Genomic DNA, 144,179 nt, shown 5'->3' on the forward strand with positions numbered 1-144,179 from the left:
GTTGACAAGCAGAGAAATAAAGAGAAATAGAATAATGACATTTTAACACCAACTACAAAAATAATATTAATTTCAGTAAAATTCTACTAAATAGTAGTAATTTCTGTAAGATTTATGCACATAGTAACCATCCTATAAGGCAGAATAAATCACTAAGACATTATTATGATGATGATTACTATAGCATGAGTAGTTGGTAACTGAACAAATGTGGAAGCCGGGGCACCTGAGGTCAAAGTTTCATCTTACATCTATTTCCTGTCATCTAGAACAAATATTTTATGCACATTAATACATGAACAGACATTCAATGCATTTTGTGATCATTTAGGGTCTTTATACCCCACACCTGGCAATTTTTGTGTATAGGATTTAATAAGACAGTGAAAGGGATTATAAATTATAACAAGAGAAATGGATGTTCAAACTTTAATGGAACCAAACATTATAGCTTCATCAAAAAGACAAGAAAACAAACAAAAAAAATAGAAGAAATGAATCACCTACATGCAGGTACTCTGGATTTGGGGAAAGATTAAGTTGTAAAATTACATAGGAGGAATGGTACATGAGCAGAATATTTCTTCTTACCTTTTGGTGGGAGGGAACTTCATAGGATTATAAAGCAACACCACAAAAAATAAATGTGATGTTTGGGATTCTGCCTTTAATTTTTCCCAACTATACAGCCTCAGGCAGATACCTCAGCCTCTCTTTCCTACTTAAAACCAGCATAAGTAATAATATCAATCTATTAAGACATTCTGATGATAAAAGTAGTTAATAAAAATAAGCAGTTTCCAAATAAAACACCGTATCTGTTATCAATTACTAGTATTAAATGCTCCTTGTCTTTTATATTTTGGCATGTTTGCTTACTGCAAAAATTCATATTATGCTAATCTTAACTCAAAAAGCTTTAAGGCCATAAGTGAAGGCTTATAGATTTGGCTTGCTTTATTTTTCATGCTCTTTGCTATACTAAAATCAAAGTATACCTTTAATGTCAGTCAAGGAGAACTGTTGAAGTGTTAGAGAATAGTGCTCAGGCGTAGGTGCCAGCCAGAACAAGCAGCCATTGTGGTGGCGACTGCTTATCTGAAGATGACGGTGGCCTTCTTTACTGGATTCACTTGGGGAATATAATGTCAAAATGAATGCTTCAAAGACAGTGCAGGAACTTAGGTTTCAGAGAAATTCATGCAGGAATATTAAAAAAAGAATGTTCGTGAAAAATAGTTCACATACCTCTTTTATATAACATGAAATGTAAAATGATTGTTGTTTGTTTTTCTAAGAAAAAGGAAAGATGGGTGTGTGAGGAATATGATTATGATATGACAAATAACCCAGACGTTTTTTCAGGTAGTTGAAATATGTTCTTGGGAAGGAAGATTTTGAGCTCCATGTCGAATGTCCTCATGGAAAGATGAGAGGATAAAGTGCCTTAGAGATTGGTGCACAGCTGGATAATGCAGAGATAGATCATTTAAGTTGGAACATGGGGAGAGAGCTGGAAGAGCTTTCGCACCTGTGCTTGACTGGTTGCTGAATTTAGAACAAGTTTTCTGCAGGGCAGAAATTTCTGCGGAAGCATCAGTTTTTCACTCCTCAGCACAGAAATGATGAAAAAAATTGCTGTTTTATGAGATCAGGTTTCCCCCCCCCCCCCAGTATTGTGGCCTGTACTGTAAATTAGTGAGACAAACATGAGTAGCTTACGGCCAGGAAACTGGTGGTCAAAGTGAATACAATCAATCAGAGGCCTGATCTTATTTAAATTTTAGTAGTCTAGGAGAAGCAAGGTTAAAAAAACAGTATTAAAAAAGTAAGATTGGATGACTGCAGTGAGGGGTCTGAACCACATTCATATCTTTATGCATGAAGGACAGTTGGACATTGAAAGAAGATTTGACACAGTTGCAGCTCTGGTAACGACCTCGTAAAATAGATTATGATGTTCCAAATGGAGCAGAGTTGTGTTGAATTATATAGGACTATGTGTTGGCTATTTTCTGTGTCTATAGACAGGATAGCAAGTGGTCTGGAATCTACCCAGCCAAGATATGCCTCCATATTGTTGTAAAACTGAACATCCACAGACAAATGGTTTTGAGAAATTGTCAAAGACTCCAGGTTGGTGCCAGTAAAATGCCAAGGAATGAAATTTGATGATGAATTTGGTCTTATTTCCAGCTCAGCAAAAATATGAGTAGGGAACAGCAAGAAATCAATAACAAGTGGTACTGGTTGGTGAATAGCAAGTTATTACAACTTTTAAACATTAAAGTGGTACTTGATCTCTGCTAATGTACAAGAACTTACAAAGTTATAATTGTCTACATCACTACAAACTCCAGTAGGTTAGGAAATAATTACCTGAAGACAGGTTTTTTTCAGAAGAGACTTTGGAGGGTACATGATAACGGCACCTGCTCAGAATCAAAAGGGCTGCTTGAGTAGATTTTTTATTTGAGACCAACTAATATTTTATTTTTTATGCTGCCCCATATTGGGAACAATGTTTTGCCCAAAACATAAATCCTTGAGGAAACTAGTAGGAAGCACTGGATAGAGTGTCCTTGTACATTTAAACCGTATTTGATTTTGATAATTTCTGAGTCTTTTGTGTATTTAAAAGATGGTTAGAAAATAGGAATATTTTATGTCTTTTTACGTGTGACACAATCTGCTGAAGTAGGAAATAGTGCTTAATAAGATAAAAATAACCTAGAACTTTGAGGATTGCTGAGGAAGGATTGCTTTCTCTAAGATCATTTTTTCTGAAGAAAAGATAAGAACTTTTAAAATTATGTTATTACCCCGAAGTTTTTCAGGTTATAGGTCACTGAATACAGGAAAGCATAATAAATCCTAAAATATTTGAATATATGTAAATAAAAATCATAAAATAGCAGACTGAGACTGATTGTTGCCTCACAAGTCCAAGATACGTGAATTATTTTGTTTTTTGTTTTGTTTTAATTTTTTATTGGTGCATTGTAGTCATACACCTTAATGGAGGACAACATGGTAGAGGCATACATGCACACATCACTTATTTAGCCTTTCCAAATTCTCACCTCAATCCCTCCCCCTTTTCTCTTTCTCAAGTTTGCCTTAGTGATTGACTTTGATATATTTATGAATGTAAATCATGTATATTATATTTTGTAGAGCATGAATGATTTCAGTTTCAGGTTTAAAAAGAGTATAACCAGATACTCATGGAAGAGTATCTCTTTTAAAACCCAAACACATATATAAAAACCAACTACAGAATATGAACCTCAAGTTAACATGTCCAAAGCTGAATTTTGTATTATTGCCTCAAATGATTTTTTTCCCATCTCCATATTCATAAGTGACAACTTCATCCTGTTTGTTCAAGTTAGAACTTTATATTGATTCTCTATTCAGTTCTCTACCTCCCATCCCATTCCATTAGCAAATCTTACTAGATCACTTTTTAAAATTGATCCAGACACGTATGACTTCACCTCCACAGCCCATCTTTAATCCATACCACAACCATTGCACACGTAGTTTATGACAATACCTCCTATATGGTGTCTTTTATTTCATGCTTTTCCATCTCAATATTCATTTGCTAGGACATTTTTGCTAAATGTTAGATCTTGTGCACTGACAGTGAAGTATGGATCTACTCTATCCACTTTGACACAAGTGTAGTCCCATGACTTGGTTGGCCAGTGAGATACATAAATTTGAAATATATTCTTCCTTGGCACTAGCCTTAAGAAACAATGTAACTGATAAAGTTTTCACAAGACATTAAATCTGCTGCCTTAAATAGCTTAGACTTTCAGGTTGGAATTTAGCTTAATTTAGCCTATGTAATCTAACTATGAATAACTTATCTAATCTATTAATAGCTTAACTTAGCCTATTTAATCTATTAATAAATTAATAGTTCCAGGATATGGCAAAAATGTCGGTGGTTATGGTAAAGGATAATAGATATCAAATAAATTTTTATGGAAGCTAGATGGATGATGATTTATGTTACATATAAGTAAATTTCTCATGGATGATATATGCACCCATTTTGACATAATACTAAAAGGCAGAAATAAAATAGTTGGTTAATTTTCTAGAAGAAAGTAAAGAAACTAAAAGAAAGCTCTGAAATGAAGAGTTTTGCATTTTGCACATGCAATTGGTTTCCATCTCTATCCAGGTAAAACTGTGAAGGCCTTTAAACATGCTAATTAAAATTCAGCCTAGCAGCAGTAAGGGTCAAAACAAAAGTCTGGTCATCACATCAGTTTTAATACTCTCTGAATGGATTAATGCCTTGTACAGTCAATCTTTTCAATAGAACAAGAAGGCCTAGAAAGATACAAGTTATATTTATACTCAAAATGAAAATCATAGAGAGTAGTGTGTCTCCAAATGAATTGTGAATAAGGTTATTAACTCATGAAGATGAATAAAACAAATGGAATATGTGATTATAGCTTGGAGAGAATTATCTTGTCAATTCGTCCTATCCGAAAAACCATTAGCTTCTGAAAATGAGACCATTAGACACAAAATATTTCTGAGGCCTCAAATCTTTGGGAAGTAGAGTTTAGAAAGTTGTTCAGGTCTAAATAAGTCTACCTTTCTTATATCATTTTCAGAAGTATCCAATGAGAAAAATCTAAAGAGAGGTCAGCACCAAGAACTTTTGAGAACCACCCACTGGAGAGCTACTCTCAGGGGGAATCTTTCACAATTTCACCTCAGCGGGAGTACACAATTTCTATGGCTCAATGTCTCTGGATATTCTGCCACCCCATTCTTTCTTTTCCCAAGCAAAGTATTTTATTGCAGTTCTTTCTTTTTTTCCTGTAGTCCAGTGAGAGTGGAAACTGGGCCAAGGGAAAATTATAAGATAAATTACTTTTTCTAAATTCTTTTTTTTGAAGATTTAAAAAAGTTTATTTAAAAAGATAGAAATAGCCAGGCGTGGTGGCAAACGCTTGTAATCCCCGCGCTTGGGAGGCAGAGATAGGAGGATCGCGCTGGTTCGAAGCCAGCCGCACGCGCTGGCTTAGGAAACCGTTTCCAAAATTAAAAAAAAAAAAAGTAAAAATAGGTCTGGGAGTGTAGCCCTGAGGTAGAAGGGCTCCAGGAACCCCAGTACCACAAAATAATAATAATAATAATAATAATAATAATAATAATAATAATAATAAAAAGATAGAAATACAGAAGATAGTTACAGCCTCACATTACCCAGGGGTAACATGAGGGGGTGCTTCAAATGAAATCACCCTCTAAATTCTTTATAACAGAAATGCCACATCTAGACATGTAAAGTTCAAATGATTAGATTTTGTATTTTTGAGCCTGATAACGTTCTTTGACAGAACATTTAGACTTTTTCTCTTGTGAGGGCATTTTCGTGTAGAGAAGGACCTCACTCAACATTTGTGACACTAAGGGGAGAATCTTGGCAGTGAAGTGTTCTCTTTGTTTGGGCAACTCTTACTGTTGAAATTCTCTAACAAGTTGAATTCAGGTAGGGTCATGTCTTTTGACTAGGCCAGAGAAATGTAAGCAGAAGTGAGGGTTTTACTCAGAGACACAAGCTTTAGTCCCCAGGACAAAGTCTATCTTGCAATTTTCCATTAGATCTTGTCCTTAAGTAAATACAATGAACCAGAATGCCCTTCCTAACCAAAAATAGAGATGTAGAATTGTAATGGTTTAAAAATAGAAAACCCTCTGCGCTCTCACAGAAACAGGGTGGCAATGTTGAAAATGGGGTTTAGTTACAATCTCAACAATGGATAAATACTCTGTACTGGACTGATATGGGTGGTGCCCAGGACACTGAGCTGCTAGATTGTGGCTAGAGAAGGGGGGCCTCTGAGGGTGTAGCTTTAGAGATTGTGATTGTCTCTTGGAATCTCCTTGCTTTCTTTTTTTTTTTTTTTGGTGGTACTGGGGTTCCTGGAAGCCCTTCTACCTCTAGGCTACACTCCCAGAACTATTTTTACATTTTATATTTGGAAACAGGGTCTCCTAAGCCAGCGCGCGCGGCTGGCTTCGAACCTGCGCGATCCTCCTGTCTCTGCTTCCCAAGCGTGGGGATTACAAGCGTGCGCCACCACGCCCGGCCTTCTCCTTGCTTTCTTGTTCTGTTTTGCCTCCAGCCTTTGTGATATGAGAGTGAAGTCTTGTGTTCTCTCTTTTTCTGCTTCTTACTTCTATGCCCTGAGATCCATGGTCCCAGGGCCTTACATGAACTGAACCCCCAAATCTCCAGAAACTAAGAGCAAATAAATCTTCTTTCTTCTAAGTTGTATGGTTAGGTATTTAGATTATATCTCTGAGAATGCTAAGACCAAACCAAATGAGATTTATGGTTAGAGTCTACTGAAGGTTTGGGGTTATGAATCACTGTAGCATGGCTTAGCCTATTCTAATTCTTACAAACCTTAGTACTGCACTTAAGATAGAATCTAGAATAATAATTTAAAAATATGTACTATTTGCCACTCTACTTAATAAATGCTACCAATGGCTCAAAATAAAAGACAAAGACCTAAATATAAAAATTCTTCTTGCTGACATTGTGATGTACTTTTTTCTGATTTTATTGCAACCATATATTTGTGCCCTCTATTTTCCCTAGAACATGGTATCTTGGTCAACATTATCACTGATATAATAAAAACAACTGACAGCACAACTTAGCGGAGAGAAGAATTATTTCTTCACAGTTTTCTTAGAGATTCAGAGTTCAGTTTATTTCTGGCTATGGTCTCTAATCTCAAGTCATGGTACCAAGAAATAGAGGTAGAGAGCAAGGGCTCTGTTATCACATCTTAGAGGTCAGAAGCAAGAAAGCAGCAAGCAAGGAGATTCAAAGACAAAAGCACAGTCCTTAAGGCCATACCCCTAGGCACTCACCTTCTCTCCTCACTCCCCACTTGCCTAGGTCGCCACCCCAGTGAATCAATCACAATGTATTTACACACTGATGAGTTTACCACCCTCATGACTTAATTATCTTAACTCTGATCATTAACTCAATGAGTCTTCAGGGGACATTCTATACCTCATCATAATACCTCGTCAAAACTATAACACTTTTTCTTTGCTGTTCTTGTGTAGGACAGTCATACTCCAATTATGAACATGAATTTCTCTCTTATCTCCTTCAAGTGTCCTCAAATATAGGTTCATCTCTAAACTTTTCCTGACCACCTTTTATAAAATAGCAAAAACTCTGCTCTTTGCTATCCATCTTAATTTGCTTCTCTTTCCCTCATAACACTTGCCACCCTCTGGCATGTTGTATATTTATTGATTTATTGCTCTGCTCACCTTGATATACTCTCAGAGCACACAGGAATCTAAGCTCCATGACAGCAAGATACAACTTTGTTTATAATTATATCAGTAGGTCCCATGACACACTTGATTTATAGATGTTACTTACTAATTTGTATTTTCCCCATTTGTACTGGGTTTGAACTCGGAAGCACTCAATCACTCAGATACATCCTATACTCTTTGTAAATTTATTTTGTGACAAGGCCTCACTAAGTTGCCTAGCCTGGCCTCAAACTTGAATCCCTTCCTTAGCCTCTCAGGTTGGTGGGAATAGAGGCATGGTCCATACTGCCAGGCACATTTAGTAAAGATTGAATGGGTTCATGCTAGATGAAAGAAATAAATTGTAGTTATGTTTTTTGGAGTATTTCAATAATATTATGTTCTTTGGAAATATTAAGAGCCTTGGAAGAAACTTGAGATAAACCAGGAATGATAGATGCTTGATACGTTATGGTTGACTCTTCCCTTGCTAAAATACATAGAAATAGTTTTCAGTTTGGGATAAGCATAGAAATGGACATTTCTGCTTTCATATACTATGCCTGGGAGAAATAGAAAAGTATTCAGATAATCCAAGGGATATTAGATGATTCAGTCTACCTTTGTATAATGATATTGACCCACCAAAAGCTTTTACTCAATGAGATGCCAAACTCGGAGTCTTAAAGGAGCACTTAGGAAAAAATTAAGACCATGACATTTGCTGATTGACAGGGCAATGAATGACATATATATAAAGCCTCGGTTTTGTATTAAATTACTTTTATGAATACATATAAGGACTAAATGAATGAGGTAACTTTTCTAAGTGGATTGATAAAAAAGTATTTTCAAAATTCAATAAACTACTAAATTGGTTCCTAATGTAACCATTGTATTGCACCTTTAGTGAATCAAATTTGGGATCTATCTATGTTGACTCTCTTTCCCCAACTCCTCATGACTGTGACCCAAACATCTGACAAACACAACTTTAGTGGAAGAAATATTTCTTTGATCATGAATCCAGAGATTTAAGTTCATGTTAGAAGAGCTTTCAAGCAGTAACTGGGGCTGTAGGTCCTCAGGGGATAATGGTGGGGAGCAGAGAGAAAGAGAAGAGAGCATGTTGTCAGTTTTTGGTGGTAAAAGAGAGAGAAGACCAGAAAGCTGCAGGAGCAGTCCAGACCAAGGAAAATCCTCTGTGCTGCCACACCCACAAGGATCTTTCCTCAGCCAATTACCACCTTCAACATGGCTGTCTCCAGCCCCTGAGTTCTGAGTGATATTTTAAATCCAAAGCATAACAAAAGGCCTCTCACATAAAAATCCTTCATTTTGAATACTCAAGCTGTATATACAGTTTTGTAAAGCTATGATTCCTAGGCTATGCTAAGGGTGAGGAGGTACAAATATACTTTTGGCAGTAAAAATTTAGGGATGAGTTAAGGAAAGGTAGTAGAATCTAGAAAACAACCTAAAAAAGTTTAGTTGCTCTCTTTTTTGCCCTCTCTCTCTCTCTCTCTCTCTCTCTCTCTCTCTCTCTCTCTCTTTCTCTCCTCTCTCCTCTCTCCTTTCTCTCTTGAGAATCCTATTACACTATTATTTTTTGTAGTCCAATCCAGAACTATACTATTCTGACTATTAGAACAGAATTATATTGACTGGTTAGCTTATACACATAAAATATAACAGCAGAATATATATCTCACAGTTCTGGAAGCCAGGACCTTAGAAATCATGATAAAAGTATGAGCATATATAATTTCTGGTGAGAGTCTATTTCCTAGTTAACGGGGGGGGGTGGGGAGGGTATGTAACTTTAGGTGCTGGAAGAGGCAAGAGAACTCTTTTAGTCATTTTTTATAAGGTATTAATTCTATTTACAAAGGCTCCACACTTACAACCTAATAAATACAAAAGTCCTTGCATACAGTACCATAATATTGAATATTATTCCAACATATGAATTTAGAGTGACACAATTATGCACTCTACAACAATTGTCCTTACTTTGAAGTAGCAACAAGCCTCTATACATGAAATGTTTATTGTGTCCCACCCTGGGTAGCTGCCCTGAGGAATAATTCTAAATAAATTATCTGCAGGCAGCTTTCACTGCATGGAAAGAAATATTACTCTTAAAAATGGTGTACGAGCTGAACAATAATTTTATCTCTCCATACTCTGAAAAATCTAAATCAGCAGGCACCCATATTTAATGATGATCACATTGCTAGTTCTATCAAGTACTTACTATAGATTATAAACTTTAATATGTAAACTATATAGGAAAATCTATAAAATTGACACTTATTATTTTGAAATAACAACAATGTTTTTAACTTAGGTATGTATTAAAATATTAACAAATTCGTTTTAATACACAGTATTTGATTCTGCTTTTATTGTTTAGATAATTTGTTTTTGAGGCTTTGATAATTAGTTTGTAAAAATATAAATCAAATTTATTCTTCTGATATTTTGAAAAATAATTCTTAGTTTGAAGGAAAGTATATTGATGTCACATGTTTTTTGTTGCTGAAAACAGCTTTGGCTCTTCTGTTTTTTTGATGTTCTAAATGAATTTAAGGACTGATTTTTTAATGTCTGTTAGAAATGATGTTGGTAACTTAATGGATATTCCATTGAAACATTGCGATTGAATCTGGTGATTACTTTTGGAAGAATGGCCATTTTGATGATATTTATTCTGTCTATCCAAGAAAATGAAAGATTTTTCCATCTCCTAAGGCCTTCTTTGATTTTTTTTCAGTAGTTTATAATTTTCTTGTAGAGGTCCTTGGTTAGGTTTATTCCTAAGTATTTTATTTTTTCTGTGAGATATCCTTAGTGAAAGTATTTTCTGGATTTTATTGTCAGTAAACTTATAGTTGGCATACAGGAAAGCTTCTGATTTTTAAGATTGATTTTGTATCCAGATATTTGTTGAATTTGTTGATCAGTTATATAAGCTTTCTGGTTGAGTTTATTGGGTTTTCTAAATATAGCAATATGTTATTAGCAAGTAGGGATAGTTTTAGTTATTATTTTCCTCTTTGTACTTCTTTGATTTTTTTTTCTTGCTTTATTACTCTGGTTAGAGTCTCAAGTACTACATTCAAAAGAAGTAGGGATAATGAACATCATTGTCTTGCTCCAGCTTTTAGGGAGAATTCTCACAGTTTTTTTCCAGTTAGTTTGATGTTGGCTGTAGGTTGATTATATATTGCCTTATGATGTTGATGTGTGTTCCTTATATTCTGATTCTTTGCAGAGGTTTTTATCAAAAATGAATTCTGTAGTTTGTTGAGTGCTTTTCCAGCATCTACTGAAATGATCATGTAATTTTTGTCTTTGTGACTATTTAATAGGCCTGAAGTTTTCTATCCTTGAGCTATCTTTATTTGGTTTTAGTACAAATGTGATTTGGGCTTCATAGAATATATTTGGAAAAGTCCCATTTCTTTCTGTTTCATGAAATAGATTGAGAAATTTTGGGATTAGCTCTTCTATAAAGGTTTTATAATAATAAAAGCAATATGATATTGGCATAAATATAGACACATAGGCCAATGGGCAAAAATAGAAGACTCAGAAATAAATCCATACACATATGGCAAATTTCTTTTTGACAAAAAACCATACACAGAAAAAAAATGATAGCCTTTTAAACAAATAGTGTTGGAAAAACTGTTTTACTATATGTAGAAAAATATAAATAAACTCCACTTTCTCACCCTGTACAAGACTCAATTCAAAATGGATCAAAGATTTGGAAATCAGACCAGAAAACTTGCAGCTTATTGAAGAGGACATAAGCTAAACATTTCAACACATAGGTACAGGAAAAATCTTTCTCAACAAGACCTCAAAGAAACAAAAATAATAAAAAGCAGATCAATTTGCAGGATTGCATTAAACTGAAGAGCTTCATTACAGCAAAGGAAACCATCAAGAACCTCAACACAGAGGTGACAGAATGAGAGAAAAAATTTGCCAAATCCTTAGATAGAAGACTAATATCTAGAGCATACAGAGAACTCAAGAAACTCACAGATAAAAAAAAATTCAATCAGAAATGGACAAGTGAACTAACTAGACATTTCAAAAAAGGGAAAATGCAAATGGCCAATAAATATGTGAAATAATTCTCAATATTATTAGCAATCTGAGAGATGCAAATCAAAAATACCCTGAGATTTCAGTTAATTCCAACTAGAATGGCAATTATTTAAAACACAAACAACAACAAATGCTGGTGAGGATATGAAGAAGTGGAAACCCTAATACATTATTGGTGGGATTGCAAATTAGTGGAACCACTTTGGAAAACAGTATGGAGGATCCTTAGAAGAATGGGAAGGAATCTACCATATGATCCAATAATACCAATTCTAGGTATCTACCTAAAAGAATGGAAACCAAACTACCAAGTTAATTAATGCATATCTATGTTCATAGCCACATATTTCAAAATTGCCAAACTATGGAACCAGTCAAGATGTCCATCAGCAGATGAATGAATTGCAAAACTATGGGATATGTACACAATGGAATTTTACTCATCCATAAAGAAGAAGAAAATTATGTCACTTACAGGGAAATGAATGGAACTGGAGAACATTATGCTAAGTGAGATTAGTCAGTCACCAAAAGTAAAAACTCAGATGTCTTCCCTAATATATGGAAACTAGGGAGAAAAAAAGTCATAGAAGGGACTCTAGACAAGAAAAAAGAAACCATAGAGGAACAAATATCGTGACTTAACTGAGAGGGATGGAAGGTGGGAAGAGGGAGATTCTCTAATGTACATGATGTACATTCACAAACATATCAAAATCAATCACTAAGCCAAACATGAGAAGGAGGGAAAAGGGAAGAAATTGGGTGGGAATTGGGAATGCGCTAAATGAGCGATTTGTGTATGTTTACCTCTACCATGTTGTCTTCCATTAAGATGTATGACTACAATGCACCAATAAAGAAAAAAAAAGTAAAAAAGGGCTATGGATATAACTCTGAGATTGAATGTCCCTGAGTTCAATTCCCAGTATGTGTGTTTGCATGTATTTTATTTTATTTTATATTTTTCTCACAAAAAGAAAATAAACCTGAAACTTCAAAAAATAATTTCTATATAAGAAATATTTTTTCAATTATATTTTATTATGTGGTAATATCAGACCATACTGTGATAGTTAACATTTCTGGGTTCTCTGCATCTGTTTTGTACCACACACTTTGAAAAGACAGAGACATTACAGAGCTTAAAACAGTGTGCTTTCATCATTTTGCTTGACTCATACATTTAGTCCTCTTAAAGCAGTATCCTAAGGCTGGCCTCAAAATATCTAACATCTGATTCATCATTCACTTTGAATTTCTCTTTTCTGACTAGTTTAATTGGCTCTCTATTCACTGTGACCAAAATACCTGACAAGTACAACTTAGTGGGGGAAAGTTTTAGTTGGGCTTATCATTCCAGAAGTTCAATCCATGGTTTGCTGGATCTGGGGTAAAAACACAGCAGCAAGGTATGGCAGAGAAAAATTGAACTAAATTCATGGCAGCTGAAAGTAGAGTGAAAGAGGGAGAGGCCAGGGACAGATCCAGGCCCTGTCTATGCCCCCAGGGATTCACACTCGCTATGCTTGCTCTGCATCTGACCCTGCCTGTGTTATCTAATACATGAGCTTCTCTGAGGAATATTTTACATCCAAACTATAACACTGACCCTTCTTTCGACCTGCTCAGATACTCACTTCAGGATAATCCCTAGCTTTTTGCTTATTCTGGGTATTGTAAAGCCAAAAAAGGTAAACAGGAGGAAATATCTAAGCTTTGGCTTCAGAAAGACCATCCTGGTGACTCAGCAGCTAAAAGAACTGAATTTGAAGCTACTCTGCCTATCTCATACCAGAGAGTTTGAAAACATCCTCCATGGAGATCCCCAGCATGAAACCTTGAATAACTTCGAGAAGCAGTGACTTGTCATTTTTCAGGCTCAGATGTTATCACAATTTATTTATTAACACTTGCAAAATTTACTTATATGAAATGATTTCTAATACACTCATCTTAAATAACTTTTAAAACTAGTTATAAAATTGTATCCTCTCAAACTCTTTTGTATGATGTTCATCATACTACATTTAAATTCTTAAAATTTATCAAATTTGCCATTTTCACAGCAAAAATAAAATCAGCCAACACCCTAAGTAACTGGTTCTCATTGATTAATTAGTAGAGACTGTCTGTTTAGTGTGCATCTTCATATTTTATATGGTACAATTGCATCATTTAATAGAGAAGTTACACCACTTAAAGATAATGTATTTTGTTGTCAAATTCTTATCACCAGAACTAGAAATAATGAAGCAAACAAGAAAGGTGCATTAGCACATGGAGGAAGAGGTGGAAGAATGTTTAATTGCATTGTCATTAAAAGATAACATTCAGCCAAAGATAAGAGGGCAAGGTGCCCCCTAGCCCAGTGAAACTGAAAGGTATAAAATTACTGAGGGGATCCCCATGGAGGATATTTCCAGACACTCTAGTGTGGGGTAGGCAGAGTAGCTTCAAATTCAGTTCCTTCAGCTCCTTAGCCACCAGGATGGTCTTTCTGAAGCCAAAGCTTATCTATTTCCTGCTGTTTACCTTTTGGCTTTACAATACTCTGGAATAACTCCTTTCAGTGCCTTCCCGTGGCTGTCAGGAACATTTAAAAGGATTCTATCAGACTTTCTACTCAGAGATGAAACATTTGAAATGTGCTGTCTGGTGTAGGTAATACATTGGCAGCAACTATTTTATTTCAAAGAAAAATCCATCAATTAATAAGTGAACATGACAGATAAAGTGACAGTATTTCTCTGTGCTGCAAAGAGGTAGCAAAAGGAAAGGGAATACTGGATATCTGAAGAGAAAAAAATCACCCCTGGGGAAGAAGAAAGAGCCCCCTGAGAATGTAAAAGGCACAGTAAATAGATCTGTCAGATCCTTTTAGACTTTGATGAAAGACACAGTGCTTGATATTAGGAATACTCTAATCCAAAACTACTTTTCACCTTAGTTGAACTATAAACACAGATAAAAAGAAAGATTAACATGAAAGGTAAAATAAAGTAAGACTGGGAGATGAAGGAGTACAAATGTAGAATCATTTATCCAGCTCCATAATTAAAAAGGACATAATTTACCTACCTACAAATCAGTGTTGGAAAGACAAAAAAACAATGTCTAAACCAAGGGTGGTGTGATGTGTCTCCTGGCTTCATGGTGTGATTAGTCAGTGTCAGAGGCACTCTTTTGTAGGTAGTGATACTGAATTAGGAGTTATTTATTGTTTTTTAGCAGAAAGCAGTGGAAGAGTCTTTTCTGTCCTAGCAGGGTGAGAAAAAGTGGGTTTACAGTTGCCAGAGAAGGAGGTGTCAGCACCAGACTGTGGAACAGGGATTGCAAGACTCAAGTGTGGGTACATTGACGTCTTACTTTCCAGCAGGGTTCCTGTTGTCTCAACTCTGGTGTCAGACTCACACATCTTGGAGATGGGGGAGGAGCCTTCCTCTGAGAGTACAAAGCCCAAAATGACTGAATTGAGAAGGGCACAGTTGTCCTTGGTGAACAGTAGGGAAGGAAATACAACACCTGTTCCAGTTTCACTATCACTTCCCTTTCCCCCCTTCACCTACAATTTAAGAAGAAACTAAAATTAATTAAAGCAGAGATAGCTTTTCATCTTTGAGATTTCTGTAAGGTATAGTGACTCAGGAATGTATTAGCAATTACTGCTTTGATTACCACCAAGGACAAATCTTAGATCTTAAGTTCTCATAAATACTACCAACCACTGTGGGTTAATTTAACAAGCTAGAGTTGGTGCATAGTGTACTTCCAATCTTTAGCAATCCTTAACCACACCAGAACTGTAATAAATCCTTTTGTGTTTAGAATAAGTAAATAAATAAATAAATAAATAAACTAGCATGTATTTGTTCTCAAAAAATTTGTCCCAGCATTATTTATTATTTATTTATTTATTTATTTAATTATTTATTATTTATTTATTTTTGTGTGTGTGGGTCTGAGGATGGAACTCAGAGGCATTTGACCTCTGAGCTACACCCTCTGCCCTATTTTTTATTCTTTATTTTGAAACAGGGTCTCACTAAGTTGTGGAGGGCCTCACTAAGTAGCTGAGGGTGTCTGCGAACTGCGATCCTCCAGCCTCAGCGTCCCGAAAGCTGGGATTACAAGCTTGTGCCACCATGCCCGGCTTGATCCCAGCATTTTAATATTTAATGAATGTTTACTTTGTGTTGTTCAAGGTACAGCAGTATGTTAATATTACCGTTAATGTAGTGGCAAATTAAAAAGAAACTTTCTTTATGAAAGGTATAGCTAAAAAGGATATCCATGATAGAGGTAATGTACTGTATTTAATGTGCAAAATCATTATTCTTATATTTCTAGTTATAATTAGTATACTTCTAAACATACAATTACTGAAATAAGAACATTGCAAATTAATTTTCTTAGTCTTTCACCATCTTACTGTTTCAGATATTGCACCACATTATTAAGCAATTGCTCAATGTTTGTCTACTTTTAATTAAAACAACAATAAAATAGTAATTATTGTCTTTTTTACATTTTATCTATGAGAAATAGAAACACTTTACAGTAACATTGATTTGAAAACCCAACCTATTATAGTAAAATACCAAGATACACCATTGGATCTTTTCTCTTAGTACTGATGATATTGTGTAGTTCTCACTCACGTTGATTAGTTATGGACTATAGAAAAAATAGAATCCTGAAAAAAATAAATTTTATTTCTGATGCAAGTACAGATATCCATTGTGTCTTCTTCTGGGATCTCTCATGGATCGCTGGTTCTTAGAGGAAGACCTTTGTCAGGTGAGGACTATTGAGTAGCTTGCAGAAGAATCATCACGGAGTAACCCATGACCCTTGACAACAGGCATCATCAACCCATTGAACTGTAGTAAGCCATCTTGAATGAGTGGATCTCTCCAAACAAGCCTTGTAAATAATCATACTACCTAGTAGCTAGACCACAACCTCCTGAAAGAAACACCCAGCTAAGCTACTCTAAAATTTCTGTCCAGAGAAACTATGATAAACTATATATTTTGGTGTGTGTGTGTGTGTGTGTGTGTGTGTGTGTGTGTGTGAGAGAGAGAGAGAGAGAGAGAGAGTTAGTTTATGGTACTGAGAAACAAACACAGGGACATTCTACTTCTGAGCTGTACTTCTAGCCCTTTTGTTGCTGTTTTGAAACAGTATCTCACCAAATTACCGCACATTGACCTGGAACTGGCATTTCTCCTTTCTCAGCCTCCCAAGTACTGGGATTAAAATTGGACACTACCATGGGCAATGTATTATTGTTTTAAAGACTAAATTTATGGGTAATTTTATGAAGTAATGGTTATGCATGATTAAGCCATTTTCTTTACATTTCAAAAGCAATGCAGACAGACACTGATTTCTACCTCAAATAAAATACTCTGGTTATATCAGGTGATCAGCTGGTCTCTCCAAACATTAAACTTTGTTTCATCTAGTCAGGTAAAAGTATGATGCTGTAGATATTCAGCTTTAGATATTGGTTCTACAGTGGAAATTCGGACCTTTCTACTGCGACTTCTTGATTGCTAGTAAAAGAGACACTTTCAGCATCCCCCCCCCCAGATATTACTTTTTAAAGATTGCCAGTTAAGGTGACACTAGTTTATCATGAGCAAAAGAGTGGTTTCTTACTTTACTAAGCTTCTCAGATTCAACAAAATATATTTTGCATTTTTTGTTTTAAATAGAACACATGATAAAATAATACATACCTATGATTACTTATAAAAGTGACAAAACATATTTCAACATGTTAAAGATATGAAAAAACAATTTAGCTATATACAAATATAATTTTAGCTCATATAATATTATATTTGTAAAATAAATATGAACATACTTTATTTTCAAAAAGGTCAATATTGCCGTTTTAAAGAAAGATTTCTACATTTGCTATATAATAATACAAGTGAGAAATAACAACATTTTCACTTTATGATTTATCCCTTTTTTTTTTTTTTTGGTGGTACTGGGGTTCCTGGAAGCCCTTCTTCTAGGTCCGGGCTACACTCCCAGACCTATTGTTTTATATTTTTATTTGGAAACAGGGTCTCTTAAGCCAACGAAGCTGGCTCCGAACCAGCGCGATCCTCCTGTCTCCCCCTCCCAAGCGCGGGGATTGCAAGCCTGCGCCACCACCCCCGGCGATTTATCCCATTTTTAACTTCCAGGAGACTCCTCTCTGCCTTTAATCTATAAATTTATGTAAAATATATATAAACCAAAACATGAAGTCACTTTTAATTTATTAATTTGGTAATTTCTTCAAAGTCATTTACTGGCCACTTACTATGACTTATATAGAACATTTTAGTTACCAGATATTTTATAATTTTACATGTAGCTTTATGTCACATATCAGGGCCATATGTTCCAAAAGCCTGAAGAGATTTTAAATTTTCACTTGTGACCTTGAACACAAAAAGCACTTGGAAACATCGGAGTATTTTACTTTATATCTATTATATAAATGCATTATATTCTCTAATCACTTCAAAATTTCCTCCCCAAAATATATTTTAGTGAAATCAATTTATTTTGATTAGTGTAACTGTAAGGAGTCATTGCAATAATAAAAAATAAATATATATTATAAAACTATTAAATATTTGACATCCAGAGACTATGAAGCTACTAGAGGAGGTTATAGGTCCAACACTACAACATATGATCACATTTTCAACAAGACCTCCAAAACTCAGAAAATTAAAATAAAAATAAGTAGAATGGCATTAAACTACAAAATTTTTTTTCATCAAAGTAAATCATCATCAACCTAAAGAAAAATCTTACAGAATGAGAGGAGATATTTGCCAGCTATCCCTCTGATAGAAAGCAAATATCTAGAATATATGAATAACTTCAAAGTCTTTATACTAAAAACATAAATACCCAAATATGAAATGAGCAATTGAACTGAATAGAAACTTTAAAAAAAGAGAGATAAAAATGGCCAATACATAAAAAAAATCAAAATTAGCAATCAGGGAGATCCAAATCAAAACTATTCTGAAATTACATCTAACCCCAACTAAAATGGCAATCATCAAAAAGTCAAAAGCAATAAATGTTGGTGAAGTTGAGAAATAATTGGAACTCTTTTATACTGTTGGTTGGATTGAAAATTAGTTCACTCACTATAAAGATCAGTGTGGAGATGACTCAGAAAACTGAAAAGGAATCCACCATGTGATTTGGCTATACCATTGCTGGGCATCCTTTCAAAAGGAATGAAACCAGAAACCTACAGTAAGATATGCATACCTATGTTCATAGCAGCTAATTCACAATGGCCAAATTATGGAACCAACCTAGGTGGTCATCAACAGATGAATGGATTGTAAAATTATGAGATATACTCACAATGGAATTTTATTCAGCAATAAAAAATAAAAATATGTCTCATGCAAGAGAATGGAAGAACCTGGAGAACATTATGTTAGGTAAGATTAGCCAGTCATAGAAAGTGAAGAGTCATGTGTTTTCTCAAATATGCAGAAGCTAGGGAATAATTGAGATACCAGAGGGACTCCAGATAATGGAGAAGAAACCTTAGGGGATTCAGGGAAGTGGTCTAAAGGAAGGGAAGGAGGAAGACTGAGGTTCATTAATAGAATTATTACCATGGACTATGTGTACCTATGTGAGATTACCAATATCAATCTCAGTACTCTGTATTGGGAAGGGGGAAAATGGAAAAGTGGGGGGGCATCAAGTGCTGTGTGCATATATGTCACTGTCAACATGTTTTACATAATGATGTGAGACTATAATGCACTAATGGAGTTATATTTAAAAACATGCAAGGACTTATGCAAAAAAATATTCTGCTAATTCGTGGTTGTAAGTGCTGAATTAAGTAGAAAAGTAATACAGTTGACTCTAGAATTTGCCAAAAAGCCTTCTACGAATATTCATTTGCTTAAGCAAAATTTTATTATTTGAACTATCAAAATGCTTGCATAATTTCTTCACTTTGCATGTATAGATATGGACTTAATTTCTAATGTTGGATTACAAACACATAATATAGCCCCACTGAAACTAATGATGTGAGAGCATTGTATTTTAATATTCTCCAAAAGGTCCATTTATGTGCATTGTGCTCCAGTCCAAAAAATAAATTTTGTCACTCAAATTGCCATATGCTTAGAATTTTAGCACAGGTGAGCGCAGTAAGACCAGCTGCTGTTCCTCTAAATAATGTTATCATGCTAATATAAAAATACCACTTGAAAATGAACACGATTTTTTTCAAAATACAAACTAAAAAGTAATATAAAAATTACTATGATAAAATATAAAATTTAATCTATCAACATTGTTTCTCTACGTTTAGGGAAATGGTTTATTTTTTGTACTGTTGAATGGTTAGTTGGTTGGACTTTCAAAAAAAATTTTTTTTAAGTGACATGTAGATTACAATACATATGTTTGTAATTAAAGTTAATAATATTATTATTAGCACTGAAGGAATAAATACACAAGTGGAATGCAAGTGAAAAATGTAGAAAAATATTCTCAATACATATGAATATTTTATATATGGCAGTTAGCAACTAAAAATTTCAGAACCCTGAGACAAAACTGTACTTTGTAGTATATGGTTCTGGAGCCACGGGATAGGCATGTGGGAGAAGAGATAAAATTTGATCTCTTCCACCATGCACAATAATAAATTCTAAATTATTACATAACAACTTTTTGCAATATTTGGGATTTAGCATAGTATCACTCTACTACTGAGCTACATTCTGAGCCCTTTTTATTTTATTTATTATTTTTTATTATTTTTTTAGATAGGGTATCACTAGGCTGCTCAGACTGGCCTTAAACTTGTGATTCTTCTCTCAGCCTTCTGAGTAGTTGAGTTTAAAGGCATAAACCACCTTTCCTTGTTCATATCTCAATTATTTTAAGTATCCATACAGGTACTAAAAGAAACATTGGTGAATGCATCATTAAGTACTAATCAAATTAAAATATTTCTGAGAAAAATAAACAAATCTGATGACATAAAACTATTATAATCTCTGTAGTTAGGAAGTTTTGTGTGCTGTTGCACAGTGGGGTAATTAAAGATAATTATAATGTACTACTTGTTTTAACAAACTAGAAGAAAGAATTTTGAATATTTTTTCTATATAAAATTATAAGTGTTTGAGGAGATAGACTATATTACCCCAATTTAAATATTATACAATGTATTGAAATTTCATATATTACCCCATTAACAAACATAATTTATGTTTTTAGTTAATAACAAATTTAATTAAAAATGTCTACAATCTTATTATTAAATATATATTGCATATAAATATGGGTTAGCAGTCTAAACTACTTTTGGTATATATTGAGATTAAACAAATTTTCAAACATATAGATAATGAGAGCCATATTTCTTACAGTTACAGAAATGTAATAAATTGGTAAAGTGACAATGCTGCAGGGAACTGTGGTGTTGGATTATAAATTGAAATATTCAAAGAAATTTGTGGTTTTATATCTATACACAACTGAATTGAAAAATATGTGTAGATAAAGATATATGTATTTGTTAATGTACTGAATATACACTAACTATATTTTCTACTTATATACAGAGAGAGGGCATAGAAGAAATAAAAAGTCAAGTATTAATGAATACACCTGGCACCCAATGCCTTTATAAAACAAAAGGAGTCAAGAGAAATGCTTTACTTTGGGTCTGAGTCATAGATTTACAAAAAAAAAAAAAAAATTAAAAGGTCTCAGAGTACCAGGAAGAATATAGTAAAAAATATGAAATAGTCATGTCTAACAGATTTAGAATAAATATGAAGGAGCTAGAAATGATAAAAAAACTACAAACTTGCAAGAAAATTTTGACAATATTTAAATAAAACCTATATAATAAATTAAATACTCATAAGTCTACATTACCATCAGTAAATTGAATAAATAAATTAATCAGTTATAGCATATAGGGATATACCTTTATAACAAAACTCTAGTTTTGTAAATTTGTTGAATGTAGACATTATTAAAAATAGAAAACCATCATTAAACAAACATTACAAAAATAATACTTAATCTGCCAATACACGACTAAACTAGTTAAAGGAATTATGAAAAACAATATATTTACATATTCTCAAAGAATCATCTTTTAAAATAATTACTATTTTGCACCAAAAAAATTAAAATTAAATTTAAAATAGGTCTGGGAGTAGAGCCCGGAGGTACAAAGCCTCTGGATTCCACCTACAGTACCACAATAATAAATAATAATAATAATAATAATAATAATAACTATTTTTAAAGGAAAAACTATGTATTTACAAATAAATTTGCTAGAAATCACCTTAGCCAAGATATCAAATTGAGCATTATCATTAACAAAGTATTTCAGTATCATATGTTGATGCACTAAATAAAGAATATTACCTCTATTTTGGGAGACATTCTAGGAATTAAAACCAGGGACATTCTTGCTCTGAGCTACACACTCAGCCCTTTTTATTTTTATTTTGAAGCAAGTTCTTACTAAGTTGCTGAGGCTGGCCTCAAAGCTGTGGTCTTCTTAGCCTTTCGAGTACCGGAATTACAGGTATGCTCAGTTGCACCTGGCATACCTCTTATTGTTTTCTTGATTCAGATGAACAATGCTGTTCTACTAATAAAAAATTAGACAAAACATTTGGGGAACGCTTTGCACAGTGGCTGGCCAATTATTTTGAAAAAAATATTAAGGCCCTGAAAGAATATAAAAATTCAAAATTTTCAAGAAAATATTTGCATATATCTTTTTTTTGCAAATCACAATGTCTCTTACTGTTTTATTCTTGTTTTCTTTGTTATCTTTATCTTTTTTGTTTTATGTCATATTATTTTTACTACCTTGAAATTTCAGGAGGAAGCTGAGAATCATAATTTAATGAATTGTCAAAGACACTTTAAGTGAAACTGGCATTTAATTTTTATTGCTGCATGTGGAGATGAAGAATACAATGCCTCTGAGAATAGTTTGGTTTAAATACCTGATTTGTGCAAAGACATAAGCACTTTCTCCAACCATTGCTTTTGTACAAACAGTGAAAATGACAATAAAGTGAGAAAGGCACTAGCATTTGAGAGAAGAGTGAGAAAGTCCCTAACATGATTTCAGGTATCACGATCTCAGTGACCAATCTCACTTTAAGAAAAACTCTTCCAAAAAATTTATTTTCAGACAAATATAAATAGTAAATCACTTCTAAATGATATATTCTGGTAAGAAAGAAAATTAAAAAACCTAACAATTAAGAATGAATGTTGAGCAAATATAATGGCAGTAGTGTAAATGAATACAAATAAACTTTGAAGGTATATATGAAAAGACATAATTCTTCTTTCTTTTATATAAAATTTCAAAGCAATCTTTTGTCCATTCATATAACTTTAGCCCTGACCTATAATTTCATCTCAACCCAAATGGGAAGTAACTGTTGCAACCTCTCTTTTTGTTTTCTTTCTTCAGTGATTCATCTCTAGACTATATGAAGCAATAATTTAGTTAGTACAGCTACTTTGTAGGACAGTTGGCAAGTACTTACAGAACTAAATATCCTTTAAGCTATATAATTTATCAACTACTTTGTGTGTTATTTACCCACCAGAGTTGAAAACATATGTACACATAAAAATCTACCCACAGATATTTATTAGTAGCTTTATTCATAATTGCCAAAACTTGCATGTAACATCTTTGTAACAAAGATGTTTTTAGTGGGCTAATAAATTAAAAAATGGTGCTGAATACAGACAAGGCAATATTATTCAGCACTAAAATGAAATAATTATTGTCATAAAAACCACAAAAATTTACACGCTTATTATTGTGAGAAAAAAATAAACTTACATGCTTATTATTGTAAGAAACAAATAATCTTAAAAGACTTCATATAATGTGATTCTGACTACTTGCAATGCTGAAAAATGCAAAAGAGGTACAGTAATACATATATACATATATATATATATATATATATATATATATATATATATATATCTGTAATTGTCATATGATGAGAGAGGGAGAGAGAGAGAGAGAGAGAGAGAGAGAGAGCGAGCAGAGCCAGGTGTGGTGGCACATGCTTTTAAAACTAGCATTTGGGAGGCTGAGACAGGAAGGTCTTGATTTGTGGGGACAACCTCAGCTACTTAGTGAGGCCTGTTGCAACTCAGTGAGACCCTGTTTCAAAATAAAGAATAAAAATAAGGCTGGGAGTATAGCTCAGAAGCCCCTGGGTTCCATCCCCACTATCGCAAAACAAAGCAAAACAAAACAAACAAATAAACAAAAAAACTCAGAGGAAGAAAGTGCTGAATAGGTGGTGAAACAAGGAGTTTGGGGGTTGTGAAAGTACTTTATATAATATTCTAGTAGCAGACACATGTGATTAAACATTAGTCCAAACCTACTGAGTGTACAACCCTAAGAATGAACACTATGTACACCGTGGACTCAGTAATGATGTGTAAATGTAGGCCATCAATTGTAGCAAATGAACCACTCTGGTGAGGGATGTTAGTAATGGAGGAGGCTATGTATGTATGAACACAAGGATTATGTGAAAATTTTCTGTACCTTTCTTCTAATTTTGTTACACACTTAAATTTTTTTAAAAAATAAAACAGTCCTTAACAAATTTTTAAGATATTGTCATTTATGAATCTCTTAAGAAACTTTGAGTATTTTTCTGATTTTTATGAGTCATAATAAGTAAAAACTGAGATAATTTTGCCAGCCAGTTCTTTTTTCATATTTGAGTTACTTCTGGTTATTTTTTTATAATTCAAATACAATACTTAAATTAGCGATAAATTAAATTAAATGATATTCTAATATAAACCTTTGAAAGAAAAATAAGAGGTTAAATTCAGAAGCAATCATCTTTAAAATGTGTTCGAAATTCAATTTGAGAAAATATAGAAACAACTTTACATGAAAATACCTCTGGCAGTTATAAGAACTAAAATATTTGTGAAGCCAAAAACTGATTGATGTCCAAATTAATCAACATTAGTGCAACCTAAAGAACTTCAAAGCTTCTATTGAAAGTGGAGGCTGAAAAAGTCAGGATAGTCCTTGTTTAATCCTCCAGCTTTGTCTTTTTTCTCATTACTTTCCCCATGTGTGATTTTTATCTTGTCTCATGACTTTAAGTGTCACCTCTTTACTGATGACTTTCATCTCAAAGTCCCTAGGTAGATGCTTTGGGCCTTCTTCCAATTGCACAATTTGACAGCAGCATACTTTGTTCAAATAATATTTCAAAGACTACAACAAACGTTTTTCCCCAAGTGTTTTACTACATCAATCAACTGTACCACCATTCTCCCATTATTTTAGTTATGTAGATTGTAAAACATAATTGATTTAAATTTTTTCAACTTCTTCAATCTATCAAAAATTTTGTTTATTGTACAAAATAGATCTTGCTATCCCACCTTTTAAATTTCTGTGGTATTTTTTCCAATCTAAATATTCAGCACATCAAACCTAGAATATTTCCTTCCTTCCTTTCATCTTTCCTTCCTTCCTTCCTTCCTTCCTTCCTTCCTTCCTTCCTTCCTTCCTTCTTTCCTTCTTTCCATTTTTTCCCTCATTATTCTCCCACATCTTTTGCTTTTAGTTTGTTTATCATAACTGGAAAGAGAAATTAATCTTGAAAAATGAGTATTATGATATTTATATATACTTGAGATTTTATTGTCTTCCATTAATAGTCATAGCTATTTTTTTAGAATTTCTACATAAGAATATCTCCCACCAAACATGTTATTCTTCTACATGATTTTTACTTAACTTTACCATGAGGGATCATACTTTTTATTAATTTAAATATGATTTGCTTGACAATTTTGACATATTCAATAAGGTAGTACAGTGTTGTAGTACTTCCAGGTGAAGTCCATAACTGGCCTGTAATTTTACTTCTTTTGACTCCTGAAAGCCAGTGATTATGAAAAGTAAGGCTTTGAGGGATGCCATGAGAAAAAATAGAGACTATATAGACTCTGGATATGTAAGTGAAGAAGCTGACCAGAAAGAGCAACTTTAGGTGCCAAATCTGACCCCATGTTCATCAGACATGAACAATCAGGCCAAGTTTTTTCCTGGTTCACTGACATGTAAGCAAAACAATCTCTGTATATTAAGACTTCACGTTTCAGGAGGCATTTGTTCAGCTGCAATAGCTTGTCAACCAATGGCAAAGAATTAATTATATTTTAGTATAATTACCATGATCTGGATATATCACAACTTCTAGCCACATTTTTACTTATCCCAATTACATACTAGGCTGTTTATTACATGGTTTGGGCTCACCTTGCATTGAAATGGGACAATGTAATTTTTGTTAATATGTAGATCATCTATATCTCAGTACATGAACTTTGATAATACAGTAAAGGAAAGTCTTCAGAAAAAATGTGCCTTGGTACAGTGTTGATGAGTCATAAAATATGTTTGAATTTAATTTTATATAATGAGTCCAGACTGCTCTTTAGAACAGCTGACTAGTGTCCATGAGCAACAGATCATATGATTTTTTTTATCCTGCCAATGCTAGTAATTAACCAGTATTTTTATTTGCTGTAAGATGATTTTATATTGCTACTAACTTATTTAACTCACATTTCTCTGAATAATGATCTTGAACTTCTCAAATATTGTATGTTTTAAAATAAGATCCTTATCTATAATTGATGAGTACTTAGTTGTATAAGTATGACTGGGCAGGTCATGTCATGCAGACACAGATGTGTATATAGTTATATACATATAATTAAACAAAATGCAATATACATGTGTATATCACACTGGTGTGGATGTGCTCTGTTTTGCCCAGAACCCTATAATAAAGAACATGTCTGTAGAATAAAACTGCTGCTGTTTTTCTTCTGATGGTAGTGTGTGTGTGTGTGTGTGTGTGTGTGTGTGTGTGTGGAGATATAATCACTGAAATCTCTCCTGCAACCACAGTTGACCTCTGACACTTAAAGTGACCTCTGACACCAGACATAGTCAGCAGGATATGGTAAGTGCCCCCAGGAACCCTCAGGAGAAGCAGCCCTGGGAAGAACAACTCAGGGTGGAGATGTGGCCTCTGAATTCTCTGTGGTTCCTGATAGTAGTATATCTGACAGTATTTACCCTACCAGAGAATTAGGATTATGTAAAAAATTCCAAAGGTTTTAGAGATGCTAGAGCCAGATGTCCTAGTGGTGAACAGAAAAGCTGCTATATGAGTGGCCTGGATGTTCTTGGTGGTACAATGACAAATCGGTTGTGACTTTCTACCAGACTAGGGACTTAGCCAAGGTATCTGTTTAGTAGGGGAGTCAAAGTGACCTGAGGTCACATGTAGAATTGACTATTTACTTTTCCTACCAAAATGTGCGATATGTATGTCTTAGCACCAGTTAAAATGAGAACAAAAAGCAACCTATTCTTTAGCAACCTGGAAAAGTTTACTGGAGCTATAGCTGCCATAGAGGGTTATGGAAGCTGTACCATTACAGTTCAATGTATGCCACTGGCATTTGGAATTGGCCATTTCACTCCTAATCAATATCACACACACACACACACACACACACACACACACACACACACGCCATGGGCTAGGAGACCCATGGTGGAAGTGCTGACATAAAAAAGCAAGAACCTTTTTATGTAACTACAGTGCTACCAATAAGGGCTCTTATTGGTAAAGTATAATTGGAGAGGCCTAAACTTACAATAAAGCATTGGCAACATCATTACCTGTGGCCTTCCAAGGCCTATACCATGAAGCATGACACATAATAGCTTTTTCCTAGAGTGTCCATTTTCACAGGTTCTCCTATGTATTCTTTCCCCAGAAAGGATGTTGTTCAGTTAACCAATCTTATGCAGTCTTGGGACAGCCACAAGGTTAACCCCCAGTAGTTCCCATCTGTCTGAAAATAACATGCAATGATATTATTTTTCAGGAGAACTAATTAGACAGCCTGCCCTGGTCTCATACCAAAAGATTTCCATGGCAGGCTGTAAAGCCACAGTCATGCATGTGGGAAGTTTCCCACGACAGAAGCCATCAGCATACCATGTTTTAATGGGTATGGGGTATCTCCCTTCTTCATAGTGTCTTGGAGTATCTCCCACTTCTATGGGTCCTATGGGAGCTATTGTTCAAAAATGTAATGGCTCTAGCAGAATATGTAGATGCTCAGACAAAAGAATACTAAAAAAAAAACTGCTCATTGCTCTAAGTATGCATCCCACTTTATCAGAGTGTGCACTTGAGCTATTCCTGTCTAAGGAGCCCAAGTCCAGAACTGCAGCCATCCTTCAGTATGGTAGCTGGTCTGCACCATCACTTACCAGTACCTGTAATGGATTTGCAAGCTAAGAGAGCAGCAAATATGGTCCCTGTTTTACAATTAGAGATTAGCACACTTCTGTTCCTTTTGATAGCTGTGACCAAAATCCAATTGAGATATTTATAGAGCTTTGTTTCTGTTATTATCCTATACAAAAGTTGTGTCATCGACTTAGACTGTTAGCAGAAAAGTAAGGTCAGTGTCTACTACCCACAGAGATTGTGCTTGTGCCATTCCTCTCTTGGTGACAGTAAGTAAAGTTTTCATTTCAGGGATCCAATCACTTACAGAAAAGATGATGTTAAGGATGCATTATCATAGCTAAATTGTGTATAAGTGTTTACTAAAACTTCACAAGGTCCAGATACATTTGTAACTGTTTGACCATATTCTGCAGAAGATATATTTTACCATCACTACTTTGGGTATCAACTTTGTCTTCCCCAACCATAGAACTTCTAAGAATTTGACAGACAGAATACCCAAATATCTTGACCCTGTCTTTGTTGAAAGTCTAACCTATTCCTGAAGAGTAGCTTGGAGACTGCACGCAGCTGCATCTATTTCTGAAGAGAATCAGAGGTTAGCATGATATCATCAATATAATGGTACAACAATACAGCCTCAGACTTGCACCAAGAGTCTAAATCCTGTGTCACCAAACCATGACACAAGGTAGGACTTTGAAGTATCCTTAGGATAATACCAAAAAAATACATTGCCATCACTCTCAGGTAAAAGAAAATTGTTCTTGGCCTTATAAAATAATGTAAATTAAAAGAATTTTCCAAGTCTACATCATACTGGAATTGTCACCATTCATTTTACATACAATCTATCAATTAAAATGTTGAGTACCACTGCAAAAGCAGTGTCACTTTATGTAGATTCTGATAGTCTACTGTCATGGGTCAGGAACTGTCAGGTCTTTGCACTGGCAACGTGTGAAAGTTGACAAGCCTATTAGTTTCACTCTTAATAGCAACAGAAGTTCTCATTTCACAGGCAAACAAGTAAGACCTGGGCTGAGGTCAGTGACATACATTTGCAGTTGCAAATTCTCTACTGGCCTCAGGCAGCCAGAATAATTGAATGGTGTAATGGACCCCTAAAAGAGAATCTGGAGGCCTTGATTCTCCATTGGAAAAGGTAGCAGGCAGAAGTGTCCATGGCAGATGTGGCTTTTAAATAAGCAACCTCTCTTCACAGAGTAGACCCCCTTAGATAAGGTAATATTAGGAATACTTCACACTTTGAAGGTTACAGGGAACTTTGAGGAACTTTTGCTGTGATCATAGGTAAGAGAAGGAGACCTCTTACTCCCTGCTCCTAGACCTTTGTCTATGGGGTAAACAAGAGTCTGATAGTGGTCCTGGTATGCACAGATTTCTGAAGAGCCATGGATTGTATGCCTGGAACCAAGGATCCTGAAAAACAAAGGCCCAGTTACAACTGGATACAATTTTGAAATGTACATAGATCATAAAACTATGGTCTATATGCTTGTATTTTATGTAAGAAGTTCCTAACCCCTTACCTCCTACCTAGCGTGATTTGGTGTGGCATCATCACCCTGGAGCAGCCACTATTCTGGGTTCTCTCACAAAAGAAGCATATTGCCTGTATTTCAGAAGAAAAGGAGTTACTTGGTTGTTTTCCTTTCTGCCCTGTCCTGTTGTCCAGGTTAAGAGCAGAGAATAGTCTGCTTTCCTGGGAATACATCTTTGTAAGACTGAACAACACATCCAATTGCTGGGTTTGCATTGAGCTACCAGTGGAGGCAGCCAAAGTTCTTGGGTGGCAAATTGTCTAGCTATTGCAGACAACTGGACTACCTTAACGACCACAGCAGCCCAGAATGGGATGAGTGATGCCACATAACAAAGGACTTGTTGTGCTGAGATCATAATAATGCCCTGTGCCTTGTTAGGATATGCTATAGAAAATGATTGGGCCCATCCTGAAAGGCCCAGAGGTCTGAGCCACCAGCCCGACCCTGGGTGGATAGACAGGCACTGGTGGGGCACCCTTAGGTGACTTCCTCCCCACCCGGAAGGACCCTGAGGTCCTGGCTGCCAGGCCCTGACCCTGGGCGTGTGGGCAGGCGCAGGCGGGGCACCCTTAGGCGACCCCCCTCCCCACCCAAAAGGACCCTGAGGTCCGAGCCGCCAGACCCTGACCCTGGGTGCATCAGTGGGCATGGGCGGGGCACCCTTAGGCAACCCCCACCCCACACACCCTGAATGAAAAAATATTTTCATTGTTACCGAGTGTCTGATCCCACATCCTCCCCAAACCACACATAATCTCTTCTCGAATTTAAAAAAAAAGGGGGGGGGGATATTCAAGAGAGGTTCACATGGCTGAGGCGGCAGCTATAATATTGGAGATGCAGACAAAACATATCCATCTGAACTGAAACTTTTGGAAAAATTCCCCGCGAAGGAGGACTGCTGCTTCTCTACATCGTTAAGAATCTGGGACATCACCTATAATGAAAGAGTCTAGCGGAGACCTAGGAGGAAGGCAGTGGCAGCAGCAGTGGCCAAGATGGTGGTGGAGACTTGGATTTGGGAGAGGCAGACATCTGATCCAACCCACCCTGATCCTCTGAAGAAATTACCCCAAAGGTTGAATGTTACTGCTGCGCATGCTTAGGAAAACTGGACATAATGAGGTATGGGAAAAGAGCTTGGGAAAGATTTGAAATGGTGGAGGCAGTTGCAATGGCAGTGGCAAGTACTCTGGGGAGGCAGAGATCTGACGTAATCCACCTGGAACTTTTTAAGAAATTATGCTACCGAGTGCCTGATCCCACAACCTCCTCAAATCACTCGTATTATCTTCTCTTATTTAAAAAAAAAAGGGAAAGAAAAAGAAAAAAGAAAAAAGAAAAGAAAATATCAGAGAGGGGTCAAGAAGGATGCAGCCGATGCCAAGATACTGTAGATGCAGAAAAAACTTATCCAAATGAACTGGAACTTTTGGAAAAATTCCCCACGAAGGAGTACTGCTTCTTCTCTACATTCTTAAGGATCCTGAACATCACCTGTAAGGAGAGAGTTGAGCAGAGACCTAGGAGGAAGATGGTGTTAGAAGCAATCGCTGCGATGGCGGTGGAAACTTCTATGCAGGAGAGGCATAAATCTGATCCTACCAACCTTATTTTTTGGAGAAATTACACCAAACATCAAATGCTATTGTTGTGCATGGTTAGGAAGAGTGGACAACATTCAGAGTGGGAAAAGAGCTTGGGAAGGATTTGAAATGGTGGAGGCAGTGGCAATGGCAGTGGCCAGTACTCAGGGGAGGCAGAGATCTGATGATTACACCTAGAACTTTTGAAGTAATAACCCTAGAGGCAGAATGCTACCACCACACACCCTCGGGAACATGGGACAACCTGCTGGGCAAAGAGGGTGCTCGGATTGGAGCTTGCTGAGGGGTGAGGCCGGCGAAGACAGCAAAGCTGGGATTGGAGCCTGCTGTGAGGCAAGGCCGGTGCTGGGGCCTCCGAGGCCAGGATCCGAGCCTGCCGAGGGGTTAGGCTGGTGCCGGGGCCAGTGGCTGGCATTGAAGCCTGCTGTGAGGCAAGGCTGCTACTGAGGCCTCCAAGGCCAGGATCAGAGCCTGCCATGAGGCAAGGCTGGTGCTGGGGCCTCAGAGGCTGGGATCGGAGCTTGCCAAGGTTAGGCCTACCGTGAGGACCCTACCGTGAGGCGGGATCAAGGCCGGTGCTGGGTCCTCCGAGGCCAGGATTGGAGCCTGCCGAAGGGTTAGGCTGGTGCCAGGGTCAGCAAGGTCAGGATTGGAGCCTGCTGTGAGGCAAGGCTGGTGCTTGGGTCTTCGAGGCCTGGATAGGAGCCTGCCGAAGGGTAAGGCCAGTGCTGGGGCCAGTGAGGCCAGGATTGGAGCCTACCATGAGGTGTGGCCACTACTAAGGCCTCCAAGGCTGGGATCAGAGCCTGCTGAGAGGGTAGGTAAGTGCCGGGGCCAGCGAGGCCGGGATCAGAGCCTGCTATGAGGCAAGGCAGGTGCTAGGGCCTCCGAGGCAGGGATCAAAGCCTGCTGAGGGGTAGGCTGGTGCCGGGGCCAGTGGTCAACATCGGAGCCTGCCTTGAAGCAAGGCTGTTACTGAGGCCTCTGAGGCTGGGATCGGAGCCTGCCGAGGGTTTTGGCCGGTGCTGAGGCCAGCGAGGCAGGGATCGGAGCCTGCCATGAGGCAAGGCCGGTGATGGGGCCTCCATGGCCAGGATCAGAGCCAGCCAAGGGGTTAGGCCAGTGTGGGGGACAACGAGACCAGAATCGGGGCCTCCCATGAGGCAAGGCTGCTGCTTGAGCCAGTGAGGTCTGGATCAGTCCACCTGGTAGCCAGGCCACTACTGGGGCCGTCAAGAGTGGGATCGGTACTTGCAATGCAGCATGCACAGAGAAATATTGCAGAAAATAAAAACCAGATGTCTCCCCTAATCAGCAATAACTAGGAGGAAAGGGGTAACAGAAAGAGGTCGAGGTATAGAAAGGGCCATATTGCGAAGCAATTAAGCTGGGCAATCAGAGGGTATAGGATAGGGGAGGATGGAACCTCTTTAAAACTCAGGAGGTACATAAACAAATGTATCAAAGTTAATCACCAAACAAGCATGGAATTGAGGGAGGGGGAGGGAATGAGATGGGGAGTGGAGGAGGGCTTACTGGATGATGTGTACTTGTATATCCTCTCAAGTCTTGTATTACAATGTGATATATGATTACAATGCATCAATAAAATAAATTAAAAAGAAAATGATTGGGATTGGTAAACAGGGTAACATGTAAAACTTGTAATTGGAGCACCTTTTTGTATAGAGTAGGTGAACTGATCTTTAACTAATCAGGCCACTGGATGGTTGCCTCAAGAACTATGTCAAAATGTTACTCATTTACTGGATATCAACCAGTGATGGGATGAATGGAAACTAATAGGGACCAAGCCCCCTGATTTCCTCCCAGATCTCTGGGTTTGTGGACATTTTGGCCACTGGGCAGGAAGGTGTATCTGGGGAAAGTCATACATAAAGGGACAAATACTCCCAACTCTTCTCTGTAAGTGTACTAATTGGGACCCCATATATCACCTATGGAACCATGTACATCAGAATCCTGTAGTTTTACCTTTTAGTCTTGTTTGTTTCAGGGGATAGTACTATAGATGTGGCACTACAGGTCTTTGCTCAACATGTTGTCAAAGCTTTAAATACATCCTGTCTGGCTCTTTTCCTTTAAATGGACAAAAAACACCCAAATATGGATGGTGTTTTTCTAGAATATAATGGCATTGGTCATTATCACTCCTGCACAATGTGTGCTTTTTCAATGCATGCATTCCAGGCCAGCAGATCAGAGACAGATTCAGAGATACATGCTATTCCGTTCTTAGAGGAGGACTCACTTAGAACCTGGTGGAACTCTGTGGGCTCTTCCAAGAGATGGGTATTGACTATCCCTGCCTACAAGGCTGAAGAATTAAAAGTCATCTGTTGTATCAGTCTATTACTGTTGTGGTCTTTGGGCTCAATGCAATGCTTTAGTTGTCAAGTCACACAGTGACTTTCAGTGTGGGGCCCCGGGGAGATGCCAGGCAGGCAGTAAAGACATAGGCCTACTCATCTCACTCAGCTTGTTTTGTAAATACTTGTACATGGATGATAATGTTTATTTCTATTTTAAAAATTTAATAATTTTATACCAAATATGTATTGGAGCAAATAGAATTATTTTCCACATCAACAGAGATAATTATGTAATTTTAAGCTTTTGATTATTCTTGTAATAAATTATTAGATCATTTTATGCTTAGATGTCCTTTAATTTAATATGTAGAGTTGCATTAACTTTGTGTGATATTTTATGAGAATATTGTTGTATTTTGGTTGGATAATATTTGATATTTTAATTGAATATTATTATTCATTTGATTAACAAATGTATTTCAAATTGTAATTTTATTTAAGATTTTTAAATTGCAATGTGTAAGTAAAGTGGGCACATGGTTATCTTTTCTTTGGATTTTATTTCTCTGGTATTAAATTTACAGTAGCCTCAAAAAAATGAGCTTGGCTTTTTGCTTTTCTTTCTTTTTCTATCTAAATAAACATTTTCAATTCTTATTAGAAACTTTCAAAATATTCATTATCATTTTAAATTTATAGTTCATAATCTTTAGGATAAGAAGTATTATGATTTTATTCAAGGCCCCTGGCAGAGCTAAAATATCAACCAAGATCTATACTATCCCCAAGTCAAATGACTTTCTATACAATCTCCTAAAACTTGCAGATATACAGCCAACACTTTTAGAAATATATTCAGAGATGGGGCCTGGGTCGCGGGACTCTGGGCCCCGGCCCGAAATGCGCGTAGCACACCAGACCCCTGGAGAAACCGGGCCCAGTAAGACACGCTGGGTTCTGAGCAGGGGTCGCGGGTGGGGCACGCCAGCAGGGGCCCTGGTCATGGGACTCTGGGCCCCGGGCTGAACTGCATGTAGCAGCCAGACCCCTGGAGATGCTTGGTTCTGGGTGGGGGTCGCGCGCAGCGCACACCAGCCGGGGCGGGTCGCGGGACCCTGGGCCCCGGGCCGAAATGCTCAGAACACACCAGACCACTGGAGAAACCGGGCCCAGTAAGACGCTGGGTTCTGGGCAGGGGTCGCGCGCGGGGCACGCCAGATGGGGCCCGGGTCGCGGGACTCTGGGCCCCGGGCCGAAATGCGCGTAACACACCAGACCCCTGGAGAAACCGGGCTCAGTACCCTGGGTTCGGGGCAGGGGTCACAAGGAGCACGTCAGCTGGGGCCCGGGTCGTGGGACCCTGGGCCCCAGGTGGAGTAGGGCAGATCACTCTGGACCCATGGGGAAACCAACAGGGTTACAGTGCTACTGAGTGCCTGATCCCACTACCTCCTCAAACCACATATACTGTCTTCTCTTATTAAAAAAAAAAAAAGAACAGAAAAAGAAAAAGAAAAATATCGGAGAGGAGGTAAGAAAGCCGTTATGGATGCCAGGACACTGGAGATGCAGACAAAACTTATATAAATGCACTGGAACTTATGGAAAAATTCGCCGTGAAAGAGGACTGCTATTTCTCTATATTGTTAAGAATCTCAGACATCACCTGTAAGGAGAGAGTTTAGCGGAGACCAAGGAGAAATGCGGTGTTGAAAGAGTTCTCCGCGATGGTGGTGGAGACTTGTATTCAGGAGAAGCAGAAACCGGATCCTACCAACTTTATTTTTTTTGGAGAAATTACACCAAATGTCGAATGCTACCATCATGCATGCTTAGGAACACTGGACAACATTCAGAGTAGAAAAAGAGCCTGGGAAGGATTTGAATTGGTGGAGGCAGTGGCAATGTCAGTGGCCAATACTCAGGGGAGGCAGAGATCTGATACATTACACCTGGAACCTTTGAAATAATAACCACAGAGACAGTGATCGGAACCTGCTGAGGGGTTAGGCGGGCGCCGGGACCAGTGGCCAACATCGGAGCTTGCTGTGAGGCAAGGCCACTACTGAGGCCTCCGTGGCCGGGATTGGAACCTGCTGAGTGTTTAGACCGATGCTGGGGCCAGTGAGGCCGGCATTGGAGCCTGCCATGAGGCAAGGCTTGTGCTGGGGCCTCCGAGGTAGAGTCCAGAACCTGCTGAGGGGTTAGGCCGGTGCTGGGACCAGCGAGGCCGGCTTCGGAGCCAGCTGTGAGGCATGACCGGTGCTGGGGCCTCCAAGGCTGGGATTGGAGCCTGCCGAGGAGTTAGGCCAGTGCTGGGGCCAGCGAGGCCAGCATCAGAGCCTGCCTTGAGGCAAGGCTGGTACTGGGGCCTCCGAGGCCAGGATCAGAGCCTGCTGAGGGGTGAAGCTGGAGCTGGGGCCACTGAGGCCGGCATTGGAGCCTGCCATGAGGCAAGGCCAGTGCTGAGGCCTCCGAGGCCAGGATTGGAGCCTACCTTGAGGCAAAGCTGGTACTGGGGCCTCCGAGGCCAGGATAAGAGCCTGCTGAGGGGTTAGGCCGGTGCTGGGGCCAGAGAGGCCGGCATTGGAGCCTGCCATAAGGCAAGGCCGATACTGGGGCCTCCGAGGCCAGGATAAGAGCCTGCTGAGGGGTTAGGCCGGTGCTGGAGCCAGTGAGGCCAGCATCGCAGCCTGCCGTGAGGCATGGCTGGTGCTGGGACCTCCGAGGCCAGTATCAGAGCTGGCCGAGGGGTTAGGCTGGTGCTGGGGCCAGCGAGGCCAGCATCGTAGCCTGCCGTAAGGCAAGGCCGGTACTGGGGCCTCCGAGGCCAGGATAAGAGCCTGCCGAGGGGTTAGACTGGTGCTGGGGCCAGCGAGACTGGCATCGGAGCCTGCCATGAGGCAAGGCCGGTACTGGGACCTCCAAGGCAGGGATAAGAGCCTGCCGAGGGGTTAGGCCGGTGCTGGGGCCAATGGCCAGCATCGGAGCCTGGCTTGAGGCAAGTTCACTCCAAGGCCTCCAAGGCCGGGACCAAAGACAGCTTAGGGGTTAGACCGGTGCAGGGGCCAGCGAGACCAGAACTGGGGCCTCCCATGAGGCAAGACCGCTGCTTGAGCCAGCGAGGTCTGGATCAGTCCACTGAGTAGCCAGGCCACTACTGGGGCCATCAAAAGTGGGATCGGTACTTGCAACGCAGCATGCACAGAGAAATATCACAGAAAATATAAATCAGACGCTTCTCTTAATCAACAATAACTAGGAGGAAAGGGGCAACAGGAAGAGGTTGAGCTATAGAAAGGGCCCTATAGTGAAGCAACTAATGTGACCAATCAGAAGGTATGTAATACTGGAGGACGGAGCCTCTTTAAAACGCAGGAGGTACATAAACAAATGTATCAAAGTAAATCACCAAAGAAGTGTGGGATGGAGGGAGGGGGAGGGAATGGGATGGGGGCTAGAGGAGGGCTAATTGGATGATGTGTGCTTGTATATCCTCTCAAGTCTTGTACTCCAATGTGATTGATATATAACTACAATGCACCAATTTAAAAAATAAATTAATAAAAAAAAGAAATATATTCAAAGTGAAATGGAAGGTTAGTCTTGGTCAAGAATCAGATAATCCATTCGGCACCTTGAATGAACCATCTGTAGCTTTGTTCATTGAATATTATAAAGCATTCACTAAGAAATTTAAAGAAGACAAATTAATAGAAAGATAGTCTTTGTTCTTGGCTTGAAATAATTAATTTTATTAAAATATTCATGCTACCCAGAGCATTCTAGATTCAGTACAATCACTACCAAAAGTCTCTACTACCACAAAATTTTTAGATATCTTCATATGCCACAGCTTTCGTGAATTTCCAATTTACTTAATTCCAGAGTAATCTCTCAATTACTTAATAACATTAATGATAATTATAGTAAATATAATTTAATTAAAATATTATCTGATATTTATAGACACCTTTTTAAAGTGAACGTTATCCTATGTGCTTCACATGGAAAACCTCACTTAATTCTTAAAACACTATGGTTATCACTGTATCTCACTTTCACAAATAAGGTAAAAATGTCACAGGAAAATTCATTAATGTGTTCATGGTAATAAGAAACAGTGATAGTATAGAACTCTAAATGCTCTCAGCCTGGTTGCAGAACCCACCCTCTTAGCCAGAAGTCTGTAGTTATACTTAGAAAATACTATCTTTACAGTACTTATTATAACATTTTGCCTGTGTCATAATATTTTACATTTACTCTTTATTCTACACACTATTTTATTTTGATATTTATTAAGCATTAGTCACACACTAGAAACTCCTTAATAACTGAGAATACAGCACTGAGAAAAAATTATACAAAATGAAAAGATAACAAAATTTAAGTAATTAAACAAGTAAGCAAAGTGAGTTAAAAATGTGGTAAACTGTTATAAACACCATTTGTGTTATAGAGGCAAATTAAAGAATCAAATTTGATTAGATGGATATGGAATGTTCTTTGGAAACATATTTGAGGTGAGACTAGAGTGGAAGAAGTTGCTAGACAAAAAAGTATCAGGGTTTAGAATATTCTGGGCTGAGAGAACAGCTGCTTAGAAAGCTTAAAGAAAGGACTTACAATATGGAAAGGATAAAGAAAAGACAAAAATGTTAAGATATTAATCCTGAGAAGAAGCCAAGAGCCAGATTATGAGTTCCACTTTAGGATATAGGATGGTGATTAGACTTTATTTTACATGAAAGAAAATGTTATTTGCAATATTGAGGCAAAACTGTGACATAATCCAAAATATTTTTAATAGTACATTGCCTAATAGAAGATGGATTGTACAGAAACGGTAGAGCCTATTACAAATCCATTGCAAGCATTTGTTAAAAATTAAAGTGATGTTAATAGACTAGGAGAGAGAGAGGAAAATGGATGAATGTAGTTTGGAGAAAGAACAAACAAAATACACTATGTCATTTTAAAGGCAACCCCAAGGTGTTATGCACTGTTATGTATCTATCAGGCTTCTTAAATTAATAGTCATTCTTTAATATTTTGATTTATTAAATGTTTACACATCAACTATATCAGATCACTTCTAAGTTTTATTTCATTTTTAAAACATAAACACAATTTAAAGTTTTAATGTTGTTATTTATTTATTGAAAAGTGTTGTTCTGAGACTCTTTCTACAGAAATGAAAGAACTCTTTTACTGTTTTGGCCAAAGGGAAATTTCTAATACTAAATACATTTATTACAAAAGAAGAAATATCTGAAACCTATAAACTTAACTTTAGTCTTAAGAAACTGAAAAATAAAGATCCAAGAGAAAAATAGAGTAGAAATAAACTAAATAAAATTGGAAAAGTAAAAGAAACAATAAAAATGAGTGAAAATATGATTCTCCTAAAATATAAAAAAATTGTAAACCTCTGAAAAAACTAACTAAAAATCAAATATATAGATTAACAGTGCCATAAATGAAGCATAGGATGCCATTAGAAATGCTGTAGACATAAAAGAGTTAATAAGGAAATATTAATATGCTGAGGAAGCAAAACCATATGATTTTATCAATCCATGCAAAATCCAACATCCCTTCATTATAAAATGTCTCATGAAATTAGGATTGTGGGGAGACATTTCCAATTTGATAAAAAATAGTTTCAGAAATTATTAACAGTCTATTTCTTCTCTCCCTTACTGCCACAAGCCTGCTAGAGTTTTTGCTTCGCATTTTTTGTTTTTTGTTTTTTCTTTTGGTGGTACTGGGGATGGAACCCAAGGGCCTTCTACCTCCGGGCTACATGTCTAGATCTATATTTTATATTTTTATTTGGAAACAGGGTCTCTTAAGTCAGTTCAAACTGATTTCAAACCTGTGTGATCCTCCTGTCTCAGCCTTCCAAGGGCGGGGATTACAAGCATTTGCCACCACACCAAGCTTTTGCTTCACTTTTTTAAGGCTTTGCAACTTCAGATATCAATACAAGTCCTGAAGAGAAAATCACATCATTCTTATTTTCTTTGCTGTACCATTACAACCCTGACACTTGTAGTTTCTCCTTAGACCTGTAACATTTCCAAAGTTCACTGTTTTCTCTACCTCACAGTACAATCCTTTTTTTCTGGGCTAATTGCTTAGATTCTCAGCTTCTTTTCTCAATTTTCTAAATGATGAATATTGTGTGGGAAGCACAAATAGTTACAGTTTTTTGTTTCATTTCCTTATTGCCACCTTTACTCAGAATTTTGTCCTCTCAGGTTCTGGAAGCCTCCTTGTTTCTCTACTACATTCAGAGTTTCTTTTTATTTTAATTGCATTCAAATTTTGAACTTCTAAAAATATACTTTTATGGGTACATTGCATTTCTACATTACAACAAGGTTCAGAGCAATGGTAACATATGTATACAGCACCTACCTGGTGCATTGCCCTCTGAATCCCATCTAGTTCCCTTCCCCTTCTCATACATATTACTGAGATTGGTACTGATACCTTAATATATGTTCTTAGGATTATTTGCATACATATCCTTCCCCAAATCTCTTTCCACTATGCTGCTGGTATTCTCTCTCATTTATTTGAAGTCTTTTTTGTTTCTTGATTTCTTTCAAGATTCCACATATGAGGTAAAAACACAGCACCCTACACTTTCTGAGACTGGCTAATCTCAGCATCATATTTTCTATTTCAATTCATTTCTCTTTTGGTGGGAGCTTTTGGCTTGCTGCAAGCTACTTCATCCTATCTAAAAATGAAATTCTCAAAGCAGAGGTTTCCAAAAGGACAGAAAAGTGATCATTTAGAAGTGATATTGAAAAGTGAAGATTATGGTGGGTTCTGTATTGTGAGCCTGCAAAACATAAATGTTAGAAAGTTATTATCTTGGACTACAGTGTCACAGAAGAAAATGGAAACACCAGCTAACTCATTAAGAATGAAGGAATGACAATTACTCTAGAAAATTCTATAAAATGGAACCCAAAGCAATGCCATTGCACATTTAACAGATTCTGTCCTTCTGCTGTGTTATATTAAGGCTGCTGCTTCCATGAGTTTAGGTTAGAACTTAGTAGGGCTTATGCTCTGCATACTAGTCCTAGTGTTTGGCTTTCTAGATAGAAACCAATTTCTACATGGCACAGTTTGGATCTAGTCATGCTATGTAAAATATTATTCACAATAAAAATATTTCATTGTTCAATTAAAAATAGAACAAATTGACTATAGATGTGTGGGTTTGTTTCCGTATCTTCTATTCTGTTCCATTGGTCCATATGACTGTTGTTGTGCCAATACCATGCTATTTTCACTACTATTGCTCTGTAGTATAATTGGAAGTCAGTGATTGTGATGCTTTCTGAATGGTTCTTATTGCTGAGAATTGTTTTGGCTACTCTGGGCCTTTTATTTTTTCTTTATATAAAATTCATGACTGATTTTTCTAGATCTATGAAGAATGTTGTTGGTATTTTGATAGAAATTGTGTTTAATCTTTAGATTACTTTTGGAAGAATGGCCATTTTGATTATATTTATCCTGCCTATCCATGTGCAAGGAAGATAATTCCATCTTCCAAAGTCTTCTTTAATTTCTTTCATTATAGAAGTCTTTTGCATATTTTGTTAGGTTTATTCCTAGGTATTTTATTGGTTTTGAGGTTATTGCAAATGGAATTGTTTTTATATTTTTTTATTGTGGATTCTTGGTTGGCAAATAGAAAAGCAACTAATTTCTTAAGATTGACTTTGTATCCTGTAACTTTTTTGAATTGGTTAATCAGCTCCAATAGTCTTTTGGTTGAGATCAGCCAAGCACAGAAAGAGAAGGGACATATGTTAGCTCTAATGTGCCCAAACTAGGGAGTATGAGGGATACCAGAGAGACTCCAGATAATGCAAGGGAAACCTCAGCAAAGATGGAAAGAAAGGGTAGGAGAGGAAGAAGGCTGAGGTAAATTATTGGAAGGCTGAGGTTAATTATTACACATTTGAATATGTGTTTAAGTGTGAATGTAGTATGGTTAACCTGGACACTCATTGTTGGGAGGAGGGAAAATGGAAGTGGTTGGGGGAGGGCATGAAGCACTATGTGAATGTATACCATTTTAACTATGATCCCAATAAAAATTAAAAAAAATGCAGATTGAATTAAATATAGAACAAATTAAGAATTATTCTTTTTAATAGGTAAATTAATAATATCCAGTAAAGTTTATGCTTATAAAATAGTCTCCTTTATTATAAATTGAACTGATATAAAACATAAATGTTTTAATAGTTTTTTTATATTACTATCATTTTATGGATGAAGAATGATGCTGTTCCCAAATGTAAGGGATTGTAAGTTAGCTCTCTTAGAGAAAGCTATAAACTCTGGTATGGTGGCATATGTCTCTAATATCAGTGCTTGGAAGACTGAGGCAGAAATATTAAAGGTTTGAAATCAGCCTCAGCAAGATATTGAGACTGTTAGCAACTTGCTGAGATGCTATTCCAAAATTAAAAAAAATAAGACAAAAGAACTTGGGGTATAGCTCAGAATTAGAATGACCCAGGGTGTGAAACCTAGTACCAAAACAAAAGCACACAAACAAATAAACCCAATAGAGAGAGAGAGAGAGAGAGAGAGAGAGAGAGAGAGAGAGAGAGAGGCATTTATTATATATGAATATGGATAGAGGCAGGTTAATATGTTTATTTAATATACTTCATCTTAATACAATGTATTACCTTAGATGTTTGTAGTTTTATATTGATAAAAATTTATTTTATGTCAGATTAGAAGACATTAGTAGAAAGTATACTTAACCAATTGAGTATTTAACCAACTTAAAGAAAGTGAATTCATTTATATCATTATTTTTCCAAGTTCCTTTAATAGGAGTAACTAAAATAGATGTTCTTTCAAAAGCTGCATCTTTGGAGCAGATTAGAAGACTCAGAAACAAATCCACACACTTACAGCCAATTGATTTTTGACAAAAAGGCCAAAAACATACACTGGAAAAAGATAGCCTGTTCAACAAACAGTGTTGGCAAAACCTGTTAACCATATGCAGAAAAATGAAAATAAATCCCACTTTTTCACCTTGCAGAAGTCAATTAAAGATGGATCAAAGACTTGGAAATTAGACCAGAGACCTTAAAGCCTCTTAAAGAGGGCATTGGTCCAACAATGCAACACATAGGAACAGGTAAAGACTTTCTCAAAAAGACCTCAAAGGCACAACAAACTAAAAGGCAAATCAATATGTGAAATTGCATTAAACTGAAGAGTTGCTGTCCAGCAAAAGAAACTATTAATAACCTCAACCAATACCCTACAGATTGAGAGATTTTTGCCAACTACTCCTCCATAGAGGATTAATATCTAGAATATACAGAGATCTAAAAAAAAACTCAGCACTAATAAAACAAATAACCCAATTAAAAAATGGGCAAGTGATCTAAATAGATACTTCAGCAAGGAAGAAATTCAAGTGGCCAATAAATGCATGAAAAAATGCTCAACATCATTAGCAATCAGAGTGATGCAAATCAAAACTACCCTGAAATTTTACCCAACTCCAACTAGATTGGAAATTATTCAAAACATAAACAACAACAAATTCTGGGAACATTAGAAGTGGGAACTCTAATCCAGTGTTGGTGGGATTGCAAATTAGTGCAACCACTTTGGAAAACTGTAAGGAGGATTCTCAGAAGAATGAGAAAAAAAAAAAATATATGATCCAGCAATACCACTTGTGGGTATCAACCCAAAAGAAAGAAAACCAAACTACCAAACTAATGTATGCTTATCTATGTTCATAGCTGCACAATTCACCATTGCCAAACTAAGGAAACAGCCAAGATGTCCAACAACAGATTAAAGAATTACAAAACTATGGGATATGTACATAATGGAATTTTACTCAGCCATAAAGAAAAAAACAATTACATCATTTACAGGGAAATGGATGGAACTGGAGGACATTATGCTAAGTGGGATTAGTCAGTCACAAAAAATAAGAAATTGGATGCTCTCCCTAATATGTAAAAGGTAGGAAAAAATTGGCCATAGGAAGAACTCTAGATCAAGAATGAGATTCTATAAGCTGAACAAATATGATGACCCAAGGGAATAGGAGGGGTGAAGAGGGAAATCTAATGCATATGATGTACTTTAACAAACATATCAAAGTCAGTCACTTAGACAAGCATGAGAAAGAGGGAGGAAAAGGGAATAGGGTGGGAATTGGGTAAGGGCTAACTGGGTTATGTGTGTATGTATATTTTCACCATCTTGTATCCCATTATCATGTATGAATACAATGCACCGATAAAATTTTTTTTAAAAAGCTACATCTTGGCTTGGCATTATAGTGCACGTTTTTAACCCCAGCATTTGGAAGACTGAGACAGGAGGATCAAAGTTCAAGTTCAATCAATCAGAAGTTTATCATGAAGTTGGAAAGGGTACTAGTCTTCCCATAAGCAAAGGGTCAATGGTAGTGCATGGGAATGTGTAGATACTCTGATTAAGCCTGATTTTTGTTGCAGTGGTAAAACTAGCAGATGAATATTTCTTAATTACATCAAATGTGCAAAACTTTGTTTTACATTGAATACTATTCTAAATACTTTTACATAAATTAGTTTTATAATTTTTACAACATCCTGCCTTCAAAATAACTGTATCATTTTATAGATTATAAAATAAATGAGATATCTAAACTGCATGTTATAGTAACTTCTCTTTTTAGTAAAACACTTTGTAATGACATTGTGAAATGAATATATGGTTTCCCACCAACAACTGCTTGTTTTATTTTCTTTTATTTTTTCTCATTCTTGAAAAGAAAAAAAAGCTTCATTCATAGATGCATTTCACTGTCATTCCTGTCCCACTGTGCATGATCAAACTTTTTTTTATAATAAATTCTCATCTTTACTGGATAAAAGCTAGGTATCCTCATTTGAGCTAGGATTTGTGAAAAGCATTTTGTCATTTATATTATCTTTTCCTTGAAAATCAAAATAAATTCAAATAAAATGATTTATGTTTATTTAATTTCTCATTTTTGGTAATTTATTATGTTCTTATAAAAATTATTATTAATTAAACTGCTATCCCTACCCATTTTGGGTCTCCATTATCATGGTCTATCTTTTTATATCCTATCACTTTCAGTCTGTGAATGTCTTTGGCTCAAAGGTGAGTTGCTGGCAAACAGCATATATTTGGATTATGGTTATTAATCCAAATTGCCAATCGATTTCTTTTAATTGGTGAGTTAAGTCTTTGATATTCAGAGTTATTATTGAAATCTGATTTTTGTTTCCTGTCATTTTGTGTTTTTTCCTCTGTTTGGTATCCTGTTATTTCTTCTTTACTTAGATGCCCTGCTGATCACCTTCATCTTCTCTTCTTCTGAAGTCTGCTTCTTTTTTCTTCTTTATGGTTTATTTCTTTAAGTATTTTCTCTAGTGTTGGCTTTGAATTCAAGACTTTTTTGAGGTTCTGCTTATCTTTAAACACTTTTGTTTCTCCATCAATTTTGAATAAGAGTTTTGATGAATATAGTAATTTTGGTTGGATGTTATTGTCTTCCAAGGTCTGGATCACATTATACAAGTCTCTCCTGGCATTCATGACTTGGGTTGTATAGTCTAGGGGGGGGGGTTATTGTTTTGTTCTCACTGCTTTAAAGAGTCTTTCCTTGGCCTATATGTTGGTCCTTTTGACTATTATATGGCATGGAGAGGTTCTTTTTTGATCTTGTCTTAAGGGTGTTCTGTATGTCTCCTGGATATGAAGATCCAAGGCTCTTTCCATGTTTGGAAAATTCTCTGAAATTATTTCTCTGAAGAGATTATGGATGCCCTTGGTTTGTACCTCTATTCCTTCTTCAATGCCTTTTACCTGTAAGTTAGGACACTTCAAATTTTCCCATACTTGTTGGATGTTTGGGATTTATTGTTGTAATAACTTCTCTATGTTGTTGATTGTGTTTTTGGTTTTGAATGAACTGTGTTTTAACAATGATATTTTACTCTCCATTTCATCTAATCTTCCAGAATTTATTTCTGTTGCTGTCTTCATTTCATTTATTGACTCTTTCATTTCATTTCAGACCTCTTTATGTTTATGACAGTTCATGGTTTGGTGGACAACTTGGTTAAATAGCCACTCTTGTTTCTCCTTTATGGTGTATGTTCTTAGATCTCAGAATTCTAGTCTGCTACTGATACTAATGTTTGATCTGAATTCTCTATTTATCTAGAATGCTAATACTCTCTTCCTCTATCCTCCCTTTTATATAACTTATCACTGGTTGTTTTTGTAGTAAGAGTCATACTGTGATCTTTCCTTATGCTCACATGACAAGTTTCTCAATATATTTTCCTCAGGAATACTTTCCTCAATTGAATGTGAGCTTGTTCTGTATTGGTTGCTCTATGGACTTTTGACTGGTTTTGAAGTAGCCTCTCCTTTACTCATCATATAAATTGCAAACTAATAAAAGTGTTTTAGCATATTCATGGTATTATTGTGAGAAAACACTGATTTTATGAGAAATTTTTCTCCCAGATCTCACATTTTTAAGTGGCCAGATTTAATGGATAACTCATTTTAAAACAGATGTAGCCAGGCATGGTGATGCATTCTTGTAATCCCAGTACTTGGAGAGCTGAGACAGGAGAATCACAGGTCCAAGACTTCCCTCAGCTACTTAGTGAGGCCCTCCCCAACTTTGTGAGAACCTGTTTCAAAATAAAGAATAAAAAATAGGGCTGGGGCAGATCTTGGAGTTAGACTGCCCCTAGGTTCAATCCCCAATACTGCAAAAAAAAAAAAAAAAAAAAAAAATATATATATATATATATATATATATATATATATATATATATATGGTAAATAACTTCTATTATATGTTTTGTTAAAGCTGAAAGCAAGTTGCTGTATTAAAGTATTTAATGGAAAATTTGAAAATGTATATACTCTGATAAATATCAATTTCAAATAATCTAAAAAGTTATGGCATTAGTAAATCTTCAGAATATCCAATTGTCAGTATAAATTTTTGGAAAGATATAATTTGCGTGATTCTTAAATTATTCGAGGTCACCACTGCATTTCCAAAACCTCTTTGCTAAATATTTGTGAAATATAATATAAGATAAAGTAAAATATTGTTTTAGAGAGGATACGATTGTATTTGGTCAAGAAGTAAAAGAATAAGCCAGGCATGATAGTACACACCTGTAATCCCAATACTCGGGACACAGAGATGGGCAGATTGCAATTCACAAACAGCCCCAGCTAATTAGTGAGGCCCTTTGCAACTGAGTGAGACCCTGTTTTAAAATAAAGAATAAAAAATAGGACTAGGGTGTTACTCAAAGGTAGAATGCCCCTGGGTTCCATCCCCAGTGCCACAAAAAAAAAAAAAGAGGTAAAAGGATATTCAAGAAATAAATGTTAGACAAAGGTAAACATTTATTTAATTTATAAATACATTTGAAAAACACATTTTATGTTAGAAATAGAAAACAAAAAACATGATGATGCTGCCCCCCCCAAAAAAAATGTTCTTTAAAATTTCTTAGTCTTTGTTACAATGACTCAGGTGGAAACTGTTGTTGAAATGTGGGGATAAATTATGTTGTTATAGACAAGGACAGGATAAAGGTGCTGTTTGCTATAGTCTGGTAGAGCACCCAATCTCTAGTAATGGTGCACATTCCAAATGAGAGCAGATCTAACAGAATAGCAAGTCTTTATAAAATCAAATAGAAACATAATGCAATGTTCTCACGCATTAACAAAACCTAGATTTTGTATTCTTTATAAGATGTGACAAAATATTGTATGTCTTATTAAGTGATGATGAATGATTATCATTACCCCTTGTAATTATTTTTGGACTCATGGCCATCTATTCTTCAGTTCACATGTGTATTCTTCAGTTCACATGTGTAACATATAGACTTATTCCAATAAATTTTTGTATATGGCATGACAATTGTTTCTCACTAAGCAAACAATAAATAAACTTCTACCATTTGTAGGAGCTTTTAATAATATTTTAGCAACTATTTGTTTTCACTACCAAGCTCCAAAATATCAAGTTGATGTTTCACCTCAGATCTTCTCTCATCAATGTCTAGCTTTAAGAAGATAAAATAATCCTATCCTTAATATAGTATATAATAAATTTATTTAATGTGTTTTATTTTTATATTGGTGGATTGTATTTATACATCATAATGGGGTGAAAAAACTCATGTAGGCATAAATGCACACATCATCCAGCCAGCCCCCACCCAGTCCCCACCTCACTCCCTCCCCATCCCTTCCTCCTATACTTGGTTTACTGGTTGACTTTGATATGAATAAGTACATCAATTTAAAGCATTTCCCTCTCCCCATCTCCCATCCCCACAGTTAGGTTGTCTTTTTTGCTACTCTATAGGATCTCTTTTTTCATCTGGAGTGCCTCCTATGACCCCATTCACCCTAGCTTTCACATATTAGGGAAAGCATTCAATTCCTTACATTTTGTGACTGACTAATCTCACTTAGCATAATGTCCTCAAGATCCATCCATTTCCCCAAAAATATCACAATTCTACTTTTTTTGTGGCTGAGTAAAATTTCATTGTGTACATATCCCACAGTTTTGTAATCCATTCATCTGTTTTTGGACATGTTTGCTGGTTCCACAGTTTGGCTATGGTGAATTGTGCAGCTATAAACATAAATACACATGCATTAGTTTGGTAGTTTGGTTTCTTTTCTTTTGGGTAGATACCCAGAAGTGGTATTGCTGGATCGAATGGTAGATTTATTCCCATTCTTCTGAGAATTCTCCATACTGTTTTCCAAAGTGGGTGCACTAATTTGCAATCCCACCAACAATGTTGTAGAGTTTCCTCTTCTCCACATCCTCTCCTGTGTTTGTTATTGTTCATGTTTTGAATGATTGCCAATCTAGTTAGAGTTAGGTGAAATCTCAGGGTAGTTTTGATTTGCATCTCTCTGATTGCCAATGATGTTGAGCATTTTTTCATGCATTTATTGGCCATTTGAATTTCTTCTTTCATGAAGTTCCTATTTAGTTCACTTTCCCATATTTTGATTGGATGATTTTTTTTTAATGTTGAGTTTCTTGAATTCTCTATATATTCTACACATTAGTCCTCTATCAGAGGGTTAGGTGGCAAAAATCTTCTTCCATTCTGTTGGATCTCAATTGAGGTTCTTCACAGTTTCCTTTGCTGAACAGAAGCTCTTCAATTTTATGCAATCCATGCATTAATTCGCCTTTTGGTCTGTTGTGCCTTTGGGGTCTTGTTGAGAAAGTTTTTATCTGTGCCTCGGTTTTGCAGTGTTGGACCTATGCCCTTTTTGAGGAGCCTTAAGCTCTCTGGTCTAATTTCCAAGTCTTTGATCCATTGAATTGACTCTTGTGCAGGGTGAGAAAGTGGGATTAATTTCCAATTTTCTACATATGGTTAACCAGTTTTTCCAACACGATTTGTTGAAGAGGCTATCTTTTTTCCAGTGTATGTTTTTGGCCCCTTTGTCAAAAAATCAATTGGCTGAAAGTGTGTGGACTTGTTTCTGGGTCTTCTATTCTGCTCCATTGGTCTATGTATCTGTTTTTGTGCCCGTACCATGCTATTTTCATTACAGTGGCTTTGTAGTATAAAGTCAGATATTGTGATTCCTCCTGCATGGTTTTTGTTGCTGAGAACTACTTTGGCTATTCTGGGCCATTTGTTATTCCAAATATATTTAAGGACTGATTTTTTTTATGTCTGTGCAGAATGTTCTTAGTAGTTTAATGGGCATTGCATTGAATCTGTAGATGACTTTTGGAAGTATGGCCATTTTCATAATATTTATTCTGCCTATCCATGAACGCGGAAGATCTTTCTAGCTTCTAACATCTTCTTTAATTTCTTTTTTCAATGTTTTATAATTTTCTTTGTAGAGATCTTTTACCTCCTTGGTTAATTTTATTCCTAAGTATTTTATTTTTTTGTGGGTGATCTTGAGTGGAAGTGTTTTCTGAATTTCTTTTTCAGTGAGTTTATGATTTGTGTACAGAAAAGCTTCTGATTCTTTAAGATTGATTTTGTATCCAGACACTTTGCTGAATTTGTTGATCAGTTCTATAGGCCTTCTGGTTGAGTTAATTGGGTTTTCTAAATATAGTATTATGTCATCTGCAAATAGTGAAAGTTTGAGTTCTTCTTTCCCTATTTGTACTCCTTTGATTTCCTTCTCTTGCCTTATTGCTCCGGCTAGAGTATCTAGTACTATATTGAAGAGAAGTGGTGATAATGGACATCCTTGTCTTGTTCCTGGTTTTAGGGGGAATTTTCCCCATTTAATATGATGTTGGCTGGGGGCTTATTTTAGATTGACTTTATGATGTTGATATATGTTCCTTCTATTCCGTTCTCTGCAGTGTTTTTATCATAAAAGGATGTTGGATTTTATCAAATGCTTTTACAGCATCTATTGAAATGATCATGTGATTTTTGTCTTTGGTTCTGTTTATATAATGATTTACATGGATTAATTTTTGTATCTTGAACTAGCCTTGCATCCCTGGGATGAACCCTATCCATCATGATGCATGATTTTCTTTATGTGTTTTTGAATGCGTGTTGCTAGTATTTTGTTTAGCAGTTTTTCATCCAAATTCCTCAAAGATATAGGCCTGCAGTTCTCCTTCCTTGAACTGTTTTTGTTTGGTTTTGGCATGAATGTGATGTTGGCTTCATAGAACATATTTGGAAGAATTCCATTTTTTTATATTTCATGAAATAGATTGAGGAGTATTGGTATTAGCTCTTCTATAAAGGTTTTATAGAATTCACTGGTCTTGGGATTTTCTTTGATTCTAGGCTCTTTATTGCTGTTTCATTCTCTCTGATTATTATTGGTTGGTTTAAGTGTTCTGTATCTTCTTGACTCAGTTTAGGAAGTTTGTACTTATCTAGAAAGTTGTCAATTTCCTCCAGATTTTCCGTTTTGTTGGAGTATAGTTTTTCAAAATAGTTTCTGATAATCCTCTGAATTTCTACACTGTCAGTAATAATATCTCCTTTTTCATCTGTTATCTTCTTAAGGTGGGTTGATTCTCTCTTTCTCTCTCTCTCTCTCTCTTTTGTTAGGTTGTCTAGTGGTTTGTCGATCTTGTTAATTTTTTCAAGAAACCAGCTTTTGGTTTTGTTGATTTTATGTATATTTTTTATTCTCTACTTCATTAATTTCTCCTCTGATTTTAATAATTTACTGTCTTCTACTGGCTTTGGAATTAGATTGTTCCTGTTTTTCAAGGGCTTTGAGGTGTGTCATTAGGTTATTTTTTTTTTTGATGATTTTCTGTTTTTCTTATGTGAGCACTCAGTGCTATAACTTTTTCTCTTAATACTGCCTTCAAAGTGTCCCAGAGGTTTTGGTATGTTGTGTCTTTATTTTTGCTTGTTTCTAGAAATTTCTTGATTTCACCTCTTATATCTTCTTTATTCATAAGTGTGGTGTTCAGCCTCCACATATTCATGTGGTTTCTTTGGATCTTTTTATAGTAGATTTCTAACTTCATTCCATTATGGTCTGAAAAGACACAAGGAAGTATGTCACAGTTTTTGAATGTGTTAGTGCTCATTTTGTGTCCCAGGACATGATTGATTTTGGAGATGGTTCCATAAGCACCTGAGAAAAATGTGTATTTCACTGTAGTTGGGTGAAATATTCGAAATGTGTCCCACAGGTCTATTTGATTAATGGTGTTCTTTAGTTCTGATGCATCTTTACTGACCTTTTGTCTAGATGATCTGTCTAATGGTGTTAGAGGGGTGTTGAAGTCTCACATTATTATTGTATTGGAATTTATGTGTAGTTTAATGTCACAGAGTGTTTGTTTTATGAAAGTAGCTGCACCTATGTTTGGGGCATAAATGTTGATTATTGTTATTTCCTCTTGTTGTATTCTTCCTTTTTCCAGTAAAAAATGACTTTCTTTGTCTCTCTCCCTCTCTCTTTTTTTGATGGTACCGGGGTTCCTGGAAGCCCTTCTAACTATGGGCTACACTCCCAGACCTATTTTATACTTCTTTATATTTGGAAACAGTGTCTCTTAAGCCAGCACAGCTGGCTTTGAACTTGCATGATCCTCCTGTCTCTGCCTCCCAAGTGTGGGGATTATAAGCATGCGCCACCACGCCTGGACTTTTTTGTCTCTTCTAATTAGCTTGGGCTTGAAGTCTAACTTGTCTGATACTGTAGTTACTACTCCTGCTTGCCTTCAAGTACTGTTGGCATGGATTACCTTACTCCATACCTTTACCTTAAGTTTGTTTTTATTTTTTACTTATAACATGTGTTTCTTGCAAGAAGCAGATAGATGGTTTATGTTTTTTAATACATTTTGCCACATTTTGTCTTTTTTTTTTTTTTTTTTCGGCGGGTCTGGGGATGGAGCCCAGGGGCATTTTACCTCCGAGCTACAGCCCCTGCCCTATTTTGAGTTGCTGCCCTCACTGAGTTGCAGAGGGCCTCACTAAGTAGCTGAGGCTGTCCGTGAACTGTGACCCTCCTGTCTCAGCCTCCTGAATGCTGGGATTACAAGCATGCACCACCACACCCGGCTACTTTTTGTCTTTTTATTGGGGAATTGAGGCCATTTACATTCAGTGTGATTATTGAGATATGATTTTTAATTCCTAACATGTTAACATTTTATTTCTGTTTGAAAGACTGGTTTGTTCTTTTTTGCTTGGTTGTCTGCTGAATGAAAGTTTTTGTTTCTCTCGTTCTGGCGTATATTACTTATTTCTTCTTTTGAGTTAACCTCTTTGAGTATTTTCTCTAGTGCTGGTTTTGAAGACATAAATTCCTTCAGCTTCTGTTTGTCATGGAAGCTTCTTTTTTCCTCATCTAATTTGAAAGATTAGTTTTGCTGGGTAGGAAATTTTTGGCTGGAAGTTGTTTTCTTTTGGAGTTTGGAATGGGTTACTCCAGGCCCTTCTGGCTTTCATGACTTGGTTTGGGAAGTCTGGAGTTACTCTAATTTGTTTGCCTCTGAATGTCGCTTGGCCTTTTATTTTTGTTGCCTTAAAGATTTTCTCTTTAGCTTTTATATTGATCATTTTGACTGTTATGTGGCATGGGGAACCTTTTCTCAGATCTTGTCTAAAGGGAGTTCTATACATTTCCTGAACCTATGTTTGAAAATTTTTCTATTATTTCTTTGAAGAGATTGTTGATCCCTTTGGTTTCACCTTCTTTTCCCTCCTCTATGCTGATAATTCTGAGGTTAGCTCTCTTAAGATAGGCCCATATTTCTTCAATGTCCAATTCCTACTGACAAATTGTTTTTTCTATGTTATGAACTATGCATTCATTCTTGGAGTGATCATCTTGTATCAGTAAGATTCTATTCTCCATGTGGTCTAATCAATTGTTTATAATTTAAATTGATGCCTTTACTTCAATGATTGCATCCTTTATTTCTTTCATACTCTCTCTAAATTCTTCTCTAAAATCCTGAATTGTTTCTACAGTTACATTCCTGATTTGATATTCTGGAAATCTCTGCATTTCTGTGTTATCAGTTTCTGTTATTGTTGAGTTGTGGGAGCTCAGTGCTCTGTTGTTGTTCCTCTTTCCCATGATTTCAGAAGTTTGTACCTGTTGCTTTTGGAAGATTTCTTTCAGACTGTATGTATCAACTGGTATATTCTATGGCAAGTTGTGATCAACAGTGAAAGTTGACTAAGGAGGGAAGAAAGGGAGTAAATGGAAGAATAGGGTAAGGTCAGATAGCATTGAATAGTATGAGTATATGAGTTTGTTAAAGTAGTATAAACTAGATATGAGAGATAGTACCAATATAGTAAAATTCTAGTAACCAATATATAGTTTCTGGTATTATGAAACAAATTGGATTCAATACAGGACTAGAGAGTGATAAAAATGATAGATGAGAGAGAGGAGAGAGTAGGTTGGTACAAGGGAAGAAGCATGGGAGAGGATTTGGTATGAGGGTTATAAAACAACAAAAACAAACACAGCAAAACAAAAATCATAAAAACAAAAGACCCACAAACCCCTTCCAAAAGAAAAAGGGGAAAAATTCAACAACAATCAGATATACACACAAAAAAAAAAGAGTGAAGAGTGAAAAAACCTGAACCCTTCCACGAATGAATTGATGCGACAATACAAATTCAGCAGTCTTTCTCTGTGTAGATACTGATTGCTACAGTGACCTTTCCCTCTGTGAGTCTGGTTCTCTGAGTCTTTTCAATCTATGCAGATGGACGACATCAATGGGGTTTGAAATAATATTGAGTGAAGGTCACCCTCCACACTTTCCACAGACTTGGAGCCTGGGTCTTTCTCTGCCTCTGTTGGCAGCGTATGCCTCTGAAACCAAACTCAATGTAAGGGTGTCAGTTCTACACAGCTTGGATTGTACTATTCTGACTTCTCTCTGTTCCCCACAATTGAAATGTTTGTGGTGTTCCCAGCAATCCTGCTCATTGGGTTTTGAGTTAAGCGTAAGATTGTCCCTACACTTTCCACTGGTCTGAGCCTGAGTCAGTCTGGGCTTCTGATATGATCAACAGCAGATCCCACTCCCACCTTCTCTGAGTTCTCCAATTTACCAGGACTTCACTTATTGTCCTCTGGATCTCTGGAGTGGGGTTATCTCTGCTGCCACTGTTCCTTCCCTGAGTTGTAATGCAAGGTCTCAGACAAAGGGAGTTTGTTGCAGCTGCTCCAGACTCTGAGGTCGCTGGGCTGGGGGCTCTCCTTTAGGGAACTGCGATTAGGGTGTAGCACTTTCTGCCACCCCTATTCCTGCACTGTCTTGAACCACAAAAACTCAGACCCAGAGAGTTTATCAAAGCTAGTTGAATCCCTGTTGATGCAATGGTGAGATTTCTCCTGGAGAGGCCGCCATTTCACTTACGCTTGTAGTGGTGCTTGGCTGGCACTTTCTCTGAAGCCTTCATGGGTGTGGTTAACTCACTGGCTTGCTGGCAATATGGGGTCTCTGCCATGCCCTCAGTAGTAAGGCTGGTGTATCTTCCTTCTGGTTTGAGCTTGCTCTGAATCCCTGGAGATGGTGATGGACTTGGCCATTGAAACTTTCAGCTTGTTTTTGCACTCAAAGGACTGCTGAATTACATTCACCTGGACTGCATCTAGTCACTTCAGCTCCTTATCCTCTCTGGAGTCTGATTCTGTGAGTCACGCTGGCAGTGGCCTTGGCCAGGAGGCCTCTGCCATGGCGGGCCGCTTTCTTTCCTGTTTCTTAAATTATCCTAGTCTTTTTTTCTCTCTCTCTTGTATTTAGAGCTTTTATTTCTCTATTGATAGTAGTTTCTGATGCTGTAAGGCATTATTTTTGCCACTATGGAGATCAAGTGTCAGCAGTTTTGATAGAAGCTGCTTTACTCAGTCGCCATCTTCCCTCCATGCCTAATAATTTTTAATGCAAATAATTTATTTGTCATTACATTAGCATTAAAACTTATTTAAAGTGTGTAACTTAAAACAAAAATATTTTAGATTTCATAAATTTTTGCTTGATTTAATGTCTATGTATAAAAACAAGTTTAAATTTCTTATCTTCAAAATCACCAAAGCACTTCCTTATTAGTGGATTTCAGCGTTTCACAAGAAAATTGTAATATGATATGACAGTTCTGTATTATGCAGTTAGCTGCATTTTCTTTTTTACTCTCTTCCATCGAGAATCATATTCTAGTCTTCTTATCCTTGAAACTATTTAATTTTTTTGTTTTAAAACTAAATCATCTTATTTCCATTACTTGATAAAATAAGTTATAAATGTACCAAATATTCATTCCAACTATAAATGTTTAGAGTTTCTGTTTAGACTTTTCTTTAAAAGTCTAACACATTATAATGTGTTAAAAATTATTTTTATTTATTTTACCTTTTATTGATACATTATAGTCATACATCTTAATGGGGTACAAAATGGTAGAGTCATACATGCATACATCACTTATTTAGCCCTTTTAATTCCTCACCCTATTTTTTCCCCTCCCTCTCTTATGTTTGGCTTAGTGATCGACTTTGTTATCTTTGTGAATGTACATCAAGTACATTATAAAATTTCCCTCTTCTTCCCTCCCATCCCCCTCAGTTAGTTCACCTTATTTGCTAATCCGTTTTCTCCTTCATTGTCTAGAGTTCCTCCTCTGTCCTGTTTTCTCCCTAGCTTCAGCCTTCTGACACCAGTGAAATCCAGAAAGTTTCTAAATAATATCTTGATTTAACAATTAAAAAATCTTAATTGGTTTAAATGTTTTTTACTTCTTTTAATATTGTTCTCTGCAAATTTTGTTTTGTCTTTATACTGAAAGATGGGATTTTAAAATTTTTCTACTTAGTGTTTAAATGTTTACCTACACTGAAAAGTTTGGATAAAAATGTGATTAATTTATATAATCTTATTATGATAGTTATGATATTGAGAATTTATAATTTATTTCCTTTATGCAAAAGACATTTGTATTCACTTATTTGTTATGTAAAAAGTTCTGCATGGAATAATTTTATAAATAAGTTAGCAGTTTATTGCAAGAACTTTCATGGAACTATGTGGCCAATAAATGTCATTATTATAAGAAATGTAAGCTAGTTTGCTCTGGCAGTGTATAATTCGTTCTTGAACTTCCTTTTCATATGTATGCATCTATTTTAGGGATCATGTCTAATTTAGAAAATTAAGTGGTCAGAAAAGAAAAATATAAACAAAATATCCCTTTAAACTATTAAGTTTTTAAATTGACTATTTAATACAGATATTAAATATTCACTCTAGTGGATATATTTGTTGTGATGGGCTAAATAAGGATTCTAAGGATATATGGAGACAATATCATTTATAAGGGTGTAACATTAATTTTCTATTTGATATATGATTTCTTGAATTTTATTTTCCAACATTTTGAGAGATACTTGATAAAAATATGCATACCTAAGTTGTATAATATGATATTTTGATGTATGTAAATATTTTCAAATGATTACAACAATAGAGCCAATTTTTCTTTTAAAATATCTTTATAACTGAAGTAATTTTTTACTTTGCTTTTATTAGTAGCTCAAATTCTAATTCTAAGCCATTAGGAGATCAGAAATGTGAGTTTAGTTTAATCAGTGTGACAAATTATATACCTACAAAATTCAGACATATGAATTTGGTATAATCAGTGTGATAGATTACACACCTTGCAGAATCAAATAAATATATAAGATCACAATATAAGACATGTAATATGGAAATTGCTTCTAGTTGAATCACTTTATGGTAGCTGTGTTTCAATTTGTCATCTAATAATACTACTAATAACAAGAATGGTGATTATAATTTTATTATTGCATGCTTTTTCTGCCTTATTTTTGTGATCAAAAGTATTCTAAGTTTGTTACATTGAGTTGTGTTAAAACTGTGTGAGAAATATGGAGATTAACATCAATCATCATATTCTCACTTTATATATGAAGATAAAATATAAAGAGCCTAAATAGCATTTTATTTTTTCATCTTTTATTTGTTTTTTTATTTTATTGGTACACTATAGTCTCACATCATAATGTGGATTATGTTGACAATGGCACCTATTCACACAGTACTTGTGCCCTTCCCCCCATTTCTCCTTTTCCTTCCCTCTCAATACTGAGCATCCAGGTTAATAATGTTATATTTACATGTGTACAGATATTGAAATGTAGCTTTTCCATAAATTAACTTCAGCCTTTTTTCTACCCTACCTTTCCAAACTCCTTCTACAGCACCAGTATCACATTAATACCCAAACCAAATAAAGATACCTCAAGAAAAGAAAATTACAAACCAATAACTTTGATGAACATAGATAGAAAAATTCTAAACAAAATACTAGCTATACTTATTCAAAACCATCAAGAGAATTGTACACCATAACCAAGTTGGTTTTATTCCAGAAGAGCAAGGTTGGTTCAACATATGCAAATCAATATATGTTATTCACCACATAAATAAAACTGAGAACAAAACCCACATAATTATATTAATAGACACTGAAAAAAGCATTTGACTAAATCCAACACCCACTCATGTTAAAAACATGGCAAAAATTGAAATAGAATGAATGTATCTCAACATCATTAAGGCAATATACAATAAACCTAAAACCAACATTATATTGAATGGGAAAAATTGCAAAAATTACCTCTAAAATCAGGAACAAGACAAGAATGCCATCACCACTCCTTTTCAGTCTAGTCTTCGAGACTTGCCACAGCAATAAGACAAGAGAAGGGTTTCAAAGGAATTCAAATAAGAAATGGAATTAAAATTATCCTTGTTTGCAGATGACATGATACTATATATAGAAGACCCAAAGTATTCAAACAAAAGACTACTGGAGCTGATTAACCAATTCAGCAAAGTGGCAGGATACAAAATCAGCCTAAAGAAATCAGTTGTGAGAAGGAATGGAAGATGGTGACAGCCATGGTTCCAGCTATGACTGTGGCTGCCGAACAGAATAAGCATTTCTTGGGGAAGACCTGGACACCAGGTTTTGGTGTAATATCAGAATTGGGCAGCTTAAGGAGACACTTCCAACCATGACTTCGTATCTAGAATACAGGAGAGGGAGTGGATACTGGCAGAATTAGAAGCAAGGAGACAAGGAAGTCCTGGACACACAAGAAGAGAGATCTTTAGAGAAACTTCCCAGAAGGGATCAGAAAAAAAAAAAAAAATAGAAGGAAAAAAGAGAACATCTGTAGATGACCTGCCCATAGTGACAGAGACCAGAGCCTAATGCACAACAAGGCTGGTGCTGGGGACTCTGAGACCAGGATAAGAATCTGCCGGTTGACTAGGCCAACACCAAGGCCAGGGAGGCCTGGTTTGGAGTCTGTCGTAAGGCAAGGCCAGGGCTGGGGCCTCCATCTGAGACCAGGAACAGAGCCTGCCAAGGGGTGAGGCTGATGCCAGGGCCAGTAAGACCGGGATCAGAGCCTGCCATGAGGCAAAGTAGATGCTTGGGCCTCTGAGGCCAGGATCAGTGCCTGCCAAGGGGTTAGGGCAGTGCTGGGGCCAGCGAGTCCAGGATTAGAGACTGCCATGAGGCAAGGCCAGTGCTGGGGCCCCCAAGGCCAAGATCGGAGCCTGCCGAAGAGTGAGGCCAGTGCCGGGGCCAGCAGAGCTGGGATCAGAGCCTGTCGTGAGGCAAGGCCGGAGCAGGGGCCTTTGAGGCCGGAATCAGAGCCTGATGAGAGGTTAGGCTGGTGCCGGGGCTAGCAAGGCTGGGACCTGGGCCTGCCATAAAGCAAGGCCAGGATTGGAGCCTGCCGAGGGGAGAGGCTGATCCCAGAGCCAGCAATGCCCGGATTGGAGCAAGCCGTGATGCAAGACTGGTGCTGGGGCTTCGGAGGCCAGGATCAGAGCATGCTGAGGGGTGAGGCTGGTGCTGGGGCCAGTGAAGCTGAGATCAGCGCCTGCCATGAGGCAAAGCCAGTACTAGGGCCTCTGAAGCCTGGACAAGAGCCTGCTGAGGGGTGAGATCAGTGCTGGGGCCAGCCTGGCTGGAATTGGGGCCCACTGTGAGGCAAAGCCAACTCTAGGACCTCCAAGGTCAGGATCAGAGCCTGCCGAGGGATGAGACTAATGCCGGGGCCAATCTGGCCAGGATTGGGACCCACCATGAGGCAAGGCCAGTGCTGGAGCCTCTGAGGCTGGGATCGGAGCCTGCCAAGTGGTGAGCCTGGAGCTTGGGCCAGTGAGGCCAGTATTGAAACCTGCTGTGAGGCAAAGCTGATGTTGGGGCCTCTGAGGCCGGGATCAGAGCCTGCCAAGGAGTGAGACCAATGCCAGGCTAGTGAGGCTGGGATCGGAGCCTGCCGTGAGGCAAGGCCGGAGCTGGGACCTCTGAGGCCGGGATAGGAGTCTGCCAAGTGGTAGGGGTGGTGTCGGGGCCAGTGAGACCAGAGTCAGGACCTATAGTGAGGCAAGGCTGGTCCTGGGCCTCAGAGGCTGGGATCAGAGCCTGTTGAGGGGTGAGTCTGGAGCCAGGGCTAGCATGGCAAGGATTGGATCCTGCTGTGAGGCGAGGTGGGTGCTTGGGCCTCTAAGACTGGGATTGGAGCCTGCCTAGGGGTTCCAGGGCCAGCAAGGTAGGGATAGGAGCCTTCCTTGAGGCAAAGCCGGTACTGGGGCCTCCAAGGCTGGGATCAGAGCCTGCTGAGGGGTTAGGCCATTGCCAGGGCCAGCGAGTCTGGGACTGGAGCCTGCCATGAGGCAAGGCTAGTGCTGTGGCCTCCGAGGCCAGGATCAGAGCCTGCTGATGAGTGAGGCCATTGCCAGAGATAGCAGGACTGGGATCGAAGTCTACCGTGTGGCAAGGCTGGTTCTGCGGCTTCCAAGGCAAGGGTGGGAGCCTGCCAAGGGGTAAGGACAGTGCCAGTGCCAGCGAGACCAGGATTGGAGCCTGCCATATGGCAAGGCCAGTGCGGGGGCCCTCTGAAGCCAGGATCAGAGCTTGCCAAGAGGTTAGGCCAGTGCCAGGGCCAGCGAGGTCGGGATCGAAGCCTGCCGTAAGGCAAGGCTGGTGCTGGGGCCTCTTTTAAGGCCATGACTGGAGCCTGGTGAGGGGTTAGGCTGGTGACGGGACCAGCAAGGCCTGTATCAGAGCCTGCCATGAGGCAAGTCTGGTGCTGGGGCCTCTGAGGTCGGGATCAGAGACTGCCAAGTGGGGAGGCTGGAGCTGGGGTCAGCGAGGCCAGGATTGGGGCCTGCCATGAGGCAAGGCCAGTGCTTGAACCAGCGAGGCTGAGATCAGAGTCTGCTGGGGCGCCAGGCCAGCGCTGCGACCTTCAGGAGTGAGATCGAAACTTGCAATGCAGCATATATATAGAAACATACAGAAAATAGAAATTCAGATGCTTTCCCTAATATTCAAAAACTAGGAAGAAATGGGTAATGGGAGGAGATCTAGTTAAAGAAAGGGCCCCATGGAAGAGCAATTAAGGTGACCAATCAGAGGGGATGAGCTGGGGGGGGAGATGGAATCTAATCAAAATGCAGGATATATGTAAACAAATCAATGTTAATCACCAAATCAAGCATGGGATCGAGGGAGGGGGAGGGAATGGGACGGGGGGGAATAGGGGCTAATTGGATAATGTGTGCTTATATACCCTCAGAAGTCATGTATTCTATTGTCATGTATGCACCAATAATATATATATATATATATATATATAATATATATATATAATATATATATATATATGATTTCATATATATATATATATATATATATATATATATATATGAAATCAGTTGCTTTTTAATATGCCAACAATGAATCCAGAAAGAAAGAACTAAAAAAATTTTATTCACTATAACCTCAAAAGTAATAAAATACCTAGGAATGATCCTAACCAAAGATGTAAAAGACTTTTACAATGAAAACTATGAAACATTAAGGAAAGAAATTAAAGAAGACCTTGAAAGATGGAAAGATCTCCCTTGTTTATGGATAGGCAGGATAAATAACAAAATGGCCATTCTGCCAAAAGTGATTTATAGATTAAATGGAATTTTTATCAAAATATCAATAACATTCTTCATAGACCTAGAAAAATCAGTCATGAATTTTATATGGAAAAATAAAGACCCAGAATAGCCAAAGCAATTCTCAGCAATAAGAACAATGCAGGAAGCATCACAATCCCTGACTGCAAATTATACTACAGAGCAGTGGTAGTTAAAACAGCATGATATTGGCACAATAACAGGCACACAGATCAATGGAACATAGTAGCAGATACAGAAACAAGCACACACACTTATAGTCAATCAGTCTTTGACAAAGGGGCCAAATTCACATGCTGGAGAAAAGATAGCCTTTTCAACAAATGGTGCTTCGAGAACTGGCTATCCATTTGTAGAAAGATTTAACTAAATCCTTGCCTTTCACTGTGCATAGGAATAACCTCAAGATGGATCAAAGGCTTGGAAATTAGACTAGAGACTGTGAAGTTATTAGAGGAGGACATAGGCTCAGCACTTCAACATATAGATAGGCACATGCAGTAACTTTCTCAGCAAGACTTTCAGAGCACAGAAAATTAAAACAAGAATTAACAAGTGGGATCACGTCAAACTAGGTCACGTTTTAAATTCTTATCGCTAACACATTGCAGTCATTGCAGTAGCAGTTCTAGTACCTGGAGAGTAACCTCCTGGGCACTATGCATGGATGCCTTCTGTCATCACATTGTGTAGATCAGTGTGAAACTGATTGTTCTAAACTTCTACCCTGTTGATCCTTTGCTTACAATTCACAGTACTTACTAATTACTGAGAAACAGACAACTATGGACTCAACTCTATTTCTTGTTTAAAGTTTATTTTCAACACCTAATTTTAGGCTTAAAACCTTTTATGATATTTGTGGTGTGTAGAAATTCATTATGACATTGATTTAAAAGAAAAAATAAAATAATTCTGTAACAGCATATTATTTGGTAAAAAAAAAAGTTGTTTGGTTGAGAAAAGGACTGAATTCCAAGGGCTCTGTGTGTCAGGACTAAAGAATTTCATAATTTTTCTTATCTCATAAAATTAACTTCATTTTACTTCATTCTTAAGGATAAAGCCAATCAGCTGATCCTGTAGTCCTGTAATTGACTTGCTTGATTAATTTGAAATTCAACTAATTTCATTATAATGGGAATCTTCTGCTTCAGAAAAGAGCCATATAAATCATTTAAATCTCTGTTGAATCTGGATATTTAATTAATTTTATTCTTCATCTGAAGCCAGGCTTTAATAATGCCTACTTTGGTATTTCTTTCCAATCCTTCAATTTTCTCCCTGGCTTTGGCATTTCAAATGCCATTCCATAGTAAGAAGTGAGAAGTGGAGTTGAGAAGCTATTTTGCACTCTTTACTGCAGCCAATAACTTTTCATATGTCCTTAGGGGAAAATGATTGAGCTAAAAATTAAAAGCTTAACTAATTTTGTTAGTTTAAGTTTAGATTAATCATAAGGAATGCAAACATATGGTTATATCACTTATCTTAATTAATTTTAAATAAATATTTTTGCTGTATATTATTGACCATTATTTTCAGAATATATTTTTATTTATATTATTTACTTAATTAGTTTATTTATTTTTCATTTTTTATTGGTGAATTGAATTTATACATCTTAATAGGATAAAAAAAACTTGTATAGATATACATGCACAAACACCCTGTTAAATCCTAACCCCTCCCCCATCCCATTCCCTCCCCTTCCCTCACTCCCATGCCTGGTTTAGTGGTTGACATTGATATGTTTTATTTTTATGTACATCATGTGCTTTATAGAGTTTCCTTCTTTCCCCCTCCCATCCCCTCAGTTATTTTGCCTTGTTTGTTCCTCTATAGGGTCTCCTTTTTCACCTGGAGGTCCTCTTATGACACATTTCACCTTAGCTTTCACATATTAGGGAAACCATCCATTGTCTTACTTCATGTGACTGACTAACCTCTCTTAGCATAATGTTCTCCAGTTCCATCCATTTCCCTGAAAATGATGTAATTTTTTTTTATGGCAGAGTAAAATTCTATTGTGTACATATCCCATAGCTTTGGGATCCATTCATCTGTTGACGGACATCTTGACTGGTTTCATAGTTTGGCAATGGTGAATTGTGCAGCTATGAACATAGATACACATGGATTATTTTGGTAGTTTGGTTTGCTCTCTTTTGGATAGATAGTGGTATTTCTGGGTCAAATGGTAAATTATTTCCCACTCTTCTGAGAATCTTCCATACTGTTTTCCAAAGTGGTAGCACTAATTTGCAATCCCACCAACAATATTTTAGGGTTCCCAATTCTCCACATCCTTACCAGCATTTTTTTTTTTTGGTGGTACTAGGAGTGGAACCCCAGAGGCTTTCTACCTCCAGGCTATACTCCCAGACCTAGTTTATATTTTATTTGGAAACAGGGTCTCATTAAGTTGCTGAGAGCCTCACTAAGTAGCTGAGGCTGGCTTCAAACCTGTGTGATCCTCCTGTCTCAGCCTCCCAAGCACAGGGATTACAAGCATGCACCACCATGCCTGGCTTGTTGTTTGTATTTTGAATGATTGCCATTCTAGTTGGAGTTAGGTGAAATCTCAGGGTAGTTTTGATTTGAATCTCATTAATTGTCAATGATGTTGAACATTTTTTATGTATTTATTAGCCATTTGAATTTCTCTTTTCATGAAGTGTCTATTTAGTTAACTTGCCCATTTTTTGATTGGATTTTTTTAGTGTTTAGTTTCTCAAGCTCTTTGTTTATTCTATATATTAGTCCTCTATCTGAGGTATAGGTGGCAAAGATCTTCTCCTATTCTGTTGGCTCTCGGTTGAGAATCCTGACAGTTACCTTTGCTGAACAGAAGATCTTCAGTTTCATGCAGTCCCACGTATTGAATCCCCTTTTAGTTTGTTGTGCCATTGGGATCTTGTTGAGAAAGTTTTTATCTGTGCCTATGTGTTGCAGTGTTGGACCTATGCCCTCTTCAAGGAGTCTCAAGATCTCTGGTCTAATTTCCAAGTCTTTGACCCATCTTGAATTGACTCTTGTGCAGGGTGAGAAAGTGGGATTAATTTCCATTTTTCTGCATATGGTTAGCCAATTTTGCCAACACCATTTTTTGAACAGGAAATCTTTCTTCCAGTGTATTTTTTTTTTTTTTTTTGGTGGTACTGGGGTTCCTGGAAACCCTTCTACCTCCAGACTACACTCCCAGACCTATTTTATACTTTTTATTTGGAAACAGAATCTCTTAAGCCAGCGCATGGCTGGCTTCGAACCAGCGTGATCCTCCTGTCTCCGCCTCCCAAGCGCGGGTATTACAAGCGTGCACCACCACACTCGGCTCCAGTGTATGCTTTTGGCCCCTTTGTTGAATATCAATTGACTATAAGTGTGTGGATTTGTTTCTGAGTCTTCTATCCTGCTCCATTGATCTATATATCTCTTTTTGTGCCAGTAACATGCTATTTTTATTACAGTGGCTTTGTAGTATAGTTTAAAGTCAGGCATTGTGATTCCTCCTGCATGATTTTTGTTGCTGAGAACTATTTTGGTTATTCTGGGGTTTTTCTTTGTTGTTCTAAATGAATTTTTGTACTTGGGAATGAACCCATTGATAGTCTAGCTCTGTGCTTCAACCTCAGTTCTATTTTATTTATTTATTTATTTATTTATTTATTTATTTATTTATTGTGTGTGTGTGCTAATGAGAATGGAGCTCAGGGACAGTCTACCTCTGAGCTACAACCTCAGTTTTATTTTTTAATTTTTTTAAATTTGAAACAGAGTCTGACTGAGTTGCAAAGGACCTCAATAAGTAGCTGAGTATGGCAGAAAATCTGGATCTTCCTGAATCTATTTTATGTATGTATGTATGTATGTATGTATGTATGTATGTATGTATTTATTGCCGGTCTTTGGATGGAACCCCGGGGCATTTAACCTCTGAGCTACACCCCCTGCCCACTCTTGATGGCCCAGGCACTGGCCTGGCACTCAGCAGACTCTCATGTCAGCCTCACTGGCTCCAGCACTGGCCTTGCCTCATGGCAGGCCCCGATCCTGGTCTTGCTGGCCCCGGCACCAGGCTCACCCTTCAGCAGGCTCCAATCCTGGCCTCAGAGGCCCCAGCACCGGCCTTGCCTCACTATAGGCTCTGATCCCAGCCTCGCTGGCCCTGGCACCAGCCTAACCTCTCAGCAATTTTCAATCCTGGTCTTGCTGGCCCTGACACTGGCCTAACCACTGGGCAGGTTCTGATCCCAGCCTCAGAGGCCCCAGAACTGGCCTTGCCTCATGGCAGGCTCCAGTCCCAGCCTCTCTGACCCTGGAACTGTCATCACCCCTTGGCAGGCTCTGATCCTGGCCTTGGAGGCCCCATCCCTGGCCTTGCCTCATGGCAGGCTCCAATCCCGCCCTCGGTGGCCCCTGCACCAGCCTCACTCCAAGGCAGGCTCTGGTCCCAGCCTCGCTGGTTCCAGCAGCAGCCTAACCCCTCGGCAGGCTCTGATTCTGTCCTCAGGGGACCCAGCACTGGCCTTGCCTCACATCAGGCTCCTCTCCCGCCCTTGGTGGCCCTGGCACCAGCCTCACCCCTAGGCAGTCTCTGGTTCCAGCCTCAGAGGCCCCAGAAAAAGCCTTGCCTCACAGAAGGCTTCAATTCTGGCCTCGGTGGCCCCATAATTAGCCTCACCCCTAGGCAGGCTCCAGTTGTGGCCTTGGATGCCTCAGCACCAGCCTTGCCTTTGGCAGGCCCCAATCCTGACCAGGCTGGCCCCAGCACTGACCTCACCCCTCAGCAGGCTCTGATCCTGGCCTAGAAGGCCCCTGGTCTGGCCTTGCCTCATGGTAGGCCCCAATCCCGGCTCCGTTGGCCCCAACACTCACCTAACCCCTCAGCAGGCTGCGATCCAGGCCTTGGAGGCCCCAGCACTGGTCTTGCCTCATGGCATGCTCCAACCCCAGGTCAGCTGGCCACAGCACCGGTCTCACCCCTCGGCAGGCTTCAGTCTGAGCACCCTCTTTACACAGCACGTTGTCCCAAGTTCACAAGCTTGCATGGTGGTAGCGTTCTACCTCTGGGGTTATTTCTTCAAAAGATCCAGGTGTGTTGCATCAGATCTCTGCTTCTTCAAAGTACTGGCCAATGCCTTTGCTGCTGCCTCCACCATCTCAATTCTTTCCTAAACCCTTTTCCCACACTGCATGTTGTCCATTATTCCTTAGCATGTATGACGATAGCATTCCACTTTGGGGGCAATTTCTTTAGAAGATCAGGGTGGGTTGGATCAGAACTCTGCCTCTCTCAAATACAAGCCTCCACCACCACTGCTGCTGCCACTGCCAACACCGCCTTCCTCCTAGGTCTCCGCTAAGCTCCCTCCTTACAGATGCTGTACAGGATTCTTTCTTAAGCATGTAAGGAAGAAGAAGCTCCCCATTGCAGGGAATTTTTCCAAAAGTTCCAGGTCATTGGATATGTTTTGTCTGCATCTCTAGAATCCTGGCTGCCACCATGGGCATCTTGACCCCTCTCCAATGTTTTTTCTTTTTTTTCCTTTTTCTTCTCCTGGCCTTGGAGGCCCCAGCCCTGGCCTTGCCTCATGGCAGGCTCTTTTTTTTTTTCTTTTTTGAATAATCAATGGCAGTATGTGTGGTTTGAAGAGGTTGTGGGATCAGCCATTCAGTAGCAATGAATTTTTTCTTCCTTCCAAGAGCGGAGTCCCATAACCTCACCAGGCAGAGCAGGATCTGCTTTTCTAATCATATCATGGCCTGGCACAGCACAGTAGTGCTGAGTTCCATGGGACCCGCGGCTCAGCCTCTCCCGCAGCACTGGGCTTTCCCAGGAGTGTACCGGGCCGCCACCCCCAGCCGAGCATAATTTAGACTAAAAAAATTACACTAATAGCTGAAGAGCAAAATATGAGCCAAGATTTAAGATAAAGAAGACATTATATGAGAATAAAAGAATAAGTCATCAGTTGGTGTCAAGGGGGCAAATGACAAAAAAGAACAAGCTTAATAAAAATGTACTTTTATTGGTGCATCGCAACTATTACCATAACATAGCTTACAGTGATAGAAACATACATGTACACAGAACTTGGTGTGTTTATCTTTGGATTCCACTCAGCTTACAGTGATAGAAACATACATGTACACAGAACTTGGTGTGTTTATCTTTGGATTCCACTCCATGATCCTCTTCTCAAGACATATTATTAAGATTCATATTGGTAACTTCATATATAAACTTTGCATTATTTAAATAGTTTTTTTCATCAACTCTCCTTTTCCTCCCCCTCTATAAATCCCCATTCACTGTTCTACTGGTATATCTTCTCATTTATATGAAGTTTCTATTATTTTACCATCTCTCTTCAGCTTGCACATATGAGAGAAAATATATAATTCTTCATTTTCAGGAGGCTGGTTTAGTGTGATATTCTCTAGTCTCTTCAGTTTTTCTGAAAATGACATAATTTAGTTCTTCTTTATAGCTGAATAAAATTACATTGTATGTATAACCCACAGTATTATAACCCAATTATCTGTTGACAAACACCTAGCCTGTGTGGTTTTATAATTTGGCTATTGTTAATTGTGCTCCTATAAACATGACTATGCATGTATCATCATAATATTCCAACAGCAAAATTCCTTTAGAATGATACTGAGGAGAGGAGTTGTATCTCTGTCATATGGTGAATCCATTTCTAGTCATCTGAAGAACCTCCACACTGATCTCCATAATGGCTGTACTAATTTGCATAACCACCAACAGTACAGAAAAGTTACTAGGTTTTCACATCCTTGCCAGTGTTTCTTGTTATTTGTTCTCTTTATGACTGCTATTCTAACTGGAGTTAGATGGAATCTCAGTGTAGTTTTGATTTGCATTTCCCTGATTGCTAGTGCTAATTATTTGCATTACCTATTTGCCATTTCTATTTCTTCTTTTGAGAGATGTTTATTCAGTTAATTTGGCCATTTTTATTGTATTATTTGTTTTTAGTGTTACTTTTTAATTTTTATATAGCCTAGATATTAGTCCTCTATCAGAGGAGTAACTGGCAGGGATCTTCCATTCTGAAGACTCTCATTAGACTATTATTTTTTTTTTTTTTCAGTGTAGAAGCTTCTCAACTTGATGTCGTTCCATTTGTTTATTTTTATTTTGATTTCCTGATTTGGGGGAGACTTATTTGAGAAAGTCTTTACCGATTTTTATATGTGGGAAGTTGGTCCTATGGCCTCTTCTGAAACATCTCTGGTATAATTTCTAGGTCTTTTATCCATCTTTTAAAATTTTTACTGAAACAAGTTGAATTTAATGAAAGGTTGCAACAAAAATATTGGAGTGGGTCCATTAATAGAATCAACTTCCACTGCAACTTGCCTAGTATGTGTCATCATGTTGTCATTAACTGGATGTCTGCTTCCCATTTTCACTTCCAAGACACAAAGTCTTATTAACAGATTTTATCATTAAAAATTGTGATGTACTCTATGCAAATTGTATTTTTACTTCTATTTAAAATACAACTTTATTTTAATGGCAAAACTAAACATAATTTATTTTGCATTACATTCTATAGTATACTTCTACTCTATATCTCAGTCATGTTGGCTACAAAATAGGCACAATAATATGAGAGATACAACATGATGAACAATAAAATATTTCTCTTTGGCATTCATATATCCATGCAAATATGCCTGAATTTGGCCGGATTATACTACTGTTAATATCTTTGTTAAACTTCGTAATACAATGCACATGTGGTTATTATCCACAGTGACACCCAGTGAAATCTTTTTACCAAAGAATAAAATGTTCAATGATATCAGTAATTTAAGTAATTTGTAAGAAGACATTACTCAGCTAGCTATAGATTCAACTATTTCATGATCAAAATTAGAGTTCATTAATCAATTTATAAATATAAATGCTCTATTGTTCAAAATAATAAAAATTTGAACACAATAAGTTTAAAACAAAATAAATATATAAATTTAGGGGGGATAGGCTCTTCTAAAATATGATTAAATCAGTAAATTTGACAGAAGAAATCCAAGGATACAGTGAATATACTTATTTAGTCTATTGATGAGGTTTACTTTTAGCATAAATTATTTTAAAAATCCAATTTATAAAGCTACATGTGTTTTAGATTTTATTATATTAAAAGGAAGTTAATGATTAGAAAAATGTAAGACAGCAACACTGCTTTTGGGCCAAAGATGGTCAATAATTTTTTTTAAAACAGATGCAGAACATCTCAAATATGTATACATAAAAATTTTATGTTATATACTTGGCACATTTTCTTTTTATTTCAACTTATCAGTAAATACTCTATTTTTAGTTTTGCATGCAAGTGTTTCAGTATTTTTTTCTTTCTTTTGTGGCACTGGGGATTAAACACAGAGTATGTTTTACCCATCTTGAATTGACACTTGTTCAGAGTCAGAGATTCAGATCTAATTCCATTAGTCTTTAGTACAGAAAAAAGGCTAATCATTAAATAATTTTATGAACAAAGATCATTGAAATGAACAGGATATATTCAGTAAATACTAAATAAATTAATAGTAGAAATAAGATTTCTAAGCCAAACTGAAACTGTATATGACATTGGATGTTTGTATGTGGAGTTCATTCAAATAAATGCAAAATTGATGATGAAATTTTATCAGCAGGTAGATAACATATTTCAATGTCAACAATTCTTTAGTCTGAATATATTATGATATATGAGAAGTGTAAGAGAGAAAAGAGAAAAAGTAAGGATTTCTCTAGCTTCAAATGACTTGCTTTTGAGAATTTAAATGTGACTCTTAATATGCTAAGTCTTTTTAAAGCTAATTAATCATTAGTACAACAGGCAAAACTGGGTTAGCCAGGTGTGCTCATTAGTGTTAGGGAAATTTTTATTCCAGCCCCAAACTTTCTGTTGTAAGGGATATGTTTTCAATGTATCAACGATCTAAACAGCAGTACTTATGATGTTGTACTTTACTGATTAAATGCTAGTACTACATCTTGCTAATTATTTCTGTATCAGGTTCATTAAATGATAATGAACAATATGTTGAACTGATTTCTTCAGAATGCAATCATCCTCATCTACCTTAGTTTTAAAGGTAATGAGATTGCCATTTAACTATATGTGGACTTTTTGTGAGCTAAAATTAATTAAAACAGGTATTTCTCTAAAATAATAAATTGATTCTGAAACAAAAGAATGCCCAATTTTCTTAGAAATCTACCTAAAACCACCTCTGAGTGGGAACACAAAATATTTTTAAATACTGAGGATTGCATGAGTTTGTCTAGGGATTTACACATGTGACTTTAAAAGTCTATTTTGTCATGGTAAAGGGTAAGTAAAGTTTATTTGATGCAAAAGATCATGTTACTTCTCTTTCTCTCTCTCTTCTCTCTCTCTCTCTCTCTCTCTCTCTCTCTCTCTCTCTCTCTCTCTTTCTCTTGGGTTATAGGGATTGAACACAGGGGCATTCTAACTCTGAGCTACACCTACAGCACCTATTTTATTTTTTAGTTTGAAACTGAGTCTTACTAAGTTTCTGAGACTATTCAGAAATTCTTCTGTTTCATTCTCGGCAAGTACTGGGGTAACAGGCATGTGTCAACACATCAGATTTCAGGTTACACATCTTAAAACATTTTCAGATTATTTTGGAATTGTGAATTACATAACCAAATATATATATATATATATATATATATATATATATATATATATATATATATTTGAAATGCCTTACTGTTGTCTATGAAATATAAATATACAATTATAGAAATATATAGGAATAATAAAGATATATATCAAAATATATTTAAGTATAACATCATATGTATGCAAATGTATAATCAGACAACATTCCTATATGAAATTGGCAATAAATATTTTCCTTTATCACAGCATTATTAAAATCTATCTATGAACCATGAGAGTGTCTATTTAAATATTTTTATTTTATCATGTTGAATTTTACTCTTATGCTTTTTCTTTTATCATCTTTGTGATTTATTGCCTCATCCTATGTGATTTTTGTGTTGGGAGGGGTACTGGGAACCCAAAGATGCTCTACCTCTAAGCTATATCCCAGCCTTTTATATCTTTTATTATGTAAGAGTTTTGATAAGTATGACACAACTCAAGGTCCTAGAAAGACTGCAACAGTCTAATCCCAAAGCCAGCAGAAGGCAGGAAATTAAAATCAGAGCAGAAATAAATGAAATAGAAAAATTCCAGGAACCAACAAAACAAAAAGCTGGTTCTTTGAAAAGATGAATAGAATTTATTAACCCCTGGCCAACCTAACCAAAAGAAAAAGAGAATCAAATTAAATTATTAAAATTAGAAATGAAAAAGGAGACATCACCACAGATAGTAGAGAAATTCAAAGGATTATCATAAACTACTTTAAAAAGTTATACTCTGCCCAGTACCCTGGGTCCCAGGCAGGGGTCGCACAGGGCACGCCAGCTGGGGCCCAGGTCACAGGACTCTGGGCCCCCGGGTTGGACTGCGCATAGCATGCCAGACCCCTGAAGAAACCGGGCCCAGTACCCTGGGTCCCCTGCAGGGGTTAGGCAGGGCACGCCAGCTGGGGCCCGAGTCACGGGACTCTGGGCCCTGGGCTGGACCGCGTGTAGCACGCCAGACCCCTGGAGAAACCGGGCCCAGTACCCTGGGTCCTGGGCAGGGGTCACGTGGGGCACACCAGCCAGGGCCCGGGTCGCGGGACAATGGGCCCCGGACTGGACTATGAGTAGCACGCCAGACGCCTGGAGAAGCCAGGCACAGTAAGACACTGGGTCCTGGGCAGTGGTCACGCAGGGCACACCAGCCCGGGCCCAGGTCATGGGACTCTGGGCTCCAGGCGGAGTAGTGCAGAGTACACTTGACCCATGGGGAAACCGACCAGGTCACAGTGCTACTGAGTGTCTGATCCCACTACCTCCTCAAACCACATATACTGTCTTCTCTTATTAAAAAAAAAAAAAAAAAGGAAAAGAAAAAGAAAAAGGAAAAGAAAAAATATCGGAGAGGGGTTAAGAAAGCTGTGGTGGATGCCAGGACACTGGAGATGCAGACAAAACTTATCCAAATGCACTGGAACTTTTGGAAAAATTCCCCGTGAAGGAGGACTGCTGTTTCTCTATATTGTTAAGAATCTTGGACATCACCTGTAAGGAGAGAGTTTAGAGGAGACCAAGGAGAAAGGCGGTGTTGAAAGTGATCTCTGCAATGACAGTGGAGACTTGTATTCAGGTGAAGCAGAAATCGGATCCTACCAACCTTATTTTTTTGGAGAAATTACACCAAATGTCGAATGCTACCGTCATGCATGCTTAGGAACACTGGACAACATTCAGAGTGGAAAAAGAGCTTGGGAAGGATTTGAAATGGTGGAGGCAGTGGCAATGGCAGTGGCCAGTACTCAGGGGAGGCAGAGATCTGATGCATTACACCTGGAACCTTTGAAATAATAACCCCAGAGGCAGAATGTTCTCGAGAATGTGGGACAATTGTTTCGGCTAAGAGGGTGCTCAGATTGGAGCCTGCCAAGAGGTGAGGCTGGCGACGGACACAACAAAGCTTGGATTGAAGCCTGCCATGAGACAAGGCTGGTGCTGGAGCCTCCAAGGCCGGAATTGGAGCCTAACAAAGGTTTAGGCTGGTGCTGGGGCCAGTGAGTCCAAGATCGGAGCCTGCTGTGAGGCAAGGCCGGTGCTGGGGCCTTCGAGGCCAGGATTGGAGCCTGCCGAGGGGTTAGGCAGGTGCTGGAGTCATTAAGGCCAGGATTGGAGCCTGCTGTAAGGCAAGGCCAGTGTTGGAGCTTCGAAACAGTGATTGGAGCCTACTGAGGGGTTAGGCCGGTGCCGGGGCCAATGACCGACATTGGAGCCTGCCATGAGGCAAGGCCACTATTGGGGCCTCCGAGGCCTAGATCGGAGCCTGCTGAGGGGTTAGGCCAATGCTGGGGCCAGTGAGACCAGGATTGGAGCCTGCTGTGAGGCAAGGCCGGTGCTGGGGCCTTCAAGGCCAGGATCGGAGCCTGCTGAGGGGTTAGGCCAGTGCTGGGGCCAGGAAGGCTGGCATCAGAGTCTGCCATGAGGCAAGGCCAGTGCTGGGGCCTCCAAGGCCAGGATCGGAGCCTGCCGAGGGGTTAGACCGGTGCCGGGGCCAATGGCCGGCATTGGAGCCTGCTGTGAGGCAAGGCCTCTACTGGGGCCTCCGAGGCTGGGATTGGAGCCTGGCAAGGGGTTAGGTCGATGCTGGTGCCAGTGGCTAGCATCAGAGCTTGCCATGAGGCAAGGCCTCATGGGGCCAGGATAAGAGACTGCCTAGGGGATAGGCTGGTGCTGGGGCCAATGGCTGGCATCGGAGCCTTCCGTGAGGCAAGGCCGCCACTGAGGCCTCCAAGGCCAGGTACGGATCCTGTCAAGGGGTTAGACTGGTGCTGGGGCCAGTGAGGCCGGCATCGGAGCCTGCCATGAGGCAAGGTGGGTGCTGGGGCCTCCGAGGCCGGGATCGGAGCCGGCCAAGTGGTTAGGCTGGTGCCAGGGCCAGCGGTCGGCATCAGAGTCTTCCGTGAGGCAAAGCTCCTGCTGAGGCCTCCGAGGCCGGAATCGAAGCCTGCCGTGAGGCAAGGCCAGTGCTGGGGCCTCCGAGGCCGGGATCAGAGCCTGCTGAGGGGTTAGGCCAGTGCCAGGACCAGCTTGGCCGGGTTCGAAGCTCACCATGAGGCAAGGCTGGTGCTGGGGCCTCCGAGGCCATGATCGGAGCCTGCTGAGGGGTTAGGCCACTGCCGAGACCAGCAACCGGCATCAGAGCCTTCCGTGAGGCAAGGCTGCTACTGAGGCCTCCGAGGCCAGATAGGAGCCTGCTGAGGGGTTAGACTGGGACTGGGGACAGCGAGGCTGTCATTGGAGCCTGCCTTGAGGCAAGGCTTGTGCTGGGGCCTCCAAGGCTGGGATCGGAGCCTGCCGAGGGGTTAGGCCGATGCCGCGGCCAATGGCCGGCACCGGAGCCTGACAGGAGGCAAGGCCGCTACTGGGGCCTCCAAGGCTGGGATCAGAGCCTGCCATGAGGCTAGGCCGGTGCTGGGGCCTCCAAGGCCAGGATTGTAGCCTGCCAAGGGGTAAGGCCAGTGCCGGGGCCAATGGCCGGCATCGGAGCCTGCCGTGAGGAAAGGCCGCTACTGGGGCCTCCAAGGCCGGGATCAGAGCCAGCTGAGGGGTTAGGCTGGTGTCGGGGCCAGTGATCGGGGCTTCCCATGAGGCAAGGCTGCTGCTTGAGCCAGCGAGATCTGGATCAGTCCACCGGGTAGCCGGGCCACTACAGGGGCCATCAAGAGTGGGTTCGGTACTTACAATGCAACGCAGCATGCACAGAGAAATATCGCAGAAAATAAAAATCAGATGCTTTCCCTAATCAGCAAAAACTAGGAGGAAAGGGCAACAGGAAGAGATCGAGCTATAGAAAGGGCCCTATAGTGAAGCAACTAAGGTGACAAATCAGAGGGTATGGAATAGGGAAGGATGGTGCCTCTTTAAAACGCAGGAGGTACATAAACAAATGTATCAAAGTTAATCACCAAACAAGGATGGGATGGGGGAGGGAATGGGATGGGAGCTGAATGAGGGCTAATTGGATGATGTGTGCTTGTATATACTCTCAAGTCTTGTATTCCAATGTAATATATGATTACAATGCACCAATTAAAAAAATAAAAAATTAAAAAAATTAAAAATAAAAAAATTAAAATTAAAATTAAAAATTTATACTCCAATAGACTGAAAAATATGGAAGAAGTGGATAGATTCCTAAGCACAGTTAACCTCCCTAAACTGAACCAAGAGGACATAGTAAGACTAAACCAACAAATGCTGGCAAGGATGTGGGGAAATTGGAACTCTTTTACTCTGTTGGTGAGAGTGAAAACTAGTTCATCTGCTATGGAAATCACTGTGGAGATTTCTTAGAAAACTGGCACCATATGATCCAGCTCTACCACTTCTAGGTATTTTTCCAAAGATGTTGAAATAAGAGAACTATAGTAACATATGCATACCTATGTTCATAGCAGCACAATTCATAATATTCAAATTATGAAACCAATCTAGGACTCCATTATCAGATGAATGGATTGCAAAAGTATGGAAAATACACACAATGGAATTCTATTCAGCTATAAAGAAGAACAGAATTATGGCATTCACAAGAAGATGGAAAGATCTGGAGAACATTATGTTAAGTGAGGTCAGCCAAGCACAGAAAGAGAAGGGACATATGTTTCGTCTAATATTACTAAACTAAGGAGCATTTTGAATACCAGAGGGACTCCAGAGAATGGAGGGGAAATTTAGCAAAGCTAGAATAGAAGGATAGGAGAGAAAGAAGGCTGAGGTTGATTAATGGAAAAACTATATTTGAATATGTGTAAAAGTATGAATATAGCATGTTTAACCTAGAAACTCATTGTTGGGAAGGGGGAAAAGGGAACTGGGAGAGAGAAGACACCAACCACAGTCTAAATGTATACTATTTTCAGTATGTTCCACATATAAGTAAAATAAAATACCATCAAAAAAAGAAAAAGAAATTATGATATAGCTACGAATACATCTTCTAGTAATTATTTTTTGTGTGGTGCTGAGGATTGATTGCAGGGGCATTCTACATTTGATACACCCCAGCCTGATTTCTTATTCCTTATTTTGAAACAGGGTCTCACTAATTTACAGAGGGTCCTACTAAGTAGCTGAGGCCGGTAATGAATGCAGATCCTCCTTTCTCAGCCTCAAAAGTATTGAGATTACAAGGGTGAGCCACCATGTGTGGCACCTTCTAGTTATTTTCTCATAGAATCTTAGTATTTTAGACATAAAAATCTAGTTTAATAAATATTTTTAAATATTTATATATAGGAAACACTTTAAATTTAAAGCTTGAATTTAGGTGACTTTAACATTTCTAAATATTAAGAATGAAGTATTTTTTCTTTTAAAGTGAAGTAAAAACTAATAGACAAGCAGCACTGCCTTTTAAAATCCAAAGATACAGTGCTCAGTAAAACATATATATGATGGCAAGCTAAACAAAAAAGCAAGAAGACGTACAACTCTATCACCATGAAATGTGGGGAAAATTGCAACAAGAGTGAATGCAGAAGAATATTTCAGTATTACTGGGAATAAAAACAGATAGATACTTCAAAGTATAAATGAGTATAAATCATTTGATTTGTTGTAGTGGTGAATAAACTTAAGGCCCTTAAATTCAGGTTTCAGAAAACTTAAAAAGAAAATCGTAAAAAAAGAAAAAAATTATTTGAGCCCAATTTTTATGATAGTAAAATTAAAACACAAATTTGCATGTGATGTTATAGTACAATGTGATATTTGGGAGTGTGTGTGTGTGTGTGTGTGTGTGTGTGTGTGTGTGTGTGTGTGTTTCTGTGAGAGAGAGAGGGAGAGGGAGCGAGACAGAGACAGAGAGAATCATATATATATATATATATATATATATATATATATATATATATATATATATATATAATTTCTGTGTGGAAAATTCATCAAAATGAAGCAAGGAGCCTAGACAGGAAGATGCCCCTGCAAGTGATGTTGAGAGCTAAGGTTGTCTTTCTCATATTATAGAGCAGTTTACTTCATGCTGTTTTTGAGAAGGTGTCTTTTTGAATGCTCAGTCATACAGTCCTAAGCAGCAACAGTAGGAGGTAGAATTGGTTTTCTAACTTCACTTTGGCAGATAGGGCTATTGAAACTATATGAAACTACAGAGTTCAAGGATCACATGATCCAAAGGCCAAGTGGTATCTTTTTGTTATCTTCTTTGTGTGTGTGTGTGTGTGTGTGTGTGTGTGTGTGTGTGTAGTCAAGGCAAGAAGAATATGTGTTCATTTTATTTTTATTTTTTTCAGTTTGGTGTCTGGATCTGAAAGTTTGGAAAGGAGACAAGCTATAAAAAGGAAACAATATATTTATCTTTTACATAAACTTTGTAAAACTTATACATTTCTTATTTTTAAACAAAAAGAAAAAATAGAATTCTAATAATGTTCAAAAAAGTAGAATTGATGGAATGTGGAAAAGTAGAGTTGGAAAATTTTTTAATCACAAGTGAGTAAAAAGTATTTTGTGTATATTTGATTTAAAATTAAAAGAAAGGTAAAACACACCTGTAATCTCAGTACTTGGGAGGCTAACAGAAGGATCACAAGATCAATAATTGCCTCAGCAATGTATGGAAACTCTCAGAAACCTAGAAATAACCTATTTCAAGACAAATATTTTTAAAAGGGTTCAGGGTATGTCTTCGATTTAGAATGACCCTGCGTTCAATCCTTACTGCAACAGCAACAAAAGAATGCTCTATACTTAGTATTTTAAGTTAAATTTAATATAGTTGGAAAGTACTTTCTAATATAATTTTATAAAATTTTATTGAAACATTCATTCTTTTAGAAATGGTAATAATCGAACGCTACTACATTATAATTTTACAACTACAAGCAGTTTATCAAATTAAAAGACGTTTCCTCTGATTTCTTCTCTGTTGGTTGGAATAGGTAAAGTCAATGTATGCTGTGAGATGCATTAGCAGTATCATGGATTACAGCAATCTATTGCACTTGTCTGTCATTTATGTATTTTTAAGGACAGTGACTCAATTATTTTTATCTTAAATTTTTTTTAGAAAATCATTGGTTCTGACCTCACCAAAGCAAGAATGGAAGGATAGAAGAAGAAGAAGGCTGAGGCTTATTGATGAAGGAGCTACATCCAAATTTGTGTAAAAATATATAGCATGGTTTATCTGGACACTCATTGTTGGGGGAGAAGGGGAAGTGAGGGGAAAGGATAACAAGCATAGTCTGAATGTATGCCATTTTCAATATGCTCCACATAAAAATTTAAAAAAATTTAAAAAAGAAAATAAAAAAGAAAATAATTGGTTCATGGTATAAATCCAGTAAATGTTTGCTGAACCAAAAAATATAGTTACTGTTCCTTCTCTCTTAATGATCGTATTTGAAGTAAAATGGCATATAAAACAAAAAGTAGGGACTGCACTAATTTGTAATCTCAGTAACAGTATAGAAGAGTTATTATTTACCCACATCCTATTTCCCCACATTCTCACCAGCATTTATTGTTTGACTTCTTGATGATTGCCATTCTAATTGGGGTTATATAGAATCTCATTGTAGTTTAATTTGTATCTCCTTGATTGCTAATGATGTTGAACTTTTTTATGTACTGGCCACTTATACTTTTTAATGTGAAGTGTCTATTCCATTTGCCCATTTTTATTGAGTTATTAATTAAAACTGTTAAGTCTTTTAAGTACTTTGTACATTCTAGATAATAGACCTCTATGAGAGAAAGATCTATGACAAAGATCTTTGCCCATTCTGTTGGCTCTCTCTTTTGTCACTTGAAGGTTTTCTTTAAAAAATAGAAACTTTTTAGCTTAACACTATTTCATTTGTTAATTCTTGTTTTATTTTTCTGAGCTTTGGGGTTCTTGTTGAGGAAGTTTCTACCTGTTCCTAGATGAGGGAGTGTTAGAACAATGCCTTTTAGTAATTTCAAAGTCTCTGGTTTAATTCTCAGATCTTTGATTCATCATGAGTTGACTCTTGTGCAGGTTGAGAGGTAGGGGGTTAATTCCATTTTTTCACTTACAAATACATAACAAGTTTTTCCAAAACCTGAAAGGGCTGTCTTTTCTACAGCATATGTTTTTGGCACATATCAAAAGCAAATTAGTCATAAATATGTTGATTTGTTCCTATATCTTCTATTCATTCTCATTAGTTTGTGTCTGCTCCTGTGACAATACCATGCTTCTTTTGTTACTATAGCCCTGAAGTATAATTTAAAATCTGGAATTGTGATGCCTTCTGAATGATTTTCATTGTTAAGAATTGCTTTGGCTAGTCCTTAACTTTTATTTATATATATAAAATTTGGGACTAATTTTTTCAGCTCTGAGAAGAATGACATTGGTATTTTTATAGAAATTTTATTGACCTTGTAAATCACTTTTGGGAAAATGTCTATTTTTTTCCTGTAATGTTTTTTATTTTATATATTTTTATTTATTTACTTTTTTTGGTAATCATACATCACTTTGGAATACAAGACTTGAGAGGATATACAAGCACATATCATCCAATGAGCCCTCATCCAATCCCCATCCTATTCCCTCCCCCTCCATCAATCCGATGCTTAATTGGTAATTATCTTTGATATATTTGTTTACAAACCTCATGAGTTTTAAAGAGATTTCATCCTCCCCCATCCCCTCCCCTCTGATTGGTCATCTTAATTGCTTCTCAGTAGGGCCTTTTCTACTACTCGACCTCCTCCTGTTACCCCTTTCCTCCTAGTTCTTGCTATTTAGGGGAAGCATCTGGATTTTATTTTCTGTGCTATTTCTATGTGCATGCCACATTGCAAGCTCTGATCCCACTCTTGATGGCCCCAGTAGTGGCCTGGCCACCAAGGGGACTCTTATCCCGACCTTGCTAGCTCCAACACTGGCTTTGCCTCATGGGAGGCCCCGATCCTGGCCTTGCTGGCCCCCGCACAGAATTAACCCCTCGGCTGGCTCCTCTCCTGGCCTCAGAGTCCCCAGCACCGACCTAGCCTCATGACAGGCTCCCATCCCAGCCTCGTTGGCCCTGGCACCGGTTTTACCATTCGGCAAAGTCCAATCCCAGCCTCACAGGTCCCAGCACCAGTCTTGCCTCACAGCAGGCTCCAATCCCAACCTTGCTGGCCCCAGCACTGGTCTAACCCCTTGGCTGGTGCCAATCCCTGCCTCAGAGGCCTCAGTAGTGGCCTTGCCTCATGGCAGGCTCTGAACCCAGCCTGGTTGACCCTGGCACTGATCTCACCCCTCAGCAGGTTCCAATCCAAGCCTTGGGGGCCCCAGCTCTGGCCATACCTCAAAGCAGGCTCTGATCCCGACCTCGCTGGCCTAACGCATCATCTGGCTCTGATCCCAGCCTCAGAGGCCCCAGCACCAGCCTTGTCTTACGGCAGGCTCTCATTCCAGCCTCACTGGCCCCGGCACTGGCTTAAACCCTTGGCAGGCTCCGAACGTGGCCTCAGAAGCCCCAGTAACAGCTTTGCCTCACAGCAGGCCCTGATCCTGGCCTTGATGGCCCAGGTATTGGCCTAACCCCTCAGCAGGCACCGATCCTGGCCTTGGAGGCCTCAGCACTGGCCTTGCCTCACAGAAGGCTTTGATCCCACCCTGCTGGCTCCAGCACTGGCCTAATGCATCATCTGGCTCTGATCCTGGCCTCAGAGGCCCCAGTACCAGCCTCGTCTTACGGCAGGCTCTGATTCCAGCCTCACTGGCCCCGGCACAGGCTTAAACCCTTGGCAGGCTCTGAACCTGGCCTCAGAGGCCCCAGCACCGGCCTTGCCTCACGGCATACTCCGATCCCAGCCTCATTGGCCCCAGCACCAACCTAACCCCTCGGCAGGCTCTGATCCCAGCCTCGGAGGCCCCATCACCTGTCTTGCCTCACGGCAGGCTTTGATCTGAGCCCCCTCTTCACCCAGCAGGTTGTCCCATCTTCCCAAGGTGCGTGGTGGTAGTATTCCTTCTCTGAGGTAATTTTTTCAAAAGTTCTAGGTGTATTATGTCAGATCTCTGCCTCCCCTGAGTACTTGCCACTGCCAATGTGACTGTCTCTACCCTTTCAAATCTTTCCCAAGATCTATTCCCATACCACACAATGTCTGGTGTTCCAAAGCATGCGCGACAGTAGCATTTGACCTTTGGGGTAATTTCTTCAGAGGATCAGGGTAGGTTGGATCAGATGTCTGCCTCTCCCAAAGACAAGTCTCCACTGCCATCTCCACCCCTGTTGCCACCACCACCTTCCTCCTAGGTCTCCGCTAGACTTTCTCCTTACAGGTGATATCCAGAATTCTTAACGAAGTTCCAGTTGAGATGTATATGTTTTGTCTGTATCTCCAATATTTTATCTGCTGCCTCAGCCATCTTAAACCTTCTCTATATTTTTCTTTTTTCTTTCCCCTTTTTTTTTTTTTTTAATAACAGAGAAGAGAGTATGTGTGGTTTGGGGAGGATTTGGGTTCAGGCACTCGGTAACAATGAGAACTTTTTTTGCATTCCGGGTGTGTGGTGTGGGGGTCGCCTAAGCGTGCCCCGCCAGTGCCTGCCCATCCACCCAGGGTCAGGGCCAGGTGGCCCGGACCTCAGGGTCCTTCCAGGTGGGGAGGGGGTCGCCTAAGGGTGCCCCGCCAGTGCCTGCCCATCCGCCCAGGGTTGGGTCCAGGTGGCCTGGACCTCAGGGTCCTTCTGGATGGGGAGGGGGTCACCTAAGGGTGCCTCCCAGCACCTGCCCATCTGCCCAGGGTTGGGGCCAGTCAGCCCGGACCTCAGGGTCAAAAATGTCTATTTTGATAATTATTTATTCTGTCTATCCAAGAACAGTTTTCTAAGATCTTCAGTGTGGAAATCCTTGAGTAAAAGGAGAATGGATTCACCACACAATGCAGTTATACCACTCCTTGAAATAAAAATATTATAGTAATCCATACATATCCAAATTTATAGCACCACAATTCAAAACAGTCAAATTATAAAAATAGGCCAGGTATCCATTAGAAGATGAATGGATCACAAAGTTATGTGATATCTGTACCAGTATTGGGAATGGCCTAGGAAGATTTGGGAAAGCTCTGATTATTAATATATTTCAAAAGAAAATAATTGATATATTTCAAAAATAGTTGTGTCAAAATGGCGGCAGACATGGGTAAAGAAAGGACTTGATCTCTACCTAAAACAGGCAGCTATTCCAATGTAAATTAACCTAGCTCAAAATAGTTAACAAGTCATTAGAGGAGAGCTAGGGCTTCCTTTTTCTAAAGACAGATCTACTAGATGATCTAGGGAGGATGGAACAGGGTTTGACCTTGCCCTTCAGGAAAGGAGATGCCTTGCCACACCTGGTTGGGGGAAGGTACCTTACAGGGTTAAGGGGAGGTACCTTACAGGGACTTCAGGATTATGTGAACAAGATGGAGGTCATGGGTATAAAAAAAAGGCTGAGTCCACGTGTAATTCCTTTGGTGTACTCATTACAGTCACCACTCTGTGCCAGTCTGAGATGGAACTGTTTCTATTCTCTGTATTTCTATCTTTTAATAAACTTCTTTAAATCTTCAGCAACTGTCCAAGCTATGCATATTTATTCTTAGCTTAGGACAATAACCCACATTTTTTCCCTGTGTTTCTCTTTGTGTGGTTGTGGTGGGGGAATTACTTCTCTGCACACACACATTTCACCGCAACAATATCCACTCACGGAAATTCAACTCAGCAATAAAGAACAATTCATGTCATTTACAAGAAAATGGATGAAACTGGATAATATTATGTTATATGAGATTCACCTGTCACAGTAAGTAAAGGGTCTTATGAGGAAGCTAGAATGTAATAGGGATGATGGAAAAAAATATACCTGATGTACATATATAAGTTTATCAAAAAGTCAATCACTGCAGAGCACAGAACTCTCTATCATTCTGAACTTCATCAAGATGTTTGATTATAATGCACCAATAAAAAAAGAGAGGGAGAGGGAGTTTAGAAAATGGAAAAGAAACTCTAGTGGAGTGAGAAAGATGGTTTGGGATAGGGGAGGAGAGGGAGAATTAATGGAGAAAACACTTCCATTGAATATGCATATGTATGACAGTACCAAAGCCAATCTCAATATCTTGTATGAGGAAGAAAGGAAGTTGGGAAGAATCCAGGTAAGAGGCCACCAAGTGCTATGTGTATGTCTGTCACTATCACTGTGGAGCTGCATTATGATGTAAAAATATAATGCAGGAATAAAAGTATTTAAAAAGATACATCCTTACAACAAATTCAAATTCAGAAAAAATGTTTTTCTTGCACTTATCACATCTTACCCCTTAATCAACACATTACTGACATCAACATAATAATGCTGACTTCCTTTTTAGAAATAATATATGCTAATAAAGATATATTTATGGTAAGAAATAAAATAAAAATAAGTGTAAATATATAAATATTTTGCATTAGAAATGAAGGTTCATAAAGGACTTTGTCTACTAATTCTATAAAATATACACACTATTGTTTCAGTTTTGTTTACCAATACAGATGCATTATCCAAAGTAGTGATAGATGAGACAAAAATAACATGAATACTTCAAATATTTAGAAATAAAATCATATTCTTAAGTAAAATTACATAAAGGTAAAATAAAAATTTTAAAATTTTAAAATTGTTAAATTTTAAATAGTTAAAATTTTAAAATTGTTAAAATTTAGATATTGTTTTATTTATATTGTCACCACTGTGACTCAACACCTTATAGGCCAACATTAGAAGAATTAGAATCTTATTTACTCACAATTTTGGAGATTTCAATATATTCTCTGTTATGCCAGTTTCCAAGAAGGAGCCATGAATAGAGATCCTCAAGACATCATGCATGGGGAGAAGAGAAAATAAGACGAAGAGATGTGAGACATAGATAGTTTCAAGGCATGCCCCAGGGACCAACCTCCAGGCACACCCCTGAACCCACCATCAAGCATGGGCCCCTGCAGAGCATGAGGTCCAAGGGACATTTTACTTTCAAACCATACCAAGTATCTAGAAAAGTAGCTAGATATAAGCTCAAAATATGAATATCAAACAGTTTGCTGTTTATTAGTAATAATTTATTGGTTGTGTATTTTCTAATTTGTCTTCGTAACAACTGATTTCACTAGACTAATTGTAACATGCATATTTTAATGCAGGAACATAGAGCCAGTAAAAATGTGAAAGTCAAGAAATAAAAGAAAAACAACATTTTCTTGTGCACACATGGTTAGGAAACAGTAGGAGCATAGCGACTAATGTAGGAGATTGGAGGAGAATGCGTCATGTGTGTGGATTTTGGAAATTTCCTTGTCTACTGGGTGATTCTGTCCTTTATCCCAAACTTCCAGATGGAGCTTTCAATTTCCTAAATTTAGAAAAAGTTTAGGAATAACTAAAAGGGGACGGGAAGGTCTATTTTCTGATTGTGATTTCTGCAGTTGGATATGTGACTGCCCTGACTCCCACCAATCTCAGGCAACCCAAAATGGCAAATCCATGCTCTACATCTCTAAGAGTTTTCTGTTTTCTCCTTTCTTGTTTGTTTAATCTGAACTTTACCTCTGTTTCTCAGAACCAGCATCTCCTTTAAGTTATCTAAAGGATTTCCTTTGGCTCACATTTTCCCTCTTCTCTCAGTTTATCATGTGTTCCTTTATAATTCATGTATAAGATATTAATCATACTCTGTTTCCTTTTAATATCATTTGTATATACTTCTGGATTATATCTGTAAGACAAAAATATGTACTTTATTTCTCAATATATCATTTTCATACTGGCTAAATTAAATTCAGAAAGAATCTATAAATCTGTAAACAAATTTAATAGTGTAGATAAGTGATTTCATTGGGAGTGTATTTCCTTGTTATTTCATTTGAATTGGAAAACAATATATCACATTATTTGATTTTTTCATAACACATTTTTCATTTATACAACAAAAATTTGTGTCAGATGAATAAGATACTGATAATTCTCAAAGAATGAAGTCTCATGAGTGAGTTATAAATGGAAATCTGGTGTCAAGTAAATACTTTAATATAATCTGTATCAAAAATATACGCAGAGAAATTTGAAGGTGCAGAAAATAATAAATTTTACTGAGGACTTCTTTGCAGGAGTTATTCCTAGAAAAATTAAAAATATACTATGAGATGAAGCAAGAAATAACATTACAACCTAAGGAAAAGACATACATGAAATCACATGTAGATGAAAGAGGCTTCTCTAAAAGCCACCAGTTGGAGAATCTTGATTAGTATTCTGAAAATATATAATAGTCACTGATAAAATGGTTATGAAAAAATGTGGTGTCTGGGTTTCACTTTCCTTGCAGTGATTTAACATAACTGATGTTAATTTACTAAAGTTTTTAGTGTGTGTGTGTGTGTGTGTGTGTGTGTGTGTGTGTGTGTGTTTCCACTCTTCCTTGCAAATCTAATAGCCACATTTAAGGCTACATGGTTGAGTGCACTAATAATAAGAATGACTATGAGTTTATGAACATCTGATGAATCTTACTGCAAAAGTTAATTTCTGTGATTCAGTCGACAGGTGGTGGAGTTAAGAAGTAAATGAAGAAAGGCTTTCTAAAATAAGTTTATTTAATTAAAGCCTGAAAGAGAATGAAGAAAAAACAATCTACCATTTAGAAAGTACTCTTTTCAGAATAAGAGGTGATCTCACTGTTCTTAAAATGTCAATAAAATTTTATGCTCATATAATTGAGAAATGATGCATCACCAACAGTTTTTTATTTGAATTCAGAATTATAATGAATGCAATGTAATAATTATTTTAATAACATTTGTTACAAAATTATTCACCAGATGCTTTTTTCTTTACTATTGTCTTCTAACGTTATTTTTATCTTGTTATTTTTACTGAAATTTTTTATTTTTCTTTACTATTATCTACTAAAATTATTTTATTCTATTTATTTTCCCTTCATTATTAATTTTTTTGTGTGTGGTGATACTGGGGTTTCTGGAAACCCTTCTACTTCCAAGCTACACTCCCAGACACCTATTTTTTTTTATATTTTTATTTGGAAACAGGGTCTCTTAAGCCAGAGGAGCTGGCTTCGAACCTGTGTGATCCTCCTGTCTCTGCCTCCCAAGTGCAGGGATTACAAGCGTGCGCCACCACACCCAACTTAATTCTTTATTTTGAATTAAATCATTTTCATCAAAAAAATTTACTGTAATACTTTAAATATTAGAATGCCTATACAAGTGACCACATTTCATGTGTTTTTCTATCCTCAATGTCATCTCTTCATTTATTACTTTCACATTTTCATGAAAGCTTTTCCATGTTATTTTCTTTATATTAGCAATATTTAATAAAACAGTATATTAATTTAAAGTAAAATTGGTATATTGAAGGTTTTTTTTACTCTCTGTTTACATTTTATATAGAGTAGTAGTAAAATGCTACCAGTTTAGATAATTTTCAAAGGTGATCACTAGAAATAGAAGAATAATAAAAACAAAAGGCTATACTAAAATATAGAATGTCTGGATTAATCTGCATAGTTATCTGTAATAGCTACTATAATTTACTAACACAAATTTAATATTATATGATTTATTATATGCTATGACAATAGAAAGTGATGTTTTATGATGGTTACTGCTACAAGCAATTTTTATAATACAAAATTCTAATCAGTTTATTAACATTTATCAGGTCAAGTAATTTTATTTTTGCTTTAAAAATCTTGTCATACCTGTAATCCTGATACTTGAGAGACTGAGGCAGGAGGTTCACAGGTTTCAGGGTCATAGGATGTCTCTAGAGAAAGCAGGAGATACTATAGATGAGCAAATAAGGTAGCCTAACTGAAGGGATGGGTAGAAGAGAATAGGGAAATTCTCTAATGCATATGGCATACTAAAACAAACATGAGAGGGAGGGAGAGGAAAGGAATGGGGTGGGAACTGAGTAAGGGCTAATTGGATGATACGTGCATGTATGTCTCCACCATCTTGTATCTCATTAAGATGTATGAATACAATGCACAAATTAAAAAATTTTAAAAATCCATAAAATATTTTGTATTTTTTGTATTTTATTTTATTTTTATGTGTTTACTGGTACATTGTAATTACACGTCATAGTGCAGGTCAGTCTCATACAAACAAATGTGTACACAGACCTTGGTGTGTTTACCTTCAGATCGCAACCCATTCCCCACCCCTCCCCACACATAATAGTGATACTGTTAGCTTCATACATGGGCATAGCATAATTTGAACTGTTCATTACATCTTTTCTTCTTTCTGTTTTATTTATATTTTTATACAAATAAAAAATTCTAGATATTTTTGTTAACTATTCCTTCAATCTTCAATGCAATTTTGACATTTATCTATGATGATACCAAGAGATTAGTGAATTAATTTTGCTTGCTTCAATGTTTTAGGGTTGAAATTTAACATTGAATTGCAGATGGAATTTGATTATTTTTCACTTGTGGTCATTACAAATAATATTCAGTGAACTTTCTTCCGCACATGGAGAAAATCTTTATAGAGAAGTTGTTTATCAACTGTTGCTATATATTTAAATTGTCAAATAACTTTAAAGACTATGTCATTGGCTAGGCTGGAACCCAGATTTATCTATTAACAGTATTTCCTATGTATATATAAATATATATATATATATATATATACACATATATACATAATGTATAACCTATATGTGTACACATATACACATATGTATATATCCACATAACTATCAAGGTCTGCAATATAAAATATACTTAACTAAACTTGGCCATATGTCTAGAGGTAAAATTGTGTAGTTTCTTTTAACTTCATTAGATATTTTTCTTTAAAGTGATTGTATTATCAATTTGCGAGTGTTTTTTCACTTCAAAATGCTTATCAATACTGGAAAGGACTGATTTTTTAAAATTTTTTCTCTCTGATTTTATTGGTGCATTGTAATAATACATATTAATGGAGTACAAGATGGTAGAGGCATATATGTGCATATTGCTAATTTATCCCTTCCCCAATTCTACCTCATGCCCTCCCCCTTTTCCTTCTACTGTGTGGCTTAGTGATTGACTTTGATATATTTGTGAATGTACAAAATGCACAGTAGGAAATTTCTCTCTTTCTTTCCCTCCCATTACCCCCAGGTAGGCCTCCTATGGCCTATAATGTTATTTGAAGATAAACTTCAAATAAAAAAGGAGAGAAGCCAGTGATTCATGGGAGAGAATCAGGGGATAAAGGAGTGAAGAGGGAAAGGAAGGCTTGAGAAAAAAAATTGTCAAGTGTTATGTTCATGTATGATGATATCACTTTCCAATTTCAATAACATGTACAGAAAAGAAGGAGGGGGTAGTGGGGTGGGATCTGGAGTGTAGTACATCAGAATATGTGTGCATGTATGAATGCATGACTTAGAATCTCACTTTATTTGTAATTACAATGCACCAATACAATTATTTGGAAAATGATATTCAGTAAAGTTAGAACAAAGTTAATGTCTTTAAACTGCTAACTGAAGTTTTTCTTGATGTAGAAAATACTTTAAACCTCCTAAGTGTTCAATAATATTATGATGGACAGATAGCATGTGGTGAAATTCACATAGTAAAATAATATAAAGCAATAAAATAGTAAACAAAGAAGTATAATGCTTAAAATATCAAGTTAAAATTTTTTAAGAAAAAAATTATACCTTACACTAATTTTTAAAAATATGTATATTTATATATGTAGATATAATATATACATATATAAATTTACTTGAAGCTAATATACCAAATATTAGTAATGCTTATTTTATGGTATATGATATACATAAATTATATTTTATTTCTTAGATTTTTAAAATTATTTTAAAACTGTAAACTAATTTCAGATATATAAGACCTTGATGGAATTATAGCAAATGTGATTTACAAGTAATTTCAAAACTTTTCTGATCAATATTTTGGGCTTTGTCATTGATTATTGTCTCTAGCTTATAGAAGTATATTTAGGAAATATTTAAAATTTATCCAGCAATATAACAGTCATAAAATGCTACTTTTTAAATCACGAATAAGTAACCTCTGGTTAATAATTTCTAACTTTATACAAGATTCTGGGAGAACTGATAAATATATAACCCAAAGACAAATAAAACTATCCTCTGAATGTCTCACTTTAAAAATAGATTTTACATGTATTTCTTTGAATATAAGCATAACATAATAGTATTTAGAATAATATTTTAGGATTACTCTATGTCTATTCAATGTTATTATACATAGTATAGTTTTTATAATTATATAATTGTATGTAATTATGGAATATAATTATATTAGTTATATTATCATATTTAACTAAATTTTTAATAAAATGAATTACTTCAAAATGTGGAAATATAAATATATAATTTTCAAAATAATTTGGATGCTGCTGAGCAGGGTGGCACACACTTGTAATACTAGCATTTGGAAGGCTGAGACAGGAAGATCAGTTTGTGGCCAGCCTTGGCTACTTAGGCCCTTTGCAACTCAGTGAGATCCTGTTCCAAAATAAAGAATAAAAAATAGGGCTGAAATGTTGCTTGCAGGTAGAATGCCCCTGGTTTCCATCCTTAGTACCGCAAAAAAAAAAAAAGAATAATAAATAAATAAATGAATAAATAAATAATCAGCCTATTGTTATATTAAGTATTTTAACAATAAGAGTTCAAATTTTGTGTTTTTTTTTTATCACCAAGACTCATTTAATTATCATGTGTAACATAGATATTTAGAATTATGGATTTTGAGATTTTATGTTGCTACCAGTTTATATATGTAAAATTTTTAAACAAAGAGGTTAGTTTTCCAAATTGATATACTTAAAATTTATGAAAGCCGGGCGTGGTGGCGCACGCTTGTAATCCCCGCGCTTGGGAGGCGGAGACAGGAGGATCGCACAGGTTCAAAGCCAGTCGCGCTGGCTTAAGAGACCCTGTTTCCAAATTTAAAAAATAAAATAAAAAATAGGTGTCTGGGAGTGTAGCCCAGATGTAGAAGGGCTTCCAGAAACCCCAGTACCACCAAAAAAAAAAAAAAAAGAAGAAGAAGAAGAAGAAGAAGAAGAAAGAAAGAATTAAAATCAGAGTCTTAAAGAACTATTTTCATTCTGGCTTTTGCAGCAGTATTAATCACTATAACAAAGGGAAAGATGCAACACAAATGTCCATCAGTGGATAAATGAATAAGCAAAATGTAAAAGATACATAAAATTAAATATTATACAGGCTTCAGAAAGATGGAAATCCTACTATGTGATGACTTGCATTAATCATCAGGACATTTTTACTAAATCAAATAAGTCAGAGAAATCCAAACACTGTATGACTGTATGATTCCACTAATGTGAGTTATCTAAAGTATCTAAAGTAGTCAAATTCACAGATTTTTGTGAAAAAGGCCTGCCATTTCTCCTATGTTCCTGTGTTCATTCTGGCCAATGTACAATGTCTTTTTTTTTTTTTTTTTTTTGGTGGTACTCAGAATCAAACCCAGGGAATTCTATTTGTAAAACTATACCCTCACCTTCACCCTTGATTTATTTTTTATTTGGAAAAAGGATTTCACTAAGTTGCTGAGGTGAGGGCTTTTCTCAGTTGTTGAGGCTGGCTGTGAACCTGAGATCCTTCTGTCTCTGCCTCCCAAGCACTGGGATTACAGCCTGTGTCAACAAGTCATGCCCATGTATAATGTCTTGATGCCATTTCAGTGTTAAAGGCTCTTCAACAAAAAGGGACCTGCTCTGCATAATTGAACAAGAAATAAACACAGAATTCCCCAATGATTCACTGATGTCCTCTACATACTAACTAACTCTATAAAGGTCTAGGGATACAGAAGTGACCTTAGTGGTATTCTGAATTCTGAGTGTGAAAAAGCATCTATGATTTTTAAGAAAAAAAGAAGTCTCTAATATCCATGTTTCAACTTTGATATATATCTATATTCAATTAAATATTTGTTGAGGAGCATACTATTTCAGATATATGGCAGAAATCAATGGACAAGTCTCTACCATCTGCAAATTGTCCTTGACAAAAATCTGCTTTCAAGATGGTGCCTTGTTACAGCACGATCCCCCTAGAGGGGGAAAGCTATATCCTCACATGGTGGAGGTAGAGAAAGGGCAAATTCTTCCTTCCAGGCCTTTCATAAGGCACTAATCCATTCATAAGACTGGAGCCCTTATGAGTTAATTACCTCCTAAATGACTCACCTTATAATACTGTTGATTGTGAATTGTTTCAGCCCAACTTTTGTAGAGGACACAAAATATTCAAATCATAGTAAGATCATCAGGTACTGAGACCTCTACTCTCTTCTGTACCACCAGAAACCTCAACATGTGGCTCCCACCCACAGAGCAGTATGGCTCCCCAGTTCCAGTCATCAAGCCTCTCCAGCCAGCAAGAGGCCAGAAAGGGCATATTCTCTCACACTGAGAAAATATTTTGGATAGAAATGAGCGTTATTTCACTAACATTATTCTAGCAAGCATGCACATGGCATGCATTGCTATAAGAGAATGTTAGGAAATGTGGCTTTTATTCTCATACCTCTGTCCCCAGCTAAAATTTGAGAGTTTGTGTATTCTAGAAAAACAAGAAAGTAAAGATTGTGGAATAATGATTAGAAGACACTTGTATATTTCTCTTTGTCTGAGATTCCATATATGTACTTGAAAAAAATAACTAAAACTTGTTTACTTAAATAAAGTTTTCAGGTTCTAAACAGCAAAACTTTCTAGTGTCTTTTTTTGGGTTTTTTTGCTTGTTTGTTTGTTTTTATGATTCATTACTATACCAGTAAAAGATAATTGAGCTTGTCATAAGTCAGTAGTTTTGGATCCAATGATTAAGTATTTGCTTCAAAGAGCATTTTACATAACAAAATTAAATGAGATCAATGCTAATGTAATAAAATGTTAATGTAATAAAAGCAGTAAATATTACCAAGATAAGAAATAAGTAGGCAATAATCCAAGCCATGGCTCTAAGGGTACAATAGCTTAAAATAGAAAACAAATGAAAGAATCATTATGTTGAACTATTTAGACAACTGATGAGACAAAGAAACAACCAGAAAATTTCTCACTAGCTCAACAAAAGCACATTTAGGTGCTGATAGAAGAGAAAGTATGGTTGTTTTTCAAAACTAAGGTTTTACAACTGCTTCTCTCATGGTCTCACATTGACTCAAACTTAATGTGAATTATATGCTCCCTTCTTCTATAGCTATACAGAATAAACACTCATCATTCTTGTGACAAATATCTATTATTTGCTCATCTGTTTCCTTAGGGTCTGGATTTACAAACAAATAGAGCAGTTCAAAAACATTTTCAGAGAGAATGTGAAATTTTTTATGTAGGTAGAAATGGCACAAACAGAAGTTTGATAGATAGGAGAATGTCCGTGCCATTTTTGTGCGACTCTAAAAATATGAACTTTGGTCAACACAGTAATGTTGAGGGATGTTGATTGTGATAATATAAATATTAAGTGTGAACTCATGGATATCTCAAAGGCCTTTATTTGAGGGAAACTTAAACATTTTAATTTTTCCTAGAACAGTAATTTTCAACACTGATTCATGTTAGAATCTAAGGGGAGCTTTACTTTTAACACTAAGAGAGTCTCAGGCCAATAGATTCTGCGACATCTGGTCAGAGGGGAGTTCAGGCATCAGGATAGTTTTAGTGCTCTACAAAGTGAGTTTGATGGTGAGGTGAAGTTAATAATGGCAGGCCAGGAGCCTGGGTCTGTGGTGGGTTTCTATAGGCTGAATCAATATCAGAGAGTGTCTTGTGTGAAAGGATTTAGTCCATACTTCATAAGAAAAATAATTTTAAAAAAGGAATTAAATATTTGATTTGAGGTAGATAGTATGGAAGCTGATTGCAGATGAATGTCAAATTAAATTAATGTAGCAAAGTGAAGCTCAAAATAAAAAAAAAAATTCAAGATTTCAAGAAGAAACAGAATTCCATGGCCTTGTGAATGGACTAGGAAGAAAGATGTCCAAGTTGGATGATAAATCTGAGAGAAAGCTGCAAGAGATGTCAGCCAGACCCCAATACTGTGAAATTCAACTAAGTACCTTTGATTAATGATTATTGATACTTAATCATCTTATTTTTATAACTCTTCTGGCCCTCTGATATGAAAGTTTCCAAAAATATTTACTTCAATTATGTCTCATTATAAATAATGATTATAAGAATTATTATTTTCTTATTCATTTCTGTTTGAAATGTTAAGACTGTAGAAAAGGAAACTCCAATCAAAACTAGTTTGTGTAGCACTTATTTATTTTTCTTATTTCGTTTATTTGGTTTTTGGTAATGTGTTAAGGCACAGCAGAAGGGTATATCCAATACCTGTGACATCTGCCTTAAGTCCTCGAAAGATTAATTTACTCCTATAGATTGTATTCTATCCAGTTTCTTCAGGTGCAAGTATGATGTCCTGATAATTTTATTCCTATACCTGAAAAACTTCTTGATGTAAAGTGGAAGAATCTCAGAGTACAGAAACTTACGGGAATCCAATGCCATCGATCCAGTCAGTTGTGCTTGGTTTTACCAGTCCCCTTCAGAATGACTATAAAAGTTTAAACCCCATAACAGTAAGGTTAGTTATATTGGTCCTATTGTTATTAGAAAAAACAAGGCATTCTTAGACTGCTTCTGGCAGACAGAAAAGCTAAACTCACATTTTAAAGTACTTCTGTGTTTCAATAAAAGAAGCTGTGTTTTGTGAATTTTATTGGATTTGTTATATATGGCCATGAGTTCAGGCCTGTCTGAAGGTATTTAATGTAGTACACCCAAAGAAGCAAAAAAAAAAAATAAAATAAAATAAATTTCGGGAAAAGAAACCCACATATGGGTATTATATTTGGAAGCTACACATCATTAATTTTATAGTACATAATAATTGTGAATATAAAATAATTTATCCAACATCTCTTAAGAGTGTCACAGAGTAAAATGTTGCTGAGTCTACTAAATATTTAGGCAGTACAGTTCCAAGAGTTGCTTCATTTTCTCTTTCTTTCTTTCTTTCTTTCTTTCTTTCTTTCTTTCTTTCTTTCTTTCTTTCTTCCTTTCTTTCTTTCTTTCTTTCTTTTTTGTATTATGGATTGAACCCAGGAGTATTCTGTTTCTGACCATACTCCAGCCCCCTTTTTTTAATTTTATGTTTTAAAATAGAGTCTCACTAAATTGTCGAGTTTCACTAAGTTAGTAAGGCTGTATTCAAACCTGTGATTCTTCTGTATTGGCCTCCTAAATACTAGGATTACATATGTGCACCACCACACCCAATGCTTCTTCTATTTTCCAAGGCAAATAAAAACAATCAATTTTTGGTGGTACTGGGATTCCTGGAAACCCTTCTAACTCTGGCTACACTCACAGACCTATTTTTTAATATATATATTTTTTTTATTTGGAAACAGGGTCTCTTAAGCCAGCACGGCTGGCTTCAAACCTGCTTGATCCTCTGTCTCTGCCTCCCAAGTGCGGGGATTACAAGCGTGCGCCACCACGCCCGGCAAAAACAATCAATTTTGACATTGGAAAATATTGGTGAGAAAACAGATCAGATAAGAAAAGAATACAGTCACATCTGAAAAGAGGATGAATTGCCATCTGCACTGGAAATCCTAAAAACATTACCCTTAGACTTCAGTTACTGACTGTAGTAACATTAATGTACTACCAGTGACCAATTGTATGGCAGTTATATGAAAAAGTACTTGTAAAGTTATAATACTAATCCCAATCAAATTTGTTTCTGATGAGAAAAATGTTGAATGCAAATGGATTTTTTCTATTTTACATGTAAGGTAAGCAATAAAATTATGGAATATAAATACACATGAAAGTTCATTATTTCATCACATATTTCATAGCATCAATTAACTCATTGGTCTAAATTCAATTAATTCATTGGTCTAAATAATGGTAGAATACAAAGATGTTAGATCACTTTTTTTATCAAGAAAATATATTGTTATTTCCTACAAGATAGAGATTTTTAAGGCACAAAAATTTTGTGTCCATGTTTTTTCTTTTATCAAATGATGAGTATTCTGTCTAGTGTTTGTAATTAAAAAAAAACTTTGATTTTGGAATTGCATGTTACTTAAGTAGAATAATTCAAAATTTAAGAAAAGATAAAAAATAAATTAGACTGGATAGCCATCTTAATAAACACATATAATTGATTGATTAAATCTTTGTTGCAATCAATGCCAGTCAATTACATGTAGAATCCATTTTGCTATGAATAGTTCTCTGTCTCTAAAGTAACTTGCAATATCTTTTACACTACTAGGAAAAATGCCATCTGATTAAGTGGTGATTCCCCTTGACTGACACTCCAGGGTTCTACATTATTTTATTTAAAATTATCTGTTATTTATGTATTATTTTTCTTTTTTGATCTTCTAACACTATGAAGAGCTTAAGGAAAAGTACTATTTTATGAATAACTTTCCTGAATATGTAAAACATAAACTGTTAATAACATTTAAAGACAATTTTTGAACCTTTCTCTGAGGAAGTACTGTGGATATTCTGATTACTTATTACCACGGGAAGAACAACATCCTAGATTATTTGGAATGTGTTTAGTGGGAGAACTGGAATATAAAGATTCTGAAAATGCAAGGATTTTACCACGAGGTTTCAGATCTCTAATGAGATCAGAGTAACCAGCTCCGAGGGAGCAGGCAACAGGTGAATGGCAGATCAACCAGCAAAAACATATGGAGTACACAACTAATATCCAAACAAGTACTGCATCCAAAGGAAACAAAATCAGGTTCCAGAGCAGTATTTTCACCCACATGTGTGGTGGACCAATTGATAAAAATGTGGTTGGTCTGCAGATTTCTTAATCTAACCATGACTGTATCTACTGGCTAACATCTCATGTCCCCCAACTCTCCACCATTAATAATCACCCTTCCTATCTCTACTTCTGTGAGTTTAATATTATTAAATTCTACATGTAAATAATATCAAACAGTCCTGGTCTTTCAGTGTCTTGCTTATTTCAGATTTACCTTTCAGGCTTACCTATATTAACATAAATGGCAGGATTTTCTTCTTTTTAATTGCTGAATAAAATTCCATTGTTAAATATATAATATTATGCATTAAATATGTATTTATGTTTGAAACTATACCCTTATACAGTCACCCAAGGCAGGGCACATACATTGTGTCCACATCCTGGCTATTGTGAATGAAGCTCTATTGAAAATGGGGATGTAAGTATCTATTTGAGATATAATTTCATTTCCTTTGGTTACATACCCAAAAGTAGGCTAACTTTGCAGTCTACATTGGATTTAAATAAATCTTTATGTATAAATACTTTAGCTAGTGTTAATGATAGAATGAGAATTTAGTTTATTGAAACATGATAATAGAACTATCAGGCATAGTTACAAAGATGTTCTGTGTCAATACTCAAAAAATAGTAAATAAACAAGATATTAAGTGCAATATGACTAACTTCATTAAAGCAATTATATACTAGAAAAGCAAGGGATTAGTATGTTGACAATGTGTTAACCACAGTGACTGCTTTTTATGATTAAGTTATAATTTTCTTTTTCTTGATCTTCCTTTTTGTATTGTATATATTTAACATTAAACAGAGTATTATCATAACCAGATAAAGTCTATATCAAAGTAATTGCATTAATTCATTTTCATTTGGGGGAGGGGTACTGGAGATTTAATCCAGAGGCATTTTACCTCCAAGCTATACTCCTAATACTTACTTTTATTTACTTGTTTTTCATTTTCAAACAAAGATTTGCTAACTTGCTGAAGTTCTCACCAAGTTGGCATGTGCTAGCCTTGAACCTGCTCGCTTGTTTCACCCTCTCACCATAACACCACCATAACCCAATTGTCCTCCTTTTTAAGAATACCTTTATATTTTTTGTATTCTTGCTAATTGGACTAAGTAGAAAATCTCAGAAATCTTTTACTCTTTCTTCCTACTCCATTCCAATGTTCAGTCAGTTACCAAGACATTTTGACTCAACTTGAGATATTTCTTGTATTTATGTTGCTTGATTTCTATTTCCACTGCTATTGCTTTTGTTCAGTCCATGCTCAGTTTTCTGTGGGAATGTTAAAATAGCCTTCCAACTGTTTCCCTTGGTTTCAGTCCAGCTCTACCTCCTGTCATTGCCTCAATTCATCTTGCAAGCTGCTGCCAAAATGATATTCTAAAGCACAATCTTGGTCATGCTATTGCCCTAATTATAAAACCTGTGATAACTCTTCATTGCAATAAGGATTACACACTTTATCATGTCACTCAAAACTTTCAAAAGCCTGGCTTCAATTTTCCTCTATTAATTTATGGCTTTCCCCCAGCCTCATGATGCACAAATACATGCATGCACACACAAACCATACTCCATTTTATACAACACAACCTTCTAGTTTTCGAAGATTCTGCATTTTTGTGTATGTGTGTGTATGTTTGTGTGTTAATCCTTCTACTTCACAAACACTTGGGAACACTTTCATCCTTTCTTAGCCTGGCAAAATCTTACATATTCTTTAAAATGCAGTTCAAAATTGTCTCTTTTATGGCACACACATATATTAAGCTGCACTTGCCAATGCTTTTTGAGTGTTCTATTTCCACAGCTCAGATACCACATTGTATCATTGTCTTTTCTCATCTTCCCTATTATCAACAGCTATGCAATTAGTTCCTAGGAAGCAGACAGTAAATGATTCATCTTTGTCTTTTTAGTGCCCTGAACTGTACACAGCTATTATAGATGCACTTTCAACAATTGAATTAAATATGAACAAACATGTATCATTAGATGATAATTCATTTATTAATAAGAACTCTATGACAAGTTTTCTTTGTTTTTAGCCATTCTTTTCAACAGTAGTTATGTATCTATTAAGGTTACTCTTTTATATTCTTTTCCCCTCTTTTGCTGACACACTACAATTTGCTTTTCAGTCCTGCAACTTAAATGAAAAGGTTGTTTCTAGGGTCCCTGATGACAAGACATACTGCAAAATTCAGTGATCCTGTTAACTTACTTTTTGGAATAATTTCTGTAAGTTTTATAGTCACTTCTGACTTAAGTATACTTCAGTAATCAAATCCCTTACGCATGCTTTCCCCCTGTAGAGGTTCCTTCCCCTCCCACTGGTATTAATCCATTACTCTGTCCCTTGTATCTCAGCCAGCTTCCAGGGTTCCATTTTACTTCTAAAGTGTTCTATCTACCTTGAGCCTATCTTCTCTATACTCCACTTATCATTCCTTGTGTTAAGCAGATTCTTCTCCAAACCTAGGAATGAAGATCAAATGATTTTGTATGTGGCTGTTTTCATTTCTTATTTAAAAACTTTAGTTTTCTGTGGATGATGTTGCATGGCTATAATCCCAGTACTTGGGAGGCTGAGACAGGAAGATCACAGGTTCAAGGACAACCTCAACATGCAGTGAGACTCTCAATCTAGCAATACCCTGTTTCAAAACAAAAAATAGGGCTTGAAGTGTACATCAGAAGTAGAATGCCTCTGGGTTCAACCCCCAGTTTTTAAAAAAAAAAACTTCCAAAAAACAAAACCTTGTGAATGATGTGACTTTGTTCTTCTTTATAGCTAAGTAGAATTCCATTGTGTGTATTTCCCATAATATTGCAATCCATTCATCTATTGATGGAAACCTAGGCCGGTTCCATATTTTGGCTATTACAAATTGTACTGCTATGAACATGGGTATGCATATGTTACTGTAGTTCAACTCCTCTAATTTAAACCCCTTTGGAAAGATACCCAGGAGTGGTATAGCCAGATCATATAGTGGATCCAGTCCCAGTTTTTTAAGGAATTTCCACAGAAGATGGAAAGATCTGGAGAACCTTATGTTAAGTGAGATCAACCAAGCACAGAAAGAAAAGGATATGTTTTCTCTAATATGCCCAAACTAGGGAGTATTAGGAATACCAGAGGGACTCCAGATAATGGAGGGGAAACCTCAGCAAAGCTAGAATGGAAGGGTAGGAGGGGAAGAAGGCTGAGGTTGATTAATGGAGGAGCTACATTCAAATATGTGTAAAAGTATGAATGTAGCATGGTAAACCTGGACACTCATTGTTGGGAGGGGGGAGGAAAGGGCACCAAGCACTGTCTGAATGTATGCCATTTTCCAATATAATCAATATAAAAATAAATAAAAAATAGAAAACCATAATCTTCTTGATTACTATGCATCAGTTTATGTAAATACTTTTATGAAAAGTCAAAAGAAGACATGCTAAGCTATAATTCAGTTCTATCTATCTCACAGTTTAAGAAATAAACTTTAAAATAATTATTGAGATTTTTTATAATCCATGCCTTGAAACCACTATCTTATCTCTCTATATGAAAAAAATAATGTCTCAAGTTATTATTTAATATTTTTTCTTAATATTTTTAATATAGGATACTGTTAGTTTAAAGAATTATTGTAGAATGTAAAGACTGTTTACATGAAACCCACTGTTTCCCTCAATATTAACATTTTAAGTTAACAAGGTAAAATTGTCACAATTATTAAACAAATCAATATATTATTTTTAATTAAAACCCAAATATTTAAATTTACTAATTTTTTCTTTCACATGTCATGTTTTAATTGAAGAATTCTGTCAACCATGCAACACTATTTTTATTTGTTGCTTTTCCTAAGGACACTGTTCTTCTCAGTCTTCTATCAGAAGTAAGCTGTTTTATTACTTTTGACAATTATGAGAACTTTGGGGTAAATATATTTCATAGAATGTCCCAATGGGAATTTATTAGATTTTTTTCTCATTTGAGTAGTGTTCTTAAGTTTTAAGAGGAATCATTAAAGTTGAAGTATCTTTCTCATCTTATTATTACATAAAGTGTACATAACATCACCATGTTTTATGAATGTTGGAGTCAACTTTATCACTTGGCTGACTAGTCCAGGAATTAGGCAGAGGATGTGTGTGAGGATGGATCCAGAGGAAAACACACCAAGTGCTGTGTGCACATATGTTTCTATCACTTTGAACCTCATGATGCATAATTGAAATATTCCAATAAAATATATTAAAATAAATTATGTGTCATTTTATTCCTTGGAATAAAGTTATTTTTTAGAGCTCATACGTAAGGAGCAGGGCACCTGCCACTGCCTTGGGGCTTCTTTTTCACTGCTGAAGCTATGTATGTGCACTTTTTAGCTTGACTGGACAACACAGCAACACAGAAGTCAGCTTCATGGTTCAGCCAGGCCACAGATCCATAGTCCCTGGCCTCACATGTACTGAAGAAAACACATTAGCTAATACATCTTTCTTCCTTATAGTTATGTGGTCAAGTCTTTAGATTATATCTCTAAAAATGCTGATTAATGCAAAGTATCACACTGGATTGGCCACCGAATCAAAATTTTCTGACTCCTACTGTAGAGTATCAGTCCCTGTGAACTTACAAGTTATGTTATCTGCTTCATTCAGAAAACCAAAGAAAAAGAAAGCTTCGAAATAGTGGTATTCTAGAAATAAGCCACAGTATGTAAGATGAGCAGAAAGAAGTTTAACCCAGTATTTGTAACCTAAGAACTACCTCGATCAGAATGCATAATTTTAGTATTGCCCCAACATTCCTGAGCACTATATTCTTTATATTTCCCCTTTTATCTAACTGCATCGAATAAACTATAAGTTTTAGTGTTTAAATATTTTTATTTTCTGTATGCTATTATCAGAATTAAAATTACATGGACATAGGAATTTTCATCTGTTGTCATTAGATTTATTTATTCATTGGAATCTTTATTTATTCACAGAAATCTGTATCTGTTTTCATTGCATTTATTCACTGTTTTATGTGCTGGCACATAGTAGGTACTCACTCCACCTCTTTTGAATGAGTGAACATAAGGATTTATTCTTTGTCTCTCAATCCTTGTAACTATGAAGCAATATTGGTTTTGCTGTTCCTTAGTCTCTTTCTTGGTACGATTTTCTAAATCTTAACCCAAAGTAGTTTTTTTTCATCATTTAGTCAACTTCTCAAAGATTGGATTCTTTGAATCTGAGGCTCTGTTCTCTGATTTCATTCTTCCTTCATTTTAATCACCGCCCTAATACCATATAGTCACTGGTCTTTCTGCCTAATTCAGTTGACTCCAAACCCTGACTACTCTTGCTTATTGCTGTGCCTCTGCTTTGATTTATTCAACTGCCTTCTATATGTGAGCTGGCACTTCATGACTGGTTTCTGTGTGACAATGCTCAATAATAATAAAGCCCTTAAGCACCTGTTCAAAAAGTCTTGCTATTATAATAAGGATAATATAGAAAATAGTGATTTATTTGGTAATGATCAGGTCAAATGGTTAAGGGAATTCCAGGAGTATAAACAAACAATGCACAACAAACACACACACACACACACACACACACACACACACACACGAATAATTTGAAAAAAATTGTGGTGCTACATTAACAGGGAGTAATAAGGATAAACCTGTCCCATCTATTTATGAAAATCAATAAAAAATGTTTAAAATAAAATACTGAAGCAGCTTATAATTTAACAACATGTATGTCAAAAAAGAAAAATAAATTGATGAATCAATGAAATATATTTAAAATAGTTGAAATAGTTTGATATACATTTATTTATTTATTTATTATGGTACTGGGAACTGTTTCTACCTACTAGCTATACCTACAACATTTTTCTTAGCTTACTTTGAAACAGGGTTTACTATGTAGCTGAGGACCTCCCTTAATTGCTGAGGTTAGTCTGCAATCCTCCTATGTCAGCCTCCTAGGTTCTGGCATTACAGTTGTGTGTCACCATGGCCTGATTAATTTGACATTTATAATATTCATTTAGATAAAGAACAACAGAAAAAAAAACTATTTTCTTAATGATGACAGCAAATGAAACATAGAAATTTTACTTTAGCATTTATTGGGAACCACTAGCAAGACAAGCTCGAAACAACAGAATTGACATAAAGATTAATCACCTCTAAAGTCTGGAACTTTACAAAGAGAAATAGTAGACAAAAAATGTATTCAGTCCATGACTGCAACATTGGCCATTTGAAATGCTGGTCCATGAGTAAAATCAGATGTCAGCTGAGCTCCCCTTCCTTTGAGTGTTCCATACAACAACTTGGATCACATTTCATGTTAATATAATCAACCTGGTGATTTCCCAATCCTGCTGGAGATTCAAAAGGAAAGGCAGCAAGGGGGGGAAGACAAAAAGGGTTGTAAGGAATTGAATTGATGAGTGGATCATCTCATCCTCACACACTGTTTATGTATTCTGCCACTGATTCCTGATGAGACATGGAAATATTCCCTGTGATTTTCTTGGCAACATTACTCTTTCAAGCTATGCATGAATACGTGCCTGTGTGCATGCCTACATGTGCCTGCATGCAAACATATGGCTACTTGTGTGTTTGTGTGTAGCAGAATTTTCTTGAGGTTTGAGCATCTGCAGACTCATATATTATCAGATTTCTTGACTTCCTTTCTTCCTAGACATACTTCTTTCACACATTTCCTTTCTTTACAATTCCCTTATCTCGCTGAAGTACTCTGAAGCTCATTCTACGGTCTTTATTGCATTTGGTGAATTAATTTTCCACTTGTGCACAATATTGACTCTTACTTTTGTGTCTCTAAACTCACCAATGTGCTATACTAGTAATGAATCATCAGACACAAGACACAAAAAATTTATGAGATTTTTTGCACTGTACTTTCTTTTTAATATTCACCAATCTCTTTGAAAAAAAGTGGATACTGGATCACCAAGACTATTTGTTTAACATTCCTTAGATGATAGCATTAGCTATATTTAGTTTTCAACTCCTTTTCTCTCTTTTATAGCACTCCTGATACTTGTCAGGGATGTATTTCCAGGAGTAATGGTGGGTAGAACAATTATGAAGCACCTCCTCTGGCAGATACTTTTAAGTATACTGTTAAGTACCATTATTAATGGGTGTTTTAGAGATGAGAAAATCAAGGTGTAGAGATGTCAATCTTCCTTGCATCAATTTAGACTTTAATTATTTTGCCTGTGACTCAAGCCTGTGGAAACCCATCCTCAGACACATATTCTTTTCTAGGGCACTATTATAATGTCTGATTTAGAACAAATTGAGGATAACTACTTGTTTGAGATCATTGATTACAGACTATTTTCAAACAAGACTCAACATGCTCCCAACCTTGTTATTTTAGCAGTGTTTACTATGTACTGAGGATTTTATTGCTACAACTTTACCATATTAAGTTTACTATGCATTATATTGATATTAATATATAGCAAGCACCTTATTGCTCAAAGTCTAGCATTATGCTATCTTTTGTTCAATAAGAATGTAGATTAAGTCTGTCTCATTCCCTTATTTCTGGTAATGGATGAAATTAGAAGTTAATCTATGGGGACGGGCGGCACGGTCCGCTCCCGGGAAGGCCCAGTTCTGGGCTGGGGATGGGCAGCCCTGCAGGCTCCCAGAAAGGCCTGGTGCCAGGCCGGGGACTTGTGGGTGGTACGCTCCCGGGAAGGCCCAGTGCCTGGCACGAGGCCTAGCTGCGAGTACCAAGGAACTCAGCACTGCTGTGCTGCACAGGCCATGATGCACTTAGAATAGCAAATCCTGCTCTACTTGGTGAGGCTGTGGGACTCCACTCTTGGAAGGGAGAAAATATTCATTCCTACCAAGTGCCTGCCTGATCCCACAACCTCTTCAAACCATACATACATACTGTCTTCTATTATTCAAAAAAGAGGAAAAAAGAAAAAGAAAAAAGAAAAGAAAAAATATTGGAGAGGGGTCAAGATGGCTGCAGTAGCAGCCAGGATTATGGAGATGCAGAAAAAATATATCCAACTGACCTGGCACTTTTGGAAAAATTTCCAGCAAAGGGGGACTGCTTCTTCCCTACATGCTTAAGAATCCTGGACATCATCTGTACTCCGGAGCTCAGCAGAGACCTAGGAGGAAGGCGGTGTTGGCAGTGGTGGCAGCGGTGGTGGTGGGGGCTTGTTTTTGGGAGAGGTAGAGATCTGATCCAACCCACCCTGATCTTTTGAAGAAATTGCCCAAAGGTGGAATGCTACCATTGTGCATGCTCAGGAATAATGGACAACACGCAGTGTGGGAAAAAGGTTTGGAAAAGAATTGAGATGGTGGAGGCAGTGACAACAGCAGCAGCCAGTACTTAGGAGAGGCAGAGATCTGATGCAACACACCTGGATCTTTTGAAGAAATAACCCCAGAGGCATAACGGTACCACCGCGTAAGATCGGGAACTTGGAACAACATGGTATGTGTGAAGAGGTGCCTGCCAAAGGGTGAGGCTGGTACTGGGGCCAGCAAGGCCATGATTGGAGCCTATCGTGAGGCAAGGCCAGTGCAGGGGCCTCCGAGGCAGATCGGAACCTACCAAGGGGTTAGGCCGGTGCCAGGACCAGCGAGGCTGGGATCCAGGTGTACCATGCGCAAGGCTGGAGCTTGGGCCTCCGAGGCCAGGATCAGAGCCTGCCAAGGGGTGAGGCCGATCCCAGGGCCAGCGAGGCCAGGATCAGAGCCTGCAGTGAGGCAAGGCTGTTTCTATGGCCTCTGAGGCCGGGACCGGAGCCTGCTGAGGGGTTAGGCCAGTGCCAGGGCCACCAAGGCCAGGATCAGAGCCTGCCGTGAAGCAAGGCTGGTGCTAGGGCCTCCGAGGCTGGGATCGGAGCCTGCCAAAGGGTTAGGCCTGTTCTGGGACCAGCGAGGCAGGGATTGGACCCTGCTGTGAGGCAAGGCCAGTGCAGGGGCCTCCAATGCCGGGATCAGAGCCTGCCAAGGGGTTAGGTCAGTGCCAGGGCTAACAGGTTGGTATTGGAGCCTGCCAAGGGGTTAGGCCAGTGCTGGGGACAGCAAGGCCGGGTTCGGAGCCTGCAGTGAGGCAAGGCTGATGCTGAGGCCTCTGAGGCCGGAATTGGAGCCTGTGGAGGGGTGAGGCAGGTGCTGGGGCCAGCAAGGCTGGGATCAGGCACTGCCATGAGGCATGGCCAGTGCTAGAGCCAGCGAGGCCAGGATCAGAGTCTGCCGGGTGGCCAGGCCAGTGCCGGGGCCATCGAGAGTGGGAACAGAACTTGCAATGTGACATACACAGAGAAATGTCACCAAAAAAAAAAAAAAAAACCAAAAAAAAAACAAAAACAGAAGCTTTCCCTAATATGCAATGTAGGAAGAAACAGGTAATAGGAGGAGATCTAGTTGAAGAAAGGGCCCTACAAAGGAGCAATTAAGGTGACCAATCAGAGGGGATGGGATGGGATAGGATGGAATCTCTTTAAAACTCATTATGTACATAAACAAATGTATCAAAGTTAATCACCAATCAAGCATGGGATCGAGGGAAGGGGAGCGAATGGGATGGGGATTGGATAAGGGCTAATTGGATGTTGTGTGCTTGTATATTTTCAGAAGTCTTGTATTCCATTGTGATGTATGGCTACAGTGCACCAATATATATATAATCAAAAAAAGAAGAAGTTAATCTATATTTCTCTCCCTGGAAAATATCACATTATATCTCTACTCTTCCTACTATTTTCTTACTGTATCACTGTAACCTCTAGTTTCTTAACATATAGTCATTAATTACAGGTTTTAAAGTAGAGAAATACCTGTTATTTAGAACACAGTTGTATGAGAAGGAAAATTAAAAACTATCACTGAACTTGGAATAGGCTTACAAGAATCTCAAGCACAGATCAATCAATATTTCATATTTTGACTTTTCTTGAGTCATGAAAACATACAATTTGTTATCTTTAACACATATTATCCTTTCTTATGTCATTACTTTTCTCCATAATGCTCATTTTGCTTACCTTTGTTTCTTAGATTAAATATATTTAATAAAGCCCTCACTTAAAATAAAAAACAAATTAATTTGCTAAGCAATTGATATTGGGCAAACTGCCACAGTGTTGTTTTACTTGAATGTAGTTTTGTATTACATTCCTTTTGCAAACAGCAACTCTTACATTACTGTTGACATTGTGGTTCATTAATCACAGAACTCTATATTGATCTGAAATTACCTTGTAACTTTTTGTAATTGTTACCTCTACTTTTCCAACCAATTTTAACATTTTTAACATTTTAACATTTAACATAAATAAACAAATTTAACATTTAACAATTTTAACAATTTTAACATTTTTAAAAATTTTAACATTTTAACAATTTTAACATTATGCTCTAGTCTGTAGTAAAGAGCACTGCAATAGACAGATATATAGATAAAGATACTGATGCATACATATACGTAATTTAAATAATTATATTTGGTGAATGTTTAAAATTATTTTAAAATGTTTAAAATGATTAGATAAATCATTATTCACTCATTGCTTATTTTATTTTTATGAAACCATTTTACATATGCATCTGATGGATTATGGGAATTTCAAGCACAAGAATAGAGTCCCATATCAGCTTCATCCTTTTCTAGCTGTGTTTTTCTAATAAGCAACTGTATGACTGAGTCAACTGTAATTTACAAAATTCACTTCATGCCAGGATTAATGGCCCACTTCATGCCATTAATGGCCCGTGATCCAGTACTTGGGAAACTGAGACAGGAGGGTGTAAGGCTATGGGCCAGTGTGTGGTAATTTATTAGAAGCCTTTTTCAAAATAAAAATTAAAAAAGAGGTAGGGGTGTAGTTCAGAGATAGTACACCCCTGGTTCAATTCTCAGTGCCATGCACACACACACAAATTCTTTCCCTCAAAAGTTTGCTCTGAACTGGGTGGGGTGGTGCATGCTTGTAATCTCAGTACTTGGGAGGCGGAGAAAAGAAGTTCACAGGATTGTAGCCAGTCTCAGCTACTTAGTGAGGCTCACCATAACTTAGTGAGACCCTGTTACAAAATAAAGAATAAAAAATAAGGTTGGAGGTGTAGTTTGGAGGTACAATGCCCTTAGGTTCAATCCCCACTACTGCAAAAAAGAAGTTTAGTCTTATCAAGGAGATAAAACTATTTTGGAAATATCAAAGTGCCTGAAAAAAGTTACATTATTAATTTTTAAATGTTTTATGTATATATTTTATAAGTTGCAATGCATACTTAATTATATTTTCTTTATATTTTAAAATATAAAGTGTGTGTGTGTGTATGTGTGTGTGTGTGTGTGTGTGTGTGTGTGTGTGTGTGTGTGTGATATCCTAAGTAGAAGTGTTTCCTGTATTTCCTTTTTAGTAGATTATGGTTGGCATAAGGAAAGCTTCTGATTTACAGTGGCGCTTGGACCCTTCTGCAGAGAAGTAAATTTCCATTCCAAGTTATGTTTGATTGCATGACTTTTTTGTTTGTGGCATTCCTAAAATCCATGTATAATGTGCTCCCACAACACACTTTTTACTTCATTTATGATGGTGAGAGTATTTTTTCTTTCAATCTCAAACTTACATAGTCCTTCCCTTGTTACGGACAGTCTAATAGTGAGCCCATCCATTGCGTTTTTTTCAGGTTTTTATAGTGTTAGAGTATTTATTACCTAAACTTTTATTATATGCCCACCTTAGAAAAAACATGGTTTCATCAGTAATTCAGGTACCTTTTAATACAGAATTTCCAATTTTTCCCTGTCTTGCAATGTTTCTATCATATATTTCAAGACTCATATTTAATAATCACTCGTCATTGTTACTGTTATCATTTTGCCCATGTGTAAAATCAATTAAGAATAAGAAAGATAAAAAAATTATTATATGTGCATAGTGGCACATGCTTATAACTTCAGTACATGAAAAGCTAAGACAGGAGGATTGTAGGATTGAGACCAGTCCCATCAACTTAGTGAGACTCTGTTTCAAAAAATAAAATAAAATAGGGCTGGAAGTATAGTTTAAAGGTAGAATGCTCCTGAGTTCAATTCCCAAAAACGCACAACACACTTACACACACACACACACACACACACACACACACGCACACACACGCACATACATACACACACACACACACACACACACACACACACACACAATACTTTTTGTTGTAGTTTGAGTTTTGGTTTTGGTTTTGTTACTGTGGTTTTTTCCCTCTCAGATATTCCTTCTTCATGTACATCTGGGTTTTTTTTTTTTAATTTATCTACATCATATTCATGCTCCCTGAATGATTAATTTTAACATTTCCTTCAAGGAGAGTCTGTTGGTGATTGATCTCCTCGGTGACTCAGATAATCTTTCTGTTCCACTTTCAAATGATATTTTGTTTGTTATAGAATTCCAAGTTAGAAAGCTCTTTATTTTCTCTTAGAATACTTTAGACATTGCAATTCATTCTCTTCTAGTTTGCATGGTTTTAGACAAGAAGTCACTGGTATTTCTTACTCTTGTTCTACTACACAGAAGGCAAATTTTCCCTCTTGTGGTTCCTTCCAAGATGTTCATTTTGTCTTTCCTTTACTACAGTTGAATATGATATACCTAGGAGTTATAATTGATTTTGTTTTGTTTCTATTATTTGTTACCCTGTATGTATCATTTGATCTTTGGTATTGTTTCTGTTACTAACTTTAGAAAGAGATCATTTTACTTCATATTTTTTCTTCTGGCTCCTTTCTCTCTCTCTCTGCTAGTCCAATTACCTGCTTGTTCCAATTTTCAACATTCTTCCACAGTTATTGGGTATTCTTTTCTCCCCAAGGCCCCGTCTTCTTAATCTTAGCATTTTAGCATTTTATTTATTTATTTATTTATTTATTTATTTATTTATTTATTGGTACTAGGGTTCCTGGAAGCCCTTCTACCTCCAAGCTACACTCCCAGACCGTTTTATTTATTTATTTATTTATTTATTTATTTATTTATTTATTTATTGGTACTAGGGTTCCTGGAAGCCCTTCTACCTCCAGGCTACACTCCCAGACCGTTTTATTTATTTATTTATTTATTTATTTATTTATTTATTTATTTATTTGTAGACAGGGTCTCTTAAGCCAGCGAGGCTGACTACGAACCTGCAGGATCCTCCTTTCTCCACTTCCCAATTGCGGGGATTACAAGCCTGCACCACCAAGCCCGGCTAATCTTAGCATGTTAGTTTGTAACTTACTATTGATATATATTCAGTTTCATTTTTATTTACCTTGTCAATCTCCTGAGAATACCTTTAAATAATTCTTCATATTTTATTTCTAGCATTTTAAGTTTTTCTTACAGTTTCCATCTCTCATCTAACATTAATCATCTTTTCTTGTCTGTGATTTTTTTTACCCTTTCTATTAGAGTCTTTAACCATTTAGTCAGTTATTTTAAAGTTAATATCTAGCAGTACTACTATTAGTGCCATGTTTTAATCCAGTTCGGATGATTGCTCTGTCTCTTTAGACTAAGCATTTCCTTGCATTTTGGCATGGCTTCTAACCTTAGTTGGCAATCAGATATGTTGTATTGCCTAACAACTGAGGCAAAGGAGTCCATTAGTATTAGGGTTTATAGTAATCTCTCCAGAAATTGAACTGCATTTAATATCTTCATAGCTAAGGATATTGGTTGTCATTAGAAGAGGCATCCTGAGAGGGTCCTTTGAATGGAAGTTGACTTGGACTTAGGCTGTGAGGGTCCTTGACATTGTCGCAGGAAGAATGTAAGGATGGCTCACGATGAGGTGCGAGAATGTAACTGCCACGGGCAGATTAACCTTTATCTTGAGAAAATATGGAAAGCCATGAGCAGACTTTTGAAGTTAGTGAAAGTAGCCTGTTCCTCCAAGGTAATTCTTTTTTTCTTTCTGGCACAAACATTTAAATATACTGCATATTAACCATTATCTCAAGCAAATCATCAGTGATTTAATTGTTAACCGTTATCTAAAGGACTATCTGCAGGTATTCAGAAATTTATCTGTTGGCCATTACTTAAAGGACTCTCTGCAGTTTACCCATTCACTATTACCTCAAGGGCTCTGCCTGTATGCAACAGTCTTTAAATTTAACCTTTCTGCTTAGAATGACAAGAAAGCTGTGGACAAGCAACTATCAGGACCTTCATGTATGAGGGTAGTCCCTTGGACTGACCTTTTCAATTGGCTTGCCATGTATGTTTCATTTTTTTCCTCTCAGATGTGCTAAATATTTTGGACAGTGAAGCACAGGCTGATTTTATTGAGAGACAGAAAGAAGTACACACTCTGAGTGGCATGGTGGAGAGTAGTCTTTGGAGAAAAATATGTTAGATAAATCTGAGCTAAGCATATTTATACTTATAAGATCTATAATATGGGGACATGATTAAACATAGCATTTTTAGTCTCCTTGATTTGGAAGACTGGAAATATTGTTACCCATTAGAGGCAATTTTCTTTATGTTTGATGAAAAACCTCTAGATTTTCCCATAAGGAGATTTTGTTGTTCTGTTCTGCAAACTTTAATAATGCTGCATGGGTGCAGCACTTACGTGTAACACCGATGAAGTAATCAGATGACATATGGGTAAGGTTCAATAATAGATTCAATTTTGCTGCTTGTTATCAGAGAATGTGGAAAAGATCTTTGAACTTGACTTTCAATTATGCATCGCCTTTTCATTTTGTCCCTCATATCTCTTTCTACTGTCTTTATATCCTTCATCCCACCTCACAATCACTTCAAATTTCTTCAGTGCCCTAATTTTTGTTACTCCTCTTGATTTTATTTTTTGTCTCCACACTTCCTAGATTCTGTCTCTTTTATCTCTTTCACATAGAGCATACCATTGCTACATTGTAGACTTGTTTGTATGTGGTAAACACACCTGGGAGGTGAAAGGTTCAATATCTTACATATAAATCTCAGTGGAATATGTTTAGAGACTGTAATATTTGCGAATATTTCTCCAACAAAATAATTCATATTTTTCTTCATTCCCCTTTTCCCTTTCCTGTCAATATTTTTTTTTCTATTCTACTTATTTGAATCCCTGACATATTTTAATTATTTCTTTCCACCTTCAGGTAAGACTAAGGCTACTGGACATTGTAACGAAAGAAATCAGTTTCCCCAATGAGAATAAGAAAGGTCTCTGATAAAGCATTTTCCCCTCTAGAGCAGGTAATTTGTTCATATAAAGAAGTCTTTGGTGGATTTTAAAATGCTACTCTCTCTAGAGCTAGACCTGGCCACCAGGGAATCTTTCTTAAATCCTTACAATGAAAACATGTTGGGTTTTCTGGATTTAAAGAGAAAGTAGGGTGAAAGCTCCCTAAAACTTAAATCCCCAGGGGTGTCTCAATCTCACTCAGCTCTTATAGCAGTTTCTCAAAATGTTCATTTCAATATTCTCTCCATTTCAGTTTCAGCAGAATCCCTTCCGGGTAAACAGATATCAACTGTGATTCTACAAATTTATCTGGCTCTTTGCAATTCTTTTTTATGTCAAAGTTTTGTTTTATTTTGTTTGTTTTGGTGGTACTGGGGATGGAACCCTTCTACCTCCAGGCTACACTCCCAGACCTATTTTATATTTTTATTTGGAGGCAGGGTCTCTTAAGCCAGGGAGGGGCTCTGAGCCTGCCTGATCCTCGTGTCTCCACCTCCCAAATGCGGGGATTACAAGCGTGCGCCACCACGCCCAGCTATGTCAAAATTTCTAATCACTCCAGTTGTGTCATCCAGTCGCTTCTCCTTATGAATGCGACATAGCTCTTAGATATCTACTGTATCTTTTCAAATAGAGTCATTAAACTTCAAAACAGAAAAGCAAACTTAAGTTGACTGACAACACAGAATTCAGTAAAATTGGACTGTAAACAACAGAAGAAAGAAAATGAGAAAATCATAGGTGAGAACTTGTTTCTTCTGTACATAATAGAATAAAAGATTTTGCTATGTATATCAACATTGGTTAGGCATATTCCTTTTGGATAATTTTTATTATTTATTTATTTTATTTATTTTTATTTGTTTATGTGATACTTGAGATTGAACCCAAAGCCTAATTTACTACTCTCCACATTTACAATTTCAAAGCACATATGTTTTTCTTGCTCTATTGTTTCAAAATTTTTTAGGTCCATTATTAAATATACATTCTGTTACCTAATATACCTATCTGTGCTGTGGTGGCCTCATGACAAAATAAACAGAAATAGATATTTTTAAGTTTATTCTCTGTACTGATAATGATCAAATTTAGAAGTTATAGCAGGCTATTGCTCTGAAGGAGTTCCCAAAAGGTCATATACATATTAATTACTAAACCCTTTAGATATCTAAATATTTTATTTAGATTCTCAAATATTAAATTAGATAATTTTCAATATTATCTCATCTTTATCAACACTTTTTAGTTTGGGGCAACAAGAAGTAATCCAGGGTCCAGGACCCTAGAAAATGTTTGTTATTGTTGTTGTTTTATTTTTTAACTCTTCTTTGTTAAATATTTTAGGTAAACTTCCCTAGGTAAACTAATGCAAAACCTTTTTCTATTTTCTAGCACTTGTTATTTTGTTGTTGTTGTTCTTGGGAATGAACCCAATGGCATGCTTCTTTCCAGCTACAACCCATCCCTTTTTTATTTTGAAATAGGGTCCCACTAAGTTGCTGAGAGCCTCACTAAGTGTTGGAGGCTGGTCTCAAACCTGCAATCCTCCTGTCTCAGCCTCCCAAGTACTAGTGAAACGGGGGTTTCTTGAGAGAAAACCCCGGCGAGTTCTTGTCTACGGAGAGCGAAGAATGACACTCGCAGACCTCAGAAAGGGGAGTAAAAGGTTTATTGGTAGCAGCAGGGAATGGGGCAAGGGTGGCTGAACACCCCCAAAGGGGCTGGAACTCTGGGTCCAGCAGCTGCCTTCAGGACAATACTTGAGAGTAGCCCAAGCCGAATTGCCTTCAGGTGCAGGCTGCTTTCTTCCAGAGTCCACGCGATCTGCCAGAAAAGAGGTACAGGTCACCCCTAGGGGCCTGGTCAGCCATGATGTCCAGCAGAGGCCTTCAGGTCACTACTCGAGAGTCGCCTGAACCACGTGCCCTCAGATGCACTCTGCCTTCTCTCAGGGCCAACACAACCTGAGAGAGAGAGAGAGAGAGAGAGAGAGAGAGAGAGTGAGAGAGAGAGAGAGAGAGAGAGAGAGAGAGAGAGAGAGAGAGAGAGAGAGAAGAAGAAGAAGAAGAAGAAGAAGAAGAAGAGGAGGAGGAGGAGGAGGAGGAGGAGGAGGAGGAGGAGGAGGAGGAGGAGGAGGAGGAGGAGGAGAAGAGAAGAGAAAGAGAGAGAGAGAGAGAGAACAGCTCCCCAAAAGGGGAGGGGGTCCCGAGCGGGAAAGTCCCTCCTTTTGACATCTGACTGGCCGATGCCTGACCGCTTGCAAGTCCGTTTGTGGTTAGGGTGACTTTTGGGATTCCAAGGAGAATTTGCATAGGGCATTTGTAAGTCCTTTGAAGGGTCTTCTTTCAGGAATGCCAGACTTGCTCGGTGGGTTTGTTGATTAGGAAACTCAGGATGGCTTTGTGAAGCTCTGGCCTTCTTATCTCTGAGCCTTTGGAATTTCAGGCGCCCCTCAGGAAACTCAGGAAATTAACTTTTTCTACCAAGGCTTTTTCCCTATCTGCCTATTTCCTTTCTATCTCCTCACTAGGATTATAGGTGTGTGCCACCATGCCAGGCTAGGAATTATTTTGTTTTATCTGATTTTGCAAAGAGTTATACTGATCTCTGATTTCATTTCTTACTTTATCAACTGTATACATTTTATTTTTACTTTAAAAACTTCATACATTCTCTCATCCAATGTGGTAAAAGCTCATAGGAACAATGCTGTATATTCAATTAAGTTTTTGTTGTGTCAAAATTGCTACTTATTTTCTTTTTTTCTCCTTATTTCTTCTTGTTGGATTTCACTCCTGGAATTTGGTTTTGCATTGATTTTTTTTATTCAGTACCCTTTTCATCTCCGCCCGCTCAACTGTTTATTCTTTAATCACTTTTTGCTTATCTTTATTGAGATTATGTTCTCATATGGATTTTCAAAAACATCAAGAGTTCATCTCAATCTTTTATGTGTTTTTATAAAGTCAATAATTTGATATCATTTTAGTGGAAAGTATAAGATTACAATTAACTTTTACTGCAGTTGTTTCTAAAATGTCTTCTACCATATACTAAAATTAAAATATAGTTTGTACTTGTGAATATACACAGACTACAAAAATATGTCAGAAACTGGAAAAAGTTTTCTTTTAGGGAGGAAATGGAAGGGAATCAATAGAAGTGAGGTAGAGACTCATTCTTGTAATAAACACTGTTGTAATGTTTAATTTTTAGGAAGAATGTATGAACTTATATTTTATATGGTTGCACTTTTTTAAAGAAAACTTTACTTGCCACTGTTATATAATAACAGTCAGATCAGATAAGCAGGAAGTAATGTCTGATAAACACGGCGATGTGCACCCTGGTGACGTTTCTGAGAGCAGAAGAGAGCACGGTGGGAGCAGAAGGGAAATTGCACTGATTGAGTATTAACTAGGAAATGAGGAAACATAAAGCCCAAGTAGAGACTGCCTGCCAAGAGGCTTCAGAGTAACCTAATGAGCAGCTAAGCTGAGCTAGGCAAGGAAAAGGAGTTCATAGAATGTTTTCTCTTTCCTTTTGTTGTATCATTTTAACAAGTTAAAATGAGATCATTCACTTGGAGGGTGGTAATTTTCAGAAAGACTTTTCTAAAAACACCCTTTAGAATGAGAGGTCATGTGACTGAAATCCTGAGGAAGTAAAAAGCAAGGGCAAGAATGGAAGATTCTACTAGATGGAAAGAGAAGGGAAGTAAGTGAGATCATTTCTGGGAAAGGAAGAGGTTATGGGTTAGGATGGAAGAGAGAGAGAGAGAGAGAGAGAGAGAGAGAGAGAGAGAGAGAGAGAGAGAGAGAGACTAGTCATGGAGTAGAGTGGAAGAGATAGGTGGATATAGAGAGATAAAAGATTTCTCAGACATCTCTGAGAATAGCAGGACCTGGATGGACACTGGTTATAAAGAGTGACATAATATGTTTTTTGGGTGAAATAAATCGGAAAATGTGTATTATATAAAAACCATGAAAAAAGGCCTCAAAAGTATGGTGTGTGTGTGTGTGTGTGTGTGTGTGTGTGTGTGTGTGTATGTGTGTGTGTGTGTGTGTGATAAAAGGAAAGAAAATTGAAGAGAAAGGTAAATAAATAAGTTCACTGCTCAAAGTTCTTTCCACTGAGATTTTCTTTCTTCACTGTCCTTCAAAGATGTCCCAGAGAAAAGGTGTAGTGCTTTCACTGTCTATTTTTATGTGATGACTATCAATCATATGAAGCCATTTTAAAATTTAGCCTGAGGCCGGGCGTGGTGGCATACGCTTGGAATCCCCGCGCTTGGGAGGCAGAGACAGGAGAATCGCGCAGGTTCGAAGCCAGCCGCACGCACGCTGGCTTAGGAGACCCTGTTTCCAAATAAAAATGTAAAAATAGGTCTGGGAGTGTAGCCCGGAGGTAGAAGGGCTTCCAGGAACCCCAGTACCACCACCAAAAAAAAAAAAAAAAAAAAATTTAGCCTGAATTCTCTTTTGTAGACAACTGTTTGTAGAGAACTCCAACTATTCCAAGGATATAAGCTGGAATAGAGATGGTAATAGCAGTCGTTTCCTTAGCACCCAGTAAAGGGCTATTACAACATGATCCACAACACTGAATCCCTGAAAACTCCAATGAAGTTAAACATTCTGAATGTCTAATGTAGTTATTTCCTGTACTGTGGCACACAAATATTTCTCTATAGAGAAAATATCTGTTCTGACTAACCAAGGCCATTTCCAACATATTATTAATATAATGGACAAGGAAGATACCTACAACTAAATTATGACATACAGCTGCTGAGTTGATATATACCTAAATTAGGACAGTTCATATGTAACTGCTGATATTAAACCACTTCTAGTGATCTTCATTAAGAGTTGTCTTATTTAGAAAAAATCATTCAAGTCAGGCGTGGTGGTACACACCTGTAATCCTAGTAATTGAGAGGCTTGAACCTGAAGGATCCGAGTTTGCAGCCAGCGAGGCCCTCTGCAACTCAGTCAAACCCTGTTTTAAAATAAAGAATAAAAATTCGGGCTGGGGGGTATACCTAGAAGTAGAATGCCACTGGGTTCAATCCCCAGCACCACATAAAAAAATTATTTACCAGATTAGCTATATAAAAGATACAGAGAGATTTTCTAATTTTCTTGAGCAACAAAATCAAAACTGGAATAACGGCTATAATTACAGTCACAACCCAATTATGCTTATAATCATTTGCTTTTATTCTCCAAGACTATTTTCTGCATGACTCAAATAGCAAAGTTCATTGAAGATTTGAGGAAATCATCACGCCACACCTACATTTTCAAGTCCTTTAGGTTTATACTGATATCTGTAATCTCTGCAAGAATGTAGTATTGCTTTTACTGTACTGTTTTTGTACTTGAAGTAGAAGGGTAGGGGAGGAGGAAGATTGAGGTTAATTAATGGAAATACTACTTTAGACTACATGTATACATGTGAATATATACCAACATCAATCTGAGTACTCTGTATTGGGAGGGAGGGAAATGGGAAGGTGGGGGTCATCAAGAGTCTTGTCATGTATTTTATTGTCAGCATAATTTACATCATGATGTGAGACCATAATGTACCAATAAAAGCACACATACACACCCACAGGAAAAAAAATGTGCTCATATATGGCTTCTCCTTCTTCCTCTAGAGTTCTCTTATGAACCATTTTCTCACTAGCTTCCACATATTAAGGAAAGCATCCAACTTTTTACTTTTTGTGAATGAATAATCTCACTTAGTATATTCTCCAGCCACAAACACTAAGCCAAACATGAGAAGGAGGGAGGAAGGGGAAGGAGGAAGGAGGATTGGGGTGGGAAATGAGGAAGGGGTAAATGAGTTATGTGTGCATGTATGCCTCTACCATCTTGTACTCCTCTAAAATGTATGACTGCAGTACACCAATATAAATAAATAAATAAATAAATAAATAAATAAATAAATAAATAAATGAAAAAAGCGAAAGCCTTTGATCTTAACATAATAGCCCTCATTCCACAGATCAAGGAACTAATATGGGGTTTTTAATTCCTGCATATTCTGTGTTCCAGAACTGGGATAACAAGCATAAAATGAATTCAGGCTTCCTTTAGCTAGAAAGCTTTTATGAAGGGAATTGAATCCCTTCTCCAATTAGTTCTGTAAATGTGCTCAAGTCTAGGAATTGAGGGGTCATAAATTTCTATTTCCATCATTCATGTTAGACTTTTGTTCAGAACACCTATGAATTTTTTGTGCATATTCAATAATAATCTAGTAGAGCTTCATCTACTCTTTTCCTAGGGACATTAGGCTCTAGGTCTCTGTAGGACAGACTTTAGTTATAGCTTTGTATCCTTCATCCATGACAGTAACTACAGCCAATTTGGCTTTAGCCATTTCTACTCTGATCTCATTTTACCCATTGTGTATTGTTATCATGGCTTGATCATTAGAAGTTTCCAGTGTGATTTCTGGCCCATTGAAAGTAGTCACCATGTAGCCTCTCAAGAATGCTGGGGCTTTCCTTTCAAATGTATTTATAATAGTTGTAGTGGAAAATTTGTCCATGGGATCCTCTTGGAATGAGTGAGCAGGTCTAATATGACAAATGAACTCTAATATTCTAGTCTTCCTAAGTCTTTGAATATCTTGCTCTATAATGTACTAATGTAGGATGCCTCCAGGTATATGTTTTAAGCAAACAAACAGAACACTTTGCAACTCCTTGATCTAAAATATTGGACCCAGAATTAATCTCTAGTCATGGCCTGTATCAATAAATTTGGCCCACCTCAACTTTATATTCTATATATATATTTTTTTCAACTTGTTGGTCACACTGTGTACTTGGTATGTTAAGGCCCTCTTGGAATCGACTTTATAAGTATAGAAGAAAGGAGTGGTGGAGAGGAGGATTGCTCCTAAAGAGAATCAGCAGTTGCATGCAAGGCAGCAACCCCAGGGCAGGTTGTTACAGGTTCTTTAGGTCAGGGAAGGATAATCTCTTCGGGCAGATGTGGAAGGATTTCTTCCAGCAACAAAGGCTAGACAGAATTTAGAGACTTATATTTTCTCTGGATTGTAGAATCTTTGCATATATCCTCACTCCAACATTCAGAATCCCATTCTTTCACAACCTGTGCCTTCAGTTTAACAGAAGACACATTTCAAAATTGCAAGTTGGAGACTCAATTTACATTGAAATTAAAACAGAGTATGAGATTCTGGATTTGGTTTTCAACACTCTTGCCCTGGTTATGGAAGATAAGAATTTTATCTGGGGTGCATATGAAAACTTTCAGTTCATTTTTGTGAAGGGAGAGCTGGAAATTTGAAACGATGAGATTTACAGTCTCTTTCCAACTTAACCTCAGAAAATTGGAACAACCAGCTAATCACATTATAGTCTTAAATATGACTATAATGTTCTACACAACAAAGGTGTGGTCATCCTAACACTCTGCTTTGATAGATGTTTGATTAGCAGTCTCCATGGTAATATTTTATATATTTGTATCATTCTGTGGATTATAGAAACCCTCTTTATAAATGAAAATAGAGTTCATAGTGACTTCAAATATAATTATTGAACTAATTCAGAAATTGCAAAGCCAATTAAAATACTCATATTTAAGTTTTTTCCCTCTAGAACCACTTTTGTTACCCAAACCAGTCAGGGTTCAATGAGAGAAACAAGAAATGATGATAAATGCCAGAAACATAAAGATAGATAGGAGAGAGATGATGGTATTGATAGACATTCAGATGTGTGTCAAATTAGCATTATCATTAGATTAATAATACATGTGTAAAATATTTTAAAATATGTATTGAAATATTTAGCAAAATAAATTGGTAATTGCAGGGCATCAATAGGCAAGTCTGAAATCCTTAAGGCAGGCTGTCAGGATGGTCATAGTGAAACTCTTAGTTTTGCCAAGAGTTGGGATTTATTGTCATAGAAGCCTCAGCTCTGTTTTGCTCTCTTTCCAGTGATTGCCCCAGGTTCATCTGGATTATGTAGGATAATTTATCTTAAAGTCAATTTATTGTGTACTCAAAGGACATTTGAAACACTACTTCACAATAACATAGATTAGTGTTTGAGAAAATGGAAAGTATAATTTAGAAAAATTTTTTGTGTGTGGTATTGGGGATGGAACCCAGGGACTGACTTTCTACCTCCAGGATACACTCTCAGACATTATATATATATATATATACACACACACATACATACACATACATATGTGTATAAATGTATGTATATATCTCTATATATATATGTGTTATATATATGCATGTATATATTTATATGTGATATATACATATATATATATATTTTTTTTTTTTTAATTTGGACACAGGGTTTTCCTATGTTGCTGAGAGCCTCACTAAATAGCTGAGGCTGGCTTCGAACCTTTGCAATCCTCTTGTCTCAGTCTCCCAAGTACTGGGATTACAAGGGTGTGCCACCACACCTGGCTAGTTTATCAGATTTTGATACATAAAACTGACCATCACATTGAAGTAAACAGATATATTCAAAATACATTTTTCTATGTTAATTTCTATTTTAAAAGTCTATTTTATGTAAGAATAGATACTGAGATATAGTTATATACCACTATAACTTTCACTCAGGAGATGTGTCTCATTTGTGGAAGTTAAGGGGGGGGGGCAATGGGAACAAAAAATACTTTAGAAAATTTTGATTGGAATGTGTTGAAGTATTAAATTGGTCTACTTACCTAATACCTATAAATATATCCTAATTTTATGAAATAAATAACAGAAACCTACCTAATCAGCATTTCTGTGGATATCAAATGCTACACTAATTAATATGGGATAGAGACCAAGATATACAGAGGAATAGGTTTCAATATAGATTATCATAAATATATGGATACTTTTTATTGATAAGGAAAGACAAACTTTTTAGTCTAGAAATAGATTATTTTTCATAATAATGTTAAAAATATATAGCTAAATATTAAAATTTAGATATTGACATTTTAAGATTATTAGGTTTCTAATGATAATCAGGCTGAGACTGTGGAAACATCTGTGCCAGTCCTATTGAGAGTAGATCAATAAAGAGCTAAATGGCATATCAACCTCTTTTATTTGGGGGACAATATTACAGTGGCTTATGGACAGAAGTGGCATCACCTGGCCAAACAAAGCAATTGTAAAAGCTCTTCTCACATAAATCTGAATGGCTCTATAGTTATCCTTTTGGGAAAAAGGTATGCTATAGCCCTGAAACAGACTTTCACACTTTACCATTGGCTCCTAAAGATTTTTCTCTAACAAATACTAGAAACACTCTCTTCACCATCCTCATCTTGTCTTTGGTGCAACTCTTGAGTGTGTCTTCATAATATTGCCTGTCCCTCTGGAATACTATTTGAACCGCTGTTTGTGCTGAGAACAGCACTTACTGCAGTTTTAATTGAGTGCATTGCTTAAAATATTTTTTTTTACAAGCATTGGAGTGTTTTAAGCAGTAGAGTTTGTGGCTAAGGGAAAGTTTAAGTAGTTTTCCCATCATGATGTGTATATTTGAGTTATGCATCATATGATATCACAAGAGGAAAATGCAGTATAATGGGAAAATGCAAAACAAGAAGAATTTGTTTGTAGTCATTGTTCTTCATCAATTTCCTTTGTGATCCTCTCAATTCATTGAACTTCTCTAGGTAATAATACTTGGAATTTCTATCCTGAGAAGAGATAATAGCTATTAAATTGCTCTGAATTAGTTCAAAGTGCTACTGCTACAAAAGAGCAAGCCACTTATCAAAAGACTAAAAGGACTGGGCTAAATCTTCCAGTTACCTCACCTATTTTTTTTTTTTTTTGCCATACCCTAGGGTATTTTTCAATCGAATGTTGAGCTATTCAATTTAAAATCCTTCTAGCTAAAATGATCAATACTTTATTTTCTTCTCTTCCTATTTGTCTTACGTAGCTTTAATATGTGTGAAAGGTTAAAAGGAAAATATCAGTCAGAGTTTGAATACATTTGTCAAATTATTTTAGGTTTTATACTATGATTTATAGACTCAAGGTTCAATATAAAGCATTCCAATTACAATAATTATACTGAATGAAGAAGTTTTATGCAGGGATCCTAAGGAATTTTTATTATTAGAGGCATTTATAAATTAGCTCAGACTCTATGCATAGATTCTTATGCAGGAAAACAGACTGAACTCTACTTAATGATTTTTCTTTGTGTTAATCTCTTTTTTCATATTTTATTTTATTTATATGTGGAACATATTGAAAATGGTGTACATTTAGATTGTGCTTCATGCCCTCTCCTGCCCATTCCCCATTCCAACCTCCCAATAATGAGTGTCCAGGTTAACCATGCTATATTAATACTACTACATATATTAGGATGTAGCTCTTTCATTGAACAACCTCAGCTTTCTTCCTCTCCTATCTTTCCATTCTAGCTTTGCTGAGATTTCCCTTCCATTATCTGTAGTCCCTCTGGTATAACCACTAATAACATCAAAATCCTCTTCTAAGTTCGTTGTTACCATAGGACTGAAGTCTGTACTTTCTCCATGGTTGTTAGTTGGAGACTTGTCAGTCCCTAGTTAGGTGACTGTTTCCCAGACCACCTTTCTCATATGTGACAGCTTCTCTGATCAAGGCCAGCTGAGGAATTTCTTGTCTGTTACTGGGGACATATATTGTCATATGATCTCAGGAGTTACCAGTCCATCTCCTTTGCCTTGTTCTAATAGCTATGGACAAGTCACAGTTTCCACTACCACCCATACAATGTGTGGGTAGAAAGAAGCAACAATCAGAGAGACATCTTAGAATACTATATAGAAATAGAGAAATCGAGAATAAAGAAATTATAAATATATAGAAATCTTAGAAATATAGTGGAAAAAATCTAGAACAGTTATAACCAGATAATGATCAAGAAAGTCTATCTAGCACGTATATAAATCGAGGATGTGGAAGAATTCAGAATTTTCATTTATTTATTTTAGTGTGTGTGTGTGTGTGTGTGTGTGTGTGTGTGTGTGTGTGGTATTTGGGATGGAACCCCTCTACCTCCGGGGTATACTTCCAGACCTATTTTTTATTTTTTATTTGGAAACAGGGTCTCTTAGGCCAGCGAGTCTGGCTTTGAACCTGCATGATCCTCCGTCTCCACCTCCCAAGCCCGGGGATTACAAGCGTGCGCCACCACACCCGGCAAAATTTATTTTTAATGGAAAAAAGAGTATTACCACAGCCACTTTGAAACAGTGGTAATATAAATTAAAACTGAACAATCCTATGTCAAATAATTCAGACATTTATTTCTTTTGAAATATACCAAACAAATAAGTATACCTGATCACCAAAATATGTAGTAATATGTTTTCACAGTCCTGCTTGTTTTATATGCTAACTAAAACCTGCCCATTGTTCATCAGCAGTATAGTCACAGTGGAATACTATCAGCAATGAGGAAGAAAGATCTAAAATTACACACACAGTGTGAACAAATTATAGAAAGATAATTTCAGGCAAAGAAATTGGTTATAAAATAATGTATGCTAGCCAGGCATGATGGGGTATGCCTATAATCCCAGTACTTAGGAGACTGGAGGATAACAGGTTCAAGGCCACCTTCAACAATTTAGTGAAACCCTCAGCAACTGAATAAGAACCTGTTTCAAAACAGAAAATAAGTTAGGCTGATTTCAGCCTCCAGTAAAAATAAAAAATACTTCTTGTTGATGAAATGTGTAAACTGTTTTATCCCATTAAGATGTATAAATACAATACACCAATAAAAAACTAAAAAAACAAAAATCCCAAAATAATATATAGTGTGTTTTACAAAATATTGGTATTAAAGGAAATGAGAAATGTAAGATAAAGGTCAGAAACTGTGTACATGTACATGGGTGTCCTCAAATACTTGCATGTTATTGAACATGCAAGATATTGATTTATATCTCATCCAACTGTGAGGCACTTTCAAGAGACATATACCAAACAAAAATATTCAGGAAGGTTTGATGCATAAAAATGAAATTTAACTAAGATGACAATACTCAATATGTTACAATCACTTTACCAACAGCATCCAAGTACATTTTTGTTTAGAAAAGGGCTTTACAGTAGACACAAGTAATTAATTATAATAAAATGGTCAGTTGTTTATTTATATGCTCTTAATGACAGTCTCAAGACATACAAGATTTATAGAACAATGATAGTAATTTTAGCATATCTCTTTGAGTGGCTGTTAAGAATGTAAACAGAAAATTTGGTAAAGATATAAATCTACACAACCTAATCTGATAAATTTATATGTATTAATCCAACAAGTAAATGAAAATAGTCAATATAATATATTAATATGCAAAAAAGGTTAGGCATATGTTCAAATAAATTTAGTGAAAATGTATAAAAAATCATAACTTATCAGGAAATAAATGCCAATTAAAACTACAATAAAAAAATTTTAAATGAAAGATAATGAGACATATTGGCAGGAAGATGAAGAAAACAGAATTATATACCTCTGGGCAAATTATAAACTGTCACAACCATTTGTAAAATTGGGTTCTTGGAAAGCCTATTTGGATATGAAAATTTGTGGTTGTATAGTTTATTGATAACCTTTCTAGTATCAACACTTGTGGAAGGGTGAAGTAATTTGGTATGCATAGAGGATAACATAATATTTAAGATTTTGAGACATCCAATTATCATCTCTAAATAACTGATCTGCATTTTTTTACTATCAGCTTCAAAATTTAAATTAAACTTGTCATTAAAATAATGCATAAAATATAAAATTGTACATATCTAATGCAGCAATATGTGATGTTTCAATGTGTATATGTTTAATGTGTGATATTTAATTTGTGTGAAACATACCTAAATGAAACATTATTTCTTTGTAGTAGAAATATTTAAAATTCTTTCCTCTAGATTTTTGAAATGTGTAGTTCATATTATTATCTACAATCACTTACTGATGTTGCCTAAAGGAACTCTCTCTAAGATAAAACAATGAGTTGTAATTTTAAGTAGGGTGCATAGGGTGGCAGTTCTGAATAAGGAGGCATTTGTGCCAATGCTTGTATAATTAGAATTAACTTATATCTCAGATATGCAGAAGAATAATATTACAGGTAGAGAGAATTCATGAAGAAGTCTGTAATTTGAAATTTACTAGAAATTTTTAAAAGCACCAGAAGTTCAGTATGACTAGAATAGTATGACCTGGGAAAAATAACAAATGATAATAAAGATTGGACATCTATGGATGGTTTGTGAGTGGTTTTATGTCATTTTAAATACTTTGTTTTTTTAATGTAGAGCTAAAAAGTGGTCCTCAAAAGACAATACAATAGAGAGTGTGATTTTTTGAAGGTCATGTTTAGAGTTTATCCTAGGATATTAACTTTGACATATATATTAGATAGCTAAAAATACATGTAAAGTCCACAGTGTAATATATGATTTAGAATAACGTGTATTATCTAGCAGAGATATAAATGGTAAAATTTAACATATTGGGCAAATAATGTCAACAAGGGAGTGACTTATAGAAGAATTATGAGGTAAAATGGTTCTACTACATTTGTACAAAAATTAATAAACATATGAAATTTATTCTGAGGTAGATAGAAACTAGGTAGATAGATAAATTGATATTGATAGTGTGTATGTGTTTGTATTTTAGTTAAATAGTAATCTGGTGCTTTTTGTATTATCCTTTGAGTTTGCCAAAGTATTTAATTAATATAATTAGAAATGAATAATAAAATGGTGTGTAGCTTAGCTGAGTTCACGATATAGCCTTGGGGTAAAGTGAATATAAAAAATAACATCTCCCTCAGATCCACTTCAGAGGTGACTGAGAAAAACATTAATATTTTTTGAAAAATATCTCGAGGGGCTGAATGGTCCACTTCATTAACCTTAGTTGGATACAAAGGTTCAGAAGAAGTTGCCTACAGAAAGTTTTATAAAGATATTTGTAATATTTTATTGAGCTCTTCTCTCCACCAGTTCCTGTTCTGTACCCTAAAATAGTACAGCAAGAGCCCAGGTGGAGTCAGACTCATTTGTTACTTACTCTAGTTCTAAAACTACTTTTACTTTCTCAGTCCCACGCTATCTGAAATGTTTACTAAAATCAAAGTGTATTAGTTAGGGTTCTCTAGAAGAACAGAGCCAACATAATATGTTCACATACGAATATTAAAGGGGATTTAGTATATTGTTCTACTCAATCAGAAGCTGGATGGTCCTATCTGTTGCTGGGAAACTGGAAGATCAAATGGCTGTGCAGTTCAAAACACTGGAGCCTCAGAACAAGGGGAACCAATGTCACACTCGCAGTCAGAGACTGGAAGCTCCTCCGAGAATAGCTGGTGAGAGTCCAGGTTTGTTGGGGCCCACTCGGCAGGACCGAGGTGGCACCCAGGCTTGTTGCCAGCGTGGACTCAAGATGGCTCCTGGGCTTGCAGCCAAGTCACGAGGCTCACGAGGCTGGCGGTGCCCTGAGCCTCCGCAGTGAGCCCTATCAGGCGCCTTACGGATAATTAGTGACGCAACGCCTCTTACTACCACCTGCCCGCCCAGGAGAAGGTTAAAAAGCGCGCATGCCCTAGCGGGGAGGAAGGAGAAGGAGAAGAGGGTTGGTGGACAGGAAGAGCAGTTTCTTGGCGGACTGCTCTGGGCTCCGAGCTGCGACGGACATGTTCACAAAGCCACCACTGTGACCGGTGTGTGCTGCAGCAGAGACGTAGAGTGCCACGGAGGAGGGTTGGTGGAGTGATGAGGGAGAGGATAGAAGACTGATGTTGTTTTTACCTGAGAGGGCGTTGAGAGAGCATTAAAGAGGAACGGGAACTGTACAAGAACCTGGGGTAATAAAACTGCTTGAGGAAGATCGTGTAAGAGTCGTCACTGCGCACGACACAGGTTGAGAGAGTGAAGTAGCTGGGTGCAGTGTCCCTCAGTGATGGCAGCAGCAATGGACTCGCTCATTCAAGAACAACAGAGGTTTCAGTCACAACAGTCACAGGGATTCCTTGTTCTTTGACGTTTTGCTACATCTGGCCCTCAGGATATTGGATGGTGCTTTCAGGGTCGGTCTTCCCCTCAGTTTTCTGTTCACATGCCAATAACCTCTGGAAACACCCTCATGGATATACCCAGAAGTCTTTTAATATTAGGTGTCTCTGATCCAATCAAGTTGACAATTCAGATTGACTATCACAGAAGAATGTACTAGAAGAATAAACTCTGCCTTACACTTTGTAGTTAAGGGAGTGTGCTGTGGACACAATGGCACTGACTTCTTGTGGGTGTGGCTTTGGGAACAGGACAGGTGTTTTTCTTCCCTGGGAAAACACTGTCTATATTATTTCTCCTATCCCTGTTCTTCCTCTGAAAGGGCTTCAAACAAGAAACAGGATAAAAAAAAAGACTAGTTGCAATATATATGTCAGCTAGCTTTGCTTTGTATTTACTGCTATGCTATAAAATAAGATTGGTAGTCTAAGTTTTGATTTAGGCCACATGTGAGGAGGCAACACCAACCTCCTAACCTATATAATGTGTCATATATTTAGGAAAAAGTAGGCTAGGAATAGGATTTCTGAAGTCCTTAGCATAAAACTAACTCATCATTAAATGGAGTTGGATTTTAGGGAAAAGTGCATGGGAGTTTACTCTTCTTTTTTTCATGAAGAAATTGGTTTAAACAGAAGGTGACTATTTCAGAGTTGAGATATTCAAGTAATCTGGGTACTCAAAGATATATTGTGGTATTAGTTATTTTGACAATGGTTTTAAGCTTTGTTCAATATATATATCTTTTTTTGGTGGTACTGGGGTTCCTGCAAAGCCTTTTACCTCCATGCTACACTCCCAGACCCATTTTTATATTTTTTTATTTGGAAACAGGGTCCCTTAAGCCAGCGAGACTGGCTTCAAACCTGTGCGATCCTCCTGTCTTCGACTTCCAAGCACGGGAATTACAAGGGTGTGTCACCATGCCTGGCTAGATAGTTTTTAAAAATGTAGAATCAAGCCATTTTTGTTATATCTTTTCAAGAAATATAAACTCAGACTAGCTCTTCCTATGTTATCACAAATTTTCTGGTTGCTTGTGAAATTCAAGAGTTAGGAAAGAATTAGGCTTGAGGGAGTATGTGTTTATTTGGTAGAATTTTCCTTCTTCTTACTTGACATACATGTCCTAATATATTTTAAATATAAGTATATGCACAGATCCAATTCATTTTCCCAATGATTTTAATTAAATTTAAAATCCTCAGCATGCATCAATGTAGAGATCATTCTCTACATCTACCCAGTTTCTTTCCCTGAATGCTGCAAGTCAGTTTCTGTTAGCACTACTTTTTTCCACAGTTTCTGCTTCTGAAAATTTATGGGCATTCGAAGGTGGAATATTTGGAAGAAGCCAGGTAGTAGTGGATGGAAACAGTATGCATATAATCTCAAAATCAACTAAATACAAAATATGCCTAAAATTTCAAATTTTCTAATTGATTTTTCATCACAAAGCTTGATTTCTGTTATTTGGCTGGAGAATCTAAAGACAAATTGAAGATTTTACTATTTTTACTTAACCTTCTGAGAGTGAAGTGAATGCTACATATAGCATCAGTTATTTTTTATAAAACTTGCTCTATTTCAGATATAGCTTGATTGCAAATAAAATTTCTGTTTTTATTTTTGAAAAATTTATACATAACTTTGTCTTTTACATAATTTTGTAGAAATTTAGAAAAAACATGTCCAGAGGTGCTCTTCAAACTCTATTATAAATATATTCTTGGCTCCTTCTTTAATCATTTTGGCTTAAATTTCCATCATCTACCATTTTTATATCACTTTACAAATTGACCTACTTTTTGTTTATTTTATAGCACTTTTCTTTGAAAATTTAGTTCCCCATCAATATTCCCATCTTGGAGACAATAATTGCAACTTAATGTTGAGAATAACTTATATTTAGTTTACATTTCTTGAATGTGAAATCATCTATCAAAACTCCTTCCAAAACAGGTGTGGCACATGCCTATAATCCTGGTACTTGGGTGGTTGAGATAGAGGGTCTACAGTTTCAAAGCCAGCCTCAGCAACTTTACAAAGCCTTCAGGAATTAGAAAGATTCTGTTTCAAAAATAAAATAGGGGCTGGGATTAGTTCAGAGGAGGAATTTCCCTGGATTCAATCCCTATTCCCACAAAAGAAAACAAAACAAAACAGCATCAAGCTCCTGATTACCCTGTGGATTCTTTATGGGATTAAACTCTTGTGCTGTTGTAGACACACTAACTAGAAGAAGTTAATGAATGACAGTCTTTCTTTAATTTTTCTAAGAATTCAAGAAGATGAATATATTATCTCTCAGCACCAATGGAAATATTATAGCAAATAATTATACTAGGACCTAAAAATGGGGTTGAGGAATTGAATGGCCTGAAAAGTATATGAATTAATCATCACAATGTTGCTTTCTGATTGCTAGCTGCTTAACCTCTTTAGTTTTAAAAGCTGGGCACAATGGTACATGCCTGCAATCTCAGTATTTGAGAGGCTGAGATAGGAAGAGATCAGATTGTTGAAGGGTATAGCTCAGAGAATGTCTCAGGTTAAACTTCTAGTTCCACACATACATACATTAAAATTTATTTACTTTTTGTCCTCTAAATAAAATTTGTCCTTTAGACAGTCTCATCTGTATTATCCTCTCTTCATTCAAGGTATTCATTCTGTTTTCATTGTCCTTCTGTCCATGTATCTGTATTAAAATTTGTTTTTACAAAATAAAGATAATAGCAGAAGAACCACATATTCTAATGTTAAATTGATTTTAAATGATTAATTTAAGCCGGGCGTGGTGGCACACGCTTGTATTCCCCGCTTGGGAGGCGGAGACAGGAGGTTCGAGACTCTGTTTCCAAAAATAAAAAAAGTATAAAATAGGTCTGGGAGTGTAGCCCGGAGGTAGAAGGGCTTCCAGGGACCCCAGTACCACCAAAAAAAAAAAAATGAATTTAATGGTATTTTCATAATTCTGTTGTGAATCTGTTTTTCTGCAATGTATGTAAAAGTTGATGGATTCATTTATGATCTCTCCTTCATCATAAAGGAACAAAATGTGGAGCCTACTTAAAACTCATTTTGTCATTTACTGTTCCTGTCCTAACTTTTCTACACTAATTTTCCAGATTTCTTTTCCACTGGAATCTACTGAGGACCAAGCAGAAGGGGAATGTTAGGCTTGGTTCATCGTGTATTGCTTTTGATGCAACATGCCATTATACATTATTGAATGAGAATCTTTCATTTCCTTTCTTTCTTTTCTTCCCCCCCCCCAGAATCACTTATTTGTATACTGTATTAGATCCCTCTATTTGCTGTAACAAATCGCCACAAACTCAGAAGTTGAAAAAACATACATTTAATGTCTTATAGTTCTGGAGCCAGAAATCTGAAAATAAGTCTAATGGTAATAATACAAGCAAAGTCTTGGCAGGGCTGCTTCCCTCTAGAGAATTGGAGGACATTTGTATTCTTTTTTTTCTAGCTCCTGAAAGTGCCTGCTGATCTATGCTCATGAGGTCTTCCTTGCATCATATCACTTCTTTCTCTTTTGTAGTAAAATCTCCTTCTACTTGCCACTTAGTAGAATAATATTGATTACCTCTAGAGGCCATAAAAACGATGCAGGATAATCTCACTATATCTATACCCTAAATGTAATCACAACTTCAGAGTCCTCTTTATCCATATAAAGTAACAATTCACATATCCCAAGATTTATAGCTTTGATATGTTTGGGGGCCAATATTCAGTATACTACCTATACCATCTATAATTATTTTCAAAAATTATATTTCAATAATAGCTACATTTAATAAATATTGAGAAATTAGCATAGAGACATCACTGAAGTATACTTATTATCTAGTGGAATATTAGCTGAAATAGAATTATCACACGTACATGTAAACTTCACAGATCTCCTATATTTTAGATATATTGTATTTTTTATTCATTACCTACAAAATAAATTTTCAAGAGGAAAGAGGAATAATTTCCAAATCCAGAATTTGATTTTAGATGCTATAGACAAAGTTATTATTTTTATCATTTCTAAAAACAAAATGTACTGATCTCCATAGCAGCTGAACTAATTTGAAATCCCACCATCAGTATGAAAAGGTTCCCATTTTCCCACATCCTCACCAACTTAAATAACTTTGATATGTTATTGTTTTTTGACTTCTTGATAATTGCCATTCTGATTGGGGTTAGATACAATTTCAGTGTAGTTTTGATTTGCATTTTTCTTATTGTTAATCATGTTGAACATTATTTCATGTATCTATTGGCCATTTGTATGTCTTATTTTGTGAAGTTTCTATTTAATTCAGTTGCCCATTCTTGATTCATTTATTTGTAGATCAGTGGAGAGATTTCTCAAAATACTGGGAATAACCCAGTGCATTGATCCAGAAAAATAAATCCTGGGTATTTTTTCAAATTGGATAGAATCAGAGAAATACAGCAGTATTTGCTTACATGTGTTCACAGCAAAACAATTCAGAATAGACAAATTATGTAGCCAACCTAGGTGATCACAAACATATGAATAGATCACGAAATTAAGAGAATATGCACAATGGAATTCTACTCAGCAATAAAGGACAAAATTGTGTCATTTGCAAGAAAATGGAAGGACCTGAAGAACACTATATTAAGTGAGATTAGCCATTCACAGAAAATGAAAGGTCATGTTTTCTCTAATATGTGTAAGTTAGGGTATTGGGATACAAGAAGAACTCCAGATAACAGAAAAGAAATTTCAGTGGAGCCAGAAATGTGGTCTAATTTCAAAAAAGGAAATATTATGATTGATGATGTGCACATATATAACAATTATCAATCTCAGTACTCTTTATTAGGAAGGGGGAAATGGGGAGAAGGAGAGGGCCTCCAACTGCTGTGGGAATGAGTGTCACTGTCAACATGATTTACATCATGATGCGAAACTATAATGCACCAATAAAAGTCTATTAAGACACATTTTTTTTCTGGGATACTTTGCTTGCATATATGAAAATATACTCAAGATATAAATGTAAGACATTGCTAATATATGATTTAAAGGGCTAATTGAAAATATATTATTCTTTCCAGATAAAAACCTTATGAGATTTGTTCAGAAGACTTCTTGAAAAATAAAGAAACATTTAACTTTTGAGCTTTCCAAAGGTCACCTCTGTATATTTACGGGTTACTGATATTTGCCTTGAGATTTTAGAAGGTTGTGATAATATTTAAGATTGAAGATTTTTTGACAACCAAAGAATGTATCTTTTAGTACTTTTTAATAAGGACTGAAATAAAAAGCCATCATGTTGAATTTTACTGTAAGAAGTTTGTTTTTATTATATTATTTATTAAACTAACCAAAAAAGTCCATATTTAATTTTTCTAAGGAATATCTACTGTTGCTTTATTTTTGCGGCAGCAACCAAAGTGGTACCCAGACAAAGTAAACTTCATAACCATGTCTTTTGGGATGGTAAATATAAGATGTCTGTAACTATAGAGAAGAAAAGCAAAGAAACTTGGCAAAGGTAAACTCAGAGATAAACTTACACTGGGATTCCCTAGGTAAACAGGAGAATTATAATTTCCAATCCATTAGATATGTATTGGAGTTAAATAAGCTCAACACTTCTATACTAATATAGCTACCCTGATACTCTAATGATGAAATGAGCTGGGAGTGATGGCTTTGGTTTTAGATGAACTCAAGGCATGTTTGAGTGCAATCATTCATCCATAAGCAAAGGAGATTACACATTAGTGATGTTTTACCACTATGATTCTTATTGTTTAGAGGAGTAAAAATCCCCAGGGAAAGTCATACTGGTAGATTTTATAAAGCAATAATGTTGGTTATAGCAGATCTCCTCCATGCTCTCTTATATAAACATTTCTTTGCACAGGACCAACTTCTAACTTCAAGTACCAATTTTCATTTGCCTGAGTATTGTTTCAGCACTCCTAAATTTGTCTGTGCAAATTTAGTCAGCCTGGAATGCTGGAAAAGGAATGACAGCTGGAGCAACCTTCAAGCAGTTTCCCCTCATGGAGATAATCTGGATCCTGTGTTCTACAAAGCCTCCTAGGTTCCCAGAGGAATTAAGCTCCCTGAACAGAGAGGTAACTTTATAATGCATTATTTTCTTAAATTTTACTTTTATTTGGTTTATTTATACATATTCATTCATTTGGTCCAATGTGATGTGCTCAATATGTTTACATTGTGGAATGGTAAATACAAAATTTAATAAATTCATCAATTCACATATGTATTCTATTTTTGGTGGAGTAAATACATTTACAGCCAAAGTTTTAGAGAAATTTTTCTTAACCCCATTTTACAACTGACACATAATATTTGTACATATTTATGAGGCATGCTGTGATGCTTTAATGTATACATTTGGTAATGCCTACATCTGGGCAATTAGCAAATCTATCTTCTTGGGGTTTTTGTTTGTTTGTTTGTTTGGTACTAGGATTGAACCCAGGGATGTTCTATCTCTGAACTACATTCCCAGTCCTTTTTAAATTTTTATTTTGAAACAGTGTCTTGTTAATTTGCAGAAGTTGGCCTCAAACCTGCAATCCTCATGTTTTAGAGTCCCAAATACTGGGATTACAGGCATAATTTACCACACCCAGCATCTTAAACTTTTATGACTTTAGTGTGTTTGTGTGTCTGTATGTGTGTATTTGTGTGTGATACTTTTAATTGAAACTAGGGATTTTCTATCACTTACCTACCTGTGCTTTACTTATAATTTATTTTATGATTAGAATACTTACAGTTCTATCTTCTATTCTGAAGTATATTTTTGTTCATTTATTCTAGGAATGCAAGTTGCTTCAAGTTTTTTCAGCTTTTATTTTTTTATATTTTTGTTGCTGCATTATAGTCTCATCAAAATGCAGTTCACAGTGATAGGGACATACATGCACACAGCACTTGGTGGGCTTTCCCCTGGCTTCTTCCTAATTCCCACCTTTCCAGCGCATTGAAGGTATTAAGCTTGTCTTTGGTATTCTCACATATGTATGTATTGTCAATAGGAGTGATTCCTTCATCGATCTTCACTGTCTTCTGTTCCTTACCCTAGACCACTTCTCTGGCTCCACTGGAGTTTCCTCCATTATCTAAAGACTCTTTCATATCCCAATTATTCCCTAGCTTTTCCATTTGAGAGGAAACATGTGACCCTTAACTTTATGTGACTCGGTAATCTCACTTGGCATAATGCTCCATGTCCATCCATTTTTCTGCAAATTACCTTATTTTGTTATTCTTTAGTGCTGAGTAGAATTCTATTGTGTCTGTAACACATAATTTTATAATCTATTCATATGCTGATGGAAACCATAATTTGGCTATTGTGAATTGTGGTTCTATAAAAATGAATGTGCATATATTACTATGATTTTCTAATTTCAGTTCCATTGGAAAGATATTTAACTTATCTTAATATCCCCCAGGTTTATAACAAAATTTCATTTTCCTTTAAAGTTTAGTGATGTTACAGTGTGTTTGTGTGTATGTGTGTGTGAGTATGTGTTTCACATTTTCTTTTTCTATTTATCTGTCCATAGGAAACTAAGGAACTTCTATGTCTTAGCCTTCATGAAAAATACTGCAATGAAAACTGAAATAAAGATAATGCCCTGGCAAATGGATTCCACTTTCTTTGGATATATACCCTGCAGTAGAATTCTTGGGTCATGTGGTAATTCTATTTTAAGTTTTTAAAGACTCTCCATACTGTTTTGAATAATGGTTGTACTAATTTACAGTAACACCCCAAATGCACAAATGTTTAATTTTCTCCACCTCAGGGCCAGACCTCATTTGTTATGGTTTTGGTAAAAGTCATTCTAACAGGGGTGAAGTGATATCACATTGTGGTTTTAATTTGCATTTCCCTGATGATTAGTGATGACAAGCATTTTATCATATAACTGTTGTTATTTGTATGTCTTCTTTCAAGAAATGTCTATATTCTTTGCCAATTATTTTTTAATTTATTTATTGGTGCATTGAAGTAATACATCTTAATGGAGTACAAGATGGTGGAGGCATATATGTAATCATCACCCAATTAGCCCTTACCCAAATTTTAATTGGATCATTTATCTTATGAAGTTTGAATACATATGTATTTTAGATATCAGGCCTTTATTAGATGTATAATTTGTAAGTGACTTCCTTTGCTGGCTAGGTTTTTAGTTTGATGTAATCTCATTTGTTTGTTTGTTTGTTTGTTTTTGTGGGGGTTTTGCACATAGTAAAGAAATTAATGCCCAGACAAATGTGGTAGAGCTTCTCCCCTATGACATTTTTAGAACTTTTATTTATTCAGTTCTTACATTTGAATTGTAATTTATTTTGTATAGAATTTTTAATATGGTATGCTATAAAGTTTTTATTCTTCTCACATGTAGATATCTAGTATTACCAGAACCACTAATTGTCCATTCTTCATTATTCTGTATTGGCCCCTTTGTCAAAAATCAATTGCCCATAAATGCATGTGTTTATTGCTTGATAGTTTATTCTGTTACATTGGTCAATATCTTTTTTTTAGACTTTTTTGATAATTAGACCTTTGAAGCAAATTTTCAAACCAGGTAGTGTCATGTTCACATCTTTTATCTCAAGATTACGTTAGTAACTAAGGGATTATTTTTTGTATTTCATAGAAATTTAGTATTATATTTTTTATTTCTGTGAAAATGGTATTAGAATTTTACAAAGACTAAATGTATACATAGCTTACTTTAATACAGAATGAACTGATCTGTAGATGGTTTGGGTAGTAAGAATATATTAACAATATTGATTTTTCAATTCATTGAACCTGGAAACCTTTCTATTTATTTGTGTTGTCTAAATTTTTTTAGTGATTCACTTGTTTATATTTTTAGTTTTCAGTATATAGATCTTTCATCTCCTTGATTAAATTCACTTCTAAATTTTTTGACGCTCCTGTGAATGAAGTTGATTTAATTTCTTTTTCAGGTAGTTTGCTATTCATGTAAAAAAATGGAAATGATTTTTGAGTGATGATTTTGTGTGCTGCAATGAGTGAATTTGCTTATAAAATTCTTGTTGTAACACGTTTTTTATGAGTCATTAGATCATATTATGGATAGATGATCATGTCACCAAAGAATAGGCTATTTCATTTCTTTCTTTTCTATTTGAATGGCTTCTACTATTTTTCTTGACCTGGCTAAAAATTGGAGTACTATGCTCACTAAAAATGTCAAGAGTGAGCATCTAGCCAGGTGTGGTGATGCACACTTGTAATCCCCTTGCTCAGGAGGCAGAGACAGGAGGATCACGCAGGTTTGGAGCCAGCCGTGCTGGTTTAAGAGACCCTGTTTCCAAATAAAAATATAAAATAGGTCTGGGAGTGTAGCCCTGAAGTAGAAGGGTTTCCAGGAACCCCAGTACCATCAAAAAAAAAAAAGTGAGCATCTTTATCTTGTTTCTGATCCTTGTTCTTATTTCCCAAAAGCTCTCAACATTTTACCTTTGAGTACAATGTCAGCTTTAGAATTTTCATATATGGTCTTTTTTGTGTTTCAGGGCATTCTATTCTTAATTAGTTGAAAAATTTTTATAAGAAAATGATGTTTACTATTATAAACTTGTTTTCCATAATGCTCCTATGGTTTTGTTCTTCATAGTATTGAAATGGTGTTTCATACCTATGGATTTTTCATATTGTTGAGCCATAATTACATTTCAAAAACAAATTTGAAGTAAAGATGAGGAATGATTCATTCAGTATGCTGTTGAACTCTACTTATTAGTATTTTGTGAAATATTTTGTATCTCTGTTCATTAGCAATATTGGCTTATATTTTTCTTTTTTATGTCTTGTTTGTCATTATCAGGTCACTGCTGTTCTCATAAAATGAGATTAAAATCCACTTATAAATGTTTGAGAAATATTGAAATTAATTCTTTAAATATTTTATATAATTCCACTATGAAACCATTTGAAGCTGGGCTTTTATTTGGTCATTGACTCAACTTTCTTATACATTTTCTGTTTCTTCTTGATTCAGTAGTGTTAGATCATATTTTTTAAAAAAACTTGTTCACTTTTTCTAGATTATCCAATTTTGGAAGGGTGTAATTGTAAATAATAGTAAGATCTTAAATCCTTTATGTTTCTATGATATCAGTTATAATATCTCATTTACTTTTAACTTTATTTCTTTAGTCTAAGGTTTATTGATTTTTTATCTCTTAAATTCACTGTTCATCTTTTCTATTATACTTCTAAGTTCTACTTCATTTATGTCTTTTATTTTATTAATTCATCCATTTGCTTTCACTTTGAGTTTATTTAGCTTGTTTGTTTTTAGTTCCTTGAGGTATAACATTGTGTTTATGATCTTCTACTTTGATGTAAGCAAATTATTGCTTATAAACTTCCCTTTTAGAACTACTTTTGCTGCATTATATGTGTTTTAGTATGTTGTGTTTCAATTTTTATTTGTTTTAAAATATTCTTTATTTTCTATTTTAATTCCTTTTAAACTCTTTAGTTGTTTGGAGCATGTATTTGTGGATTTTCCAAAATTTCTCATGTTACTAAGTTCTGGTTTAATTCCATTATGTCTGGTCTCTTAGTGCACTAGACTATCTCTGAGTCATTGGTCCATGAAATTATGCTAAGATGAAGGTTAACATTAAGAATGATATATATTAGGGCTAAGAGCGGTAGTTTCTTCTGGTTCTCTCTAAGGACTCCTGTTAGATCATAAAATGGGCCACAGGGTCAACTACACTGTCCAAGTGCATGGTTGTAATGAGCTGAAATTAAGATATAGAAGCTGAGGTTCGAAGCCGCGCTGGCTTAAGAGACCCTGTTTCCAGATATATATGTTTGATATGTTTGGACGTGTATCCTGGAGGTAGAAGGGCTTCCAGGAACCCCAGTACCAACAACAACAACAAAAAAACTAAGATATTTATGTCTATCTCTGAGATTATAGATAGGGATGTCTACTTGTAGAATGCTGGGTGAGCAGGCCTGATCTATGACTGCAGTTGAAAAGGTCTGTAGCAAAATCTATAGAACTGCTTCAATATTTTGCAGTGGTACCAAGGTCAGGGGAAGAACTTTCAGGGCCACAGCTGAATGTGCCTCCTTCTGGGACTCCAGCAAGCATAACTATTTTTTATTCCTTAGACAAGAATAAATGGGACCAAAATTTAGGGACTTTTGAGGATCCAGTATGGAATCAAGATTGGATAGCCTGCCATGGAGATTCAGACATGTGCCTCTCCTGGAGGACCACAGATGGATAAACTTATTCCAAGAAAATAGCCATGGTGGACTGAAGTCAAGCTTCTAGGATATCTTAAGCCTATTGTAGGAAGGAGGTTAGAAAACCCAATCCAATGACATTGGTAGGCATGGATTCTGGCAGTTTCATATATAGGCTGGACTGATTCCAGACTGTGACTGAAACAAGCTGGAGTTGAAATTTAGAAACAATTCATGATCTTCTGGGAAATAAGTCAGTAAACTTTCATGGTGGCACAGATAGGCAAAACATCTTCTGTGTCTTTGTGCAGTTCTATTCTTGGGACCACAGCTGAGGAGGACTGGAGCTGAGTTACAGGATAACTACTGCAGGTATGTTTTTCTATGAAGTAGTAATGTGTATGTTTCACATAGTACCCCATGGTAGGTGGTTTGGGTAGAGGATCAAGAATAAACAAGGCTGTCACCAAGTCCTTTGGGAAACATGGTCTTTCTGTGGGTCTAAAGCTGGGTCAATGATTGGTGGCTCTTCACTCTCAAAATGTCTTACTCATGATTTGGGATCTTCTAGGCTTTTATATCTTCCTACCTGAAACATAGTCTTCCACAAAGAGACCTCTGTCTATGTAAAGATCATTACTATTTTGGGTGAGGATAAAAGCAGGTGACTTCTCATTCTGTCATGTTGGTTATGTTATTCAAGTTCTGTTTTAATGTACTTTCTGGCCACCTTTCTTTCCTTTCCCTGCCTTACTTATAAAATTTGTCCTGAGAGCTCCCAGGCATGACTTCCCAAATAAATTATGCTTGGATGTTTGCCATAGGATCAGCTTCTAAAGGAACCCAAACTAATATATTTGCTATTAGAACTAGATATAGGAAGCATACCTTCAGTATAGAATTTTGAAATTATATCACATCATTCCATAAGGTTATAAAATAATCATTGTGTGATAAGTCATGACTGACTGTTATACCAAAATTAAAATTACTCACACTTGTGTACTCACTGGCATATGCAATATCTCTACCATTTGAGTTATGGAGGCAAAGGTGATTGTAAGATGATTGAATAATTGACTGGTTGTTGATTGTCACTGAAAAAAGATGGAAAAAATTATTACTTGTGATATGTTTTAAAAGCCAGAAGCCCCCATAATCATGCTTACATAAACTTTCTTCCCTTTCAGAAGAAGACAGACTATATTGACAGTTTCCACCAGTTCCTCACTTGAGGACATTGTGCTTCCCTTCTGTGATTGGTTCTGGACCTCGTGTTAAGACTTAGTCTCTCACCTGTGGTGTTATTGGGAGGTGAGGGAATTTTAGGAGATGGGGCTTAATGAGAAATTTTAATTCATTGACCTAATGCTCTTGAAGGAAATCTTGGTACTCTGGTCTCTTTCTCTTTCTCTCTTTTTCTTCTTAGCCATGAAGTAAGCAATTTTTCTTCTATGTGCTTCATGTCATGATATGCTGCCAAATCGTAGGCCTAAAAGCAATGTGGCCAGTGTATAGACCAGGGAGAGAAACCACCAAAATGGTAGGCCAAACTATCTTTTTTCTTTTTATAAGCCAATTGCCCCAGGGTTTTGTTATAGAAACAGAAGTCTGATGATCACATCATCCCCTTGTTTCTCAGTTCTGCTGAACAACAGATCCAGTTGCTAGAATAGCTAGGGGTGCGGATACTTTTATGATGGGGCACAAGAATGCCACTAGTATTGATTTTGGATTTGTTCTGGTCATATGGACATCTTATAGCAGTATGTTAACAGGAAAAGAAGTTGGTAACCTACTTGGGAAACATTACCTTGATTTTAGTGATATTATTTTTTATATAGTTAGTATCTAGAAATCAGGCGATTTGAGAAGGTATTTTTGGTTTTACAAATCAGATGATAATTGTAAATGAAAAATTGCAACAGCCATGATCCAAAAAGTGAAGAGTTAGCAGGAACTCAAACTCCTCAGAGATATAGTTTTGGTCACTCCATTAGAAAAGCAACTAAAAGCAACAGAACTGCAGGTTGGGAATGAGGGAAATCTAGAGTGATTAATATATATATATATATATATATATATATATATATATATATAGAGAGAGAGAGAGAGAGAGAGAGAGAGATGGGTATAGATATAGATATAGATCCTCTAGCAACAACTGCAGCACTAGGGCTATAGGTAGTTATATGAACCTTCCAGCCATGGACAATTTTAAAAATGAAATTGTGGTTATCAAATTCCCTGAGTAATCAATACGAGGATACAGTCAAGCTAATATGGGAAGTGAATGGATCTAATGGCTGCATGTACCTTTATAATTTTCACGTGTATTAGACCCTCCAAATTCTAGTTCCTACTTTGATTCATTTCAGGACTTTTTCTAACTTGGTAAAATGTATTTGTTAATCATAGGTCAAACTATATGTGAGTCTCATATTCCACTGATCCCTGAGTAATTCTCAACCAAAGACTTTTGAGAGATGGTAGGCAAATACTTGTGCACCTCAATTCATCATGGGTTGGAAAATGGTAAAATGCATGTTCTTTTCTGATTCCTAAAGTAGTACTGAAAAGCTGTTGTCTATGGCAGCAACCAATTTTATAATATTGATAGCAGAATAATAGCCCCACCACTACTAACTAAAAGGGTAACATCCTAAAATTTTAATTAACCAAATATGCAATAACACATTATCATATCTGTTTCCTACCTTTACTATAAAATATAGTACTACTTTAGCCGGGTATGGTGTCACATACTTGTAATTCTAGCATTCAGGAGGCTGAGATGAGAGGCTCATGGTTCATGAACAGCCTCAGCTACTTAGTGAGGCCTTCTGCAATTTAGTGAGAACCTGTTTCAAAAACATAAAGAATAAAAAAATAGGGCAGAGTGTGTGGCTGGGAGGTTGAATGTCCCTGGGTTCCATCCCCAGACCCAAAAATAAATAAATAAATAAATAAATAAATAAATAAATAAATAAATAAAATATGTTACTAATTAAATGACTTAGAATAATACAAGTTAATTTTCTTACAGTTCTGGAAGTCTGAGGTTCAAAATGGATCTCAAATGAGGTTTAGTCAAAATGTCAGGGAGGCTTCATTCTTTGTGGTAGCTCCAGAGGAAATTCTATTTTATCACCATTTAGTTTCTAGAGGCTGCATATACCTGTCTTTCAACAATCCCATCACTATAACTTATTTACTTTTTATTGTATATTTTATAATTATTTGTTCTGAAAGGCCCCATTTAGAAGAAAAATCGCAAGCCCTGGCAGCCAGCTAATAGTTAAAGCAGCCAGCTAATAGTTAAAAAGAAAAAGTGTATATTACTGCAGCTTGCAGCTTAAGAAGCATAGCGTAAGAATGAAAAATATGCAATAAGCCCACCCTGTTCCAGGAACGTACCTAGCATCTTATCTATATTGACCGGGTCAGCGCGCCCTGTGCCGGGAACCTGCTGAGACTACACCTAGTGTCTTATCTAACACTTGACAACAGAATGTACTTTTTCAAATGATTCTGTAATATTTTGTAAACGCATGTAACTTGGCCCAAACCCCCCCTAACTGGTGGTCTTTTCCCTATAAATACCCTCAATTTCAGTCACTCGGGGCCGAACTCCTCTGCTCTTAAGTGAGATACGAGTCGGCCCCAGTGCACTGGCCCCCTAATAAAAATTCTTACCTTCTGCTTTTGCATCAAGTAGAGTTTTTCGTGGTTCTTGCCGTCGTCACTTATCCCGAGGTTGATTGAGGGTCTCCCCTCTGCGGGGGTCTTACAGTTCCATGGCTTTATTGCTAATACAATTCCACTCAATTAAAAAAAATCGTATTATTGTTAAAATCAGTATCACTTCTCTGTGTCTCTGTGTCTCTGTGTCTATTTGGTGTGTTGTTCAGTACTGCTTTGGCTCTCATAGCTATGGCTAGTTGGCAATAGAACCAGATGTTACAATTCCAGTAAAGGTAGTGAGTTTCTACTTTGTTTATATTATCATTCACTTGGGAGATGGCTTAAATTACTTGATATACAGTTGCAAAATTAAATTAGTTATGGATTAGTAGTTTTGTTAGCATTATACATTATATAGCTTGGGTGCCAGGTAAAGAGTTGTAAAATTCTCTGGAACCCCTTAAAGGGAAAACTATGTTGATTTTTTAAAATATATTTAGCCAGTGTATAAAAGGATTTTCAAAATGTGGATATAATTTTCCAAATGTATGACTTTTTCCTCATATTTACCAGTTTATAAAGACATGTAAGGATTTCTGCTCTTGTTGTTTATGTAGCCTACACATATTTCTACAACTCTAGCAATACTAGAATTTCTCTCCGAGACTGGTAACCCTAAGCTGTTGGTATGACAGATTCATAACAGCAACAAGCACCAACTATTGTGTGTAGGAAGAAGTGGAGTGATTAATATGTGTGCTGAAATTTTGTGGGAATAAGTGTGAAGGAGTCCATATGGAGTAGAAAACCTTGCATGACTTCATTTCCATCACTTTTCTCATTATGTTTTCTTTTTCTTTTTCGGTTTTGGTACTGGGGATTGGACCCTGGGCTTTACAACATGCAAGGTAAGAACTTAACCACTGAGCTACTTCCCAGATCACTTTCCAGCATTATAGACCTGACCTGTAAAGTTGCCACTATATAGAGTTTTATTGCCAGAAACCAAAGAACAGGTGATTTAAATCTTTTTTTTATCCATTGATCACTGTGACCAGGAACATTAAATGTGAGTATTGCAAATTGGAGAGCTCATGAATGAAGCAGAGGTATAAGAAGAAAGAAAATGCTGAAACTAAAAGGAAAGGTTCTCGATAGCTGTACCACCTTTCTTGTGAGGAAGAGGCTGTGAATGTAGACAAACTGGAGTGGAAATTAGGGCTTCTCCTCCCAGAGAAAATAACTTTTCCTTATTTTAATTCCTTTATCCTTAAATGTTAATTTTTTTTACCATATTAGCTCTCATTTCTTCTTTTAGTTATAAGGATGTGCTCACCGTTGTAAAGGTCAAATACAAATTAAAATAAAAGACTTTTTCCCTGTTGAAAATGATGGAAAAAACTACCCTTTCTTAGAGCATTTAGTTTTTAGAACATTTCTAAGTTCTTCCTTTCCCTTTGAAATGTATGTAAATCCTTTCAAGAACTAAAATAGAAGTTTTGGTAGCTTTAGGACCAGGGATGTGATTGTCAAGTGCCTGGGGGCATTGCTTTGAAATGCAATCATAAAGGAAGAGACTGTTCTTTCCCTCTCCTCTGGTTTCTATGGATGCCAGGACGATAACTCAGGTGAGTCCTCTACTCCAAGTACAAAACTCCCTCTGCCATAAAGATATGAGAAATTTATTTTTCATCCGGTTAAAGCTAATTAGCTCACACAGATGGTCATTCTAACTACCAAGTGAATTCAGGGTGAACTGTGTGACAAATGAGGTTGTCAAGTCCTTTGAATTGAGGATTCCTTATTGTTTATCTTGAGAAATGTGTGTAATGAGTTGTACCTATTTGGCTCTATAAAAGAATGAGATTTCATTTTGTTCTTGCAGTCCCTTAGGTTACCTGTGATGTGCATTACCTTCTGGTTTTAATGATTATTCCATTAAAAAACTGGACTTTCCCTTCTCTTTTCATGGAGAGGTATCTTGTGAAGTGAGGACATTTGATTTTGTTTAAAAACTTTTTTTTGTACGGGGGATTGAACCCACAGGCATTTTATCTCTGAGCTATACCCCAAACCCCTTTGATTTTTTTGTTTGTTTGTTTTGAAAAAGAGTCTGGCTAAGTTGCTGATACTGGCTTCAAACATATGAGCCCTGTTTCAGCCTCCCAAGTACTAGGATTAAAGGTGTATGGAACTATGCCAGGCTACCAATTTTTTTTTAATTTTCTTTTCTTCCAAATCTGGATTTATCCTTTAATCTTTAAAAAAATAGCCATTATGATGAAATTAAATTTTCTTTCATAGATAATTTTGAAAATTATTAGATATAATTTATAAAAGGTAAATAAAGCTATCCTTTAAATGTATTCATAGAAGACAGAGAAAAGGGTCACAATGTTTACCAAAATTTTCTCCTCTGAAATTTCTTCCTCCATCTTTTCTCTACTCTCAGTTCCACTCTGTTTCACAACCTAATAAAGTAATTATAAGGTAAAAACAATATAAACTTCTTTCTAAAAATCTACTCATTATTTATCAAAGTCTTTCTGTCAACATAATTTAGGTTGTCAGGTTGCAATGTCATGTTTAGAGGAATAATTTACAATATGTTTTACATATTTCATTAAGAAAATAAGCACATGATAATTATTTTCGTTGGAAAAGCTTTACACATTTTAAGGGAAACAAAGGCTAGAATGTCAAGATAAACCCAGCCCATAGAGCAAGGCTTAAAATGTAGAACTTGAACAGGGTAAGGTTTCCAATGAGGAGCATTCTATTTTAAAACTAACTCTGTAGCATAGAGAGCATAGGTAATTATGAATATGCCAGTCAAATAATTATATCAACTTGCCAAAAGTTACAAATATAGAAACGAGGAAATATCAAATTTAAATTTGCTGGAAACACTTCAAAAATAAGGTATCATTTTATAAATGCCTTGAAGTAATTTGAGTTTTTGATATTTTCTAAGATATGAAGAACAAGTCATTTGTATAATATTCTGTGAGGTGATGATTTATTAATCATGCCTGAAATAACATAACCCCTCCTATCTGGGTCACCTTGAGGGATGTATTGGTTTTGGCTGAATAAACC

Source organism: Muscardinus avellanarius, assembly GCF_963383645.1.
Source record: "Muscardinus avellanarius genome assembly, chromosome: 12".
In the NCBI taxonomy this organism is placed as follows: Eukaryota; Metazoa; Chordata; class Mammalia; order Rodentia; family Gliridae; genus Muscardinus; species Muscardinus avellanarius.